Genomic DNA, 144,179 nt, shown 5'->3' on the forward strand with positions numbered 1-144,179 from the left:
TATTGTTCAAAGTCAGGCGTTTAGTGGTTTTAGCATGATCCTATTTCCATGAACTCGCAAATACAAGATCTTCTCTCACACTGTCTTTTACTCCCTGCTGTTTTATATTGCCCTCCTAATTCTCAGTCCTGGTCTTTCTTTATGTTCTTCATCAACCTGGATAGGTTATACTATTTTCTCCCTTATTCAAGACCAACAGAATAGAATAGAACACCCAGAAATAAACCCTGATATATGGCCAAATGATTTTTGACAAGTTGCCAAGACTTTTCAAAGTAGAAAGGATAGTATTTTCAACAAATGGTGCTGAGAAGTCATGTTGTCAACATGCAAAGTAGGAAGATGGACCCTTACCTAACATCATATGCAAAAATTAATGAAAACGTATCAAGAAACTAAATATAAGACCTAATAAAATAAAAAGTCTTAGAAGAAGACACAGGACAAGGGCTTCATGACATTGGATTGGCAGTGTTTTCCTCAATATGAAACGAAGGAACAACAAAGGTACAGCTGAGAAAAAAATTAACAATTTGCAGTACATCATTAAAAAAAAATGTGTATCAAAGAAATGTAAACAGAATAAAATGGCAACCCACAAGATGGGAGAAAATATTTGAAAGCCATGTATCTGACAAGAGATGTCTATTCAGAATATACAGAGAACTCCTACACCTCAACAAAAAGCAAACACCCTGATTCAAAAATGGATAAAAGACTTGAGTAGATGGTTCTTCAAAAAGATGTACAAATGACTAAGCACTTGAATAGATGCTCCATATCACTAAATGCATGTTTATATATTTGTGTGCATGCATACACACACAAGCACACACACACATACACAAGCAGAAAACAAGTATTGGTGAGGATGCGAGGGAGTTGGAACCATTGTGCTATGTCAGTGGGAATGTAGAATGATACAGCTGCTTTGCAAAAGAGTATGGCAATTTTTCAGATATTGAAAAATAGAATTACTACATGATCCAAGAATTTTACTATGAGGAATACCCAAAGGAATTGAAATCAGGGTCTTAAAGAAATATTTGTACTCCAGTGTTTAGAGCAGTAATAATCAGAGTAGCTAAAATATGAAAGCAACCTAAGTGTTCATCCACTAGTTCCTGGATAAGCAAAGTGTGGTATACCCATATAATACAATATTATTCAGCCTTAAGAAGGAAAAGATCTAGAAATATGCTACAACATGGATGAATCTTGAGGAAATTGAGCTACCAAAAATGCCATTTTTGTGACTTTTAGTGAGTCATAACAATACAACTACTTATTTCAATTATATGGGGTACTTAGTGTAGTCAAAACCATAGAAATTGGGAGGGTAATGATGCTTTTCAGGTGGTTATGGAACAGAAAGGAAAGTTATGTTTAAAGGATACAGAGTTAAAGTTTTAAAATGAAGAAAAGAATTAGAAAGATAAATGGTGATGTTGATCGCCCAATAATATGAACGTATTTAATATCATTGAACGGTGCACTTTATAATAATTAACATGTTATATTTTATGTTATTTGATTTTACCAACATACACAATTGGGAAAGAATGTAATATCAGGAAAGGGAGTGGACCTGGGATAGAGCAGAGAGTAATCAGAAGGGTGAGACACTGCATATGTTGAAGAAGAAGAACTGAGAGTCTTCATTGGCCAGAAGAGTCTTTATAAAAAAAAATTACTCTGAGGGTGTATTAAATAGATATCTATGGGTGCACTGCTATCTCCCATGGGTTATCTTAAAGAGTCTTTAATAAAGTCCATAAGGCTTGCTGAGGCTTTTTTAAAAACTGGATTCCCTAGGAGATAATTAGAGGTTGGTACTTAAGTCTATGTCTAGGTTGACAGATTTTGCAGGGAAGACGAACCTGAGAACAGTGGAGGTCTTAAGAGTGTAAGTACATGGAAATTAGAAAAAAAAAATAAAAGGAATTAGGAAAACTGTGGACTTCGAAGGTCATGTATTATTACTGAGTCAGACCTGAGGTTTCTAAGGAGTTATATACACAGTTGCTATTTGGATTACTTGTTGATAAAGATAAGTGGAACAACTAGAATCGTTCCCAAGTGTAGGTAAGATATAATGAGAGGATGGAGGTGGAAAGTAGGGAGGCCCAGAGAGAAGTGGGAAGGTCATATTGGGCCAAGATGGTGGTAATATCCAGCAGAACAGATGGTAGGACAGACTATGGGTTCATCGTTTTCATTTCGGCTCCCCCCCTCATCCTTAATAATTCTTTGGGAATATTTCATGGCTCTGTGATGCAGGTACAGAATTCGAGTGAGGAGACTACACCCTCAGTGTCCAGCTGTCTGAGTCCTCAGTGTGCTTCAAATGATGGAGAACTATTGCTTCTTTATGAGAAGAGTTAGTACCTCGTAGCTAAGCTTAAGCTGGAGCTTATGCAATATTGATCCCATTTTATATATACTGTTGGCATGGAGGTTCCTCCTCCTCTTTTCTTGACCATTATGAAATGAATCTATATTTCTTAATATTTGGGTATATCAGATAAATACATTAAGTAAAGGAATCTTATATATTGCTCCCTGCATAGTTTGCTCTTTCTTGTTTCTCTTTTCTCTTTACTAAATTAGCACGGGGAGTGACCTTGAAATGTTCTAATCAGGAGAGATTAGAACATCATATTTCTAGAGAGGTTGGTTGGACAGAGCAGGGGTCCCAGTGAGAATCCAAGCTTCTGTTTCTACTTGGAAGTGTACCTGTGTAGAATAGAGGGCTCCAGGAAATATCCTAGAATATTCCAATGTCCCTGCGGGAGATCATTAAGAGAGGCAGGATCTGGTACCAGATCAGTGTCCTATGACATGTTTGTCAGTCATCTGATGTGAGATTCTCAGAGCCAATCCCTTATGGTAGGGCTGAGTGCAGAGTGATGAAGAACCTGTGAAAGCCTTTGATTGCATGTTAAAGATGAAGCTCTGATTTCGGGGAGAATTTTCTTACCTGACTGAATGTCACCCTTCTGTGGGGATGAGATTCTGTGCTTTTCCTCCGTTGATGACCACTGACTGAAAATCATTAGAGGATCATGTCTAGAAAGCATTCCTTATTTAATTTCTTAAAGAAGAAAACATAGAAAACATTTTTATCCACTTTCAAATTGAGGATCATGGGGAATGTCATCAGTGAAAATGTCAGAGTAGGGAGCTCTGGCTTGTGTCCATCCCCAGAAACACTGACATACGTGGTAAAGCCTGTCAAAATGATCTTATCCACACATGTAAGTTTATTTTTCTTTTCACCCTGTAGATTTATCTTTCATTGAAACTTTACTGACTACAGGGTGTGGAGAATAAACAGGGAAGTAGAAACTGTATTTCCTGATGAGAGAATCACTAAGTCACATTAGCTGTTCTGAGCTACGTCTTACTCACCGTGACTCTAATTAAAACAAACAAACAAACAACACACTTTTTTTCTTTTTGGTGAGTCAGTTATGACATTTCCTCGTTAAAGACATGGTAACAGATATAGACTTAGATTTATCAGAATTGAGCAAAATTTTGATTGTACCTGTGTTGAATATATGAGCATGACCTGCTACAAAACTTCATTATACTTATTGCCACAACTGACAAATTTCCTTTTTCCACTCCTGATATGTTGCATGTAAGGAATGCATAGGTCACTAACCCCAGCTGGTCACAGGTAAACTCTGCCACATGGATTACTGCCTGTTTTTCTGCTAGAAGACCATACATTCTCGAGTATCATGCCTGCAGAGTATCTGGGCTCTTCTTTTTTCTGGATAAAGTTTAGATAATCACCTAATTTTATGAGAAATATATAAATTGTATCTGCATATTCTTCAGGTTTTTATTTATCCATTCTCTTTCAAGTCCTAAATGCAAATATTAAAGTGATTTCCAAGAGGGTGGTAAATAGGACAGCTACGTTTATGCTCCAAAATTAACAATAAATCATAATACAATTGTAAATGCATTAATGTGTGATTAATATGTAGATACTTATGTAAATGCAAGTTTAGTAATGCTTTGTGGAGAGCTTCAGAATCTAGGTATTAAAAAAAAAAAAGAAGGAGTTCTTGAAACTCTGAGGGAATTATAGAGAAGTCTTTGTGTCTATAAATATCACTCTGAAATAATGCATTTTCTCAGAAATAAAGTAGGCATAAAACTGTAGGAAAAAACTTCATGAAATGAAAAAGCATGTGAGATGGCCATACAAGAAAAAGAATATTCTCACAGAATAATGAACAGTGTGGAGTTCAGCAGAAAGGTAATACAGATTCAGAGAGTAAAACTTCGGAGAGCCTAATTATGAGTTCCTCATATTTCATCTTTGGAGAGACGGTAGTCATTTGAAATATGATGTTATAAGATGACGTTAAGATACTTAAATACTTTCATTTAGAAATGACCACTTATACCAGAATAAATGAAAGAGAACACAAAATTATGTTTTTTTTGATTTTTTAAAGACCTCAGGTGAGTGCTGATAATATAAAAATACATGATGTCTTTCACTGCAAAGTAAAGGAGCTGTTACAGTGAAGGATTACTGGACTGAATGTCAATATTATGACACAGTATGAGTGTGCTTCGTGTTTGGTAATTGCAATCATTGTTGCTTTTGTTGTGCTCATCCATTTACAATGCTTGGTGTCAGTTGATTTATCTCTTGTAAAAATAAAATACAGTGTGTGTGTGAAAAAAATACATGATGTCTTGACTAAAGTTGTATGGAATTTGAGATCTGGAAAAAAGGCAATTTCTTTTCTGTAATGCTAGGATGCTAATTGGACATTTTTGCAAGAAAGAGATTTCAGGATGCAAATCTCGTGTCTCTAAGGTTGGAAGTCAGCTCATGGTGGAACATTCTATTAAAATTGTATAAGTGGAGAAATATTTCTTTGGAAGGAAGAGGTCGGTCACGAATTCCTTTTTAATAAAGTTAGTGGTTTATAGTATACCGAATGAGCAAAATGGCTATTTCTGAACTTTAGAGAAAATTAATATAGTTTTTCTGCATTTATATTATGAGGCTGATATAAAGTATCATAAATTCTTTATTTTGAAAAACAATGTAATCAATTTGACATAATTCATATATATTGAACCTGTGGTACACACACACAATAAATCTTACATTCTAAAATTTTTTTGCACTAAAGAAATATCTTCAAGTGTAGTTGATTTACAATGGTGTGGGTTTTTAAAATACATGTTTATTGGAGTATAATTGCTTTATAACATTGTATTAGTTTCTGCTTTACAACAAAGTGAATCAGCTATATGTATACATATATTCCCCATATCCCCCCCTCTTGAGCCTCCCTCCCACACTCCCTGTCCCACCCCTCTGGGGGACATAAAGCACCGAGCTGATCTCCCTGTGTTATGAGGCAGCTTACCACTAGCTATTTTACATTTGGTAGTGTATATATGTCAGTGCTACTCTCTCACTACGTCCCTGTCTCCCCTTCCCCCTGTGTCCTTAAGTCCGTTCTCTACATCTGTGTCTTTATTCCTGCCCTGTCACTAGATTCGTCAGTACCACTTTTCTAGATTCCATATATATGTGTTAGCGTATGGTATTTGTTTTTCTCTTTCTGACTTACTTCACTCTGTATGACAGACTCTAGGTCCAACCACCTCACTACAAATAACTCAATTTTGTTCCTTTTTATGGCTGAGTAATACTCCATTGTGTATATGTGCCACGTCTTCTTTATATATTCATCTGTCGATGGACATTTAGGTTGCATCTATGTCCTGGCTATTGTAAATAGTGCTACAGTGAATATTGTGGTACATGTGTCTTTTTGAATTATGGTTTTCTCCGGGTATATGCCCAGTAGTGGAATGCTGGGTCATATGGTAGTTCTGTTTTTAGCTTTTAAGGAACCTCCATACTGTTCTCCATAATGGCTGTATCAGTGTACATTCCCACCAACAGTGGAGGAGGGTTTCCTTTTCTCCACACTCTATCCAGCCTTTATGCATTGTTTTATTAATTTCTTTTTTTTTAAACTTTAAAAAAAATTTTTATATTTATTTTTGGCTGTGTTGGGTCTTCATTTCTGTGCGATGGCTTTCTCTAGATGCGGCAAGCGGGGGCCACTCTTCATTGCGGTGCACGGGCCTCTTCACTATCGTGGCCTCTCTTGTTGCAGAGCACAGGCTCCAGACGTGCAGGCTCAGTAGTTGTGGCTCACGGGCCTAGTTGCTCCACGGCGTGTGGGATCTTCCCAGGCCAGGGCTCGAACCCGTGTCCCCTGCATTGGCAGGCAGATTCTCAACCACTGCGCCACCAGGGAAGCCCTCCTTCATTTCTTTTTCATTTATTTCTGATTTCATCTTTATGATTTCTTTCCTTCTGCTAACTTTGGGGGTTTTTTAAATTATTCATTCTTTAATTGCTTTAGGTGTAAGTTTAGGTCGTTTATTTGAGATTTTTCTTTTTTCTTGAGGTAGGATTGTATTGCTATAAACTTCCCTCTTAGAACTGCTTTTGCTGCATCCCTTAGATTTTGGGTCATTGTGTTTTCATTGTCAGTTGTTTCTAGGTATTTTTTTATTTCCTCTTTGATTTCTTCAGTGATGTCTTGGTTATTAAGTAGTGTATTGTTTAGTGTGCATGTGTTTGTATTTTTTTTACAGATTTTTTCCTGTAATTCATATCTAGTCTGATAGCGTTGTGGTCGGAAAAGATACATGATATGATTTCAATTTTCTTAAATTTACCAAGGCTTGATTTGTGACCCAAGAGAAGATCTATCCTGGAGGATGTTCCATGCGCACTTGAGAAGAAAGTGTATTCTGTTTTTTTTGGATGGAATGTCGTATAAATATCAATTAAGTCCATCTTGTTTAATGTATCATTTAAAGCTTGTGTTTCCTTATTTATTTTCCTTTTGGATGAATTGTCCATTGGTGAAAGGAGGTGTTAAAGTCCCCCACTATGATTGTGTTACTGTCAATTTCCCCTTTTGGGGCTGTTAGCATTTGCCTTATGTATTGAGGTGCTCCTTTGTTGGGTGCATAAATATTTACAATTGTTATATCTTCTTTGTGGATTGATCCCTTCATCATTATGTAGTGTCCTTCTTTGTTTCTTGTAATAGTCTTTATTTTAAAGTCTATTTTGTCTGATATGAGAATTGCTACTCCAACTTTCTTTTGATTTCCATTTGCATGGAATATGTTTTTCCATCAACACACTTTCAGTATGTATGTGTCCCTAGGTCTGAAGTGGGTCTCTTGTAGACAGCATATGTACGGGTCTTGTTTTTGTGTCTATTCAGCCAGTCTATGTCTTTTGGTTGGAGCATTTAATCCATTTCATTTAAGGTAATTATCGATATGTATTTTCCTATTACCATTTTCTTCATTGTTTTGGGTTTGTTATTGTAAGTCTTTTCCTTCTCTTGTGGTTCCTGCCTAGAGAAGTTCCTTTAGCGTTTTTTGTAAAGCTGGTTTGGTGGTGCTGCATTCTCTTAGCTTTTGCTTGTCTGTAAAGGTTTTAATTTCTCCGTCAAATCTGAATGAGATCCTTGCTGGGTAGAGTAATCTTGGTTGTAGGTTTTTTTCCCTTTCATCACTTTAAATATGCACAAAGATGCCCAAAGTGTATGCTCAGCAGTCCCTCAGAGTCGACAGCCTTTCTATTGTGATCTATTTATGATTTATTTCTTAAATGACTAATGAGGCTTAGTCAGATTTTTCTGACAGCTTTGGGTCTTCAGCTTTCTGCTTTCATCATTTGTCCTTAATAGCAAAATCTAGATTTAAAGTGTTTTAGTTTTCTATTCACTTATACATAGTTATATAGATAAAAGATGTCAACATCCCATACAAATGCACCCTTCCCTACTTCTACCCTCAATATTTTGTGGAGATTTCTGTCTTTATGCAGAGAGTGTATTTGGAGGGGGTGGGGGGAGGGGGTTCCCCTGTTTAAATAAAATTGCATTTAGTATAAACCCAAATCAATACTTTATACCATTAGTACCACCAATATGCCACTCAGGCTGTCCTAAAAGCATCCCCAAAGCAGTTCCTGTGGGAAACAGAAAACAGGCTGTTTGCAGTTCATGAAGAACACCCCAATACTATTCCATTGTATTTTATGTCAAAAAAAGCATGATCTCTATCAATTTGAGACATCATGTTTTAGAAAATTTGGATATAAGATGCATTTTTTCCCTTTCCTAGCTAACCTAAATTAATAGCAAAAGTAATCATTTACTGAGCACCTACTGTGTTACACAAATTATTTATAATCTTTATAACACACTTACAATGTAGGCATTATAATTGCCATTTTTAAAATGAGGAAATTGAAACTCAGAAATACAATATAATCTGAGCAGAGTTACACAGCTATTGAATGGCAGAGCTAGTATTTAAACCTGTCTCGTCATGTTCCAAAGTCTATGTCTGTATTAAGATAGGAAGACTATAACTTTCTGATACTCAATACACCTAAAAAAGTGAAATTTAGAGAATGTGAAAATTCCCCCCATATCAGAAAACTAGTCTAAGTTTTAAAAGAAGTATCATGAGCAGAATCAGGCAATTAAGTAAGAGTACTATTCAAGTACACAAATCACTGTGATCATTGGAGAACATGTTACTGTCACATGAAAGGCAATGAGAGAAGAATAGTATTTACAGCGGTGGGAGAAAATTTCTATGTCTTTATGCTTCTTTGCCTTTTAAAATGTTAATCTCATAATGATAAAACTAAAGGAACAATAGGTTTTGTTTCCAAAAGCTGCTAATAATGATATGTTCACTATACCATAGGCTGTTTAGGCCAGTGTGTTTGTGCATTACTTGTTTATTTATGTATATACTTAATTTTTAAAATGTCTTTTATTATAAATATGATATACCTTCGTTGTTACATATTCAAGCCATAGAGAAAGGCATAGAATCGTTTTTCGTTATATTCTTCCAGATTTTATTATTTTTTCACTTCCTTTTCCTTTCCTCCCTTTATTTGAGGTTGTTATTTATGGAAAGGCTGGCCCAAAGCTTGAAGTTTCTAATGACTCTATTAAGCTTCTACCATCCCACTTCCTGCTTCCAAGTGGCAACCACTTTGAATTTTTCAACTTGATCTTTTGGTGTTTACCTCTGTGTCTCCATGTAACATGTTTATACATGTTTCTACTTCCTGTATTTTCTAATTGAAATTACCTTTTGACTTCCCATTTTTGGAAGATGAGGATTTATATCTTTTCACAATCCCTTCTCAACCCCCACTACACACACACACACACACACACACACACACACACACACACATTCTTTCAACTTGGTAAGAGTGAAATTTTGGTTTTGTTTTTTAGGACTGAATCCAGTATACTATGATCACTTTTTCTTGTACATTTTGTTTAACTTTGAGCTAATATTTTCTCTCTTTCATATTCTATCAACTTTATATGTACTCTTCACTAATTCAACTCCAAAGCCTCCTTCTGTTGTATAATAAACTTCTTATTATATCCAAACACATTAGGTCTTCTCCGAATTTTCTCTTCTTACTAAAAAATAACTTTCCTGGAAACTTCTAAGCTGCTACAACCTGGACTCGTTCCTCTCTGTGCCCACCTTTGGTCCTGGACACACTTCACTATCATTTTAATTCCCTTCACCTGTCTCTTTTGTAGGATCTCCTATTTCCTGGGTTCCATCTCTTGTTGGGGAAGAAGGGAGTGTTTGTTTGTTTACTTCCTGTTTGGGTGGAGTATATCTTCCAGCATATTCCTAATAAAGAGATGCATGTGAAACATTTTTTGAGAATTTACATATGTGAATATTCCCTTATTCTATCATCTTTCTACTTAATAGTTTGGCAAAGTATAGAACACTAGATTGGAAACTGGCGTCTCACAAAATTTTGAAGGTATTTCTCAGCTGTCTTCTAGGCCCAAATGTGACTGAAATCATTCAAATTCTTATCTTTTCTTTGAAACCTGGTTGTCTCTCTCTCTCTTTCTCTCTCACCTTGTCAATATTCCTCTATTTCACAGGTATATACTTTGATGGGCTCTGTTTCCTTCCATTATGTTAGGCACTCTGTGTGTAAATCCCTTTTGAGTGCAAACTTATATTCTCCAGATCTGCTAATCTTTTGAAAATTATTTTATTCATGACTTTATCCTTTCTATGGACTTTTTTCTCTTTTTGGAAATTTCTATCAGATCTCTTGGACTGTTTCCTTTCTTTTTCCCCCTCACTGTTTCCTATTTATTTGCTTCTTTACCCTAGTTTATGCGAGAATTGTTGACTTCATATTCTAAATCTTGTGAATTTTTCTTTTCTGCTCTAATAGTTTCAATTTTCAAAATATCTCTATTAGTTCTTTGAATGTTACTTTTTCAAAGCATCCATTTTAGTTTATGAATGCAATATCTTATGGCTCTGAGGATACTTATGCTATTTTAATAATGTTTTTCTTCTCTCGACTTAATTCATATTTTCTTTTTCTTTTTTTTTTCTACCTGTTTTGTTGCTTGCCTGTTTGCTCATAGTTAAGAGTGGTACATTGGAAACCTAAATGGAAACTCTGAGAGCAGATGAATTTCTTAAACTGTGGTCTTCATGTAGAGTGATCAGGCGGGGACATTTCCTTGTGGAAATCCTGATGTTGGCGTATTTAGAGCTTTCCTCTGGGGCTGCTCAAATTCCCAAGCAAAGTCGTCCTCTGTCCTGCTTGGAGGGAATCCTCCTGGTTGCTACTTCGGGAATTTGTTTTTTCCCCAGCTTGCTAACACACATCCAATTTTGTGATTTATTATTAAAATTACATTCTCTTGGGACTTCCCTGGTGGTCCAGTGGCTAAGACTCTGTGCTCTCAATGCAGGGGGCCCAGGTTCGATCCCTAGTCAGGGAATTAGATACCACATGCCAAAACTCAGAGTTCACATGCCGCAACTAACAGATCCCTCATGTCACAACTAAGACCTGTCACAGCCCAATAAATAAATAAATATTTTAAAAAATAATAAATAAAATTACATTCTCTCACTTGAACACAATTTATGTGAAGGAACTAGGATGACTAGGAGGCAGAGGTGTCATGCACTTAAAAATTATCTCAGCGGAATTTTTCTTTTCAGTGATGTCCTTAATACTTTACTGTTTGTGAGGGCCTGTTACAAAAGCAAACTCTTGGAGTTAACAAAAGTGTGTATAAGGTATGGGATTATGAAGTTGAGGTCAGCTGATAGAGAAAATTGAACCAGGTGGCATTAGCACCACAATTCAGGGTTATATTTTTTCTGTAAACTACAGCACCAAAAACTTAATTGGCTAAATCAAGTTGTCCTTCCTCATAGAGTTCACAGTCTATAATGTTGAAAGCTATTTTGGTGAGTGTTATGTTGCAATTTACAATAAAAAGTATATATTCAGTCTTCAAACCCTGCTCCTGCCACAAATCTCCTAAAAGTCTTGGAATTTCCTAAGTGATAAGGACAACAAAGGTGTGTTTTTATGTTAATGAGGTGACTTTTGGAAAGAACCTAAGGATGGGGGCTGGTTGCTAGCTGAGTCAAAGATTTGATTAGAATGTTGGAACTTTCACTTTCCTCCCCACCCCTGAACTTCCAGCCTCAGGGGAGGGGACAGGGCTGGAGACTGAGTTCAGCCAGCAGTGTTGTAATCAGACATGCCTTTCAGGAAGCCTCCATAAAAACTCAAAAGGAGGGGTTCCAAGAACTTCCGAGTTGGTGAACACGTGGAGATTTGGGGAGTCACACCCAAAGAGGGCAAGGAAGCTCCATACCCTTTCTCATACCTTACCCTAGGCATCTCTTTTATCTGGCTACTTCTGAGTCATATTCTTTTATAATAAACCAGCAATCAGTTAAGTAAATGTTTCTCTGAGCTCTGTGAGCCACTCAAGCAAATTAACCCCAAACCAAGGAGGGTCGCTGGAATTGCTGATCTATAGTCAATCAGTCAGAAGCACAGGTGATAACCTGGACTTGCGATTCACATCTGAAGTGTGTGTGTGTGTGTGTGTGTGTGTGTGTGTGTTTGTAAGGAGGTGGGTGGCAGTGGAGGGCCATGTGGTCTGGTAGGACTGAGCCCATAACCTATGGAATCTGATGCTGTTTCCAAGTATATAGTGTTAGAATTGAGTTGAACTGTAGGACACCCTGTTGGCGTCCAGAAAACTTCTTGGTGGTGGGAAACACCCTCCCTCCACACATTAGAAATGGGGTGTTCAGAGGACCAAAGAGTGAGTTTCCAAAATAATTGAGATCGGTTCAAAAGTGACACTGAGATGCGTGTGCACAGACACACAAATCCTTCACTGTGTTCATGAAATTCACTTTTATTTAATAGAGTAGGAAGTTTGTCAGTGTGTGGGGGGAAGAAAAAAAATACAAACCTCATTAAGTAGAAGTAAATAAACTCATATTGAACATTTTTGCCATTTTAGAATCAGACAACAATCTGTGACTTCAGATATTGAATAAAAATGTAGTACGTGTGCTGGTAAATTTAAGAGGCCCCCTACAGATGACTTTAAAATTATAAAATTACCTAATTTTATTTCCAAGTCAAAATCTAGAATAACTTTATGAATATCACCAACTAATTCATGGCTTCTTGGGATAGATCCTCAACCACATGACAACTTCTAATAACTGGAATATTACTTTTATGTGTCAGTTCAAATTCCTGGGAAAGTGGATCGGTTTGGTCTAGCTAATCTTAATGAGCCTGTCCACCGAGTTCACTGGTTACCTGCCACCTTTGGATCTGCTGCCCATTAGTCACATGCCCACACCTGAGCAATGAACTCTGGAGGAAGGACAACTGGAGATGGGCTGCACGTCATGGTCACTAGGCAAGAAGGAATTGTCTGAAGGAAAACTTTTACCTGGAAGGGAAATATCATCATTTCCTCCCTAGCTTTAAGATTCAATGTTTTTCCATTGCTTTTTAAAAAAAAATTTATTAGAGTATACTTGATTTACAATGTTGTGTCAGTCTCTGCTGTACAACAAAGTGAATCATATATATATATATATATATATATATATATATATATATATATATATATATATATATATATATATATATATGCTCTTTTTTAGATCCTTTTCCCATATAGGTCATTACAGAGTACTGAGTAGAGTTTCCTGTGCTATACAGTAGGTCCTTATTAGCTATCTATTTTATATATAGTAGTCTGTATATGTCAATCCCAATCTCCCAATTTATCCCTCCCTCCCATCCTCCCTGGTAACTGTAAGATTGTTTTCTACATCTGTGACTCTCTTTCTGTTTTGTACCATGATTTTAGATTCCACATATAAGCAATATCATATAATATTTGTCTTTCTCTGACTTAGTTCACTCAGTATGACAATCTCTAGGTCCATCATGTTACTATTTTTTGTCATTCTTTTTTATGCCTGAGTAATATTCCATTATATATATATGTATACACACACACACACACACACACACATATCATGTCTTTTTTATCCATTCATCTGTTGACGGACATTTAGGTTGCTTCCATTTCCTGGCTATGGTAAATAGTGCTGCAATGAACATTCGGGTGCGTGTATCTTTTTCAAATTATGGTCTTCTCTGGATATATGCCTGGGAGTAGGATTGCTAGAACTTATGGTAGCTCTAAAAACAATTAATGCTGGAGACGGTGTGGAGAAAAGGGAACCCTTGTACACTGTTGGTGGGCATGTAAGTTGGTACAGCCACTATGGAGAACAATATGGAGGTTCCTTAAAAACAAACAAAACCTGCGGGGCGGTGGTGGTGGTGGTGTGATGAATTGGACGATTGGGATTGACATGTATACACTGATGTGTATAAAATGGATGACTAATTAAAACAACAACAACAACAAAAACTACTAAAAATAGAGCTTCCATTGCTTTTAGGATCGATCCTACAAAGGCTGATGTGACTGGGCCCCTGCCTCGCCTCTTCTCTCATTACTCTCCGCTCTTTCTCTCTGCTGCAGCCATGCTGACTTTGCAGTTTCTCAAATCACCCTTGTTTCCATGTTGCCCCACAACATTTGCCTAGGCTTTTCCCTTTGCCCACCTAATAATCACCCTTTAGATCTCATTTCAAATTACATTCTCAGTGTCTTTGAAGAAGTCCACAGAACAACTTACTTCTGAAAATTAGAGCTGCCAATTAAATTCCATTTTGTTATGGAACTAATTGTGTGAATCTGTTGATCGGGGTTCAGGACACACTAACCCAAAATATGACACCGTGGCATACTGAATATTTTAAGCTGAAGGAATTTGAGAAAGAGCATATGTAGAAAGGACTCTCTGACCTTCCCCTGCAGGAGATCATAAGACCCTTATGTGAGGGGTGCCTTTTCTATACCCAGAGAAAATGTTCATCCTCATCTCCAAGACGTCAAGAGGAATTAGACTGAAAAGGCTTTGCTATTTCCCCTAATTTACCGCACTAAACTCATACCCCTTTTTGTCCTATCATATTTTCCATGACTTTCTACTCTTCTTCCAACCAAACAGAAACACTCTCAGGTTTAACCACTTCTTCAGGTCTTCATTTTCTAATGAAGCTTCCGGTGTCACGTGAAACTTACAATAAACGAATTTGTATGCTTTTCTCTTGTCAATCTGTCTTTTGTTAGAGGGGTCTCTGTCAAGAACTTAGAAGAGTAGAGGAAACAGCTCTTTTTCTTCCCTACTTCAGTAACCAGGTAAGAGGCTATCAAGGTAGTCAAAAAAGAGGAAGTCTCTAGATGGTGAGAAGGGTCACACTGTGTTGAGTAGTGATTAGCAAGCAGAGAAGAGTTAGTAGCAGGGGAGTAGTACTACTCTCAGAAGTCACCTCTCTCATCTCTGAAGTCTCCTCACATTTGCTACTTAGGCAGTGAATTGTTCCCATAGTATTTTTTTCTTCTCCTTATCTGAGATGCTCATTGAAGACCACATTTATAAGATACAACTTAATCAATATATGTGGATGGCTTGGTGCATTATACTTGGAAAGTTTTTAATTATTATTGAGTAATAAGTAAGCTTTGTTGAAGCCTTGTCTTTCCTTTTTTTTAGTGTTTGTAATATACTTTGATTTGATTGGATTTTTTACTGAAGTATAGTTAATTCACAATGTTGTGCTAGTTTCAGGTATACAGGAGAGTGATCCATTTTTATATATACATATGTTAAGATTAAGTTTTATATATATTATATAATATATATATATTCTTTTTCAGATTCTTTTCCATTATAGGTTATTACAAGATATTGAGTATAGTTCCCTGTGCTATACAGTAGTTGCCTTTTCATGTTCTTATTAGGTTTCATCTTCCTGCATTTTACTTTTTAAGATGCATTTTTTTTAAACGGGAAACTTTTTTCTGATTATGTTAGTCTATGGACTATCATGGTTCTCTAAATTCAGAAATATATATTAGTAAATGTTCCCTTCCTCATCCCTACATTCATGGGTAATCTCCTGCTAATTATTAGCACGGTGAAGTAAATTAAGGAAGCTATTATTGGGTGTATATGTTAATAGGGTGATAATTGGATACCAGTGGGTAAGAATTAAGTAGGAAATGTCAAGGTGAGTTCAGAGACGTTTCATTAAAGAAAAAAATAGGAAAATGCTGAGGAGCTTACAATCAATTGCTTATTTTACACCAAATGGCTTTTTAAAATTATGGTCACAAAAAGTGGATAAGCAGTAAAATGTACATTTGAGCTGATACAAATTGTCAGAAGAGAAATAAATATCGACACGTCTCACATTTGAGGTAGATTAGATAAATGTTTGATTTTTGAACATTCATTTCAAACAACAAAATTGAAATAACCTAAAATTTTCATGAAAGCTGTGCGGACATTCTAAATCAGTTATGCCATCATTTTGAAAATGGTCAAGATGGGAAGGGGAGGTAGGAAGATGGGATTCCACGTAAAATTCATCCGAAATATTTTTCTAAGAAGGTTTGAACAACACACTTAGGATTTCAGGGATGCCCATTCTGCGTATAACGTATCTATCTGCAAACATGTTACGGCAAGCATCACTTGGCTGACACACCTGCCCACTGTCCTACCTACAGCGAGCTGTCTGAGATGTCATGGGAGTTGCCTCTAACCAGGACCTGATACCCAATGCCCTGACAACGCTGCTTATTCAAAGCTTGAACTGCGACTCTTCACTTGGCTCCACAGGCCCAGGGCAACTTGAACACCTGGCAAGACAGTAAGTTGGCAGATTCCTGCCTCTGAAAGATATGCAATTTTCAAGTGAGAGTTGCATTTCTCAATTTTACTTTTCTGTTTAGGGATTAGTTTGCTTATTTGTTCACTTATTCATTCACACATTTACATTTATCGACCAATATTTGTACAATTACGTTTTGTTTCCTCACTTAAATAAATAATTTTTTTCTCTGTGATGACTAAGGAACAAGCTGGTAAATGGTTGTTTGCTCTACAGTCATTTTGCCACAAGGTCGTGGTATAACTCTTTGAAGTTAAAAAAAAACTTGCAAAAAGTGTAATTTCAAGATTTATAAAAACATAACTCATGAGAACGGCTTATTTTTGTTTCATAGTTTAATTTCTCTACAGCTTTAATAATTGTAGAAATTAGATTTCTATTGCAAATGAATTTTTCTTAAATGATATATAAATTATAAGAATTGAAATCACTCTCATAATGATGATGATATGCAGTTATCACAGCTAACATTATCTAAGGCCTTATTTTGTGCCAGGCACTGTGCGAGGTGTTTTACGTACAGTGAGTCAGTGCTCGCTGTCCTATCATTACTTAAATACAGTCACTGCTACCCTCTTTGCAGATAAGAGGACCAACACTTATATTAACAGGGATTCTTATTTATCTGGTCTTTTAATACTGTGTCTTATGTTAGGTTTTATAGTTGAATTAGAGCTATGTTTCCTGAGTTAGCAGGACAGTAATCTCCAGGGGGTACATTTTTCCATAAGTAATTTTTGCAGAGTCCTAACCTGAAGATTCTAATTCCAAGGGTCTGGAATTGGGACCTAGTAAACTGTACTTTGAACAAATGTCCCTTATGATTCTTACTGTTAAACAAGTTTAAAAACTATTGATTGATAGTTGTCTTTGAGTTTCACTGCTCTGCTTAAAAGATGCTTAAAATCACCTATTTCCAGCACTGCATCCTTTACCTCAAGATTTTAAAATCAAGATTATAAAATTACAATAATGTTTCATTCAGGCTCTTCAATACTATTTTCACCCTGATTTTGAGGATTTGGGCAAGTCATGTATTATAAAGAGGTGAATTCTTTTGTATTTTATTGTAAAAAAAAAAAGTGATATGTAAAGAAAGTATTTTGTGCTCTGTTACAAATATCCCAGTGAAATTCATACTACACAATGTAGTAAAAACAGATATAAAATGCTTTATCAGTTTAAAAGTACTGAAAATTCTGATTTGTATTTTAGGGATGAATATAAACTATTAATTCAAATATGATATGGCAATATTGAGTTAGTAAAATCTCTTATAACATAACTGATCCCAACTTTTTTAAAAGCATGTAATATTTTGCCTCACCAGCTTTACACTGCTGAAGTTTATAAATGAACAAAGTACTGAAATCCAGTGACAACAGCTAGCAAAACATTTTCCTTTAAATCTAAAGTATTTATAGTGCTCTGTGTATTTAGATCTCTCTTCTCCTAGATATTAGGTATCCGTATTAGGTATCAGTATTTTCTTTTTTGCATTTTTTCAAAACAATTTAATTGTCTGCTCTTCAGTCATTTTACCACAAGGTGGTGGTATAACCTTCTGTCTTAGATTCCTTGACACTCCCAAAACCTTCTAACTGGATTAAAATTGCTTAGAGAAAAATATCCCATTACCTTTGTAACTATTTTAACAAACTTTAAGAGGTTTAATTAATTATTATGTGTTGCCAATGCACCTATAATTTATACCAATTTGACAAGTGATATTTTCTTAAAATGATAAAGAAAACCTAATGTTTTAAAACTCTTGTGTGCTATACCAAGAGATGACACTAATCACCAGAAAAACTTAAGCTAATTCTGGAACTAGCCAACATTAATGGAGATACTAAAATGGGAGTAGTAGGATGAGGTCTCTGAATGTTTTTCATTGCCTTGAACTTTACTTTTAGAACTTGGTAGCTTATCTATTTCATGTTTATTCTAAAACTGGATTTTTCAAAATTAATTTTTTCAATTCTTTTTTGTATTACTAGTAGCAGCCTTAATCCTAAGTGCCCCGTACTGAAACATTTATATAAGTTACTGTGGTAGATATTTGAGTGTACCTTTCAGATGTGGTCTGCAGACAGCCTCTAGCTATCAGCTCCTTCTGTCTCAGCTGCAGAGAACCACCTATGTGGAGGTTAGGCCCTTCCCAGGGCAGCCCACTTCTACTGACTGAGCAAAGTGGCAGTATAAAGACCTGGCCATTTGGGCTCTATGCAGAATTTTTTTATTGAGATATAAATGACATATAACATTGTATTAGTTTTAGTCATACGGTATAATTATCTGATACATGTTTATATTGCGAAATGATTACCGTGAGTTTAGTTAACATCCATTACAGCACATAATAACAATTTTTTTCCTTGTGACGAGAACTTTTAAGATCTACTCTCTTAGCAACTTTTAAATATACAAAACTGTATTGTTAACTGTAGTCACCATGCTGTATATTACATTCCCAGGACTTATTTATCTTACAACTGGAAGTTTGTACCTTTGCACCACCTTGACTCATTTCTCCCATTTTCCCACACACCCCCCTACCCCACACACACACCTGCTTCTGGTAATCACAAATCTGTTCTCTGTATCCATGAGTTTGTTTTTTTAAATTTTAACTTATTTTTTAAGATTCCACATATAAGTGACATTATAAGTATTTGTCTTTCTCTGACTGTGTTATTTCACTTACCCTCCATATCCATCCATGTTGCCACAGATGGCAGGATTTCCTTCATTTTTATGGCTGAATAATATCTCGTTGTGTATATACACTATATTTTCTTTATCCATTCATTCATCCATGGACACTTAGTTTGTTTCCATGTCTTGGCTATTGGAAATAATGCTGCAATCTATATGGGGATGCAGGTATCTTTTGGAGACAGTGATTCTGTTTCTGTTAGATAAGTACCCAGAAATGGAATTGCTAGACCATATGGCAGTTCTAATTTTTATTTTTTGAGGAGCCTCCATACTGTTTTCCACAGTGGCTGCACCAATTTACATTCCCACCAACAGTGTACAAGGTTTCCCTTTTCTCTACCTCCTTGCTTACACTTGTTATTTCTTGTCTTTTTGATAATAGCCATTCTAACATGCATGAAGCGATACCTAATTATGGTTTTGATTTGCATTTCCCTGATGATTAGTGATGTTGAGCATCTTTTCATGTGCCTGTTGGCTTTCTGTATGTCTTCTTTGGAAAAACCTCTATTCAGATATTCTGCCCATTTTTAAACTAGATTGTTTCTTGCTTCCTTTTTCTGCTGATTTATATGAGTTTAAATACTTTTTAGATATTTACCCCTTATCAGATACATAATTTGCAAATATTTTCTCCCATTCCATAGGTTGCCTTTTCATTTTGTTGATGGTTTCGTTTGCTGTGCAGAAGTCTTTTAGTTTGATATAGTCCTACTTGTTTATTTTTGCTTTTTTGCCTTTCTGTTTAGTGTCAAATCCAAAAAGTCATTGTCACAACTGATGTCAAGGAGCTTACCTCCTATGTTTTCTTCTAGGAGTTTTAAGGTTTCAGGTCTTCTGTTCAAGTCTTTAATCTATTTTGGGTTAATTTTTGTGTATGGTGTATGATAGGGCTTCATTCTCTTGCATGTGGCTGTCTAGTTTTACCAACACAATTTATTGAAGAGATTATCCATTCTCCATTGTATATTCTTGTCTCCTTTGTTGTAAATTAATTGACCATACATAGGAGAGTTTACTTTTGGACTTTTGATTCTGTTCCATTGACCTATGTTTCCATTTTTGTGCCAGTACCATACTGTTTCAATTACTGTAGCTTTGTGATACGGTTTGAAAACAAGAAGCATGTTACCTCCAGCTTTGTTCTTCTTTCTTAAGATTGCTTTGGCTATTCCAGGTCTTTTGTGGTTTTATATAAATTTTAGGATTATTTATTCTAGTTCTGTGAAAAATGCCATTGGTATTTTGATAGGAATTGCCTTGAATCTGTAAATTGATTTGGATAGTATGGACATTTTAATATCAGTTCTTCCAATCCATGAACCTGGAATATTTTCCCATTTGTTTGTGTCTTCTATTTCTTTCATCAGTGTTTTATAGGCTTCAGTGTACAGATCTTTCACCTCATTGGTTAAGTTTATTCCTAACTATTTTATTCATTTTGATGTAATTGTCAATGGATTGTTTTCTTAATTTCTCTTCATAATAACTTGTTATTAGCGTATAAAAATGCAACTGATTTTTATATATTGATTTGGTATCCTGCAACTTACTGAATTCATTGATTAGTTCTAACTTTTTTTGGTGGAATCTTTAAGGTTTTCTATATGTAATGTCATGTCATCTGCAAATAGAACCAGTTTTACTTCTTCTTTCCTTCCTTCCAAGCCTATACTGAATAAATGTGACAAGAGTGGGCATCCTTGTCTTATTCCTGATCTTAGAGAAAACACTTTATGTTTTTCGCTGTTGAATATGATATTAGCTGCAGGCTTGTCACATATGGCCTTTATTACGTTAACGCATGTTCCCTCTATACCCACCTTTTTGAGTTTTTTCATAAATAAATGTTGAATTTTGTCAAATACTTTTTCTGCGTCTATTAAAATGATCATATGATTCTTATCCTTCATTTTGTTAATGTGGTTTATAACATTGATTTGCAGATAGTGAACCATCCTTGAATCCCTGGAATAAATCCCACTTGATCATGGTGTATGGTCTTTTTAATGTATTGTTGACTTAGTTTGCTAATATTTTGTTCAGAATTTTTGCATCCATCTTCATCAGGGATATTGGCCTGTAAATTTCTTTCCTTGTAGTGTCCTTGTCTGGTTTTGGTATCAGGGTAATGATGGTATCATAGAATGAGTCTGGAAGTGTTGCCTCCTGTTCTCTTTATTAGAAGAGTTTGAGAAAGATTGGTATTAATTTTTCTTTAAATGTTTGGTAGAATTCACCACTGAAGCCACCTGGGTGAGGACTTCTGTTTGTTGGTAGGTTTGATTTTTTTTTTTTAATGTTGTGGCTGACTTGGTTTTTCCCTACATGTTTTTTGGGTTTTGGGTTTTTTTGTTTTAATTTATTTTTTAATTTTGGCTGTGTTGGGTCTTCGTTTCTGTGCGAGGGCTTTCTCCAGTTGTGGCAAGCAGGGGCCACTCTTCATCGTGGTGCGCGGGCCTTTCACTGTCGCGGCTTCTCTTGTTGCGGGGCACAGGCTCCAGACACGCAGGCTCAGTAGTTGTGGCTCACGGGCTTAGTTGCTCCACGGCATGTGGGATCTTCCCAGACCAGGGCTCAAGCCTGTGTCCCCTGCATTGGCAGGCAGATTCTCGACCACTGCACCACCAGGGAAGCCCAGGTTTGATTATTGATTCAATCTCCTTACTAATAATTGGTCTGTTCAGATTTTCTGTTAATTCGTGATTCAGTCTTGGTACGTTCTATGTTTCTAGAAATTTATCCATTTCTTGTAGATAGTCCAATTTGTTAGCATATAATTTTCATAGTAGTCTCTTATGATCCTTTGTATTTCTGAGGTATCAATTGTAACATCTCCTCTTTCATTTCTGATTTTATTTATTTGAGTCTTCTCTCTTCTGTTCTTAATGAGTCTGGCTAATGATCTATTTTGTTTATCTTATCAAAGAACCAGCTCTCAGTTTCACTGATCTTTTCTGTTGTCTCTTTAGTCTTGATTTCATTTATTTCTACTCTGACCTTCGTTACTTTCTTCCTTCTACCAACTTTTGTCTTAGTTTCTCCTTTTTCTAGTTCCTTGAGGTACAAAGTTAGGTTGTTTAGTATTTTCTTTTTTCTTCATGTAGGGGTTTATCCTTATGAATTTCCCTCTTAAAACTGCTACTACTGTATCCAATAAGTTTTGGTATATTGTATTTCCATTTTCATTTGTCTCAAGATTTTTTTTAATTTCTTTTCAACCCACTGGTTGTTCAGTGGCATGCTATTTAATCTCCACATATTTGTGAATTTTCCAGTTTTCTTCTTGTAATTGATTTCTAGTTTCACACCACTGTTGTTGGAAAAGATACTTGATATGATTTCAATCGTCTTAGATTTAAGATGTGTTTTATGGTCTAATACATGATCTATACTGGAGAATGTTCCATGTGTAAATGAGAAGTATGTGTATTCTATTGCTTTTGAATGGAATGTTGTGTAAACGTATGTTAAGTCCATCTGGTCTAACATATTATTTAAGTCTAATGTTTCCTTGTTGATTTTCTGTTTGATATTCTATATCTATCCATTGACGAAAGTGGGGTGTTGAAGTCCCTTACTATTACTGTTATTGCTGTCTTTTTTTCCCTTTTGTGTCATTAATATTATACATTTAGGTGCTCCTTTTTGGGGTGCATAAATATTTACAAATGTTACATTCTCTTGTTGGATTGACTGCTTTATAATTATATAATGACCTTCTTTGTCTCTTATTACAATCTTTGTCTTAAAGTCTATCTTGTATTTTATATTACCTCAGCTTTCTTTTGGTTTCCGTTTGCATGGAATGCCTTTTTGCATCCCTTCACTTTCAGTCTGTATGTGTCCTTAAAACTGAAGTGACTCTCTCACTTAAGGCAGAATATATAAATTGGGTCCTGTCCATTGACCTTTTATAAGTCCCAATGAGGTCCATTTATCATAGAATAATATATTTAATAATATAAATGCAATTCACCATTAGCATTGTTATGAAGAATAAGAAATATCAAAACAATTCCTATATTTATTTGGCTATTGTTATTCAAGGAAGTGATTTTTTAAAAAGAAAAGTCTGATCAAATAACTTATTGTTAAACTCTAGAAGGAAACAAGTGAAGAAGTCACTTCTCCATTCACTGTTCTCTCCTTTGCTCACTGTGCTCCAGCCACACTGCCTTTCTTGCAAGCTTTCTAACACGCTGGAGACACTATCCTTGAACCTTTGTTCTGGAGGTTTCTTCTGTGGGTCTAGATGTGGTCAATCCAGGTTGCATCACAGCCCCTGAATGAATTTTGTAAGAATTTCTCTCCCTCTCACTGTCTTTGTATCTCTTTTTTCTTTTCTAATTTATTTTTATAATGGGGTATAGCTGATTTTCAATGCTGTGTTTCTTCCTTCTGTACATCCACTTGATTCACTTACAGAGAGACATCAATCAATTCCTTTTCAGATTCTTACCAGTCTTCTATATTCTATTCTGGTGACGAAAGTGTGCTCACTAAAGTGCTTTGAGCTATAGAGTAGGTCTTGTCGATTACCTATTTGGGCTATGGAACGGTATCTATGCTAATTTCAACCTCCTGGTTTATGCCTCACACCACCCCAGCTTTCCCCTTTAGCAGCCATAAGTGTGTTTTCTAAATGTGTGACGCTGTTTCTGTTTTGAAATTTAGTTCATGTGTAGCCATTTTTAGATTTCACCTATAAGTGATATCTTATGATAAGTCTCTTTTACTGTCTGACCTATATCACTTAGAATGATCGTACCTAAGCCCACCCGAGTTGCTGCAACTGGCCTTCTTTCATTCATGTCATGGCTGAGAAATATTCCATTTTACCTAAGTACCGCACCTCCTTAATCCATTTTTTCCTTCCAAGGTCATTTACATTGTATGCCAGTCGAGGCTCTTGTAAACAGAGCAGCCCTAAATTTTGGGGTGCCTCTGTTTTGTTCATTTTTAATTTTCCCAATTTATACGCCCATGAGTGGAAGTGCCCTATGCTCTCTAGCTGTGTTTTTCAGATGTTTTGGGAAACACCATACACTTCCCCAGAGTGGCGGTTGGCAATTTACATCCCGCCCATCAGCGTAACAAGGCTCCCTTTTCTCTCTGGCCTGTCCTGCATTTCTGGTTTTTACACTTTTTCAGGATGGCCCTTTTGACCGATGGGAAGTGAGACATTTTTGTAGTGCTGATTTGCATTTCCCGCTTGCTTGGTTGGCCAAAAAGGGCGTATGCGTTTTTTCCTGAATTCAGGAAAAAACGCATACGCCCTTTTTGGCCAAGTGCATCATTGTTGACGTTTTGCCGCATTTCATGTGCTTTAAAGGTGAGTCGAATCTACCTCCTGAAATCTGTTTCCTGCAGTTCTGCCTTACTTTCAAATCCTCTTCGTTGCCTTCCCTCAATATATTTTTGGACGATAGTTATCATTTATAACTCTGCAGGTTTGTGAATTGCAGTGCCCCTGAGCTCCATTTTTCAACTCGCTTTTTTGGAAGCTGGCCGCAAAACCGCAGGATTGCTTCAGGCCCTATTCTGGTTCCGAGGAGCAGGCTGAGCCTGTGGTTAATTCTTCTTCCTGATGGCAAATTAGATTGACCTGTGCCGGTCTGAACACCTAGAGCTAGTCTCTCATTGGTTGCCCCTCTTCCCGTTCATCCTCAGGACAAATTGCAAACTGTACGAAAGAGGAGGTTAAAGGTGCTGATTCTCCAAGTGGGGAGATTGTTAGGAAAGTGGCTGGAATGGCGAACCCGAGCACCAGGAGATGAGAAATGAGGTGCGTTTTAGAAACCTTTCCCGATCACACGGTGTCCCATCCTCTGGGTTTCCCATGCATGTTTTCTCTGTAGGAAGATTCCCTTGAACCTGGAGATTTGGGACCCATGCAATGGGTCCCACGCAGTATTACTTTAAAGGGTCTGCATTTGCTCCCCCAACCTCACCAATCCTCTCAGCCCCTAGAGTGTCCACCCTTATGTCACATCCAGCTGTGGGTCTAGATATGGTCAGTCCAGGTTGCATCACAGCCCCTGAACGAATTTTGTAAGAATTTCTCTCTCTTTCACTATCTTTGTTTTTTTTTTTTGTAACTTATTTTTATAGAAGGGTTTAGCTGATTTTCACTGCTGTGTTTATGCTGCTTTACGCCCACTTGATTCACTTACAGGGAGATATCAATATATAGGTTTTAAGATTCTTACTAGTCAGATATATTCTTGGGCGGTAAATAGGGGGTGTTGAGTCCAGTTCACTGAGCAAGGAGTAGGTCTTGTCTGTTACATATTTAGTTTATGGAATGGTATCTGTGCTAATTTCAAACCCTTGTTTTATGCATCACCCCACCTCACCTTTCCCGTTAAGCAGCCATAGTGTGTTTTCTAAATGTGTGACTCTGTTCTGTTTTGTAATTCAGTTCTTGTGAAGCGATTTTTACATTCCCTCTATAAGTGATATCTTATGATAATTGTCTTTTTCTGTGTGACTTATTTCACTTAAAATCATCGTACCTAAATCCACTCATCATGCTGCTACTAGCCTTATGACATTGATTTCATGGCTGAGTGATATTCCATTGTACATAAGTACCACAGCTTCTTTATCCATTTTTCTCTTTCCTGGGATATTTAAGTTGTAGTGAAGTGGAGATTCTTGTAAAAAGAGCAGCCCTAAACTTTGGGGTGCCTGTGTCTTGTTGATTTGAAGTTTTCCCAATTTATATGCCCATGAGTGGAAGTGTCCTATGCTCTCTAGCTGTGTTTTGTAGATGTTTTGGGAAACACCATACAATTCTCCAGAGTGGCCGTTGGGAATTTACATCCCGCCCATCAGCATAACAAGGTTCCCATTTCTCCCTGGCCTGTCCTGCATTTCTGGTTTTTACACTTTTTTAGGATGGCCCTTTTGACTGCTGAGAAGTGAGACTTCTTAGTAGTGCTGATTTGCATTTCCTGCTTCTGCAGAATGTGGGATGTTCCCGAACCAGGGATCGAACCTGTGTCCCCTGTATTGGCAGGCGGATTCTTAACCACGGTGCCACCAGGCAAGCCCCCATGTAAATTATTACAGAGCGTTCAGTAGACCTCCCTTGTTATATGGTGGTTCTTTTTGACACATGTGTTTAATGTGTATTTGTATACGTATGGTAAACCTAATCTTAATGTACCCATTCCTCCCACCTTTCCTTTGAGATAACCGTGGTTTGTTTTCTAAGTCTGTGAGAGTCTTTCTCTGTGGAAGTATGTTCATATGTGTCAGTTGTTAGGTAACACCTAGAAGTGATATCACAGGATATTTGTCGTCTGCTGTCCGACTTACCTCATATTCTGTGATTATCTCTAGGCTCATCTAAGGTCCTGCAAAGAGCAGTGTTTCATTCTTTTCCATGGCGAATATTCCACCGTGTCCATGGACCACTTCTTCTTTTTACATTCACCTGTTGATGGGCATTTTGGTTACTTCCAAGTCTTGGCTATGCTAAATATTGATGCAGTGCAGGATTGCCAGCCCGTGTCTTTGGGATTCTGGTCTTCTCAGGGGTTAGGCCCAGCAGTGGGCCTACTAGATCATATGGTAGTTCAATTTTTACCTTTCAACGCACCTCCATTCTGTTCTCACTACTGGCTGTTACCAGTTTACATCCACCAGCAACCAGAGGGTACACGGATCTCTAAAGCCCCTTCAGGATTTATTGTTTGTAGACTTTTTACTGATGGCATTTTGAGTGTTGCATGGTGATACCTTTTTGTAGTTTCAATTTGCATGCATCTAATAATTCCCGATATTGAGCTTTTATCTACGTCCGTTTTCCTTTTTTTTTCTCTTAAGTGAAACACAGAAACTTACCTCTTTAAATTGTTTCCTTGAAAATTGTGCCATGTTCTGAATTCCTGTGGCCATTACCTGTACCAGGATATTTTTTGAGGGCAGGTGTCATTTACAGCCCTGTAGTAATTGTGAATATTACATGACCATTAGCTCTGGATTTAAAGCTGCTGTTGCAGGAAACGGCCACAAGGAGGCAGCATTTCTATATTCCCAACTCTGGTTACTAGAGCAACATAGCCTTCCTGGAAGTCCTGTTTGTAGGTTGTAAAGTAGAGTGGAATGTGCCAGGACAAACCCCCAAAAACGATGTCTACTTATTTGTTGTTGGTATTCTTAGTTAAATTTTCATTTTTCTCAGAGCAAATTTGATTGCAATATTGTGTTTGCTCTAGGTGTACAGAGTCTCTTTCATTGATACATATATCTTTTCATGTTTGGATGCCGTTCCATATAGGTTATTACAGAATGTTGTGTAGACCTCTCTTGGTATTCGGTATGTCTTTGATGATTATATATTTTATAAGTATTAGCATATGTCTGTTGAACCCAATATCCTCCGTTATACATTCCTCACACCTTTCCATTTGGTTAACCACAAGCTTGTTTTCTGAACACGTGAGTGTCCTTCTCTGTGGAAATAGGTTCATTCCTATCAATTTTTAGATAACACCTATATGTGATATCATAGGATATGTGTCTCTCACTTTCTGACTTACTTCAAGTTGTGTGATTATCTGTAGCCTCATCTATGGTGCTGCAAACGGCACTGTTTCATTATTTTCTGTGTCTAATATTGCATTGTGTACATGGACCACTTTTTCATCCATTCATCTGATGATGGACATTTTTGTGGCTTCCATGTCTTGGTTATTGTAAATACTGCTGCAATACACGATTTTCCATCCCGTGTTTTTTGGTTCTGGCTTTCACAGGTTACAGGCCCAATAGTGGGCCTTCTGGATCATATGGTGACTCAATTTTTACCTTCCAACGCACTGCCATTCTGTTCCTATTATTGGCTGTTACCAGTTTACATCCCACTTAGACCAAGAGGTTACGCTATTCTCCACAACTTCTTCAACACCTATTGTTTGTTGACTTTTTGCTGATGGTCATTCTAACTGGTGTGAGGTGATACCTTTGTGTAGATTGGATTTCAATGAGTCTAATAATTCCTGATGTTTTGTGTTTATGAATGTCGTTTTCATTTTTTTTAAGATTGAGCTAAACTTACAACTTCATATTGCCTTCTTGAAAAATTTGCCGCGTTTGGATTTTTTTGGCCATTCCCTACCCCAGGACATTTTTTGAGGGCATGAGTCATTTATAGCCCTGCAGTCCTTGTGAATATTAGTGACTATTAGCAGTAGATTTAAAGCTGCTGTTTGAGGAAATGGCCTTAGGGTGCCAACATTTATACGTTGCCAACTCTGCTTGCTAGGGAAACAGAACCTTTCTGCAAGTTGTGCTTTTAGGTTGCAGATTAGAGTGGAATGTGCCAGGATAAAACCCCATAAATTTTAGCTTCCTTAATCCTTGTTTAAGTTGTAGTTTTGATCAGAGCAAATTTGATTGAAAAATGCCTTTTGTTCAAGGTGTACAGAATCTTGTTCATTTACACATATGCATACATCTATTGATCTTTGGGTCTTTTTCCATGTAGGTTATTACAGAGTGTTGAGTAGACCACTCTTGGTATTCCATAGGTCTTTGGGATTATATATTTTATATGTATTAGTATATGTGTGTTAACCCCAATATCCTAATTTATCCATTCCTCACATCTTTTCTTTGGATTAACCATAAGTTTGTCTTCTCAATCTGAGATTGTCTTTCTCTATGGAAATATGTTCATTTTTATGAATTTTCAGATAACATAAGTGATATCATAGGACATTTGTCTTTCGCATTCTGACTTACTTAAGGTTGTGTGAGTATCTCTAGGCTCATCTGTAGTGCTGCATATACCATTCTTTTATTTTTTTTCGTGACTGATATTCCACTCTGACCATATACCACTTATTCTTTGTCCATTCATCTGTTTGTGGACCTTATTTTTGCTTCCATGTCTTGACTATTTCAATATTGCTGCAGTGCACATTTGCCTGCCTCTGTCTTTCTGATTCTGGTGGTCTTAGGTTTTAGGCCCAAAAGGTGCCCTGCCGCATCATATGGTAGCTCAATGTTTACCTTTTAAAGCAGCTCCATTCAGTTTTCGTTAGTGCTGTTACCACTTCACATCCCACCAGCAGCCAGAAGGTACACAGTTCTCTAAAACAGCTTCAGCATTTATAGTTTGTAGACTTTTTGCTGATGGTCATTTGACTGGTGTGAGCTGAAACCCTTTTGGAGGTTGGATTTGCATGTGGCCAGTAATTCCTTGTACTGAGCTTTAGGCATGTCCTTTTTTTTGTTATCCTTTTTTTTAAAGAGTGAGTCCAACGTTCCTCTTCATATTGACTGTTCGAAAAATTTGTCATGTGCTGAATTTTATTGCCTATTCCCTACCCCAGGGCATGTTTTGAGGGTGTGTGTCATTTACAGCCCTGCAGTCCTTTTGACTATTAAGCAACCATTAGCACTGGGTTTAAAGCTGCTGTTATGGGAAACAGCCACAAGGCGGCAGCATTATTACGTTCTCAACTCTTGTTACTAGGGCAACAGAGTCTTCCTGGAGGTAGTGTTCCGAGGTTGTAAATTAGAGTTGAATGTGCTGGGACAAGCCCCCAGTAGTTCATGTCTCCTTACTTAAGTTTGTTTTTTAAATTTAATTTCTATTTCTTATCGGAGTATATGTGATTAGAGTGTTGTGATTGTCTGACTGTACAGAATCTGCTCAATGATTCATACATGTATCTGTTCAACTTCGGATCCTTTTACTATGTATGTTATTACAGGATATTGAGTAGACCTGCCTTGGTATTTGGTAAGTGTTTTGTCATTATATATTTTCTATGTATTGGTGATTATATAATTCATATAGTTTATATGTTATATGTTTATATACATTTAACATACATTAGTATATGTATGTTAGCCAAATTATCCTAATTTATCCATCCTCCTACCTTTCATTTTGGTTAAGCATTAGTTTGTTTTATAAGTCTGTGAGTGTCTTTTTCTGTGGAAATATATTCAATGGTAACAATCTTAGGATAACATGTATAAATGATATCATAGGATATTTGTCATTCCCTTTTGACTTACTTAACCTAATATGATTATTTCTAGGATCATCTGTAGTCCTGAAAAAGGCATTGTTCATTTCTTTCCCGAGGCTACTATTCCATTCTGTCCGTATACCACTTCTTCTTTGTCCATTCATCTGTTAATAGACCATTTTTTTGCTTCCATGTCTTGGCTATAACAATATTGTTGCAGTGCACATTTGCCTCCCTCTGTCTTTCCGATTCTGGTGGTCTTAGGATATAGGCCCAAAAGGTGCCCTGCCACGTCATATGGTAACTCAATGTTTACCTTTTAAAGCAGCTCCATTCAGTTTTCGTTAGTGCTGTTACCACTTTACATCCCACCAGCAGCTAGAAGGATGAGAGGTCTCTAAAACCCCTTCAGCATTTATAGTTTGTAGACTTTTTGCTGATGGTCATTTGACTGGTGTGAGCTGAAACCTTTTTGAATTTGAATTTGCATGTGGCTAATAATTCCTTATACTGAGCTTTAGGAATGTCTTTTTTTTTCTTTTCCTTTTTTTTTTAAAGAGTGAGTACAACTTTCCTCTTCATATTGAATGTTTGAAAAATTTGTCATGTGCTGAATTTTCTTGCCTATTCCCTACCCCATGGCATTTTTTGAAGGCCTGTGTCATTTAGAGCCCTGCAGTCCTCGTAACTATTAAGCAACCATTAGCACTGGGTTTAAAGCTGCTGTTATGGGAAACAGCCACAAGGCGGCAGCATTATTACGTTCTCAACCCTTGTTACTAGGGCAACAGAGTCTTCCTGGAGGTAGTGTTCCGAGGTTGTAAATTAGAGTTGAATGTGCTGGGACAAGCCCCCAGTAGTTCATGTCTCCTTAGTTAAGTTTGTTTTTTAAATTTAATTTCTATGTCTTATCGGATTATATGTGATTAGAGTCTTGTGATTGTCTGGCTTTACAGAATCTGCTCAATGATTCATACATATATCTGTTCATCTTTGGATCCTTTTACTATGTATGTTATTACAGGATATTGAGTAGACCTGCCTTGGTATTTGGTAAGTGTTTTGTCATTATATATTTTGTATGTATTGGTGATTATATAATTCATATAGTTTATATGTGATATGTTTATATACATTTAACATTCATTAGTATATGTATGTTAGCCAAATTATCCTAATTTATCCATCCTCCCACCTTTCATTTTGGTTAAGCATTAGTTTGTTTTATAAGTCTGTGAGTGTCTTTTTCTGTGGAAATATATTCAATGGTAGCAATCTTAGGATAACATGTATAAATGATATCATAGGATATTTGTCATTCCCTTTTGACTTACTTAACCTAATATGATTATTTCTAGGATCATCTGTAGTCCTGAAAAAGGCATTGTTCATTTTTTTCCCGAGGCTACTATTCCATTCTGTCCGTATACCACTTCTTCTTTGTCCATTCATCTGTTAATAGACCATTTTTTTGCTTCCATGTCTTGGCTGTATCAATATTGTTGCAGTGCACATTTGCCTCCCTCTGTCTTTCCGATTCTGGTGGTCTAAGGTTATAGGCCCAAAAGGTGCCCTGCCACGTCATATGGTAGCTCAATGTTTACCTTTTAAAGCAGCTGCATTCAGTTTTCGTTAGTGCTGTTACCACTTCACATCCCACCAGCAGCTAGAAGGATGAGAGGTCTCTAAAACCCCTTCAGCATTTATAATTTGTAGACTTTTTGCTGATGGTCATTTGAGCGGTGTGAGCTGATACCTTGTTGGAGGATGGACTTGCATGTGGCTAATAATTCCTTATACTGAGCTGTAGGCATGTCGTTTTTTATTTCCTTTTTTTTTAAAGAGTGAGTACAACATCCCTCTTCATATTGACTTCTTGAAAAATTAGTCATGTGTTGAATTTTCTTGCCTATTCCCTAGCCCAGGGTATTTTTTGAGGGCAGGTGTCATTTAGAGCCCTGCAGTCCTTGTGACTATTAAGCAACCATTAGCACTGGGTTTAAAGCTGCTGTTGTGGGAAACAGCCACAAGGCGGCAGCAATATTACGTTCTGAACTCTTGTTACTAGGGCAACAGAGTCTTCCTGGAGGTAGTGTTCCAAGGTTGTAAATTAGTGTTGAATGTGCTGGGACAAGCCCCCTAAGTTTATGTCTCCTTACTTCTGTTTGTTTTTTAAATTTAATTTCTATTTCTTATCAGAGTAAATTTGATTAGAGTGTTGTGATTGTCTGGCTGCACGGAATCTGCTCAATGACTCATACATATGTCTGTTCATCTTTGGATCCTGTCACCATGTATGTTATTACAGAATATTGAGTAGACCTCCCTTGGTATTATGTAGGTGTTTTGTCATTATATGTTTTATATGTTTTGGTGATTATATAATTCATATAGTTTATATGTTATATGTTTATATACATTAGTATATGTATATTAGCCGCAGAGTCCTAATATATCCATCCTCCCACCTTTCATTTTGGCTAACCATTAGTTTCTTTTATAAGTCTGTGTGTGTCTGTTTCTGTGGAAATATGTTCATTGGTAGCAATCTTAGGATAACATGTATACATGATATCATAGGATATTTGTCATTCCTCTTGACTTACTTAACCTAATATGATTATTTCTAGGCTCATCTGTAGTCCTGAAAATGGCATTGTTCATTTTTTTCCCGAGGCTACTGTTCCATTCGTTATGTATACCACTTCTTCTTTGTCCATTTATCTGTTGATAGATATTTTTTTGCTTCCATGTCTTGGCTACTGTAAATACTGCTGTAATACACGATTTTCCGTCCCGTGTCTTTTTCATTCTGGCTTTCACAGGTTACAGGCCCAATAGTGGGCCTTCCGGATCATATGGTGACTCAATTTTTACCTTTCAACGCACTGCCATTCTGTTCCTATTATTGGCTGTTACCCCTTTACATTCCACTTAGACTGAGAGGTTACGCTATTCTCCACAACTTCTTCAACATCTATTTTTTTTTCACTTTTTCCTGATGGTCATTCTGACACGTGTGAGGTGATATCTTTGTGTAGAATGGATTTGCATGTGTATCATATTTCCTGATGTTTTGCGTTTATCAATGTCCTTTTCAATTTTTTTAAGATTGAGCAAAACATACAACTTCTAAATGCCTTCTTGAAAAATTTGCCACGTTTGGATTTTTTTGGCCATTCCTTACCCCAGGACATTTTTTGAGGGCATGAGTCATTTACAGCCCTGCAGTCCTTGTGAATATTAGTGACCATTAGCAGGAGATTTAAAGATGCTGTTTGAGGAAACGACCTTAGGATGGCAACATTTCTACGTTGCTAACTCTGCTTGCTAGGGAAACAGGACCTTGCTGCAATTTGTGCTTTTAGGTTGCAAATTAGAGTGGAATGTGCCAGGACAAACCCCCATAAGTTTTAGCCACCTTAATTCTTGTTTGTGTCTTTAAGTTGTAGTTTTTATCAGAGCAAATTTGATTGAAAAATGTCTTTTTTTCTAGGTGTACAGAATCTTGTTCATTTACACACACATATATATATCTATTGATCCTTGGGTCCTTTTCCATGTAGGTTATTACAGAGTGTTGAATAGCTCACTCTTGGTATTCCATAGGTCTTTGGGGATTAAATATTTTATATGTATTAGTATATGAGTGTAAACCCCAATATCCTAATTTATCCATTCCTCACACCTTTTCTTTGGCTTAACCATAAGTTTGTCTTCTCAATCTGAGATTGCCTTTCTCAATGGAAATATGTTCATTTTTTATGAATTTTCAAATAACATAAGTGATATCATAGGGGATTTGTCTTTCGCATTCTGACTTACTTCACGTTGTGTGATTATATCTAGGCTTCTCTGTGGTGCTGCATATGCCATTCTTTTATTTTTTTTCGTGACTGATATTCCATTCTGTCCATATACCACTTCTTCTTTGTCCATTCATCTGTTTATGAACCTTTTTTTTGCTTCCATGTCTTGGCTATTTCAATATTGCTGCAGTGCAATTTTGCCTGCCTCTGTCTTTCCAATTCTGGTGGTCTTAGGTCATAGGCCCAAAAGGTGCCCTGCCGCATCATATGATAGCTCAATGTTTACCTTTTCAAGCAGCTCCATTCAGTTTTCGTTAGTGCTGTTACCACTTTGCATCCCAACGGCAGCTAGAAGGTACACATTTCTCTAAAACCCCTTCAGCATTTATAGTTTGTAGACTTTTTGCTGATGGTCATGACTGGTGTGAGCTGAAACCTTTTTGAATTTGAATTTGCATGTGGCTAAAAATTCCTTATTCTGAGCTTTAGGTATGTCCTTTTTTTTCTTTTCCTTTTTTTTAAAGAGTGAGTACAACTTCCCTCCTCTTATTGACTTCTTGAAAAATTTCTCAGGTGTTGAATTTTCTTGCCTATTCTCTAAACCAGGGCATTTTTGAGGGCGTGTGTCATTTACAGCCCTGCAGTCCTTGTGACTATATAAGCAACCATTGGCACTGGGTTTAAAGCTGCTGTTGTGGGAAACAGCCACAAGGCGGCAGCATTATTACGTTCTCAACTCTTGTTATTTGGGCAACAGAGTCTTCCTGGAGGTAGGGTTCCGAGGTTGTAAATTAGAGTGGAATGTGCTGGGACAAGCCCCCAGAAGTTTATGTCCCCTTACGTATGTTTCTTTTTTAAATTTAATTTCTATTTCTTATCAGAGTAAATTTGATTAGAGTGTTTTTATTGTCTGGCTGTACAGAATCTGCTCAATGATTCATACATATGTCTCTTCATCTTCGGATCCTGTTACCAAGTATGTGTTTACAAAATGTATATTTTAAAGGTATTGGTAATTATATAATTCATATAGTTTATCTGTTATATGTTTATATACATTTAACATACTTTAGTATATGTATGTTAACCCCATAGTCCTAATTTACCCATCGTCCCACCTTTCATTTTGGCTAACCATTAGTTTATTTGATAAGTCTGTGAGTGTCTTTTTCTGTGGAAATATGTTCATTGGTAGCAATCTTAGGATAACGTGTATAAATGATATCATAGGATATTTGTCATACCGTTTTGACTTACTTAACCTTATATGATTATTTCTAGGCTCAAATGTAGTCCTGAAAACGGCATTGTTCATTTTTTTCCCGAGGCTACTATGCCATTCTGTCCGTATACCACTTCTTCTTTGTCCATTCATCTGTTTATGGACCTTATTTTTGCTTCCATGTCTTGGCTATTTCAATATTGCTGCAGTGCTCATTTGCCTGCCTGTGTCTTTCCGATTCTGGTGGTCTTAGGTTATAGGCCCAAAAGGTGCCCTGCCGCATCATTTGGTAGCTCAATTTTTACCTTTTCAAGCAGCTCCATTCAGTTTGCGTTAGTGCTGTTGCCACTTTACATCCCACCAGCAGCTTGAAGGTACAGAGTTCTCTAAGACCCCTTCAGCATTTATCGTTTCTGGACATTTTGCTGATGGTCATGACTGGTGTGAGCTGAAACCTTTTTGAATTTGAATTTGCATGTGGCTAATAATTCCTTATACTGAGCTTTAGGCATGTCCTGTTTTTTCTTTTCCTTTTTTTTAAAGAGTGAGTACAACTTCCCTCCTCTTATTGACTTCTTGAAAAATTTCTCATATGTTGAATTGTCTTCCCTATTCCCTACGCCAGGGCATATTTTGAGGGCGTGTGTCATTTATAGCCCTGCAGTCCTTGTGACTATATAGGCAACCATTGGCACTGGGTTTAAAGCTGCTGTTGTGGGAAACAGCCACAAGGCGGCAGCATTATTACGTTCTCAACTCTTGTTATTTGGGCAACAGAGTCTTCCTGGAGGTAGGGTTCCGAGGTTGTAAATTAGAGTGGAATGTGCTGGGACAAGCCCCCAGAAGTTTATGTCCCCTTACTTATGTTTCTTTTGTAAATTTAATTTCTATTTCTTATCGGAGTAAATTTGATTAGAGTGTTTTGATTGTCTGGCTGTACAGAATCTGCTCAATGATTCATACTTATGTCTGTTCACCTTTGGACCCTGTTACCATGTATGTGATTACAGAACGTATATTTTAAAGGTATTGGTGATTATATAATTCATATAGATTATCTGTTATATGTTTATATACATTTAACATACATTAGTATATGTATGTTAACCCCATAGTCCTAATTTACCCATCCTCCCACGTTTCATTTTGGCTAACCATTAGTTTATTTGACAAGTCTGTGAGTATCTTTTTCTGTGGAAATATGTTCATTGGTAGCAATCTTAGGATAACGTGTATAAATGATATCATAGGATATTTGTCATACTTTTTTGACTTACTTAACCTTATATGATTATTTCTCGGCTCAACTGTAGTCGTGAAAACGGCATTGTTCATTATCTTCCCGAGGCTCCTATTCCATTTGGTCCGTATACCACTTCGTCTTTGTCCATTCATCTGGTTATGGACCTTTTTTCTGCTTCCATGTCTTGGCTATTTCACTATTCTTGCAGTGCACATTTGCCTGCCTCTGTCTTTCCGATTCTGGTGGTCTTAGGTTATAGACCCAAAAGGTGCCCTGCCGCATCATATGGTAGCTCAATTTTTACCTTTTCAAGCAGCTCCATTCAGTTTTCGTTAGTGTTCTTACCACTTTATATCCCACCAGCAGCTAGAAGGTACACAGTTCTCTAAGACCCCTTCAGCATTTATAGTTTGTAGACATTTTGCTGATGGTCATGAGTGGTGTGAGCTGAAATCTTTTTGAATTTGAATTTGCATGTGGCTAATAATTCCTTATTCTGAGCTTTAGGCATGTCCTTTTTTTTCTTTTCCTTTTTTTTAAAGAGTGAGTACAACTTCCCTCGTCTTATTGACTTCTTGAAAAATTTCTCAGGTGTTGAATTTTCTTGCCTATTCTCTGAACCAGGGCATTTTTGAGGGCGTGTGTCATTTACAGCCCTGCAGTCCTTGTGACTATATAAGCAACCATTGGCACTGGGTTTAAAGCTGCTGTTGTGGGAAACAGCCACAAGGCGGCAGCATTATTACGTTCTCAACTCTTGTTACTAGGGCAACAGACTCTTCCTGGAGGTAGTGTTCCAAGGTTGTAAATTAGAGTGGAATGTGCTGGGACAAGCCCCAAGAAGTTTATGTCTCCTTACTTATGTTTGTTTTTTAAACTTAATTTCTGTTTCTTATCAGAGTAAATTTGATTAGATTGTTTTGATTGTCTGGCTGTACAGAATCTGCTCAATGATTCATACATATGTCTCTTCATCTTTGGATCCTGTTACCAAGTATGTGTTTACAAAATGTATATTTTAAAGGTATTGTTGATTATATAATTCATATAGTTTATATGTTATATGTTTATATACATTTAACATACATTAGTATATGTATATTAACCCCATAGTCCTAATTTACCCATCGTCCCACCTTTCATTTTGGCTAACCATTAGTTTATTTGATAAGTCTGTGAGTGTCTTTTTCTGTGGAAATATGTTCATTGGTAGCAATCTTAGGATAACATATATAAATGATATCATAGGATATTTGTCATACCCTTTTCACTTTCTTAATGTTATTTGATTATTTCTAGCTCAACTGTAGTCTTGAAAACGGCATTGTTCATTTTTTTCACGACGCTACTATTCCATTCTGTCCATATACCACTTCGTCTTTGTCCATTCATCTGTTTATGGACTTTTTTTTTCCTTCCATATCTTGGCTATTTCAATATTGCTGCAATGCATGTTTGCCTGCATCTGTCTTTCTGATTCTGGTGGTCTTAGGTTATAGGCCCAAAAGGTGCCCTGCCACATCATATGGTAGCTCAATTTTTACCTTTTCAATCAGCTTCATTCACTTTGCGTTAGTGCTGTTGCCACTTTACATCCCACCAGCAGCTAGAAGGTACACAGTTCTCCAAAACCCCTTCAGCATTTATCGTTTGTAGACGTTTTGCTGATGGTCATGACTGGTGTGAGCTAAAACCTTTTTGAATTTGAATTTGCATGTGGCTAATAATTCCTTATACTGAGCTTTAGGCATGTCCTTTTTTTTCTTTTCCTTTCTTTTAAAGAGTGAGTACAACTTCCCTCCTCTTATTGACTTTTTGAAAAATTTCTCATATGTTGAATTTTCTTACCTATTCCCTACGCCAGGGCATGTTTTGAGGGCGTGTGTCATTTACAGCCCTGCAGTCTTTGTGACTATATAAGCAACCATTGACACTGGGTTTAAAGCTGCTGTTGTGGGAAACAGCCACTAGGCGGCAGCATTATTACGTTCTCAACTCTTGTTACTAGTTCAAAAGTTTCTTCCTGGAAGTAGTGTTCCAAGGTTGTAAATTAGAGTGGAATGTGCTGGGACAAGCCCTCAGAAGTTTATGTCACCTTACTTATGTTTGTTTTTTAAATTTAATTTCTATTTCTTATCGGAGTAAATTTGATTAGAGTGTTGTGGTTTTCTGGCTGTACAGAATCTGCTCAATGATTCATACATATGTCTGTTCATTTTCGGATTCTGTTACTATGTATGTTATTACAGAATGTTGAATAGACCTCCCTTGGTATTTGGTAGGTGTTTTGTCTTTATATATTTTATATGTATTGGTGGGTATATAATTCATATAGTTTATATGTTATTTGTTTATATACATTTAACATACATTAGTATATCTATGTTAGCCCCATAGTCCTAATTTATCGATCTTCCCACCTTTCATTTTGGCTAACCATTTGTTTGTTTTTTAAGTCTGTGAGTGTCTTTTTCTGTGGAAATATGTTCATTGGTAGCAACCTTAGGCTAATATGTATACATGATATCATAGGATATTTGTCATTCCCTCGTGACTTACTTAAGCTAATATGATTATTTCTAGGCTCATGTGTAGTCCTGAAATCGGCATTGTTCATTTTTTTCCCGAGGCTACTCCTCCATTCGGTATGTGTACCACTTCTTCTGTGTCCATTTATCTGTTGATAGACATTTTCTTTGCTTCCATATCTTGGCTATTGTAAATACTGCTACAGTACATGATTTTCCATCCCGTGTCTTTTTGATTCTCACTTTCACAGGTGAAAGGCCCAATAGTGGGCCTTCCTGATCATATGGTGACTCAATTTTTACCTTTAAACGCGCTGTCATTCTGTTCCTATTATTGGCCATTATCAGTTTACATCCCACTTAGACCGAGAGGGTACGCTATTCTCCACAACATCTTCAGCATCTATTGTTTGTTGACTTTTTGCTGATGGTCATTCTGACTGGTTTGAGGTGATAACTTTGTGTAGATTGGATTTGCATGCGTCTAATAATTCCTGATGTTTTGCGTTTATCAATGTGCTTTTCATTTTTTTTTAAGATAGAGCTAATGTTACAACTTCAAATTGCCTTCTTGAAAAATTTGATGCGTTTGGAATTTTTGGCCTTTCCCTACCCCAGGACATTTTTAGAGGGCATGAGTCATTTACAGCCCTGCAGTCCTTGTGAATATTACTGACCATTAGCAGTAGATTTAAAGCTGCTGTTTGAGGAAACGGCCTTAGTGTGGCAGCATTTCTACATTGCCAACTCTGCTTGCTAGGGAAACAGAACCTTTGTGCAAGTTGTGCTTTTAGGTTGCAGATTAGAGTGGAATGTGCCAGGACAAACCCCCATAAGTTTTAGCCTCCGTAATTCTTGTTTGTGTCTTTAAGTTGTAGTTTTTATCAGAGCAAATTTCATTGAAAAATGTCTCTTTTTCTAGGGTACAGAATCTTGTTTATTTACATATATACATATATCTATTGATCTTTGGGTCCTTTTCCATGTAGGTTGTTATAGAGTGTTAAGTAGACCACTTTTGGTATTCCATAGGTCTTTGGGGATTATATATTTTATATGTATTAATATATGTGTGTTAACCCCAATATCCTAATTTATCCATTCCTCACACCTTTTCTTTGGCTTAACCATAAGTTTGTCTTCTCAATCTGAGATTGCCTTTCTCTAGGAAATATGTTCATGTTTATGAATTTTCAGATAACATAAGGGACATCATAGGGCATTTGTCTTTCGCATTCTGACTTACTTCACGTTGTGGGATTATCTCTAGGCTCATCTGTGGTGCTGCATATGCCATTCTTTAATTTTTTTTGTGACTGATATTCCAATCTGTCCATATAACACTTCTTCTTTGTCCATTCATCTGATTATGGACCTTTTTTTTGCTTCCATGTCTTGGCAATTTCAATATTGCTGCAGTGCCATTTGCCTGCCTCTGTCTTTCCGATTCTTGTGGTCTTAGGTTATAAGCCCAAAAGGTGCCCTTCCGCATCATATGGTAGTCAATTTGTACCTATAAAAGCAGCTCCCTTCAGTTTTCATTAGTGCTGTTACCACTTTACATTCCACCAGCAGCTAGAAGGTACAGAGCTCTCTAAAAGCCCTTCAGCATTTATAGTTTGTAGACTTTTTGCTGATGGTTATTTGACTGGTGTGAACTGAAACCTTTTTGGAAGTTGGATTTGCATGTGGTTAATAATTCCTTATACTGAGCTTCAGGCATGTCCTTTTTTTTCTTTTCCTTTTTTATTTAAATAGTGACTATAACTTCCCTCTTCATATTGACTTCTTGAAACGTTTGTCATTTGTTGAATTTTCTTGCCTATTCCCTTCCCCAGGGCATTTTTTGAGGGAAGGTGTCATTTACAGCCCTGCAGTCCTTGTGACTATTAAGCAACCATTAGCACTTGGTTTAAAGCTGCTGTTGTGGGAAACAGCTACAAGGCGGCAACATTATTACATGCTCAACTCTTGTTACTGGGGCAACAGAGTCTTCTTGGAGGTAGTGTTCCAAGGTTGTAAATTACACTGGAATGTGCTGGGACGAGCCCCCAGAAGTTTATGTCTCCTTACTTCTGTTTGTTTTTTAAATTTAATTTATATTTCTTATTGGAGTAAATTTGATTAGAGTGTTTTGATTGTCTGGCTGTACAGAATCTGCTCAATGATTCATAGGCATGTCTGTTCATCTTCGGATCCTGTTACCATGTATGTTATTACAGAATGTTGAGTAGACCTCCCTTGGTATTTGGTAGGTGTTTTGTCATTATAAATTTTATATGTATTGGTGACTATATAATTCATATAGTTTATATACATTCAACATACATTAGTATATGTATGTTAGCCCCATAGTCCTAATTTATCCATCCTCCCACCTTTCATTTTGGCTAACCATTAATTTGTTTTATAAGTCTGTGAGTGTCTTTCTCTGTGGAAATATATTCATTGGTAGCAATCGTAGAATAACATGTATACCTGATATCATAGGATATTTGTCATTCCCTCTTGACTTACTTAACCTAATATGATTATTTTTAGGCTCATCTGTAGTCCTGAAAATGGCATTGTTCTTTTTTTTCCCTAGGCTACTATTCCATTCTGTCCATATACTACTTTTTCTTTGTACTTTCAACTGTTTATGGACCTTTTTTTTGCTTCCATGTCTTGGCTATTTCAATATTGCTGCAGTGCACATTTGCCTGTCTCTGTCTTTCCGATTCTGGTGGTCTTAGGTTATAGGACCAAAAGTTTCCCTGCCACATCATATTGTAGATCAATTTTTACCTTTTAAAGCAGCTCCATTCTGTTTTCGTTAGTGCTGTTACCACTTTACATTCCACCAGCAGCTAGAAGGTACAGAGTTCTCTAAAAGCCCTTCAGCATTTATAGTGTGTAGACTTTTTGCTGATGGTCATTTGACTGGTTTGAGCTGAAACCTTTTTCACGTTAGATTTGCATGTGGCTAATAATTCCTTATACTGAGCTTTAGGCATGTCCTTTTTTTTCTAAAAACTGACTACAACTTCCCTCTTCATATTGACTTCTTGAAAAATTTGTCATGTGTAGAATTTTCTTGCTTATTCCCTACCCCAGGGCATTTTTTGAGGACAGGTGTCATTTATAGCCCTGCAGTCCTTGTGACTAGTAAGCAACCATTAGCACTTGTTTTAAAGCTGCTGTTATGGGAAACAGCCACAAGGCGGCAGCATTATTACATTCTTAACTCTTGTTACTAGGGCAACAGAGTCTTCCTGGAGGTAGTGTTACAAAGTTGTAAATTAGAGTGGAATGTGCTGAGACAAGCCCCCAGAAGTTTATGTCTCCTTACTTATGTTTGTTTTTTTAATTTAATTTCTATTTCTTATCGGCGTAAATTTGATTAGAGTGTTGTGGTTTTCTGGCTGTACAGAACATGCTCAATGATTCATACATATGTCTGTTCATCTTCGGATTCTGTTACCTTGTATGTTATTACAGAATGTTGAGTAGACCTCCCTTGGTATTTGGTAGGTGTTTTGTCCTTATATATTTTATATGTATTGGTGACTATATAATTCATATAGTTTATATGTTATATGTTTATATACATTTAACATACATTAGTATATGTATGTTAGCCCCATAGTCCTAATTTATCCATCCTCCCACCTTTCATTTTGGCTAACCATTAGTTTGTTTTGTAAATCTGTGATTGTCTTTTTCTGTGGAAATATGTTCATTGGTAGCAATCTTAGGATAACATGTATACATGATATCATAGGATATTTGTCATTCCCTCTTGACTTACTTAAGCTAATATGATTATTTCTAGGCTCATGTGTAGTCCTGAAAACGGCATTGTTCATTTTTTTCCCGAGGCTACTCTTCCATTCGGTATGTGTACCACTTCTTCTTTGTCCATTTATCTGTTGATGGACATTTTGTTTGCTTCCATGTTTTGGCTATTGTAAGTACTGCTGCAATACACGGTTTTCCATCCCGTGCCTTTTTGATTCTGGCTTTCACAGGTGACAGGCCCAATAGTGGGCCTTCCAGATCATATGGTGACTCAATTTTTACCTTTAAACGCACTGCCGTCCTGTTCCTATTATTTGGCCATTACCAGTTTACATCCCACTTAGACCGAGAGGTTACGCTTTTCTCCACAACTGCTTCAGCACCTATTGTTTGTTGACATTTTTTTTCACACACACACAGTGTAATTTATTTTTACAAGAGATAAATAGACTGACACTAAGCATTGTACATGGATGACCACAACAAAAGCAACAATGATTGCAGTTACCAAACCTGAAAGACACTCATACTATGTCATAATACTAACATTCAGTCCAGTAATCCTCCACTGTAACAGCTCCTTTACTTTGCAGTGAAAATTGATTTGTATATTCTTTGCCTCTGAGTCCTTGTGGGATTTTTTTTTTAATTCAGACAGAAAGTCACAAAAATTATACTCATCCTCATCAGTTCACTCAGTCCCATGTAATTAAATTTTTTTTTCATCTTGATCTTTTGTTAGCACTTTTTTGAGTTCATCAGTTTTTCATTAGAGTTCTGAAAATGCTTATTCATTCAGTTCAGCAGTGCAGTCAGTTACCAGAAACTTGTACTTGTCAGAGTCTTTTCCATGAATTTCTTGAAGATGAAACCCTTTAATAGGAACATATTTGCAAAAGCATCAGAGTACACCCAGAACTGTCTGTAAATGAGAAAAGACGTAAAAATGACCACAGTTAAAGATTTGATGAAAGTTCATAATAATGCAGTTGACAAGAAAATTAGTTATTTCTGAGATATACATTTTAAAGTAATAACTAGGATTATTACTTATAACATTATACCAGAACATATAAGATTTTTAGAAATTTCATGTAATGTCTGAAACATTTATATTAACATATTTCCATACATATTTCCATACAAATACAAATATAAGATTTTTAGAAATTTCATGTAATGTCTGAAACATTTATATTAACATATTTCCATACAAATAACCCAATGAAAGTTTAGTATTAGTTGTTTTGTTTGTTTGTTTTTTTATGCTGCAGGTTCTTATTAGGCATCAATTTTATACACATCAGTGTATACATGTCAATCCCAATCGCCCAATTCAGCACACCACCATCCCCACCCCACCGCAGTTTTCCCCCCTTGGTGTCCATATGTCCATTCTCTACATCTGTGTCTCAACTTCTGCCCTGCAAACCGGCTCATCTGTACCATTTTTCTAGGTTCCACATACATGCATTAATATACGATATTTGTTTTTCTCTTTCTGACTTACTTCACTCTGTGTGACAGTCTCTAGATCCATCCACTTCTCAACAAATGACTCAATTTCGTTCCTTTTTATGGCTGAGTAATATTCCATTGTATATATGTACCACAACTTCTTTATCCATTCGTCTGTTGATGGGCATTTAGGTTGCTTCCATGACCTGGCTATTGTAAATAGTGCTGCAATGAACATTCGGGTGCATGTGTCTTTTTGAATTACGGTTTTCTCTGGGTATATGCAGTCCCAGTAGTGGGATTGCTGGGTCATATGGTAATTCTATTTTTAGTTTTTTAAGGAACCTCCATATTGTTCTCCATAGTGGCTGTATCAATTTACATTCCCACCAACAGTGCAAGAGGGTTCCCTTTTCTCCACACCCTCTCCAGCATTTGTTGTTTGTAGATTTTCTGATGATGCCCATTCTAACAGGAGTGAGGTGATACCTCATCGTAGTTTTGATTTGCATTTCTCTAATACTTAGCGATGTTGAGCATCTTTCCATGTGCTTCGTGGCCGTCTGTATGTCTTCTTTGGAGAAATGTCTATTTAGGTCTTCTGCCCATTTTTGGATTGGGGTGTTTGTTTCTTTAATATTGAGCTGAATGAGCTGTTTATATATTTTGGAGATTAATCCTTTGTCCGTTGATTCGTTTGCAAATATTTTCTCCCATTCCGAGGGTTGTCTTTTCGTCTTGTTTATGGTTTCCTTTGCTGTGCAAAAGCTTTGAGGTTTCATTAGGTCCCATTTGTTTATTTTTGTTTTTATTTCCATTACTCTAGGAGGTGGATCAAAAAAGATCTTGCTGTGATTTATGTCAAAGAGTGTTCTTCCTATGTTTTCCTCTAAGAGTTTTATAGTGTCCAGTCTTATATTTAGGTCTCTAATCCATTTTGAGTTTATTTTTGTGTATGGTGTTAGGGAGTATTCTAATTTCATTCTTTTGCATGTAGCTGTCCAGTTTTCCCAGCACCACTTATTGAAGAGACTGTCTTTTCTCCATTGTATATCTTTGCCTCCTTTGTCATAGATTAGTTGACCATAGGTGCGTGGGTTAATCTGTGGGCTTTCTATCTTGTTCCATTGATCTATGTTTCTGTTTTTGTGCCAGTACCATATTGTCTTGATTACTGTAGCTTTGTAGTATAGTCTGAAGTCAGGGAGTCTGACTCCTCCAGCTCCATTTTTTTCCCTCAAGACTGCTTTGGCTATTCGGGGTCTTTTGTGACTCCATACAAATTTTAAGATGATTTGTGCTAGCTCCGTAAAAAATGCCATTGGTAATTTGATAGGGATTGCATTGAATCTGTATATTGCTTTGGGTAGTATACTCATTATCACAATGTTGATTCTTCCAATCCAAGAACATGGTATATCTCTCCATCTGTTGGTATCATCTTTAATTTCTTTCATCAGTGTCTTATAGTTTTCTGCATACAGGTCTTTTGTCTCCCTAGGTAGGTTTATTCCTAGGTATTTTATTCTTTTTGTTGCAATGGTAAATGGGAGTGTTTCCATAATTTCTCTTTCAGATTTTTCATCATTAGTGTATAGGAATGCAAGAGATTTCTGTGCATTCATTTTGTATCCTGCAACTTTACCATATTCATTCATTAGCTCTAGCAGTTTTCTGGTGGCAGTTTTAGGATTCTCTATGTATAGTATCATGTCATCCGCAAACAGTGACAGTTTTACCTCCTCTTTTCCAATTTGTATTCCTTTTATTTCTTTTTCTTCTCTGATTGCCGTGGATAGGACTTCCAGAACTATGTTGAATAATAGTGGTGAGAGTGGACATCCTTGTCTCGTTCCTGATCTTAGAGGAAATGCTTTCAGTTTTTCACCATTGAGAATGATGTTTGCTGTGGGTTTGTCATATATGGCCTTTATTATGTTGAGGTAGGTTCCCTCTATGCCCACTTTCTGGAGAGTTTTTATCATAAATGGGTGTTGAATTTTGTCAAAAGCTTTTTCTGCATCTATTGAGATGATCATATGGTTTTATTCTTCAATTTGTTAATATGGTGTATCGCATTGATTGATTTGCGTATATTGACGAATCCTTGCATCCCTGGGATAAATCCCACTTGATCGTGGTGTATGATCCTTTTAATGTGTTGTTGGATTCTGTTTGCTAGTGTTTTGTTGAGGATTTTTGCATCTATATTCATCAGTGATATTGGTCTGTAATTTTCTTTTTTTGTAGTGTCTTTGTCTGGTTTTGGTATCAGGGTGATGGTGGCCTCATAGAATGAGTTTGGGAGTGTTCCTTCCTCTGCAATTTTTGGAAGAGTTTGAGAAGGATAGGTGTTAGCTCTTCTCTAAATGTTTGAGAGAATTCACCTGTGAAGCCATCTGGTCCTGGACTTTGGTTTGTTGGAAGATTTTTAATCACAGTTTCAATTTCATTACTTGTGATTGGTCTGTTCATATTTTCTGTTTCTTCCTGGTTCAGTCTTGGAAGGTTATACCTTTCTAAAAATGTGTCCATTTCTTCCAGGTTGTCCATTTTATTGGCATAAAGTTGCTCGTAGTAGTCTCTTAGGATGCTTTGTATTTCTGCGGTGTCTGTTGTAACTTCTCCTTTTTCATTTCTGATTTTATTGATGTGAGTCCTCTCCCTCTTTTTCTTGATGCGTCTGGGCTAATGCCTTATCAATTTTGTTTATCTTCTCAAAGAACCAACTTTTAGTTTTATTGATCTTTGCTATTGTTTTCTTTGTTTCTAGTTCATTTATTTCTGCTCTGATCTTTATGATTTCTTTCCTTCTGCTAACTTTGGGTTTTGTTTGTTCTTTAGGTGTAAGGTTAGATTGTTTACTTGAGATTTTTCTTGTTTCTTGAGATAGGCTTGTATAGCTATCAACTTCCCTCTTAGAACTGCTTTTGCTGCATCCCATAGGTTTTGGGTCGTCGTGTTTTCATTGTCATTTGTCTCTAGGTATTTTTTTGATTTCCTCTCTGATTTCTTCAGTGATCTCTTGGTTATTTAGTAACGTATTGTTTAGCCTCCATGTGTTTGTCTGTGTTACGTTTTTTTCCCTGTAATTCATTTCTAATCTCATAGCGTTGTGGTCCGAAAAGATGCTTGATATGATTTCAATTTTCTTAAATTTACTGAGGCTTGATTTGTGACCCAAGATGTGATCTCTCCTGGAGAATGTTCCGTGCGCACTTGAGAAGAACGTGTAATCTGCTGGTTTTGGATGGAATGTCCTATATATATCAATTAAATCTAACTGGTCTATTGTGTCATTTAAAGCTTCTGTTTCCTTATTCATTTTCATTTTGGATGATCTGTCCATTGGTGTAAGTGAGGTGTTAAAGTCCCCCACTATGATTGTGTTACTGTCGATCTCCTCTTTTATAGCTGTTAGCAGTTGCCTTATGTATTGAGGTGCTCCTATGTTGGGTGCATATATATTTATAATTGTTATATCTTCTTCTTGGATTGATCCCTTGATCATTATGTAGTGTCCTTCCTTGTCTCTTGTAACATTCTTTATTTTAAAGTCTATTTTATCTGATATGAGTATAGCTACTCCAGCTTTCTTTTGATTTCCATTTGCATGGAATATCCTTTTCCATCCCCTCACTTTCAGTCTGTATGTGTCCCTAGGTCTAAAGTGGGTCTCTTGTAGATAGCATATATATGGGTCTTGTTTTTGTATCCATTCAGCCAGTCTATGTCTTTTGGTTGGGGCATTTAATCCATTCACGTTTAAGGTAATTATCGATATGTATGTTCCTATGACCATTTTCTTAATTGTTTTGGGTTTGTTTTTGTAGGTCCTTTTCTTCTCTTGTGTTTCCCACTTAGAGAAGTTCCTTTAGCATTTGTTGTAGAGCTGGTTTGGTGGTGCTGAATTCTCATAGCTTTTGCTTGTCTGTAAAGCTTTTGATTTCTCCATCAAATCTAGATGAGATCCTTGCCGGGTAGAGTAATCTTGGTTGTAGGTTCTTCCCTTTCATCACTTTAAGTATATCATGCCACTCCCTTCTGGCTTGTAGAGTTTCTGCTGAGAAATCAGCTGTTAACCTTATGGGAGTTCCCTTGTATGTTATTTGTCGTTTTTCCCTTGCTGCTTTCAATAATTTTTCTTTGTCTTTAATTTTTGCCACTTTGATTACTATGTGTCTCGGCGTGTTTCTCCTTGGGTTTATCCTGTATGGGACTCTCTGCGCTTCCTGGACTTGGGTGGCTATTTCCTTTCCCATGTTAGGGAAGTTTTCGACTATAATCTCTTCAAATATTTTCTCTGGTCCTTTCTCTCTCTCTTCTCCTTCTGGGACCCCTATAATGCGAATGTTGTTGCATTTAATGTTGTCCCAGAGGTCTCTCAGGCTGTCTTCATTTCTTTTCATTCTTTTTTCTTTATTCTGTTCCGCAGCAGTGAATTCCACCATTCTGTCTTCCAGGTCACTTATCCGTTCTTCTGCCTCAGTTATTCTGCTATTGATTCCTTCTAGCGTAGTTTTCATTTCACTTATTGTATTGGTCATCTCTGTTTGTTTGTTCTTTAATTCTTCTAGGTCTTTGTTAATCATTTCTTGCATCTTCTCAATCTTTGCCTCCATTCTTATTCCGAGGTCCTGGATCATCTTCACTATCATTATTCTGAATTCTTTTTCTGGAAGGTTGCCTATCTCCACTTCATTTAGTTGTTTTTCTGGGGTTTTTTCTTGTTCCTTCATCTGGTACATAGCCCTCTGCCTTTTCATCTTGTCTATCTTTCTGTAACTGTGGTTTTTGGTCCACAGGCTGCAGGATTGTCGTTTTTCTTGTTTCTGCTGTCTGCCCTCTGGTGGTTGAGGCTATCTAAGAGGCTTGATGGGAGGCTCTGGTGGTGGGTAGAGCTGACTGTTGCTGTGGCGGTCAGAGCTCAGTAAAACTTTAATCCACTTGACTGTTGATGGGTGGGGCTGGGTTCCCTCCCTGTTGGTTGTTTTGCCTGAGGCAACCCAACACTGGAGCCTACCTGGGCTCTTTGGTGGGGTTAATGGCAGACTCTGGGAGGGCTCACGCCAAGGAGCACTTCCCAGAACCTCCGCTGCCAGTGTCCTTGTCCCCACGGTGAAACAGAGCCACGCCCCGCCTCTGCAGGAGACCCCCAAACACCAGCAGGTAGGTCTGGTTCAGTCTCCCCCAGGGTCACTGCTCCTTCCCCTGGGTCCCGATGCGCACACTACTTTGTGTGTGCCCTCCAAGAGTGGGGTCTCTGTTTCCCCCAGTCCTGTAGAAGTCCTGCAATCAATTCCCACTAGGCTTCAAAGTCTGATTCTCTAGGAATTCCTCCTCCCGTTGCAGGACCCCCAGGTTGGGAAGCCTGACGTGGGGCTCAGAACCTTCACTCCAGTGGGTGGACTTCTGTGGTATAAGTGTTCGCCAGTCTGTGAGTCACCCACCCAGCAGTTATGGGATTTGATTTTACTCTGATTGCGCCCTCCTACCGTCTCACTGTGGCTTCTCCTCTGTCCTTGGACGTGCGGTATCCTCCTTGGTGTAGTCCAGGGTCTTCCTGTCAGTGATTGTCCAGCAGCCAGTTGTGATTCTGGTGCTCTCGCAAGAGGGAGTGAGAGCACGTCCTTCTACTCCGCCATCTTGGTTAATGCTCTGTTTGTTGACATTTTGCTGATGGTCATTCTGACTGGTGTGAGGTGACACCTTCGTGTAGATTGGATTTGCATGCGTCTCATAATTCCTGGTGTTTTGCGTTTATCAATGTTCTTTTCATTTTTTTTTAAGATGGAGCTAAAGTTACAACTTCAAATTGCCTTCTTGAAAAATTTGCCACGTTTCGATTTTTTTGGCCATTCCCTACCCCAGGACATTTTTAGAGGGCACGAGTCATTTACAGCCCTGCAGTCCTTGTGAATATTAGTGACCATTAGCAGTAGATTTAAAGCTGCTGTTTGAGGAAACAGCCTTAGGGTGGCAGCATTTCCATGTTGCCAACTCTGCTTGCTAGGCAAACAGAACCTTGCTGCAAGTTGTGCTTTTAGGTTGCAGATTAGAGTGGAATGTGCCAGGACAAACCCCCATAAGTTTTAGCCTCCGTAATTCTTGTTTGTGTCTTTAAGTTGTAGTTTTTATCAGAGCAAATTTGATTGAAAAATGTCTTTTTTTCTAGGTGTACAGAATCTTGTGCATTTACACATATACATATATATCTGTTGATCTTTGGGTCCTTTCCCATGTAGGTTGTTACAGAGTGCTGAGTAGACCACTTTTGGTATTCCATAGGTCTTTGGGGATTATATATTTTATATGTATTAATATATGTGTGTTAACCCCAATATCCTAATTTATCCATTCCTCACACCTTTTCTTTGGCTTAACCATAAGTTTGTCTTCTCAATCTGAGATTGCCTTTCTCTAGGAAATATGTTCATGTTTATGAATTTTCAGATAACATAAGGGACATCATAGGGCATTTGTCTTTCGCATTCTGACTTACTTCACGTTGTGGGATTATCTCTAGGCTCATCTGTGGTGCTGCATATGCCATTGTTTTATTTTTTTTGTGACTGATACTCCGATCTGTCCATATACCACTTCTTCTTTGTCCATTCATCTGATTATGGACCTTTTTTTTGCTTCCATGTCTTGGCAATTTCAATATTGCTGCAGTGCCATTTGCCTGCCTCTGTCTTTCCGATTCTTGTGGTCTTAGGTTATAGGCCCAAAAGGTGCCCTGCAGCATCATATGGTAGCTTAATTTTTACCTTTTAAAGCAGCTCCGTTCAGTTTTCGTTAGTGCTGTTACCATTTTACATTCCACCAGCAGCTAGAAGGTACAGAGTTCTCTAAAAGCCCTTCAGCATTTATAGTTTGTAGACTTTTTGCTGATGGTCATTTGACTGGTGTAAGCTGAAACCTTTTTGGAAGTTGGATTTGCATGTGGCTAATAATTCCTTATACAGAGCTTTAGGCATGTCCTTTTTTGTCCTTTTCCTTTTTTATTTAAAGAGTGACTAAAACTTCCCTCTTCATATTGACTTCTTGAAACATTTGTCATGTGTTGAATTTTCTTGCCTATTCCCTACCCCAGGGCATTTTTTGAGGACAGGTGTCATTTACAGCCCTGCAGTCCTTGTGACTATTAAGCAACCATTAGTACTTGGTTTAAAGCTGCTGTTGTGGGAAACAGCTGCAAGGCGGCAGCATTATTACGTTCTCAACTCTTGTTACTGGGGCAACAGAGTCTTCCTGGAGGTAGTGTTCGAAGGTTGTAAATTACACTGGAATGTGCTGGGACAAGCCCCCAGAAGTTTATGTCTCCTTACTTCTGTTTGTTTTTTAAATTTAATTTCTATTTCTTATCGGAGTAAATTTGATTAGAGTGTTGTGGTTTTCTGGCTGTACAGAATCTGCTCAGTGATTCATACATATGTCTGTTCATTTTCGGATTCTGTTACCATGTATGTTATTACAGAATGTTGAATAGACCTCCCTTGGTATTTGGTAGGTGTTTTGTCTTTATATATTTTATATGTATTGGTGGGTATATAATTCATATAGTTTATATGTTATTTGTTTATATACATTTAACATACATTAGTATATCTATGTTAGCCCCATAGTCCTAATTTATCGATCTTCCCACCTTTCATTTTGGCTAACCATTTGTTTGTTTTATAAGTCTGTGAGTGTCTTTTTCTGTGGAAATATGTTCATTGGTAGCAACCTTAGGCTAACATGTATACATGATATCATAGGATATTTGTCATTCCCTCGTGACTTACTTAAGCTAATATGATTATTTCTAGGCTCATGTGTAGTCCTGAAATCGGCATTGTTCATTTTTTTCCCGAGGCTACTCCTCCATACGGTATGTGTACCACTTCTTCTGTGTCCATTTATCTGTTGATAGACATTTTCTTTGCTTCCATATCTTGGCTATTGTAAATACTGCTGCAGTACATGATTTTCCATCCCGTGTCTTTTTGATTCTCCCTTTCACAGGTGAAAGGCCCAATAGTGGGCCTTCCTGATCATATGGTGACTCAATTTTTACCTTTAAACGCGCTGTCATTCTGTTCCTATTATTGGCCATTATCAGTTTACATCCCACTTAGACCGAGAGGGTACGCTATTCTCCACAACATCTTCAGCATCTATTGTTTGTTGACTTTTTGCTGATGGTCATTCTGACTGGTTTGAGGTGATAACTTAGTGTAGATTGGATTTGCATGCGTCTAATAATTCCTGATGTTTTGCGTTTATCAATGTGCTTTTCATTTTTTTTTAAGATAGAGCTAATGTTACAACTTCAAATTGCCTTCTTGAAAAATTTGATGCGTTTGGAATTTTTGGCCTTTCCCTACCCCAGGACATTTTTAGAGGGCATGAGTCATTTACAGCCCTGCAGTCCTTGTGAATATTACTGACCATTAGCAGTAGATTTAAAGCTGCTGTTTGAGGAAACGGCCTTAGTGTGGCAGCATTTCTACATTGCCAACTCTGCTTGCTAGGGAAACAGAACCTTTGTGCAAGTTGTGCTTTTAGGTTGCAGATTAGAGTGGAATGTGCCAGGACAAACCCCCATAAGTTTTAGCCTCCGTAATAATTGTTTGTGTCTTTAAGTTGTAGTTTTTATCAGAGCAAATTTCATTGAAAAATGTCTCTTTTTCTAGGGTACAGAATCTTGTTTATTTACATATATACATATATCTATTGATCTTTGGGTCCTTTTCCATGTAGGTTGTTATAGAGTGTTAAGTAGACCACTTTTGGTATTCCATAGGTCTTTGGGGATTATATATTTTATATGTATTAATATATGTGTGTTAACCCCAATATCCTAATTTATCCATTCCTCACACCTTTTCTTTGGCTTAACCATAAGTTTGTCTTCTCAATCTGAGATTGCATTTCTCTAGGAAATATGTTCATTTTTATGAATTTTCAGATAACATAAGGGACATCATAGGGCATTTGTCTTTCGCATTCTGACTTACTTCACGTTGTGGGATTATCTGTAGGCTCATCTGTGGTGCTGCATATGCCATTCTTTTATTTTTTTTGTGACTGATATTCCAATCTGTCCATATAACACTTCTTCTTTGTCCATTCATCTGATTATGGACCTTTTTTTTGCTTCCATGTCTTGGCAATTTCAATATTGCTGCAGTGCCATTTGCCTGCCTCTGTCTTTCCGATTCTTGTGGTCTTAGGTTATAAGCCCAAAAGGTGCCCTTCCGCATCATATGGTAGTCAATTTGTACCTATAAAAGCAGCTCCATTCAGTTTTCATTAGTGCTGTTACCACTTTACATTCCACCAGCAGCTAGAAGGTACAGAGCTCTCTAAAAGCCCTTCAGCATTTATAGTTTGTAGACTTTTTGCTGATGGTTATTTGACTGGTGTGAACTGAAACCTTTTTGGAAGTTGGATTTGCATGTGGTTAATAATTCCTTATACTGAGCTTTAGGCATGTCCTTTTTTTTCTTTTCCTTTTTTATTTAAATAGTGACTATAACTTCCCTCTTCATATTGACTTCTTGAAACGTTTGTCATTTGTTGAATTTTCTTGCCTATTCCCTACCCCAGGGCATTTTTTGAGGGAAGGTGTCATTTACAGCCCTGCAGTCCTTGTGACTATTAAGCAACCATTAGCACTTGGTTTAAAGCTGCTGTTGTGGGAAACAGCTACAAGGCGGCAACATTATTACATGCTCAACTCTTGTCACTGGGGCAACAGAGTCTTCTTGGAGGTAGTGTTCCAAGGTTGTAAATTACACTGGAATGTGCTGGGACGAGCCCCCAGAAGTTTATGTCTCCTTACTTCTGTTTGTTTTTTAAATTTAATTTATATTTCTTATTGGAGTAAATTTGATTAGAGTGTTTTGATTGTCTGGCTGTACAGAATCTGCTCAATGATTCATAGGCATGTCTGTTCATCTTCGGATCCTGTTACCATGTATGTTATTACAGAATGTTGAGTAGACCTCCCTTGGTATTTGGTAGGTGTTTTGTCATTATAAATTTTATATGTATTGGTGACTCTATAATTCATATAGTTTATATACATTCAACATACATTAGTATATGTATGTTAGCCCCATAGTCCTAATTTATCCATCCTCCCACCTTTCATTTTGGCTAACCATTAGTTTGTTTTATAAGTCTGTGAGTGTCTTTCTCTGTGGAAATATATTCATTGGTAGCAATCGTAGAATAACATGTATACCTGATATCATAGGATATTTGTCATTCCCTCTTGACTTACTTAACCTAATATGATTATTTTTAGGCTCATCTGTAGTCCTGAAAATGGCATTGTTCTTTTTTTTCCCTAGGCTACTATTCCATTCTGTCCATATACTACTTTTTCTTTGTACTTTCAACTGTTTATGGACCTTTTTTTTGCTTCCATGTCTTGGCTATTTCAATATTGCTGCAGTGCACATTTGCCTGTCTCTGTCTTTCCGATTCTGGTGGTCTTAGGTTATAGGCCCAAAAGGTTCCCTGCCGCATCATATTGTAGATCAATTTTTACCTTTTAAAGCAGCTCCATTCTGTTTTCGTTAGTGCTGTTACCACTTTACATTCCACCAGCAGCTAGAAGGTACAGAGTTCTCTAAAAGCCCTTCAGCATTTATAGTGTGTAGACTTTTTGCTGATGGTCATTTGACTGGTTTGAGCTGAAACCTTTTTCACGTTAGATTTGCATGTGGCTAATAATTCCTTATACTGAGCTTTAGGCATGTCCTTTTTTTTCTAAAAACTGACTACAACTTCCCTCTTCATATTGACTTCTTGAAAAATTTGTCATGTGTAGAATTTTCTTGCTTATTCCCTACCCCAGGGCATTTTTTGAGGACAGGTGTCATTTATAGCCCTGCAGTCCTTGTGACTAGTAAGCAACCATTAGCACTTGTTTTAAAGCTGCTGTTATGGGAAACAGCCACAAGGCGGCAGCATTATTACATTCTTAACTCTTGTTACTAGGGCAACAGAGTCTTCCTGGAGGTAGTGTTACAAAGTTGTAAATTAGAGTGGAATGTGCTGAGACAAGCCCCCAGAAGTTTATGTCTCCTTACTTATGTTTGTTTTTTTAATTTAATTTCTATTTCTTATCGGCGTAAATTTGATTAGAGTGTTGTGGTTTTCTGGCTGTACAGAATATGCTCAATGATTCATACATATGTCTGTTCATCTTCGGATTCTGTTACCTTGTATGTTATTACAGAATGTTGAGTAGACCTCCCTTGGTATTTGGTAGGTGTTTTGTCATTATATATTTTATATGTATTGGTGACTATATAATTCATATAGTTTATATGTTATATGTTTATATACATTTAACATACATTAGTATATGTATGTTAGCCCCATGGTCCTAATTTATCCATCCTCCCACCTTTCATTTTGGCTAACCATTAGTTTGTTTTGTAAATCTGTGATTGTCTTTTTCTGTGGAAATATGTTCATTGGTAGCAATCTTAGGATAACATGTATACATGATATCATAGGATATTTGTCATTCCCTCTTGACTTACTTAAGCTAATATGATTATTTCTAGGCTCATGTGTAGTCCTGAAAACGGCATTGTTCATTTTTTTCCCGAGGCTACTCTTCCATTCGGTATGTGTACCACTTCTTCTTTGTCCATTTATCTGTTGATGGACATTTTGTTTGCTTCCATGTTTTGGCTATTGTAAGTACTGCTGCAATACACGGTTTTCCATCCCGTGCCTTTTTGATTCTGGCTTTCACAGGTGACAGGCCCAATAGTGGGCCTTCCAGATCATATGGTGACTCAATTTTTACCTTTAAATGCACTGCCGTCCTGTTCCTATTATTTGGCCATTAGCAGTTTACATCCCACTTAGACCGAGAGGTTACGCTTTTCTCCACAACTGCTTCAGCACCTATTGTTTGTTGACATTTTTTTTCACACACACACAGTGTAATTTATTTTTACAAGAGATAAATAGACTGACACTAAGCATTGTACATGGATGACCACAACAAAAGCAACAATGATTGCAGTTACCAAACCTGAAAGACACTCATACTATGTCATAATATTAACATTCAGTCCAGTAATCCTCCACTGTAACAGCTCCTTTACTTTGCAGTGAAAATTGATTTGTATATTCTTTGCCTCTGAGTCCTTGTGGGATTTTTTTTTTAATTCAGACAGAAAGTCACAAAAATTATACTCATCCTCATCAGTTCACTCAGTCCCATGTAATTAAATTTTTTTTTCATCTTGATCTTTTGTTAGCACTTTTTTGAGTTCATCAGTTTTTCATTAGAGTTCTGAAAATGCTTATTCATTCAGTTCAGCAGTGCAGTCAGTTACCAGAAACTTGTACTTGTCAGAGTCTTTTCCATGAATTTCTTGAAGATGAAACCCTTTAATAGGAACATATTTGCAAAAGCATCAGAGTACACCCAGAACTGTCTGTAAATGAGAAAAGACGTAAAAATGACCACAGTTAAAGATTTGATGAAAGTTCATAATAATGCAGTTGACAAGAAAATTAGTTATTTCTGAGATATACATTTTAAAGTAATAACTAGGATTATTACTTATAACATTATACCAGAACATATAAGATTTTTAGAAATTTCATGTAATGTCTGAAACATTTATATTAACATATTTCCATACATATTTCCATACAAATACAAATATAAGATTTTTAGAAATTTCATGTAATGTCTGAAACATTTATATTAACATATTTCCATACAAATAACCCAATGAAAGTTTAGTATTAGTTGTTTTGTTTGTTTGTTTTTTTATGCTGCAGGTTCTTATTAGGCATCAATTTTATACACATCAGTGTATACATGTCAATCCCAATCGCCCAATTCAGCACACCACCATCCCCACCCCACCGCAGTTTTCCCCCCTTGGTGTCCATATGTCCATTCTCTACATCTGTGTCTCAACTTCTGCCCTGCAAACCGGCTCATCTGTACCATTTTTCTAGGTTCCACATACATGCATTAATATACGATATTTGTTTTTCTCTTTCTGACTTACTTCACTCTGTGTGACAGTCTCTAGATCCATCCACTTCTCAACAAATGACTCAATTTCGTTCCTTTTTATGGCTGAGTAATATTCCATTGTATATATGTACCACAACTTCTTTATCCATTCGTCTGTTGATGGGCATTTAGGTTGCTTCCATGACCTGGCTATTGTAAATAGTGCTGCAATGAACATTCGGGTGCATGTGTCTTTTTGAATTACGGTTTTCTCTGGGTATATGCAGTCCCAGTAGTGGGATTGCTGGGTCATATGGTAATTCTATTTTTAGTTTTTTAAGGAACCTCCATATTGTTCTCCATAGTGGCTGTATCAATTTACATTCCCACCAACAGTGCAAGAGGGTTCCCTTTTCTCCACACCCTCTCCAGCATTTGTTGTTTGTAGATTTTCTGATGATGCCCATTCTAACAGGAGTGAGGTGATACCTCATCGTAGTTTTGATTTGCATTTCTCTAATACTTAGCGATGTTGAGCATCTTTCCATGTGCTTCGTGGCCGTCTGTATGTCTTCTTTGGAGAAATGTCTATTTAGGTCTTCTGCCCATTTTTGGATTGGGGTGTTTGTTTCTTTAATATTGAGCTGAATGAGCTGTTTATATATTTTGGAGATTAATCCTTTGTCCGTTGATTCGTTTGCAAATATTTTCTCCCATTCCGAGGGTTGTCTTTTCGTCTTGTTTATGGTTTCCTTTGCTGTGCAAAAGCTTTGAGGTTTCATTAGGTCCCATTTGTTTATTTTTGTTTTTATTTCCATTACTCTAGGAGGTGGATCAAAAAAGATCTTGCTGTGATTTATGTCAAAGAGTGTTCTTCCTATGTTTTCCTCTAAGAGTTTTATAGTGTCCAGTCTTATATTTAGGTCTCTAATCCATTTTGAGTTTATTTTTGTGTATGGTGTTAGGGAGTATTCTAATTTCATTCTTTTGCATGTAGCTGTCCAGTTTTCCCAGCACCACTTATTGAAGAGACTGTCTTTTCTCCATTGTATATCTTTGCCTCCTTTGTCATAGATTAGTTGACCATAGGTGCGTGGGTTAATCTGTGGGCTTTCTATCTTGTTCCATTGATCTATGTTTCTGTTTTTGTGCCAGTACCATATTGTCTTGATTACTGTAGCTTTGTAGTATAGTCTGAAGTCAGGGAGTCTGACTCCTCCAGCTCCATTTTTTTCCCTCAAGACTGCTTTGGCTATTCGGGGTCTTTTGTGACTCCATACAAATTTTAAGATGATTTGTGCTAGCTCCGTAAAAAATGCCATTGGTAATTTGATAGGGATTGCATTGAATCTGTATATTGCTTTGGGTAGTATACTCATTATCACAATGTTGATTCTTCCAATCCAAGAACATGGTATATCTCTCCATCTGTTGGTATCATCTTTAATTTCTTTCATCAGTGTCTTATAGTTTTCTGCATACAGGTCTTTTGTCTCCCTAGGTAGGTTTATTCCTAGGTATTTTATTCTTTTTGTTGCAATGGTAAATGGGAGTGTTTCCATAATTTCTCTTTCAGATTTTTCATCATTAGTGTATAGGAATGCAAGAGATTTCTGTGCATTCATTTTGTATCCTGCAACTTTACCATATTCATTCATTAGCTCTAGCAGTTTTCTGGTGGCAGTTTTAGGATTCTCTATGTATAGTATCATGTCATCCGCAAACAGTGACAGTTTTACCTCCTCTTTTCCAATTTGTATTCCTTTTATTTCTTTTTCTTCTCTGATTGCCGTGGATAGGACTTCCAGAACTATGTTGAATAATAGTGGTGAGAGTGGACATCCTTGTCTCGTTCCTGATCTTAGAGGAAATGCTTTCAGTTTTTCACCATTGAGAATGATGTTTGCTGTGGGTTTGTCATATATGGCCTTTATTATGTTGAGGTAGGTTCCCTCTATGCCCACTTTCTGGAGAGTTTTTATCATAAATGGGTGTTGAATTTTGTCAAAAGCTTTTTCTGCATCTATTGAGATGATCATATGGTTTTATTCTTCAATTTGTTAATATGGTGTATCGCATTGATTGATTTGCGTATATTGACGAATCCTTGCATCCCTGGGATAAATCCCACTTGATCGTGGTGTATGATCCTTTTAATGTGTTGTTGGATTCTGTTTGCTAGTGTTTTGTTGAGGATTTTTGCATCTATATTCATCAGTGATATTGGTCTGTAATTTTCTTTTTTTGTAGTGTCTTTGTCTGGTTTTGGTATCAGGGTGATGGTGGCCTCATAGAATGAGTTTGGGAGTGTTCCTTCCTCTGCAATTTTTGGAAGAGTTTGAGAAGGATAGGTGTTAGCTCTTCTCTAAATGTTTGAGAGAATTCACCTGTGAAGCCATCTGGTCCTGGACTTTGGTTTGTTGGAAGATTTTTAATCACAGTTTCAATTTCATTACTTGTGATTGGTCTGTTCATATTTTCTGTTTCTTCCTGGTTCAGTCTTGGAAGGTTATACCTTTCTAAAAATGTGTCCATTTCTTCCAGGTTGTCCATTTTATTGGCATAAAGTTGCTCGTAGTAGTCTCTTAGGATGCTTTGTATTTCTGCGGTGTCTGTTGTAACTTCTCCTTTTTCATTTCTGATTTTATTGATGTGAGTCCTCTCCCTCTTTTTCTTGATGCGTCTGGGCTAATGCCTTATCAATTTTGTTTATCTTCTCAAAGAACCAACTTTTAGTTTTATTGATCTTTGCTATTGTTTTCTTTGTTTCTAGTTCATTTATTTCTGCTCTGATCTTTATGATTTCTTTCCTTCTGCTAACTTTGGGTTTTGTTTGTTCTTTAGGTGTAAGGTTAGATTGTTTACTTGAGATTTTTCTTGTTTCTTGAGATAGGCTTGTATAGCTATCAACTTCCCTCTTAGAACTGCTTTTGCTGCATCCCATAGGTTTTGGGTCGTCGTGTTTTCATTGTCATTTGTCTCTAGGTATTTTTTTGATTTCCTCTCTGATTTCTTCAGTGATCTCTTGGTTATTTAGTAACGTATTGTTTAGCCTCCATGTGTTTGTCTGTGTTACGTTTTTTTCCCTGTAATTCATTTCTAATCTCATAGCGTTGTGGTCCGAAAAGATGCTTGATATGATTTCAATTTTCTTAAATTTACTGAGGCTTGATTTGTGACCCAAGATGTGATCTCTCCTGGAGAATGTTCCGTGCGCACTTGAGAAGAACGTGTAATCTGCTGGTTTTGGATGGAATGTCCTATATATATCAATTAAATCTAACTGGTCTATTGTGTCATTTAAAGCTTCTGTTTCCTTATTCATTTTCATTTTGGATGATCTGTCCATTGGTGTAAGTGAGGTGTTAAAGTCCCCCACTATGATTGTGTTACTGTCGATCTCCTCTTTTATAGCTGTTAGCAGTTGCCTTATGTATTGAGGTGCTCCTATGTTGGGTGCATATATATTTATAATTGTTATATCTTCTTCTTGGATTGATCCCTTGATCATTATGTAGTGTCCTTCCTTGTCTCTTGTAACATTCTTTATTTTAAAGTCTATTTTATCTGATATGAGTATAGCTACTCCAGCTTTCTTTTGATTTCCATTTGCATGGAATATCCTTTTCCATCGCCTCACTTTCAGTCTGTATGTGTCCCTAGGTCTAAAGTGGGTCTCTTGTAGATAGCATATATATGGGTCTTGTTTTTGTATCCATTCAGCCAGTCTATGTCTTTTGGTTGGGGCATTTAATCCATTCACGTTTAAGGTAATTATCGATATGTATGTTCCTATGACCATTTTCTTAATTGTTTTGGGTTTGTTTTTGTAGGTCCTTTTCTTCTCTTGTGTTTCCCACTTAGAGAAGTTCCTTTAGCATTTGTTGTAGAGCTGGTTTGGTGGTGCTGAATTCTCGTAGCTTTTGCTTGTCTGTAAAGCTTTTGATTTCTCCATCAAATCTAGATGAGATCCTTGCCGGGTAGAGTAATCTTGGTTGTAGGTTCTTCCCTTTCATCACTTTAAGTATATCATGCCACTCCCTTCTGGCTTGTAGAGTTTCTGCTGAGAAATCAGCTGTTAACCTTATGGGAGTTCCCTTGTATGTTATTTGTCGTTTTTCCCTTGCTGCTTTCAATAATTTTTCTTTGTCTTTAATTTTTGCCACTTTGATTACTATGTGTCTCGGCGTGTTTCTCCTTGGGTTTATCCTGTATGGGACTCTCTGCGCTTCCTGGACTTGGGTGGCTATTTCCTTTCCCATGTTAGGGAAGTTTTCGACTATAATCTCTTCAAATATTTTCTCTGGTCCTTTCTCTCTCTCTTCTCCTTCTGGGACCCCTATAATGCGAATGTTGTTGCATTTAATGTTGTCCCAGAGGTCTCTCAGGCTGTCTTCATTTCTTTTCATTCTTTTTTCTTTATTCTGTTCCGCAGCAGTGAATTCCACCATTCTGTCTTCCAGGTCACTTATCCGTTCTTCTGCCTCAGTTATTCTGCTATTGATTCCTTCTAGCGTAGTTTTCATTTCACTTATTGTATTGGTCATCTCTGTTTGTTTGTTCTTTAATTCTTCTAGGTCTTTGTTAATCATTTCTTGCATCTTCTCAATCTTTGCCTCCATTCTTATTCCGAGGTCCTGGATCATCTTCACTATCATTATTCTGAATTCTTTTTCTGGAAGGTTGCCTATCTCCACTTCATTTAGTTGTTTTTCTGGGGTTTTTTCTTGTTCCTTCATCTGGTACATAGCCCTCTGCCTTTTCATCTTGTCTATCTTTCTGTAACTGTGGTTTTTGGTCCACAGGCTGCAGGATTGTCGTTTTTCTTGTTTCTGCTGTCTGCCCTCTGGTGGTTGAGGCTATCTAAGAGGCTTGATGGGAGGCTCTGGTGGTGGGTAGAGCTGACTGTTGCTGTGGCGGTCAGAGCTCAGTAAAACTTTAATCCACTTGACTGTTGATGGGTGGGGCTGGGTTCCCTCCCTGTTGGTTGTTTTGCCTGAGGCAACCCAACACTGGAGCCTACCTGGGCTCTTTGGTGGGGTTAATGGCAGACTCTGGGAGGGCTCACGCCAAGGAGCACTTCCCAGAACCTCCGCTGCCAGTGTCCTTGTCCCCACGGTGAAACAGAGCCACGCCCCGCCTCTGCAGGAGACCCCCAAACACCAGCAGGTAGGTCTGGTTCAGTCTCCCCCAGGGTCACTGCTCCTTCCCCTGGGTCCCGATGCGCACACTACTTTGTGTGTGCCCTCCAAGAGTGGGGTCTCTGTTTCCCCCAGTCCTGTAGAAGTCCTGCAATCAATTCCCACTAGGCTTCAAAGTCTGATTCTCTAGGAATTCCTCCTCCCGTTGCAGGACCCCCAGGTTGGGAAGCCTGACGTGGGGCTCAGAACCTTCACTCCAGTGGGTGGACTTCTGTGGTATAAGTGTTCGCCAGTCTGTGAGTCACCCACCCAGCAGTTATGGGATTTGATTTTACTCTGATTGCGCCCTCCTACCATCTCACTGTGGCTTCTCCTCTGTCCTTGGACGTGCGGTATCCTCCTTGGTGTAGTCCAGGGTCTTCCTGTCAGTGATTGTCCAGCAGCCAGTTGTGATTCTGGTGCTCTCGCAAGAGGGAGTGAGAGCACGTCCTTCTACTCCGCCATCTTGGTTAATGCTCTGTTTGTTGACATTTTGCTGATGGTCATTCTGACTGGTGTGAGGTGATACCTTCGTGTAGATTGGATTTGCATGCGTCTCATAATTCCTGGTGTTTTGCGTTTATCAATGTTCTTTTCATTTTTTTTTAAGATGGAGCTAAAGTTACAACTTCAAATTGCCTTCTTGAAAAATTTGCCACGTTTCGATTTTTTTGGCCATTCCCTACCCCAGGACATTTTTAGAGGGCACGAGTCATTTACAGCCCTGCAGTCCTTGTGAATATTAGTGACCATTAGCAGTAGATTTAAAGCTGCTGTTTGAGGAAACAGCCTTAGGGTGGCAGCATTTCCATGTTGCCAACTCTGCTTGCTAGGCAAACAGAACCTTGCTGCAAGTTGTGCTTTTAGGTTGCAGATTAGAGTGGAATGTGCCAGGACAAACCCCCATAAGTTTTAGCCTCCGTAATTCTTGTTTGTGTCTTTAAGTTGTAGTTTTTATCAGAGCAAATTTGATTGAAAAATGTCTTTTTTTCTAGGTGTACAGAATCTTGTGCATTTACACATATACATATATATCTGTTGATCTTTGGGTCCTTTCCCATGTAGGTTGTTACAGAGTGCTGAGTAGACCACTTTTGGTATTCCATAGGTCTTTGGGGATTATATATTTTATATGTATTAATATATGTGTGTTAACCCCAATATCCTAATTTATCCATTCCTCACACCTTTTCTTTGGCTTAACCATAAGTTTGTCTTCTCAATCTGAGATTGCCTTTCTCTAGGAAATATGTTCATGTTTATGAATTTTCAGATAACATAAGGGACATCATAGGGCATTTGTCTTTCGCATTCTGACTTACTTCACGTTGTGGGATTATCTCTAGGCTCATCTGTGGTGCTGCATATGCCATTGTTTTATTTTTTTTGTGACTGATACTCCGATCTGTCCATATACCACTTCTTCTTTGTCCATTCATCTGATTATGGACCTTTTTTTTGCTTCCATGTCTTGGCAATTTCAATATTGCTGCAGTGCCATTTGCCTGCCTCTGTCTTTCCGATTCTTGTGGTCTTAGGTTATAGGCCCAAAAGGTGCCCTGCAGCATCATATGGTAGCTTAATTTTTACCTTTTAAAGCAGCTCCGTTCAGTTTTCGTTAGTGCTGTTACCATTTTACATTCCACCAGCAGCTAGAAGGTACAGAGTTCTCTAAAAGCCCTTCAGCATTTATAGTTTGTAGACTTTTTGCTGATGGTCATTTGACTGGTGTAAGCTGAAACCTTTTTGGAAGTTGGATTTGCATGTGGCTAATAATTCCTTATACTGAGCTTTAGGCATGTCATTTTTTGTCCTTTTCCTTTTTTATTTAAAGAGTGACTAAAACTTCCCTCTTCATATTGACTTCTTGAAACATTTGTCATGTGTTGAATTTTCTTGCCTATTCCCTACCCCAGGGCATTTTTTGAGGACAGGTGTCATTTACAGCCCTGCAGTCCTTGTGACTATTAAGCAACCATTAGTACTTGGTTTAAAGCTGCTGTTGTGGGAAACAGCTGCAAGGCGGCAGCATTATTACGTTCTCAACTCTTGTTACTGGGGCAACAGAGTCTTCCTGGAGGTAGTGTTCGAAGGTTGTAAATTACACTGGAATGTGCTGGGACAAGCCCCCAGAAGTTTATGTCTCCTTACTTCTGTTTGTTTTTTAAATTTAATTTCTATTTCTTATCGGAGTAAATTTGATTAGAGTGTTGTGGTTTTCTGGCTGTACAGAATCTGCTCAGTGATTCATACATATGTCTCTTCATTTTCGGATTCTGTTACCATGTATGTTATTACAGAATGTTGAATAGACCTCCCTTGGTATTTGGTAGGTGTTTTGTCTTTATATATTTTATATGTATTGGTGGGTATATAATTCATATAGTTTATATGTTATTTGTTTATATACATTTAACATACATTAGTATATCTATGTTAGCCCCATAGTCCTAATTTATCGATCTTCCCACCTTTCATTTTGGCTAACCATTTGTTTGTTTTATAAGTCTGTGAGTGTCTTTTTCTGTGGAAATATGTTCATTGGTAGCAACCTTAGGCTAACATGTATACATGATATCATAGGATATTTGTCATTCCCTCGTGACTTACTTAAGCTAATATGATTATTTCTAGGCTCATGTGTAGTCCTGAAATCGGCATTGTTCATTTTTTTCCCGAGGCTACTCCTCCATTCGGTATGTGTACCACTTCTTCTGTGTCCATTTATCTGTTGATAGACATTTTCTTTGCTTCCATATCTTGGCTATTGTAAATACTGCTGCAGTACATGATTTTCCATCCCGTGTCTTTTTGATTCTCCCTTTCACAGGTGAAAGGCCCAATAGTGGGCCTTCCTGATCATATGGTGACTCAATTTTTACCTTTAAACGCGCTGTCATTCTGTTCCTATTATTGGCCATTATCAGTTTACATCCCACTTAGACCGAGAGGGTACGCTATTCTCCACAACATCTTCAGCATCTATTGTTTGTTGACTTTTTGCTGATGGTCATTCTGACTGGTTTGAGGTGATAACTTAGTGTAGATTGGATTTGCATGCGTCTAATAATTCCTGATGTTTTGCGTTTATCAATGTGCTTTTCATTTTTTTTTAAGATAGAGCTAATGTTACAACTTCAAATTGCCTTCTTGAAAAATTTGATGCGTTTGGAATTTTTGGCCTTTCCCTACCCCAGGACATTTTTAGAGGGCATGAGTCATTTACAGCCCTGCAGTCCTTGTGAATATTACTGACCATTAGCAGTAGATTTAAAGCTGCTGTTTGAGGAAACGGCCTTAGTGTGGCAGCATTTCTACATTGCCAACTCTGCTTGCTAGGGAAACAGAACCTTTGTGCAAGTTGTGCTTTTAGGTTGCAGATTAGAGTGGAATGTGCCAGGACAAACCCCCATAAGTTTTAGCCTCCGTAATAATTGTTTGTGTCTTTAAGTTGTAGTTTTTATCAGAGCAAATTTCATTGAAAAATGTCTCTTTTTCTAGGGTACAGAATCTTGTTTATTTACATATATACATATATCTATTGATCTTTGGGTCCTTTTCCATGTAGGTTGTTATAGAGTGTTAAGTAGACCACTTTTGGTATTCCATAGGTCTTTGGGGATTATATATTTTATATGTATTAATATATGTGTGTTAACCCCAATATCCTAATTTATCCATTCCTCACACCTTTTCTTTGGCTTAACCATAAGTTTGTCTTCTCAATCTGAGATTGCATTTCTCTAGGAAATATGTTCATTTTTATGAATTTTCAGATAACATAAGGGACATCATAGGGCATTTGTCTTTCGCATTCTGACTTACTTCACGTTGTGGGATTATCTCTAGGCTCATCTGTGGTGCTGCATATGCCATTCTTTTATTTTTTTTGTGACTGATATTCCAATCTGTCCATATAACACTTCTTCTTTGTCCATTCATCTGATTATGGACCTTTTTTTTGCTTCCATGTCTTGGCAATTTCAATATTGCTGCAGTGCCATTTGCCTGCCTCTGTCTTTCCGATTCTTGTGGTCTTAGGTTATAAGCCCAAAAGGTGCCCTTCCGCATCATATGGTAGTCAATTTGTACCTATAAAAGCAGCTCCATTCAGTTTTCATTAGTGCTGTTACCACTTTACATTCCACCAGCAGCTAGAAGGTACAGAGCTCTCTAAAAGCCCTTCAGCATTTATAGTTTGTAGACTTTTTGCTGATGGTTATTTGACTGGTGTGAACTGAAACCTTTTTGGAAGTTGGATTTGCATGTGGTTAATAATTCCTTATACTGAGCTTTAGGCATGTCCTTTTTTTTCTTTTCCTTTTTTATTTAAATAGTGACTATAACTTCCCTCTTCATATTGACTTCTTGAAACGTTTGTCATTTGTTGAATTTTCTTGCCTATTCCCTACCCCAGGGCATTTTTTGAGGGAAGGTGTCATTTACAGCCCTGCAGTCCTTGTGACTATTAAGCAACCATTAGCACTTGGTTTAAAGCTGCTGTTGTGGGAAACAGCTACAAGGCGGCAACATTATTACATGCTCAACTCTTGTCACTGGGGCAACAGAGTCTTCTTGGAGGTAGTGTTCCAAGGTTGTAAATTACACTGGAATGTGCTGGGACGAGCCCCCAGAAGTTTATGTCTCCTTACTTCTGTTTGTTTTTTAAATTTAATTTATATTTCTTATTGGAGTAAATTTGATTAGAGTGTTTTGATTGTCTGGCTGTACAGAATCTGCTCAATGATTCATAGGCATGTCTGTTCATCTTCGGATCCTGTTACCATGTATGTTATTACAGAATGTTGAGTAGACCTCCCTTGGTATTTGGTAGGTGTTTTGTCATTATAAATTTTATATGTATTGGTGACTCTATAATTCATATAGTTTATATACATTCAACATACATTAGTATATGTATGTTAGCCCCATAGTCCTAATTTATCCATCCTCCCACCTTTCATTTTGGCTAACCATTAGTTTGTTTTATAAGTCTGTGAGTGTCTTTCTCTGTGGAAATATATTCATTGGTAGCAATCGTAGAATAACATGTATACCTGATATCATAGGATATTTGTCATTCCCTCTTGACTTACTTAACCTAATATGATTATTTTTAGGCTCATCTGTAGTCCTGAAAATGGCATTGTTCTTTTTTTTCCCTAGGCTACTATTCCATTCTGTCCATATACTACTTTTTCTTTGTACTTTCAACTGTTTATGGACCTTTTTTTTGCTTCCATGTCTTGGCTATTTCAATATTGCTGCAGTGCACATTTGCCTGTCTCTGTCTTTCCGATTCTGGTGGTCTTAGGTTATAGGCCCAAAAGGTTCCCTGCCGCATCATATTGTAGATCAATTTTTACCTTTTAAAGCAGCTCCATTCTGTTTTCGTTAGTGCTGTTACCACTTTACATTCCACCAGCAGCTAGAAGGTACAGAGTTCTCTAAAAGCCCTTCAGCATTTATAGTGTGTAGACTTTTTGCTGATGGTCATTTGACTGGTTTGAGCTGAAACCTTTTTCACGTTAGATTTGCATGTGGCTAATAATTCCTTATACTGAGCTTTAGGCATGTCCTTTTTTTTCTAAAAACTGACTACAACTTCCCTCTTCATATTGACTTCTTGAAAAATTTGTCATGTGTAGAATTTTCTTGCTTATTCCCTACCCCAGGGCATTTTTTGAGGACAGGTGTCATTTATAGCCCTGCAGTCCTTGTGACTAGTAAGCAACCATTAGCACTTGTTTTAAAGCTGCTGTTATGGGAAACAGCCACAAGGCGGCAGCATTATTACATTCTTAACTCTTGTTACTAGGGCAACAGAGTCTTCCTGGAGGTAGTGTTACAAAGTTGTAAATTAGAGTGGAATGTGCTGAGACAAGCCCCCAGAAGTTTATGTCTCCTTACTTATGTTTGTTTTTTTAATTTAATTTCTATTTCTTATCGGCGTAAATTTGATTAGAGTGTTGTGGTTTTCTGGCTGTACAGAATATGCTCAATGATTCATACATATGTCTGTTCATCTTCGGATTCTGTTACCTTGTATGTTATTACAGAATGTTGAGTAGACCTCCCTTGGTATTTGGTAGGTGTTTTGTCATTATATATTTTATATGTATTGGTGACTATATAATTCATATAGTTTATATGTTATATGTTTATATACATTTAACATACATTAGTATATGTATGTTAGCCCCATGGTCCTAATTTATCCATCCTCCCACCTTTCATTTTGGCTAACCATTAGTTTGTTTTGTAAATCTGTGATTGTCTTTTTCTGTGGAAATATGTTCATTGGTAGCAATCTTAGGATAACATGTATACATGATATCATAGGATATTTGTCATTCCCTCTTGACTTACTTAAGCTAATATGATTATTTCTAGGCTCATGTGTAGTCCTGAAAACGGCATTGTTCATTTTTTTCCCGAGGCTACTCTTCCATTCGGTATGTGTACCACTTCTTCTTTGTCCATTTATCTGTTGATGGACATTTTGTTTGCTTCCATGTTTTGGCTATTGTAAGTACTGCTGCAATACACGGTTTTCCATCCCGTGCCTTTTTGATTCTGGCTTTCACAGGTGACAGGCCCAATAGTGGGCCTTCCAGATCATATGGTGACTCAATTTTTACCTTTAAATGCACTGCCGTCCTGTTCCTATTATTTGGCCATTAGCAGTTTACATCCCACTTAGACCGAGAGGTTACGCTTTTCTCCACAACTGCTTCAGCACCTATTGTTTGTTGACATTTTTTTTCACACACACACAGTGTAATTTATTTTTACAAGAGATAAATAGACTGACACTAAGCATTGTACATGGATGACCACAACAAAAGCAACAATGATTGCAGTTACTAAACCTGAAAGACACTCATACTATGTCATAATATTAACATTCAGTCCAGTAATCCTCCACTGTAACAGCTCCTTTACTTTGCAGTGAAAATTGATTTGTATATTCTTTGCCTCTGAGTCCTTGTGGGATTTTTTTTTTAATTCAGACAGAAAGTCACAAAAATTATACTCATCCTCATCAGTTCACTCAGTCCCATGTAATTAAATTTTTTTTTCATCTTGATCTTTTGTTAGCACTTTTTTGAGTTCATCAGTTTTTCATTAGAGTTCTGAAAATGCTTATTCATTCAGTTCAGCAGTGCAGTCAGTTACCAGAAACTTGTACTTGTCAGAGTCTTTTCCATGAATTTCTTGAAGATGAAACCCTTTAATAGGAACATATTTGCAAAAGCATCAGAGTACACCCAGAACTGTCTGTCAATGAGAAAAGACTTAAAAATGACCACAGTTAAAGATTTGATGAAAGTTCATAATAATGCAGTTGACAAGAAAATTAGTTATTTCTGAGATATACATTCTAAAGTAATAACTAGGATTATTACTTATAACATTATACCAGAACATATAAGATTTTTAGAAATTTCATGTAATGTCTGAAACATTTATATTAACATATTTCCATACATATTTCCATACAAATACAAATATAAGATTTTTAGAAATTTCATGTAATGTCTGAAACATTTATATTAACATATTTCCATACAAATAACCCAATGAAAGTTTAGTATTAGTTGTTTTGTTTGTTTGTTTTTTTATGCTGCAGGTTCTTATTAGGCATCAATTTTATACACATCAGTGTATACATGTCAATCCCAATCGCCCAATTCAGCACACCACCATCCCCACCCCACCGCAGTTTTCCCCCCTTGGTGTCCATATGTCCATTCTCTACATCTGTGTCTCAACTTCTGCCCTGCAAACCGGCTCATCTGTACCATTTTTCTAGGTTCCACATACATGCATTAATATACGATATTTGTTTTTCTCTTTCTGACTTACTTCACTCTGTGTGACAGTCTCTAGATCCATCCACTTCTCAACAAATGACTCAATTTCGTTCCTTTTTATGGCTGAGTAATATTCCATTGTATATATGTACCACAACTTCTTTATCCATTCGTCTGTTGATGGGCATTTAGGTTGCTTCCATGACCTGGCTATTGTAAATAGTGCTGCAATGAACATTCGGGTGCATGTGTCTTTTTGAATTACGGTTTTCTCTGGGTATATGCAGTCCCAGTAGTGGGATTGCTGGGTCATATGGTAATTCTATTTTTAGTTTTTTAAGGAACCTCCATATTGTTCTCCATAGTGGCTGTATCAATTTACATTCCCACCAACAGTGCAAGAGGGTTCCCTTTTCTCCACACCCTCTCCAGCATTTGTTGTTTGTAGATTTTCTGATGATGCCCATTCTAACAGGAGTGAGGTGATACCTCATCGTAGTTTTGATTTGCATTTCTCTAATACTTAGCGATGTTGAGCATCTTTCCATGTGCTTCGTGGCCGTCTGTATGTCTTCTTTGGAGAAATGTCTATTTAGGTCTTCTGCCCATTTTTGGATTGGGGTGTTTGTTTCTTTAATATTGAGCTGAATGAGCTGTTTATATATTTTGGAGATTAATCCTTTGTCCGTTGATTCGTTTGCAAATATTTTCTCCCATTCCGAGGGTTGTCTTTTCGTCTTGTTTATGGTTTCCTTTGCTGTGCAAAAGCTTTGAGGTTTCATTAGGTCCCATTTGTTTATTTTTGTTTTTATTTCCATTACTCTAGGAGGTGGATCAAAAAAGATCTTGCTGTGATTTATGTCAAAGAGTGTTCTTCCTATGTTTTCCTCTAAGAGTTTTATAGTGTCCAGTCTTATATTTAGGTCTCTAATCCATTTTGAGTTTATTTTTGTGTATGGTGTTAGGGAGTATTCTAATTTCATTCTTTTGCATGTAGCTGTCCAGTTTTCCCAGCACCACTTATTGAAGAGACTGTCTTTTCTCCATTGTATATCTTTGCCTCCTTTGTCATAGATTAGTTGACCATAGGTGCGTGGGTTAATCTGTGGGCTTTCTATCTTGTTCCATTGATCTATGTTTCTGTTTTTGTGCCAGTACCATATTGTCTTGATTACTGTAGCTTTGTAGTATAGTCTGAAGTCAGGGAGTCTGACTCCTCCAGCTCCATTTTTTTCCCTCAAGACTGCTTTGGCTATTCGGGGTCTTTTGTGACTCCATACAAATTTTAAGATGATTTGTGCTAGCTCCGTAAAAAATGCCATTGGTAATTTGATAGGGATTGCATTGAATCTGTATATTGCTTTGGGTAGTATACTCATTATCACAATGTTGATTCTTCCAATCCAAGAACATGGTATATCTCTCCATCTGTTGGTATCATCTTTAATTTCTTTCATCAGTGTCTTATAGTTTTCTGCATACAGGTCTTTTGTCTCCCTAGGTAGGTTTATTCCTAGGTATTTTATTCTTTTTGTTGCAATGGTAAATGGGAGTGTTTCCATAATTTCTCTTTCAGATTTTTCATCATTAGTGTATAGGAATGCAAGAGATTTCTGTGCATTCATTTTGTATCCTGCAACTTTACCATATTCATTCATTAGCTCTAGCAGTTTTCTGGTGGCAGTTTTAGGATTCTCTATGTATAGTATCATGTCATCCGCAAACAGTGACAGTTTTACCTCCTCTTTTCCAATTTGTATTCCTTTTATTTCTTTTTCTTCTCTGATTGCCGTGGATAGGACTTCCAGAACTATGTTGAATAATAGTGGTGAGAGTGGACATCCTTGTCTCGTTCCTGATCTTAGAGGAAATGCTTTCAGTTTTTCACCATTGAGAATGATGTTTGCTGTGGGTTTGTCATATATGGCCTTTATTATGTTGAGGTAGGTTCCCTCTATGCCCACTTTCTGGAGAGTTTTTATCATAAATGGGTGTTGAATTTTGTCAAAAGCTTTTTCTGCATCTATTGAGATGATCATATGGTTTTATTCTTCAATTTGTTAATATGGTGTATCGCATTGATTGATTTGCGTATATTGACGAATCCTTGCATCCCTGGGATAAATCCCACTTGATCGTGGTGTATGATCCTTTTAATGTGTTGTTGGATTCTGTTTGCTAGTGTTTTGTTGAGGATTTTTGCATCTATATTCATCAGTGATATTGGTCTGTAATTTTCTTTTTTTGTAGTGTCTTTGTCTGGTTTTGGTATCAGGGTGATGGTGGCCTCATAGAATGAGTTTGGGAGTGTTCCTTCCTCTGCAATTTTTGGAAGAGTTTGAGAAGGATAGGTGTTAGCTCTTCTCTAAATGTTTGAGAGAATTCACCTGTGAAGCCATCTGGTCCTGGACTTTGGTTTGTTGGAAGATTTTTAATCACAGTTTCAATTTCATTACTTGTGATTGGTCTGTTCATATTTTCTGTTTCTTCCTGGTTCAGTCTTGGAAGGTTATACCTTTCTAAAAATGTGTCCATTTCTTCCAGGTTGTCCATTTTATTGGCATAAAGTTGCTCGTAGTAGTCTCTTAGGATGCTTTGTATTTCTGCGGTGTCTGTTGTAACTTCTCCTTTTTCATTTCTGATTTTATTGATGTGAGTCCTCTCCCTCTTTTTCTTGATGCGTCTGGGCTAATGCCTTATCAATTTTGTTTATCTTCTCAAAGAACCAACTTTTAGTTTTATTGATCTTTGCTATTGTTTTCTTTGTTTCTAGTTCATTTATTTCTGCTCTGATCTTTATGATTTCTTTCCTTCTGCTAACTTTGGGTTTTGTTTGTTCTTTAGGTGTAAGGTTAGATTGTTTACTTGAGATTTTTCTTGTTTCTTGAGATAGGCTTGTATAGCTATCAACTTCCCTCTTAGAACTGCTTTTGCTGCATCCCATAGGTTTTGGGTCGTCGTGTTTTCATTGTCATTTGTCTCTAGGTATTTTTTTGATTTCCTCTCTGATTTCTTCAGTGATCTCTTGGTTATTTAGTAACGTATTGTTTAGCCTCCATGTGTTTGTCTGTGTTACGTTTTTTTCCCTGTAATTCATTTCTAATCTCATAGCGTTGTGGTCCGAAAAGATGCTTGATATGATTTCAATTTTCTTAAATTTACTGAGGCTTGATTTGTGACCCAAGATGTGATCTCTCCTGGAGAATGTTCCGTGCGCACTTGAGAAGAACGTGTAATCTGCTGGTTTTGGATGGAATGTCCTATATATATCAATTAAATCTAACTGGTCTATTGTGTCATTTAAAGCTTCTGTTTCCTTATTCATTTTCATTTTGGATGATCTGTCCATTGGTGTAAGTGAGGTGTTAAAGTCCCCCACTATGATTGTGTTACTGTCGATCTCCTCTTTTATAGCTGTTAGCAGTTGCCTTATGTATTGAGGTGCTCCTATGTTGGGTGCATATATATTTTATATTTATAATTGTTATATCTTCTTCTTGGATTGATCCCTTGATCATTATGTAGTGTCCTTCCTTGTCTCTTGTAACATTCTTTATTTTAAAGTCTATTTTATCTGATATGAGTATAGCTACTCCAGCTTTCTTTTGATTTCCATTTGCATGGAATATCCTTTTCCATCCCCTCACTTTCAGTCTGTATGTGTCCCTAGGTCTAAAGTGGGTCTCTTGTAGATAGCATATATATGGGTCTTGTTTTTGTATCCATTCAGCCAGTCTATGTCTTTTGGTTGGGGCATTTAATCCATTCACGTTTAAGGTAATTATCGATATGTATGTTCCTATGACCATTTTCTTAATTGTTTTGGGTTTGTTTTTGTAGGTCCTTTTCTTCTCTTGTGTTTCCCACTTAGAGAAGTTCCTTTAGCATTTGTTGTAGAGCTGGTTTGGTGGTGCTGAATTCTCGTAGCTTTTGCTTGTCTGTAAAGCTTTTGATTTCTCCATCAAATCTAGATGAGATCCTTGCCGGGTAGAGTAATCTTGGTTGTAGGTTCTTCCCTTTCATCACTTTAAGTATATCATGCCACTCCCTTCTGGCTTGTAGAGTTTCTGCTGAGAAATCAGCTGTTAACCTTATGGGAGTTCCCTTGTATGTTATTTGTCGTTTTTCCCTTGCTGCTTTCAATAATTTTTCTTTGTCTTTAATTTTTGCCACTTTGATTACTATGTGTCTCGGCGTGTTTCTCCTTGGGTTTATCCTGTATGGGACTCTCTGCGCTTCCTGGACTTGGGTGGCTATTTCCTTTCCCATGTTAGGGAAGTTTTCGACTATAATCTCTTCAAATATTTTCTCTGGTCCTTTCTCTCTCTCTTCTCCTTCTGGGACCCCTATAATGCGAATGTTGTTGCATTTAATGTTGTCCCAGAGGTCTCTCAGGCTGTCTTCATTTCTTTTCATTCTTTTTTCTTTATTCTGTTCCGCAGCAGTGAATTCCACCATTCTGTCTTCCAGGTCACTTATCCGTTCTTCTGCCTCAGTTATTCTGCTATTGATTCCTTCTAGCGTAGTTTTCATTTCACTTATTGTATTGGTCATCTCTGTTTGTTTGTTCTTTAATTCTTCTAGGTCTTTGTTAATCATTTCTTGCATCTTCTCAATCTTTGCCTCCATTCTTATTCCGAGGTCCTGGATCATCTTCACTATCATTATTCTGAATTCTTTTTCTGGAAGGTTGCCTATCTCCACTTCATTTAGTTGTTTTTCTGGGGTTTTTTCTTGTTCCTTCATCTGGTACATAGCCCTCTGCCTTTTCATCTTGTCTATCTTTCTGTAACTGTGGTTTTTGGTCCACAGGCTGCAGGATTGTCGTTTTTCTTGTTTCTGCTGTCTGCCCTCTGGTGGTTGAGGCTATCTAAGAGGCTTGATGGGAGGCTCTGGTGGTGGGTAGAGCTGACTGTTGCTGTGGCGGTCAGAGCTCAGTAAAACTTTAATCCACTTGACTGTTGATGGGTGGGGCTGGGTTCCCTCCCTGTTGGTTGTTTTGCCTGAGGCAACCCAACACTGGAGCCTACCTGGGCTCTTTGGTGGGGTTAATGGCAGACTCTGGGAGGGCTCACGCCAAGGAGCACTTCCCAGAACCTCCGCTGCCAGTGTCCTTGTCCCCACGGTGAAACAGAGCCACGCCCCGCCTCTGCAGGAGACCCCCAAACACCAGCAGGTAGGTCTGGTTCAGTCTCCCCCAGGGTCACTGCTCCTTCCCCTGGGTCCCGATGCGCACACTACTTTGTGTGTGCCCTCCAAGAGTGGGGTCTCTGTTTCCCCCAGTCCTGTAGAAGTCCTGCAATCAATTCCCACTAGGCTTCAAAGTCTGATTCTCTAGGAATTCCTCCTCCCGTTGCAGGACCCCCAGGTTGGGAAGCCTGACGTGGGGCTCAGAACCTTCACTCCAGTGGGTGGACTTCTGTGGTATAAGTGTTCGCCAGTCTGTGAGTCACCCACCCAGCAGTTATGGGATTTGATTTTACTCTGATTGCGCCCTCCTACCGTCTCACTGTGGCTTCTCCTCTGTCCTTGGACGTGCGGTATCCTCCTTGGTGTAGTCCAGGGTCTTCCTGTCAGTGATTGTCCAGCAGCCAGTTGTGATTCTGGTGCTCTCGCAAGAGGGAGTGAGAGCACGTCCTTCTACTCCGCCATCTTGGTTAATGCTCTGTTTGTTGACATTTTGCTGATGGTCATTCTGACTGGTGTGAGGTGATACCTTCGTGTAGATTGGATTTGCATGCGTCTCATAATTCCTGGTGTTTTGCGTTTATCAATGTTCTTTTCATTTTTTTTTAAGATGGAGCTAAAGTTACAACTTCAAATTGCCTTCTTGAAAAATTTGCCACGTTTCGATTTTTTTGGCCATTCCCTACCCCAGGACATTTTTAGAGGGCACGAGTCATTTACAGCCCTGCAGTCCTTGTGAATATTAGTGACCATTAGCAGTAGATTTAAAGCTGCTGTTTGAGGAAACAGCCTTAGGGTGGCAGCATTTCCATCTTGCCAACTCTGCTTGCTAGGCAAACAGAACCTTGCTGCAAGTTGTGCTTTTAGGTTGCAGATTAGAGTGGAATGTGCCAGGACAAACCCCCATAAGTTTTAGCCTCCGTAATTCTTGTTTGTGTCTTTAAGTTGTAGTTTTTATCAGAGCAAATTTGATTGAAAAATGTCTTTTTTTCTAGGTGTACAGAATCTTGTGCATTTACACATATACATATATATCTGTTGATCTTTGGGTCCTTTCCCATGTAGGTTGTTACAGAGTGTTGAGTAGACCACTTTTGGTATTCCATAGGTCTTTGGGGATTATATATTTTATATGTATTAATATATGTGTGTTAACCCCAATATCCTAATTTATCCATTCCTCACACCTTTTCTTTGGCTTAACCATAAGTTTGTCTTCTCAATCTGAGATTGCCTTTCTCTAGGAAATATGTTCATGTTTATGAATTTTCAGATAACATAAGGGACATCATAGGGCATTTGTCTTTCGCATTCTGACTTACTTCACGTTGTGGGATTATCTCTAGGCTCATCTGTGGTGCTGCATATGCCATTGTTTTATTTTTTTTGTGACTGATACTCCGATCTGTCCATATACCACTTCTTCTTTGTCCATTCATCTGATTATGGACCTTTTTTTTGCTTCCATGTCTTGGCAATTTCAATATTGCTGCAGTGCCATTTGCCTGCCTCTGTCTTTCCGATTCTTGTGGTCTTAGGTTATAGGCCCAAAAGGTGCCCTGCAGCATCATATGGTAGCTTAATTTTTACCTTTTAAAGCAGCTCCGTTCAGTTTTCGTTAGTGCTGTTACCATTTTACATTCCACCAGCAGCTAGAAGGTACAGAGTTCTCTAAAAGCCCTTCAGCATTTATAGTTTGTAGACTTTTTGCTGATGGTCATTTGACTGGTGTAAGCTGAAACCTTTTTGGAAGTTGGATTTGCATGTGGCTAATAATTCCTTATACTGAGCTTTAGGCATGTCCTTTTTTGTCCTTTTCCTTTTTTATTTAAAGAGTGACTAAAACTTCCCTCTTCATATTGACTTCTTGAAACATTTGTCATGTGTTGAATTTTCTTGCCTATTCCCTACCCCAGGGCATTTTTTGAGGACAGGTGTCATTTACAGCCCTGCAGTCCTTGTGACTATTAAGCAACCATTAGTACTTGGTTTAAAGCTGCTGTTGTGGGAAACAGCTGCAAGGCGGCAGCATTATTACGTTCTCAACTCTTGTTACTGGGGCAACAGAGTCTTCCTGGACGTAGTGTTCGAAGGTTGTAAATTACACTGGAATGTGCTGGGACAAGCCCCCAGAAGTTTATGTCTCCTTACTTCTGTTTGTTTTTTAAATTTAATTTCTATTTCTTATCGGAGTAAATTTGATTAGAGTGTTGTGGTTTTCTGGTTGTACAGAATCTGCTCAGTGATTCATACATATGTCTGTTCATTTTCGGATTCTGTTACCATGTATGTTATTACAGAATGTTGAATAGACCTCCCTTGGTATTTGGTAGGTGTTTTGTCTTTATATATTTTATATGTATTGGTGGGTATATAATTCATATAGTTTATATGTTATTTGTTTATATACATTTAACATACATTAGTATATCTATGTTAGCCCCATAGTCCTAATTTATCGATCTTCCCACCTTTCATTTTGGCTAACCATTTGTTTGTTTTATAAGTCTGTGAGTGTCTTTTTCTGTGGAAATATGTTCATTGGTAGCAACCTTAGGCTAACATGTATACATGATATCATAGGATATTTGTCATTCCCTCGTGACTTACTTAAGCTAATATGATTATTTCTAGGCTCATGTGTAGTCCTGAAATCGGCATTGTTCATTTTTTCCCCGAGGCTACTCCTCCATTCGGTATGTGTACCACTTCTTCTGTGTCCATTTATCTGTTGATAGACATTTTCTTTGCTTCCATATCTTGGCTATTGTAAATACTGCTGCAGTACATGATTTTCCATCCCGTGTCTTTTTGATTCTCCCTTTCACAGGTTAAAGGCCCAATAGTGGGCCTTCCTGATCATATGGTGACTCAATTTTTACCTTTAAACGTGCTGTCATTCTGTTCCTATTATTGGCCATTATCAGTTTACATCCCACTTAGACCGAGAGGGTACGCTATTCTCCACAACATCTTCAGCATCTATTGTTTGTTGACTTTTTGCTGATGGTCATTCTGACTGGTTTGAGGTGATAACTTAGTGTAGATTGGATTTGCATGCGTCTAATAATTCCTGATGTTTTGCGTTTATCAATGTGCTTTTCATTTTTTTTTAAGATAGAGCTAATGTTACAACTTCAAATTGCCTTCTTGAAAAATTTGATGCGTTTGGAATTTTTGGCCTTTCCCTACCCCAGGACATTTTTAGAGGGCATGAGTCATTTACAGCCCTGCAGTCCTTGTGAATATTACTGACCATTAGCAGTAGATTTAAAGCTGCTGTTTGAGGAAACGGCCTTAGTGTGGCAGCATTTCTACATTGCCAACTCTGCTTGCTAGGGAAACAGAACCTTTGTGCAAGTTGTGCTTTTAGGTTGCAGATTAGAGTGGAATGTGCCAGGACAAACCCCCATAAGTTTTAGCCTCCGTAATTCTTGTTTGTGTCTTTAAGTTGTAGTTTTTATCAGAGCAAATTTCATTGAAAAATGTCTCTTTTTCTAGGGTACAGAATCTTGTTTATTTACATATATACATATATCTATTGATCTTTGGGTTCTTTTCCATGTAGGTTGTTATAGAGTGTTAAGTAGACCACTTTTGGTATTCCATAGGTCTTTGGGGATTATATATTTTATATTTATTAATATATGTGTGTTAACCCCAATATCCTAATTTATCCATTCCTCACACCTTTTCTTTGGCTTAACCATAAGTTTGTCTTCTCAATCTGAGATTGCCTTTCTCTAGGAAATATGTTCATGTTTATGAATTTTCAGATAACATAAGGGACATCATAGGGCATTTGTCTTTCGCATTCTGACTTACTTCACGTTGTGGGATTATCTCTAGGCTCATCTGTGGTGCTGCATATGCCATTCTTTAATTTTTTTTGTGACTGATATTCCAATCTGTCCATATAACACTTCTTCTTTGTCCATTCATCTGATTATGGACCTTTTTTTTGCTTCCATGTCTTGGCAATTTCAATATTGCTGCAGTGCCATTTGCCTGCCTCTGTCTTTCCGATTCTTGTGGTCTTAGGTTATAAGCCCAAAAGGTGCCCTTCCGCATCATATGGTAGTCAATTTGTACCTATAAAAGCAGCTCCATTCAGTTTTCATTAGTGCTGTTACCACTTTACATTCCACCAGCAGCTAGAAGGTACAGAGCTCTCTAAAAGCCCTTCAGCATTTATAGTTTGTAGACTTTTTGCTGATGGTTATTTGACTGGTGTGAACTGAAACCTTTTTGGAAGTTGGATTTGCATGTGGTTAATAATTCCTTATACTGAGCTTTAGGCATGTCCTTTTTTTTCTTTTCCTTTTTTATTTAAATAGTGACTATAACTTCCCCCTTCATATTGACTTCTTGAAACGTTTGTCATTTGTTGAATTTTCTTGCCTATTCCCTACCCCAGGGCATTTTTTGAGGGAAGGTGTCATTTACAGCCCTGCAGTCCTTGTGACTATTAAGCAACCATTAGCACTTGGTTTAAAGCTGCTGTTGTGGGAAACAGCTACAAGGCGGCAACATTATTACATGCTCAACTCTTGTTACTGGGGCAACAGAGTCTTCTTGGAGGTAGTGTTCCAAGGTTGTAAATTACACTGGAATGTGCTGGGACGAGCCCCCAGAAGTTTATGTCTCCTTACTTCTGTTTGTTTTTTAAATTTAATTTATATTTCTTATTGGAGTAAATTTGATTAGAGTGTTTTGATTGTCTGGCTGTACAGAATCTGCTCAATGATTCATAGGCATGTCTGTTCATCTTCGGATCCTGTTACCATGTATGTTATTACAGAATGTTGAGTAGACCTCCCTTGGTATTTGGTAGGTGTTTTGTCATTATAAATTTTATATGTATTGGTGACTCTATAATTCATATAGTTTATATACATTCAACATACATTAGTATATGTATGTTAGCCCCATAGTCCTAATTTATCCATCCTCCCACCTTTCATTTTGGCTAACCATTAGTTTGTTTTATAAGTCTGTGAGTGTCTTTCTCTGTGGAAATATATTCATTGGTAGCAATCGTAGAATAACATGTATACCTGATATCATAGGATATTTGTCATTCCCTCTTGACTTACTTAACCTAATATGATTATTCTTAGGCTCATCTGTAGTCCTGAAAATGGCATTGTTCTTTTTTATCCCTAGGCTACTATTCCATTCTGTCCATATACTACTTTTTCTTTGTACTTTCAACTGTTTATGGACCTTTTTTTTGCTTCCATGTCTTGGCTATTTCAATATTGCTGCAGTGCACATTTGCCTGTCTCTGTCTTTCCGATTCTGGTGGTCTTAGGTTATAGGCCCAAAAGGTTCCCTGCCACATCATATTGTAGATCAATTTTTACCTTTTAAAGCAGCTCCATTCTGTTTTCGTTAGTGCTGTTACCACTTTACATTCCACCAGCAGCTAGAAGGTACAGAGTTCTCTAAAAGCCCTTCAGCATTTATAGTGTGTAGACTTTTTGCTGATGGTCATTTGACTGGTTTGAGCTGAAACCTTTTTCACGTTAGATTTGCATGTGGCTAATAATTCCTTATACTGAGCTTTAGGCATGTCCTTTTTTTTCTAAAAACTGACTACAACTTCCCTCTTCATATTGACTTCTTGAAAAATTTGTCATGTGTAGAATTTTCTTGCTTATTCCCTACCCCAGGGCATTTTTTGAGGACAGGTGTCATTTATAGCCCTGCAGTCCTTGTGACTAGTAAGCAACCATTAGCACTTGTTTTAAAGCTGCTGTTATGGGAAACAGCCACAAGGCGGCAGCATTATTGCATTCTTAACTCTTGTTACTAGGGCAACAGAGTCTTCCTGGAGGTAGTGTTACAAAGTTGTAAATTAGAGTGGAATGTGCTGAGACAAGCCCCCAGAAGTTTATGTCTCCTTACTTATGTTTGTTTTTTTAATTTAATTTCTATTTCTTATCGGCGTAAATTTGATTAGAGTGTTGTGGTTTTCTGGCTGTACAGAATATGCTCAATGATTCATACATATGTCTGTTCATCTTCGGATTCTGTTACCTTGTATGTTATTAAAGAATGTTGAGTAGACCTCCCTTGGTATTTGGTAGGTGTTTTGTCATTATATATTTTATATGTATTGGTGACTATATAATTCATATAGTTTATATGTTATATGTTTATATACATTTAACATACATTAGTATATGTATGTTAGCCCCATAGTCCTAATTTATCCATCCTCCCACCTTTCATTTTGGCTAACCATTAGTTTGTTTTGTAAATCTGTGATTGTCTTTTTCTGTGGAAATATGTTCATTGGTAGCAATCTTAGGATAACATGTATACATGATATCATAGGATATTTGTCATTCCCTCTTGACTTACTTAAGCTAATATGATTATTTCTAGGCTCATGTGTAGTCCTGAAAACGGCATTGTTCATTTTTTTCCCGAGGCTACTCTTCCATTCGGTATGTGTACCACTTCTTCTTTGTCCATTTATCTGTTGATGGACATTTTGTTTGCTTCCATGTTTTGGCTATTGTAAGTACTGCTGCAATACACGGTTTTCCATCCCGTGCCTTTTTGATTCTGGCTTTCACAGGTGACAGGCCCAATAGTGGGCCTTCCAGATCATATGGTGACTCAATTTTTACCTTTAAACGCACTGCCGTCCTGTTCCTATTATTTGGCCATTACCAGTGTACATCCCACTTAGACCGAGAGGTTACGCTTTTCTCCACAACTGCTTCAGCACCTATTGTTTGTTGACATTTTTTTTCACACACACACAGTGTAATTTATTTTTACAAGAGATAAATAGACTGACACTAAGCATTGTACATGGATGACCACAACAAAAGCAACAATGATTGCAGTTACCAAACCTGAAAGACACTCATACTATGTCATAATATTAACATTCAGTCCAGTAATCCTCCACTGTAACAGCTCCTTTACTTTGCAGTGAAAATTGATTTGTATATTCTTTGCCTCTGAGTCCTTGTGGGATTTTTTTTTTTAATTCAGACAGAAAGTCACAAAAATTATACTCATCCTCATCAGTTCACTCAGTCCCATGTAATTAAATTTTTTTTTCATCTTGATCTTTTGTTAGCACTTTTTTGAGTTCATCAGTTTTTCATTAGAGTTCTGAAAATGCTTATTCATTCAGTTCAGCAGTGCAGTCAGTTACCAGAAACTTGTACTTGTCAGAGTCTTTTCCATGAATTTCTTGAAGATGAAACCCTTTAATAGGAACATATTTGCAAAAGCATCAGAGTACACCCAGAACTGTCTGTAAATGAGAAAAGACGTAAAAATGACCACAGTTAAAGATTTGATGAAAGTTCATAATAATGCAGTTGACAAGAAAATTAGTTATTTCTGAGATATACATTTTAAAGTAATAACTAGGATTATTACTTATAACATTATACCAGAACATATAAGATTTTTAGAAATTTCATGTAATGTCTGAAACATTTATATTAACATATTTCCATACATATTTCCATACAAATACAAATATAAGATTTTTAGAAATTTCATGTAATGTCTGAAACATTTATATTAACATATTTCCATACAAATAACCCAATGAAAGTTTAGTATTAGTTGTTTTGTTTGTTTGTTTTTTTATGCTGCAGGTTCTTATTAGGCATCAATTTTATACACATCAGTGTATACATGTCAATCCCAATCGCCCAATTCAGCACACCACCATCCCCACCCCACCGCAGTTTTCCCCCCTTGGTGTCCATATGTCCATTCTCTACATCTGTGTCTCAACTTCTGCCCTGCAAACCGGCTCATCTGTACCATTTTTCTAGGTTCCACATACATGCATTAATATACGATATTTGTTTTTCTCTTTCTGACTTACTTCACTCTGTGTGACAGTCTCTAGATCCATCCACTTCTCAACAAATGACTCAATTTCGTTCCTTTTTATGGCTGAGTAATATTCCATTGTATATATGTACCACAACTTCTTTATCCATTCGTCTGTTGATGGGCATTTAGGTTGCTTCCATGACCTGGCTATTGTAAATAGTGCTGCAATGAACATTCGGGTGCATGTGTCTTTTTGAATTACGGTTTTCTCTGGGTATATGCAGTCCCAGTAGTGGGATTGCTGGGTCATATGGTAATTCTATTTTTAGTTTTTTAAGGAACCTCCATATTGTTCTCCATAGTGGCTGTATCAATTTACATTCCCACCAACAGTGCAAGAGGGTTCCCTTTTCTCCACACCCTCTCCAGCATTTGTTGTTTGTAGATTTTCTGATGATGCCCATTCTAACAGGAGTGAGGTGATACCTCATCGTAGTTTTGATTTGCATTTCTCTAATACTTAGCGATGTTGAGCATCTTTCCATGTGCTTCGTGGCCGTCTGTATGTCTTCTTTGGAGAAATGTCTATTTAGGTCTTCTGCCCATTTTTGGATTGGGGTGTTTGTTTCTTTAATATTGAGCTGAATGAGCTGTTTATATATTTTGGAGATTAATCCTTTGTCCGTTGATTCGTTTGCAAATATTTTCTCCCATTCCGAGGGTTGTCTTTTCGTCTTGTTTATGGTTTCCTTTGCTGTGCAAAAGCTTTGAGGTTTCATTAGGTCCCATTTGTTTATTTTTGTTTTTATTTCCATTACTCTAGGAGGTGGATCAAAAAAGATCTTGCTGTGATTTATGTCAAAGAGTGTTCTTCCTATGTTTTCCTCTAAGAGTTTTATAGTGTCCAGTCTTATATTTAGGTCTCTAATCCATTTTGAGTTTATTTTTGTGTATGGTGTTAGGGAGTATTCTAATTTCATTCTTTTGCATGTAGCTGTCCAGTTTTCCCAGCACCACTTATTGAAGAGACTGTCTTTTCTCCATTGTATATCTTTGCCTCCTTTGTCATAGATTAGTTGACCATAGGTGCGTGGGTTAATCTGTGGGCTTTCTATCTTGTTCCATTGATCTATGTTTCTGTTTTTGTGCCAGTACCATATTGTCTTGATTACTGTAGCTTTGTAGTATAGTCTGAAGTCAGGGAGTCTGACTCCTCCAGCTCCATTTTTTTCCCTCAAGACTGCTTTGGCTATTCGGGGTCTTTTGTGACTCCATACAAATTTTAAGATGATTTGTGCTAGCTCCGTAAAAAATGCCATTGGTAATTTGATAGGGATTGCATTGAATCTGTATATTGCTTTGGGTAGTATACTCATTATCACAATGTTGATTCTTCCAATCCAAGAACATGGTATATCTCTCCATCTGTTGGTATCATCTTTAATTTCTTTCATCAGTGTCTTATAGTTTTCTGCATACAGGTCTTTTGTCTCCCTAGGTAGGTTTATTCCTAGGTATTTTATTCTTTTTGTTGCAATGGTAAATGGGAGTGTTTCCATAATTTCTCTTTCAGATTTTTCATCATTAGTGTATAGGAATGCAAGAGATTTCTGTGCATTCATTTTGTATCCTGCAACTTTACCATATTCATTCATTAGCTCTAGCAGTTTTCTGGTGGCAGTTTTAGGATTCTCTATGTATAGTATCATGTCATCCGCAAACAGTGACAGTTTTACCTCCTCTTTTCCAATTTGTATTCCTTTTATTTCTTTTTCTTCTCTGATTGCCGTGGATAGGACTTCCAGAACTATGTTGAATAATAGTGGTGAGAGTGGACATCCTTGTCTCGTTCCTGATCTTAGAGGAAATGCTTTCAGTTTTTCACCATTGAGAATGATGTTTGCTGTGGGTTTGTCATATATGGCCTTTATTATGTTGAGGTAGGTTCCCTCTATGCCCACTTTCTGGAGAGTTTTTATCATAAATGGGTGTTGAATTTTGTCAAAAGCTTTTTCTGCATCTATTGAGATGATCATATGGTTTTATTCTTCAATTTGTTAATATGGTGTATCGCATTGATTGATTTGCGTATATTGACGAATCCTTGCATCCCTGGGATAAATCCCACTTGATCGTGGTGTATGATCCTTTTAATGTGTTGTTGGATTCTGTTTGCTAGTGTTTTGTTGAGGATTTTTGCATCTATATTCATCAGTGATATTGGTCTGTAATTTTCTTTTTTTGTAGTGTCTTTGTCTGGTTTTGGTATCAGGGTGATGGTGGCCTCATAGAATGAGTTTGGGAGTGTTCCTTCCTCTGCAATTTTTGGAAGAGTTTGAGAAGGATAGGTGTTAGCTCTTCTCTAAATGTTTGAGAGAATTCACCTGTGAAGCCATCTGGTCCTGGACTTTGGTTTGTTGGAAGATTTTTAATCACAGTTTCAATTTCATTACTTGTGATTGGTCTGTTCATATTTTCTGTTTCTTCCTGGTTCAGTCTTGGAAGGTTATACCTTTCTAAAAATGTGTCCATTTCTTCCAGGTTGTCCATTTTATTGGCATAAAGTTGCTCGTAGTAGTCTCTTAGGATGCTTTGTATTTCTGCGGTGTCTGTTGTAACTTCTCCTTTTTCATTTCTGATTTTATTGATGTGAGTCCTCTCCCTCTTTTTCTTGATGCGTCTGGGCTAATGCCTTATCAATTTTGTTTATCTTCTCAAAGAACCAACTTTTAGTTTTATTGATCTTTGCTATTGTTTTCTTTGTTTCTAGTTCATTTATTTCTGCTCTGATCTTTATGATTTCTTTCCTTCTGCTAACTTTGGGTTTTGTTTGTTCTTTAGGTGTAAGGTTAGATTGTTTACTTGAGATTTTTCTTGTTTCTTGAGATAGGCTTGTATAGCTATCAACTTCCCTCTTAGAACTGCTTTTGCTGCATCCCATAGGTTTTGGGTCGTCGTGTTTTCATTGTCATTTGTCTCTAGGTATTTTTTTGATTTCCTCTCTGATTTCTTCAGTGATCTCTTGGTTATTTAGTAACGTATTGTTTAGCCTCCATGTGTTTGTCTGTGTTACGTTTTTTTCCCTGTAATTCATTTCTAATCTCATAGCGTTGTGGTCCGAAAAGATGCTTGATATGATTTCAATTTTCTTAAATTTACTGAGGCTTGATTTGTGACCCAAGATGTGATCTCTCCTGGAGAATGTTCCGTGCGCACTTGAGAAGAACGTGTAATCTGCTGGTTTTGGATGGAATGTCCTATATATATCAATTAAATCTAACTGGTCTATTGTGTCATTTAAAGGTTCTCTTTCCTTATTCATTTTCATTTTGGATGATCTGTCCATTGGTGTAAGTGAGGTGTTAAAGTCCCCCACTATGATTGTGTTACTGTCGATCTCCTCTTTTATAGCTGTTAGCAGTTGCCTTATGTATTGAGGTGCTCCTATGTTGGGTGCATATATATTTATAATTGTTATATCTTCTTCTTGGATTGATCCCTTGATCATTATGTAGTGTCCTTCCTTGTCTCTTGTAACATTCTTTATTTTAAAGTCTATTTTATCTGATATGAGTATAGCTACTCCAGCTTTCTTTTGATTTCCATTTGCATGGAATATCCTTTTCCATCCCCTCACTTTCAGTCTGTATGTGTCCCTAGGTCTAAAGTGGGTCTCTTGTAGATAGCATATATATGGGTCTTGTTTTTGTATCCATTCAGCCAGTCTATGTCTTTTGGTTGGGGCATTTAATCCATTCACGTTTAAGGTAATTATCGATATGTATGTTCCTATGACCATTTTCTTAATTGTTTTGGGTTTGTTTTTGTAGGTCCTTTTCTTCTCTTGTGTTTCCCACTTAGAGAAGTTCCTTTAGCATTTGTTGTAGAGCTGGTTTGGTGGTGCTGAATTCTCGTAGCTTTTGCTTGTCTGTAAAGCTTTTGATTTCTCCATCAAATCTAGATGAGATCCTTGCCGGGTAGAGTAATCTTGGTTGTAGGTTCTTCCCTTTCATCACTTTAAGTATATCATGCCACTCCCTTCTGGCTTGTAGAGTTTCTGCTGAGAAATCAGCTGTTAACCTTATGGGAGTTCCCTTGTATGTTATTTGTCGTTTTTCCCTTGCTGCTTTCAATAATTTTTCTTTGTCTTTAATTTTTGCCACTTTGATTACTATGTGTCTCGGCGTGTTTCTCCTTGGGTTTATCCTGTATGGGACTCTCTGCGCTTCCTGGACTTGGGTGGCTATTTCCTTTCCCATGTTAGGGAAGTTTTCGACTATAATCTCTTCAAATATTTTCTCTGGTCCTTTCTCTCTCTCTTCTCCTTCTGGGACCCCTATAATGCGAATGTTGTTGCATTTAATGTTGTCCCAGAGGTCTCTCAGGCTGTCTTCATTTCTTTTCATTCTTTTTTCTTTATTCTGTTCCGCAGCAGTGAATTCCACCATTCTGTCTTCCAGGTCACTTATCCGTTCTTCTGCCTCAGTTATTCTGCTATTGATTCCTTCTAGCGTAGTTTTCATTTCACTTATTGTATTGGTCATCTCTGTTTGTTTGTTCTTTAATTCTTCTAGGTCTTTGTTAATCATTTCTTGCATCTTCTCAATCTTTGCCTCCATTCTTATTCCGAGGTCCTGGATCATCTTCACTATCATTATTCTGAATTCTTTTTCTGGAAGGTTGCCTATCTCCACTTCATTTAGTTGTTTTTCTGGGGTTTTTTCTTGTTCCTTCATCTGGTACATAGCCCTCTGCCTTTTCATCTTGTCTATCTTTCTGTCACTGTGGTTTTTGGTCCACAGGCTGCAGGATTGTCGTTTTTCTTGTTTCTGCTGTCTGCCCTCTGGTGGTTGAGGCTATCTAAGAGGCTTGATGGGAGGCTCTGGTGGTGGGTAGAGCTGACTGTTGCTGTGGCGGTCAGAGCTCAGTAAAACTTTAATCCACTTGACTGTTGATGGGTGGGGCTGGGTTCCCTCCCTGTTGGTTGTTTTGCCTGAGGCAACCCAACACTGGAGCCTACCTGGGCTCTTTGGTGGGGTTAATGGCAGACTCTGGGAGGGCTCACGCCAAGGAGCACTTCCCAGAACCTCCGCTGCCAGTGTCCTTGTCCCCACGGTGAAACAGAGCCACGCCCCGCCTCTGCAGGAGACCCCCAAACACCAGCAGGTAGGTCTGGTTCAGTCTCCCCCAGGGTCACTGCTCCTTCCCCTGGGTCCCGATGCGCACACTACTTTGTGTGTGCCCTCCAAGAGTGGGGTCTCTGTTTCCCCCAGTCCTGTAGAAGTCCTGCAATCAATTCCCACTAGGCTTCAAAGTCTGATTCTCTAGGAATTCCTCCTCCCGTTGAAGGACCCCCAGGTTGGGAAGCCTGACGTGGGGCTCAGAACCTTCACTCCAGTGGGTGGACTTCTGTGGTATAAGTGTTCGCCAGTCTGTGAGTCACCCACCCAGCAGTTATGGGATTTGATTTTACTCTGATTGCGCCCTCCTACCGTCTCACTGTGGCTTCTCCTCTGTCCTTGGACGTGCGGTATCCTCCTTGGTGTAGTCCAGGGTCTTCCTGTCAGTGATTGTCCAGCAGCCAGTTGTGATTCTGGTGCTCTCGCTAGAGGGAGTGAGAGCACGTCCTTCTACTCCGCCATCTTGGTTAATGCTCTGTTTGTTGACATTTTGCTGATGGTCATTCTGACTGGTGTGAGGTGATACCTTCGTGTAGATTGGATTTGCATGCGTCTCATAATTCCTGGTGTTTTGCGTTTATCAATGTTCTTTTCATTTTTTTTAAGATGGAGCTAAAGTTACAACTTCAAATTGCCTTCTTGAAAAATTTGCCACGTTTCGATTTTTTTGGCCATTCCCTACCCCAGGACATTTTTTGAGGGCATGAGTCATTTACAGCCCTGCAGTCCTTGTGAATGTTAGTGACCATTAGCAGTAGATTTAAAGCTGCTGTTTGAGGAAACAGCCTTAGGGTGGCAGCATTTCCATGTTGCCAACTCTGTTTGCTAGGCAAACAGAACCTTGCTGCAAGTTGTGCTTTTAGGTTGCAGATTAGAGTGGAATGTGCCAGGACAAACCCCCATAAGTTTTAGCCTCCGTAATTCTTGTTTGTGTCTTTAAGTTGTAGTTTTTATCAGAGCAAATTTGATTGAAAAATGTCTTTTTTTCTAGGTGTACAGAATCTTGTGCATTTACACATATACATATATATCTGTTGATCTTTGGGTCCTTTCCCATGTAGGTTGTTACAGAGTGTTGAGTAGACCACTTTTGGTATTCCATAGGTCTTTGGGGATTATATATTTTATATGTATTAATATATGTGTGTTAAAGCCAATATCCTAATTTATCCATTCCTCACACCTTTTCTTTGGCTTAACCATAAGTTTGTCTTCTCAATCTGAGATTGCCTTTCTCTAGGAAATATGTTCATGTTTATGAATTTTCAGATAACATAAGGGACATCATAGGGCATTTGTCTTTCGCATTCTGACTTACTTCACGTTGTGTGATTATCTCTAGGCTCATCTGTGGTGCTGCATATGCCATTGTTTTATTTTTTTTGTGACTGATACTCCGATCTGTCCATATACCACTTCTTCTTTGTCCATTCATCTGATTATGGACCTTTTTTTTGCTTCCATGTCTTGGCAATTTCAATATTGCTGCAGTGCCATTTGCCTGCCTCTGTCTTTCCGATTCTTGTGGTCTTAGGTTATAGGCCCAAAAGGTGCCCTGCAGTATCATATGGTAGCTTAATTTTTACCTTTTAAAGCAGCTCCGTTCAGTTTTCGTTAGTGCTGTTACCATTTTACATTCCACCAGCAGCTAGAAGGTACAGAGTTCTCTAAAAGCCCTTCAGCATTTATAGTTTGTAAACTTTTTGCTGATGGTCATTTGACTGGTGTAAGCTGAAACCTTTTTGGAAGTTGGATTTGCATGTGGCTAATAATTCCTTATACTGAGCTTTAGGCATTTCCTTTTTTGTCCTTTTCCTTTTTTATTTAAAGAGTGACTAAAACTTCCCTCTTCATATTGACTTCTTGAAACATTTGTCATCTGTTGAATTTTCTTGCCTATTCCCTACCCCAGGGCATTTTTTGAGGACAGGTGTCATTTACAGCCCTGCAGTCCTTGTGACTATTAAGCAACCATTAGTACTTGGTTTAAAGCTGCTGTTGTGGGAAACAGCTGCAAGGCGGCAGCATTATTACGTTCTCAACTCTTGTTACTGGGGCAACAGAGTCTTCCTGGAGGTAGTGTTCCAAGGTTGTAAATTACACTGGAATGTGCTGGGACAAGCCCCCAGAAGTTTATGTCTCCTTACTTCTGTTTGTTTTTTAAATTTAATTTCTATTTCTTATCGGAGTAAATTTGATTAGAGTGTTGTGATTGTCTGGCTGTACAGAATCTGCTCAATGATTCATACATATGTCTGTTCATTTTCGGATTCTGTTACTATGTATGTTATTACAGAATGTTGAATAGACCTCCCTTGGTATTTGGTAGGTGTTTTGTCTTTATATATTTTATATGTATTGGTGGGTATATAATTCATATAGTTTATATGTTATTTGTTTATATACATTTAACATACATTAGTATATCTATGTTAGCCCCATAGTCCTAATTTATCGATCTTCCCACCTTTCATTTTGGCTAACCATTTGTTTGTTTTTTAAGTCTGTGAGTGTCTTTTTCTGTGGAAATATGTTCATTGGTAGCAACCTTAGGCTAATATGTATACATGATATCATAGGATATTTGTCATTCCCTCGTGACTTACTTAAGCTAATATGATTATTTCTAGGCTCATGTGTAGTCCTGAAATCGGCATTGTTCATTTTTTTCCCGAGGCTACTCCTCCATTCGGTATGTGTACCACTTCTTCTGTGTCCATTTATCTGTTGATAGACATTTTCTTTGCTTCCATATCTTGGCTATTGTAAATACTGCTACAGTACATGATTTTCCATCCCGTGTCTTTTTGATTCTCACTTTCACAGGTGAAAGGCCCAATAGTGGGCCTTCCTGATCATATGGTGACTCAATTTTTACCTTTAAACGCGCTGTCATTCTGTTCCTATTATTGGCCATTATCAGTTTACATCCCACTTAGACCGAGAGGGTACGCTATTCTCCACAACATCTTCAGCATCTATTGTTTGTTGACTTTTTGCTGATGGTCATTCTGACTGGTTTGAGGTGATAACTTTGTGTAGATTGGATTTGCATGCGTCTAATAATTCCTGATGTTTTGCGTTTATCAATGTGCTTTTCATTTTTTTTTAAGATAGAGCTAATGTTACAACTTCAAATTGCCTTCTTGAAAAATTTGATGCGTTTGGAATTTTTGGCCTTTCCCTACCCCAGGACATTTTTACAGGGCATGAGTCATTTACAGCCCTGCAGTCCTTGTGAATATTACTGACCATTAGCAGTAGATTTAAAGCTGCTGTTTGAGGAAACGGCCTTAGTGTGGCAGCATTTCTACATTGCCAACTCTGCTTGCTAGGGAAACAGAACCTTTGTGCAAGTTGTGCTTTTAGGTTGCAGATTAGAGTGGAATGTGCCAGGACAAACCCCCATAAGTTTTAGCCTCCGTAATTCTTGTTTGTGTCTTTAAGTTGTAGTTTTTATCAGAGCAAATTTCATTGAAAAATGTCTCTTTTTCTAGGGTACAGAATCTTGTTTATTTACATATATACATATATCTATTGATCTTTGGGTCCTTTTCCATGTAGGTTGTTATAGAGTGTTAAGTAGACCACTTTTGGTATTCCATAGGTCTTTGGGGATTATATATTTTATATGTATTAATATATGTGTGTTAACCCCAATATCCTAATTTATCCATTCCTCACACCTTTTCTTTGGCTTAACCATAAGTTTGTCTTCTCAATCTGAGATTGCCTTTCTCTAGGAAATATGTTCATGTTTATGAATTTTCAGATAACATAAGGGACATCATAGGGCATTTGTCTTTCGCATTCTGACTTACTTCACGTTGTGGGATTATCTCTAGGCTCATCTGTGGTGCTGCATATGCCATTCTTTAATTTTTTTTGTGACTGATATTCCAATCTGTCCATATAACACTTCTTCTTTGTCCATTCATCTGATTATGGACCTTTTTTTTGCTTCCATGTCTTGGCAATTTCAATATTGCTGCAGTGCCATTTGCCTGCCTCTGTCTTTCCGATTCTTGTGGTCTTAGGTTATAAGCCCAAAAGGTGCCCTTCCGCATCATATGGTAGTCAATTTGTACCTATAAAAGCAGCTCCCTTCAGTTTTCATTAGTGCTGTTACCACTTTACATTCCACCAGCAGCTAGAAGGTACAGAGCTCTCTAAAAGCCCTTCAGCATTTATAGTTTGTAGACTTTTTGCTGATGGTTATTTGACTGGTGTGAACTGAAACCTTTTTGGAAGTTGGATTTGCATGTGGTTAATAATTCCTTATACTGAGCTTCAGGCATGTCCTTTTTTTTCTTTTCCTTTTTTATTTAAATAGTGACTATAACTTCCCTCTTCATATTGACTTCTTGAAACGTTTGTCATTTGTTGAATTTTCTTGCCTATTCCCTTCCCCAGGGCATTTTTTGAGGGAAGGTGTCATTTACAGCCCTGCAGTCCTTGTGACTATTAAGCAACCATTAGCACTTGGTTTAAAGCTGCTGTTGTGGGAAACAGCTACAAGGCGGCAACATTATTACATGCTCAACTCTTGTTACTGGGGCAACAGAGTCTTCTTGGAGGTAGTGTTCCAAGGTTGTAAATTACACTGGAATGTGCTGGGACGAGCCCCCAGAAGTTTATGTCTCCTTACTTCTGTTTGTTTTTTAAATTTAATTTATATTTCTTATTGGAGTAAATTTGATTAGAGTGTTTTGATTGTCTGGCTGTACAGAATCTGCTCAATGATTCATAGGCATGTCTGTTCATCTTCGGATCCTGTTACCATGTATGTTATTACAGAATGTTGAGTAGACCTCCCTTGGTATTTGGTAGGTGTTTTGTCATTATAAATTTTATATGTATTGGTGACTATATAATTCATATAGTTTATATACATTCAACATACATTAGTATATGTATGTTAGCCCCATAGTCCTAATTTATCCATCCTCCCACCTTTCATTTTGGCTAACCATTAGTTTGTTTTATAAGTCTGTGAGTGTCTTTCTCTGTGGAAATATATTCATTGGTAGCAATCGTAGAATAACATGTATACCTGATATCATAGGATATTTGTCATTCCCTCTTGACTTACTTAACCTAATATGATTATTCTTAGGCTCATCTGTAGTCCTGAAAATGGCATTGTTCTTTTTTATCCCTAGGCTACTATTCCATTCTGTCCATATACTACTTTTTCTTTGTACTTTCAACTGTTTATGGACCTTTTTTTTGCTTCCATGTCTTGGCTATTTCAATATTGCTGCAGTGCACATTTGCCTGTCTCTGTCTTTCCGATTCTGGTGGTCTTAGGTTATAGGCCCAAAAGGTTCCCTGCCACATCATATTGTAGATCAATTTTTACCTTTTAAAGCAGCTCCATTCTGTTTTCGTTAGTGCTGTTACCACTTTACATTCCACCAGCAGCTAGAAGGTACAGAGTTCTCTAAAAGCCCTTCAGCATTTATAGTGTGTAGACTTTTTGCTGATGGTCATTTGACTGGTTTGAGCTGAAACCTTTTTCACGTTAGATTTGCATGTGGCTAATAATTCCTTATACTGAGCTTTAGGCATGTCCTTTTTTTTCTAAAAACTGACTACAACTTCCCTCTTCATATTGACTTCTTGAAAAATTTGTCATGTGTAGAATTTTCTTGCTTATTCCCTACCCCAGGGCATTTTTTGAGGACAGGTGTCATTTATAGCCCTGCAGTCCTTGTGACTAGTAAGCAACCATTAGCACTTGTTTTAAAGCTGCTGTTATGGGAAACAGCCACAAGGCGGCAGCATTATTGCATTCTTAACTCTTGTTACTAGGGCAACAGAGTCTTCCTGGAGGTAGTGTTACAAAGTTGTAAATTAGAGTGGAATGTGCTGAGACAAGCCCCCAGAAGTTTATGTCTCCTTACTTATGTTTGTTTTTTTAATTTAATTTCTATTTCTTATCGGCGTAAATTTGATTAGAGTGTTGTGGTTTTCTGGCTGTACAGAATATGCTCAATGATTCATACATATGTCTGTTCATCTTCGGATTCTGTTACCTTGTATGTTATTAAAGAATGTTGAGTAGACCTCCCTTGGTATTTGGTAGGTGTTTTGTCATTATATATTTTATATGTATTGGTGACTATATAATTCATATAGTTTATATGTTATATGTTTATATACATTTAACATACATTAGTATATGTATGTTAGCCCCATAGTCCTAATTTATCCATCCTCCCACCTTTCATTTTGGCTAACCATTAGTTTGTTTTGTAAATCTGTGATTGTCTTTTTCTGTGGAAATATGTTCATTGGTAGCAATCTTAGGATAACATGTATACATGATATCATAGGATATTTGTCATTCCCTCTTGACTTACTTAAGCTAATATGATTATTTCTAGGCTCATGTGTAGTCCTGAAAACGGCATTGTTCATTTTTTTCCCGAGGCTACTCTTCCATTCGGTATGTGTACCACTTCTTCTTTGTCCATTTATCTGTTGATGGACATTTTGTTTGCTTCCATGTTTTGGCTATTGTAAGTACTGCTGCAATACACGGTTTTCCATCCCGTGCCTTTTTGATTCTGGCTTTCACAGGTGACAGGCCCAATAGTGGGCCTTCCAGATCATATGGTGACTCAATTTTTACCTTTAAACGCACTGCCGTCCTGTTCCTATTATTTGGCCATTACCAGTGTACATCCCACTTAGACCGAGAGGTTACGCTTTTCTCCACAACTGCTTCAGCACCTATTGTTTGTTGACATTTTTTTTCACACACACACAGTGTAATTTATTTTTACAAGAGATAAATAGACTGACACTAAGCATTGTACATGGATGACCACAACAAAAGCAACAATGATTGCAGTTACCAAACCTGAAAGACACTCATACTATGTCATAATATTAACATTCAGTCCAGTAATCCTCCACTGTAACAGCTCCTTTACTTTGCAGTGAAAATTGATTTGTATATTCTTTGCCTCTGAGTCCTTGTGGGATTTTTTTTTTTAATTCAGACAGAAAGTCACAAAAATTATACTCATCCTCATCAGTTCACTCAGTCCCATGTAATTAAATTTTTTTTTCATCTTGATCTTTTGTTAGCACTTTTTTGAGTTCATCAGTTTTTCATTAGAGTTCTGAAAATGCTTATTCATTCAGTTCAGCAGTGCAGTCAGTTACCAGAAACTTGTACTTGTCAGAGTCTTTTCCATGAATTTCTTGAAGATGAAACCCTTTAATAGGAACATATTTGCAAAAGCATCAGAGTACACCCAGAACTGTCTGTCAATGAGAAAAGACTTAAAAATGACCACAGTTAAAGATTTGATGAAAGTTCATAATAATGCAGTTGACAAGAAAATTAGTTATTTCTGAGATATACATTCTAAAGTAATAACTAGGATTATTACTTATAACATTATACCAGAACATATAAGATTTTTAGAAATTTCATGTAATGTCTGAAACATTTATATTAACATATTTCCATACATATTTCCATACAAATACAAATATAAGATTTTTAGAAATTTCATGTAATGTCTGAAACATTTATATTAACATATTTCCATACAAATAACCCAATGAAAGTTTAGTAGTAGTTGTTTTGTTTGTTTGTTTTTTTATGCTGCAGGTTCTTATTAGGCATCAATTTTATACACATCAGTGTATACATGTCAATCCCAATCGCCCAATTCAGCACACCACCATCCCCACCCCACCGCAGTTTTCCCCCCTTGGTGTCCATATGTCCATTCTCTACATCTGTGTCTCAACTTCTGCCCTGCAAACCGGCTCATCTGTACCATTTTTCTAGGTTCCACATACATGCATTAATATACGATATTTGTTTTTCTCTTTCTGACTTACTTCACTCTGTGTGACAGTCTCTAGATCCATCCACTTCTCAACAAATGACTCAATTTCGTTCCTTTTTATGGCTGAGTAATATTCCATTGTATATATGTACCACAACTTCTTTATCCATTCGTCTGTTGATGGGCATTTAGGTTGCTTCCATGACCTGGCTATTGTAAATAGTGCTGCAATGAACATTCGGGTGCATGTGTCTTTTTGAATTACGGTTTTCTCTGGGTATATGCAGTCCCAGTAGTGGGATTGCTGGGTCATATGGTAATTCTATTTTTAGTTTTTTAAGGAACCTCCATATTGCTCTCCATAGTGGCTGTATCAATTTACATTCCCACCAACAGTGCAAGAGGGTTCCCTTTTCTCCACACCCTCTCCAGCATTTGTTGTTTGTAGATTTTCTGATGATGCCCATTCTAACAGGAGTGAGGTGATACCTCATCGTAGTTTTGATTTGCATTTCTCTAATACTTAGCGATGTTGAGCATCTTTCCATGTGCTTCGTGGCCGTCTGTATGTCTTCTTTGGAGAAATGTCTATTTAGGTCTTCTGCCCATTTTTGGATTGGGGTGTTTGTTTCTTTAATATTGAGCTGAATGAGCTGTTTATATATTTTGGAGATTAATCCTTTGTCCGTTGATTCGTTTGCAAATATTTTCTCCCATTCCGAGGGTTGTCTTTTCGTCTTGTTTATGGTTTCCTTTGCTGTGCAAAAGCTTTGAGGTTTCATTAGGTCCCATTTGTTTATTTTTGTTTTTATTTCCATTACTCTAGGAGGTGGATCAAAAAAGATCTTGCTGTGATTTATGTCAAAGAGTGTTCTTCCTATGTTTTCCTCTAAGAGTTTTATAGTGTCCAGTCTTATATTTAGGTCTCTAATCCATTTTGAGTTTATTTTTGTGTATGGTGTTAGGGAGTATTCTAATTTCATTCTTTTGCATGTAGCTGTCCAGTTTTCCCAGCACCACTTATTGAAGAGACTGTCTTTTCTCCATTGTATATCTTTGCCTCCTTTGTCATAGATTAGTTGACCATAGGTGCGTGGGTTAATCTGTGGGCTTTCTATCTTGTTCCATTGATCTATGTTTCTGTTTTTGTGCCAGTACCATATTGTCTTGATTACTGTAGCTTTGTAGTATAGTCTGAAGTCAGGGAGTCTGACTCCTCCAGCTCCATTTTTTTCCCTCAAGACTGCTTTGGCTATTCGGGGTCTTTTGTGACTCCATACAAATTTTAAGATGATTTGTGCTAGCTCCGTAAAAAATGCCATTGGTAATTTGATAGGGATTGCATTGAATCTGTATATTGCTTTGGGTAGTATACTCATTATCACAATGTTGATTCTTCCAATCCAAGAACATGGTATATCTCTCCATCTGTTGGTATCATCTTTAATTTCTTTCATCAGTGTCTTATAGTTTTCTGCATACAGGTCTTTTGTCTCCCTAGGTAGGTTTATTCCTAGGTGTTTTATTCTTTTTGTTGCAATGGTAAATGGGAGTGTTTCCATAATTTCTCTTTCAGATTTTTCATCATTAGTGTATAGGAATGCAAGAGATTTCTGTGCATTCATTTTGTATCCTGCAACTTTACCATATTCATTCATTAGCTCTAGCAGTTTTCTGGTGGCAGTTTTAGGATTCTCTATGTATAGTATCATGTCATCCGCAAACAGTGACAGTTTTACCTCCTCTTTTCCAATTTGTATTCCTTTTATTTCTTTTTCTTCTCTGATTGCCGTGGATAGGACTTCCAGAACTATGTTGAATAATAGTGGTGAGAGTGGACATCCTTGTCTCGTTCCTGATCTTAGAGGAAATGCTTTCAGTTTTTCACCATTGAGAATGATGTTTGCTGTGGGTTTGTCATATATGGCCTTTATTATGTTGAGGTAGGTTCCCTCTATGCCCACTTTCTGGAGAGTTTTTATCATAAATGGGTGTTGAATTTTGTCAAAAGCTTTTTCTGCATCTATTGAGATGATCATATGGTTTTATTCTTCAATTTGTTAATATGGTGTATCGCATTGATTGATTTGCGTATATTGACGAATCCTTGCATCCCTGGGATAAATCCCACTTGATCGTGGTGTATGATCCTTTTAATGTGTTGTTGGATTCTGTTTGCTAGTGTTTTGTTGAGGATTTTTGCATCTATATTCATCAGTGATATTGGTCTGTAATTTTCTTTTTTTGTAGTGTCTTTGTCTGGTTTTGGTATCAGGGTGATGGTGGCCTCATAGAATGAGTTTGGGAGTGTTCCTTCCTCTGCAATTTTTGGAAGAGTTTGAGAAGGATAGGTGTTAGCTCTTCTCTAAATGTTTGAGAGAATTCACCTGTGAAGCCATCTGGTCCTGGACTTTGGTTTGTTGGAAGATTTTTAATCACAGTTTCAATTTCATTACTTGTGATTGGTCTGTTCATATTTTCTGTTTCTTCCTGGTTCAGTCTTGGAAGGTTATACCTTTCTAAAAATGTGTCCATTTCTTCCAGGTTGTCCATTTTATTGGCATAAAGTTGCTCGTAGTAGTCTCTTAGGATGCTTTGTATTTCTGCGGTGTCTGTTGTAACTTCTCCTTTTTCATTTCTGATTTTATTGATGTGAGTCCTCTCCCTCTTTTTCTTGATGCGTCTGGGCTAATGCCTTATCAATTTTGTTTATCTTCTCAAAGAACCAACTTTTAGTTTTATTGATCTTTGCTATTGTTTTCTTTGTTTCTAGTTCATTTATTTCTGCTCTGATCTTTATGATTTCTTTCCTTCTGCTAACTTTGGGTTTTGTTTGTTCTTTAGGTGTAAGGTTAGATTGTTTACTTGAGATTTTTCTTGTTTCTTGAGATAGGCTTGTATAGCTATCAACTTCCCTCTTAGAACTGCTTTTGCTGCATCCCATAGGTTTTGGGTCGTCGTGTTTTCATTGTCATTTGTCTCTAGGTATTTTTTTGATTTCCTCTCTGATTTCTTCAGTGATCTCTTGGTTATTTAGTAACGTATTGTTTAGCCTCCATGTGTTTGTCTGTGTTACGTTTTTTTCCCTGTAATTCATTTCTAATCTCATAGCGTTGTGGTCCGAAAAGATGCTTGATATGATTTCAATTTTCTTAAATTTACTGAGGCTTGATTTGTGACCCAAGATGTGATCTCTCCTGGAGAATGTTCCGTGCGCACTTGAGAAGAACGTGTAATCTGCTGGTTTTGGATGGAATGTCCTATATATATCAATTAAATCTAACTGGTCTATTGTGTCATTTAAAGCTTCTGTTTCCTTATTCATTTTCATTTTGGATGATCTGTCCATTGGTGTAAGTGAGGTGTTAAAGTCCCCCACTATGATTGTGTTACTGTCGATCTCCTCTTTTATAGCTGTTAGCAGTTGCCTTATGTATTGAGGTGCTCCTATGTTGGGTGCATATATATTTATAATTGTTATATCTTCTTCTTGGATTGATCCCTTGATCATTATGTAGTGTCCTTCCTTGTCTCTTGTAACATTCTTTATTTTAAAGTCTATTTTATCTGATATGAGTATAGCTACTCCAGCTTTCTTTTGATTTCCATTTGCATGGAATATCCTTTTCCATCCCCTCACTTTCAGTCTGTATGTGTCCCTAGGTCTAAAGTGGGTCTCTTGTAGATAGCATATATATGGGTCTTGTTTTTGTATCCATTCAGCCAGCCTATGTCTTTTGGTTGGGGCATTTAATCCATTCACGTTTAAGGTAATTATCGATATGTATGTTCCTATGACCATTTTCTTAATTGTTTTGGGTTTGTTTTTGTAGGTCCTTTTCTTCTCTTGTGTTTCCCACTTAGAGAAGTTCCTTTAGCATTTGTTGTAGAGCTGGTTTGGTGGTGCTGAATTCTCGTAGCTTTTGCTTGTCTGTAAAGCTTTTGATTTCTCCATCAAATCTAGATGAGATCCTTGCCGGGTAGAGTAATCTTGGTTGTAGGTTCTTCCCTTTCATCACTTTAAGTATATCATGCCACTCCCTTCTGGCTTGTAGAGTTTCTGCTGAGAAATCAGCTGTTAACCTTATGGGAGTTCCCTTGTATGTTATTTGTCGTTTTTCCCTTGCTGCTTTCAATAATTTTTCTTTGTCTTTAATTTTTGCCACTTTGATTACTATGTGTCTCGGCGTGTTTCTCCTTGGGTTTATCCTGTATGGGACTCTCTGCGCTTCCTGGACTTGGGTGGCTATTTCCTTTCCCATGTTAGGGAAGTTTTCGACTATAATCTCTTCAAATATTTTCTCTGGTCCTTTCTCTCTCTCTTCTCCTTCTGGGACCCCTATAATGCGAATGTTGTTGCATTTAATGTTGTCCCAGAGGTCTCTCAGGCTGTCTTCATTTCTTTTCATTCTTTTTTCTTTATTCTGTTCCGCAGCAGTGAATTCCACCATTCTGTCTTCCAGGTCACTTATCCGTTCTTCTGCCTCAGTTATTCTGCTATTGATTCCTTCTAGCGTAGTTTTCATTTCACTTATTGTATTGGTCATCTCTGTTTGTTTGTTCTTTAATTCTTCTAGGTCTTTGTTAATCATTTCTTGCATCTTCTCAATCTTTGCCTCCATTCTTATTCCGAGGTCCTGGATCATCTTCACTATCATTATTCTGAATTCTTTTTCTGGAAGGTTGCCTATCTCCACTTCATTTAGTTGTTTTTCTGGGGTTTTTTCTTGTTCCTTCATCTGGTACATAGCCCTCTGCCTTTTCATCTTGTCTATCTTTCTGTAACTGTGGTTTTTGGTCCACAGGCTGCAGGATTGTCGTTTTTCTTGTTTCTGCTGTCTGCCCTCTTGTGGTTGAGGCTATCTAAGAGGCTTGATGGGAGGCTCTGGTGGTGGGTAGAGCTGACTGTTGCTGTGGCGGTCAGAGCTCAGTAAAACTTTAATCCACTTGACTGTTGATGGGTGGGGCTGGGTTCCCTCCCTGTTGGTTGTTTTGCCTGAGGCAACCCAACACTGGAGCCTACCTGGGCTCTTTGGTGGGGTTAATGGCAGACTCTGGGAGGGCTCACGCCAAGGAGCACTTCCCAGAACCTCCGCTGCCAGTGTCCTTGTCCCCACGGTGAAACAGAGCCACGCCCCGCCTCTGCAGGAGACCCCCAAACACCAGCAGGTAGGTCTGGTTCAGTCTCCCCCAGGGTCACTGCTCCTTCCCCTGGGTCCCGATGCGCACACTACTTTGTGTGTGCCCTCCAAGAGTGGGGTCTCTGTTTCCCCCAGTCCTGTAGAAGTCCTGCAATCAATTCCCACTAGGCTTCAAAGTCTGATTCTCTAGGAATTCCTCCTCCCGTTGCAGGACCCCCAGGTTGGGAAGCCTGACGTGGGGCTCAGAACCTTCACTCCAGTGGGTGGACTTCTGTGGTATAAGTGTTCGCCAGTCTGTGAGTCACCCACCCAGCAGTTATGGGATTTGATTTTACTCTGATTGCGCCCTCCTACCGTCTCACTGTGGCTTCTCCTCTGTCCTTGGACGTGCGGTATCCTCCTTGGTGTAGTCCAGGGTCTTCCTGTCAGTGATTGTCCAGCAGCCAGTTGTGATTCTGGTGCTCTCGCAAGAGGGAGTGAGAGCACGTCCTTCTACTCCGCCATCTTGGTTAATGCTCTGTTTGTTGACATTTTGCTGATGGTCATTCTGACTGGTGTGAGGTGATACCTTCGTGTAGATTGGATTTGCATGCGTCTCATAATTCCTGGTGTTTTGCGTTTATCAATGTTCTTTTCATTTTTTTTTAAGATGGAGCTAAAGTTACAACTTCAAATTGCCTTCTTGAAAAATTTGCCACGTTTCGATTTTTTTGGCCATTCCCTACCCCAGGACATTTTTAGAGGGCACGAGTCATTTACAGCCCTGCAGTCCTTGTGAATATTAGTGACCATTAGCAGTAGATTTAAAGCTGCTGTTTGAGGAAACAGCCTTAGGGTGGCAGCATTTCCATCTTGCCAACTCTGCTTGCTAGGCAAACAGAACCTTGCTGCAAGTTGTGCTTTTAGGTTGCAGATTAGAGTGGAATGTGCCAGGACAAACCCCCATAAGTTTTAGCCTCCGTAATTCTTGTTTGTGTCTTTAAGTTGTAGTTTTTATCAGAGCAAATTTGATTGAAAAATGTCTTTTTTTCTAGGTGTACAGAATCTTGTGCATTTACACATATACATATATATCTGTTGATCTTTGGGTCCTTTCCCATGTAGGTTGTTACAGAGTGTTGAGTAGACCACTTTTGGTATTCCATAGGTCTTTGGGGATTATATATTTTATATGTATTAATATATGTGTGTTAACCCCAATATCCTAATTTATCCATTCCTCACACCTTTTCTTTGGCTTAACCATAAGTTTGTCTTCTCAATCTGAGATTGCCTTTCTCTAGGAAATATGTTCATGTTTATGAATTTTCAGATAACATAAGGGACATCATAGGGCATTTGTCTTTCGCATTCTGACTTACTTCACGTTGTGGGATTATCTCTAGGCTCATCTGTGGTGCTGCATATGCCATTGTTTTATTTTTTTTGTGACTGATACTCCGATCTGTCCATATACCACTTCTTCTTTGTCCATTCATCTGATTATGGACCTTTTTTTTGCTTCCATGTCTTGGCAATTTCAATATTGCTGCAGTGCCATTTGCCTGCCTCTGTCTTTCCGATTCTTGTGGTCTTAGGTTATAGGCCCAAAAGGTGCCCTGCAGCATCATATGGTAGCTTAATTTTTACCTTTTAAAGCAGCTCCGTTCAGTTTTCGTTAGTGCTGTTACCATTTTACATTCCACCAGCAGCTAGAAGGTACAGAGTTCTCTAAAAGCCCTTCAGCATTTATAGTTTGTAGACTTTTTGCTGATGGTCATTTGACTGGTGTAAGCTGAAACCTTTTTGGAAGTTGGATTTGCATGTGGCTAATAATTCCTTATACTGAGCTTTAGGCATGTCCTTTTTTGTCCTTTTCCTTTTTTATTTAAAGAGTGACTAAAACTTCCCTCTTCATATTGACTTCTTGAAACATTTGTCATGTGTTGAATTTTCTTGCCTATTCCCTACCCCAGGGCATTTTTTGAGGACAGGTGTCATTTACAGCCCTGCAGTCCTTGTGACTATTAAGCAACCATTAGTACTTGGTTTAAAGCTGCTGTTGTGGGAAACAGCTGCAAGGCGGCAGCATTATTACGTTCTCAACTCTTGTTACTGGGGCAACAGAGTCTTCCTGGAGGTAGTGTTCGAAGGTTGTAAATTACACTGGAATGTGCTGGGACAAGCCCCCAGAAGTTTATGTCTCCTTACTTCTGTTTGTTTTTTAAATTTAATTTCTATTTCTTATCGGAGTAAATTTGATTAGAGTGTTGTGGTTTTCTGGTTGTACAGAATCTGCTCAGTGATTCATACATATGTCTGTTCATTTTCGGATTCTGTTACCATGTATGTTATTACAGAATGTTGAATAGACCTCCCTTGGTATTTGGTAGGTGTTTTGTCTTTATATATTTTATATGTATTGGTGGGTATATAATTCATATAGTTTATATGTTATTTGTTTATATACATTTAACATACATTAGTATATCTATGTTAGCCCCATAGTCCTAATTTATCGATCTTCCCACCTTTCATTTTGGCTAACCATTTGTTTGTTTTATAAGTCTGTGAGTGTCTTTTTCTGTGGAAATATGTTCATTGGTAGCAACCTTAGGCTAACATGTATACATGATATCATAGGATATTTGTCATTCCCTCGTGACTTACTTAAGCTAATATGATTATTTCTAGGCTCATGTGTAGTCCTGAAATCGGCATTGTTCATTTTTTTCCCGAGGCTACTCCTCCATTCGGTATGTGTACCACTTCTTCTGTGTCCATTTATCTGTTGATAGACATTTTCTTTGCTTCCATATCTTGGCTATTGTAAATACTGCTGCAGTACATGATTTTCCATCCCGTGTCTTTTTGATTCTCCCTTTCACAGGTTAAAGGCCCAATAGTGGGCCTTCCTGATCATATGGTGACTCAATTTTTACCTTTAAACGTGCTGTCATTCTGTTCCTATTATTGGCCATTATCAGTTTACATCCCACTTAGACCGAGAGGGTACGCTATTCTCCACAACATCTTCAGCATCTATTGTTTGTTGACTTTTTGCTGATGGTCATTCTGACTGGTTTGAGGTGATAACTTAGTGTAGATTGGATTTGCATGCGTCTAATAATTCCTGATGTTTTGCGTTTATCAATGTGCTTTTCATTTTTTTTTAAGATAGAGCTAATGTTACAACTTCAAATTGCCTTCTTGAAAAATTTGATGCGTTTGGAATTTTTGGCCTTTCCCTACCCCAGGACATTTTTAGAGGGCATGAGTCATTTACAGCCCTGCAGTCCTTGTGAATATTACTGACCATTAGCAGTAGATTTAAAGCTGCTGTTTGAGGAAACGGCCTTAGTGTGGCAGCATTTCTACATTGCCAACTCTGCTTGCTAGGGAAACAGAACCTTTGTGCAAGTTGTGCTTTTAGGTTGCAGATTAGAGTGGAATGTGCCAGGACAAACCCCCATAAGTTTTAGCCTCCGTAATAATTGTTTGTGTCTTTAAGTTGTAGTTTTTATCAGAGCAAATTTCATTGAAAAATGTCTCTTTTTCTAGGGTACAGAATCTTGTTTATTTACATATATACATATATCTATTGATCTTTGGGTCCTTTTCCATGTAGGTTGTTATAGAGTGTTAAGTAGACCACTTTTGGTATTCCATAGGTCTTTGGGGATTATATATTTTATATGTATTAATATATGTGTGTTAACCCCAATATCCTAATTTATCCATTCCTCACACCTTTTCTTTGGCTTAACCATAAGTTTGTCTTCTCAATCTGAGATTGCATTTCTCTAGGAAATATGTTCATTTTTATGAATTTTCAGATAACATAAGGGACATCATAGGGCATTTGTCTTTCGCATTCTGACTTACTTCACGTTGTGGGATTATCTCTAGGCTCATCTGTGGTGCTGCATATGCCATTCTTTTATTTTTTTTGTGACTGATATTCCAATCTGTCCATATAACACTTCTTCTTTGTCCATTCATCTGATTATGGACCTATTTTTTGCTTCCATGTCTTGGCAATTTCAATATTGCTGCAGTGCCATTTGCCTGCCTCTGTCTTTCCGATTCTTGTGGTCTTAGGTTATAAGCCCAAAAGGTGCCCTTCCGCATCATATGGTAGTCAATTTGTACCTATAAAACAGCTCCATTCAGTTTTCATTAGTGCTGTTACCACTTTACATTCCACCAGCAGCTAGAAGGTACAGAGCTCTCTAAAAGCCCTTCAGCATTTATAGTTTGTAGACTTTTTGCTGATGGTTATTTGACTGGTGTGAACTGAAACCTTTTTGGAAGTTGGATTTGCATGTGGTTAATAATTCCTTATACTGAGCTTTAGGCATGTCCTTTTTTTTCTTTTCCTTTTTTATTTAAATAGTGACTATAACTTCCCTCTTCATATTGACTTCTTGAAACGTTTGTCATTTGTTGAATTTTCTTGCCTATTCCCTACCCCAGGGCATTTTTTGAGGGAAGGTGTCATTTACAGCCCTGCAGTCCTTGTGACTATTAAGCAACCATTAGCACTTGGTTTAAAGCTGCTGTTGTGGGAAACAGCTACAAGGCGGCAACATTATTACATGCTCAACTCTTGTCACTGGGGCAACAGAGTCTTCTTGGAGGTAGTGTTCCAAGGTTGTAAATTACACTGGAATGTGCTGGGACGAGCCCCCAGAAGTTTATGTCTCCTTACTTCTGTTTGTTTTTTAAATTTAATTTATATTTCTTATTGGAGTAAATTTGATTAGAGTGTTTTGATTGTCTGGCTGTACAGAATCTGCTCAATGATTCATAGGCATGTCTGTTCATCTTCGGATCCTGTTACCATGTATGTTATTACAGAATGTTGAGTAGACCTCCCTTGGTATTTGGTAGGTGTTTTGTCATTATAAATTTTATATGTATTGGTGACTCTATAATTCATATAGTTTATATACATTCAACATACATTAGTATATGTATGTTAGCCCCATAGTCCTAATTTATCCATCCTCCCACCTTTCATTTTGGCTAACCATTAGTTTCTTTTATAAGTCTGTGAGTGTCTTTCTCTGTGGAAATATATTCATTGGTAGCAATCGTAGAATAACATGTATACCTGATATCATAGGATATTTGTCATTCCCTCTTGACTTACTTAACCTAATATGATTATTTTTAGGCTCATCTGTAGTCCTGAAAATGGCATTGTTCTTTTTTTTCCCTAGGCTACTATTCCATTCTGTCCATATACTACTTTTTCTTTGTACTTTCAACTGTTTATGGACCTTTTTTTTGCTTCCATGTCTTGGCTATTTCAATATTGCTGCAGTGCACATTTGCCTGTCTTTGTCTTTCCGATTCTGGTGGTCGTAGGTTATAGGCACAAAAGGTTCCCTGCCGCATCATATTGTAGATCAATTTTTACCTTTTAAAGCAGCTCCATTCTGTTTTCGTTAGTGCTGTTACCACTTTACATTCCACCAGCAGCTAGAAGGTACAGAGTTCTCTAAAAGCCCTTCAGCATTTATAGTGTGTAGACATTTTGCTGATGGTCATTTGACTGGTTTGAGCTGAAACCTTTTTCACGTTAGATTTGCATGTGGCTAATAATTCCTTATACTGAGCTTTAGGCATGTCCTTTTTTTTCTAAAAACTGACTACAACTTCCCTCTTCATATTGACTTCTTGAAAAATTTGTCATGTGTAGAATTTTCTTGCTTATTCCCTACCCCAGGGCATTTTTTGAGGACAGGTGTCATTTATAGCCCTGCAGTCCTTGTGACTAGTAAGCAACCATTAGCACTTGTTTTAAAGCTGCTGTTATGGGAAACAGCCACAAGGCGGCAGCATTATTACATTCTTAACTCTTGTTACTAGGGCAACAGAGTCTTCCTGGAGGTAGTGTTACAAAGTTGTAAATTAGAGTGGAATGTGCTGAGACAAGCCCCCAGAAGTTTATGTCTCCTTACTTATGTTTGTTTTTTTAATTTAATTTCTATTTCTTATCAGCGTAAATTTGATTAGAGTGTTGTGGTTTTCTGGCTGTACAGAATATGCTCAATGATTCATACATATGTCTGTTCATCTTCGGATTCTGTTACCTTGTATGTTATTACAGAATGTTGAGTAGACCTCCCTTGGTATTTGGTAGGTGTTTTGTCATTATATATTTTATATGTATTGGTGACTATATAATTCATATAGTTTATATGTTATATGTTTATATACATTTAACATACATTAGTATATGTATGTTAGCCCCATGGTCCTAATTTATCCATCCTCCCACCTTTCATTTTGGCTAACCATTAGTTTGTTTTGTAAATCTGTGATTGTCTTTTTCTGTGGAAATATGTTCATTGGTAGCAATCTTAGGATAACATGTATACATGATATCATAGGATATTTGTCATTCCCTCTTGACTTACTTAAGCTAATATGATTATTTCTAGGCTCATGTGTAGTCCTGAAAACGGCATTGTTCATTTTTTTCCCGAGGCTACTCTTCCATTCGGTATGTGTACCACTTCTTCTTTGTCCATTTATCTGTTGATGGACATTTTGTTTGCTTCCATGTTTTGGCTATTGTAAGTACTGCTGCAATACACGGTTTTCCATCCCGTGCCTTTTTGATTCTGGCTTTCACAGGTGACAGGCCCAATAGTGGGCCTTCCAGATCATATGGTGACTCAATTTTTACCTTTAAACGCACTGCCGTCCTGTTCCTATTATTTGGCCATTAGCAGTTTACATCCCACTTAGACCGAGAGGTTACGCTTTTCTCCACAACTGCTTCAGCACCTATTGTTTGTTGACATTTTTTTTCACACACACACACAGTGTAATTTATTTTTACAAGAGATAAATAGACTGACACTAAGCATTGTACATGGATGACCACAACAAAAGCAACAATGATTGCAGTTACCAAACCTGAAAGACACTCATACTATGTCATAATATTAACATTCAGTCCAGTAATCCTCCACTGTAACAGCTCCTTTACTTTGCAGTGAAAATTGATTTGTATACTCTTTGCCTCTGAGTCCTTGTGGGATTTTTTTTTTTAATTCAGACAGAAAGTCACAAAAATTATACTCATCCTCATCAGTTCACTCAGTCCCATGTAATTAAATTTTTTTTTCATCTTGATCTTTTGTTAGCACTTTTTTGAGTTCATCAGTTTTTCATTAGAGTTCTGAAAATGCTTATTCATTCAGTTCAGCAGTGCAGTCAGTTACCAGAAACTTGTACTTGTCAGAGTCTTTTCCATGAATTTCTTGAAGATGAAACCCTTTAATAGGAACATATTTGCAAAAGCATCAGAGTACACCCAGAACTGTCTGTAAATGAGAAAAGACGTAAAAATGACCACAGTTAAAGATTTGATGAAAGTTCATAATAATGCAGTTGACAAGAAAATTAGTTATTTCTGAGATATACATTCTAAAGTAATAACTAGGATTATTACTTATAACATTATACCAGAACATATAAGATTTTTAGAAATTTCATGTAATGTCTGAAACATTTATATTAACATATTTCCATACATATTTCCATACAAATACAAATATAAGATTTTTAGAAATTTCATGTAATGTCTGAAACATTTATATTAACATATTTCCATACAAATAACCCAATGAAAGTTTAGTATTAGTTGTTTTGTTTGTTTGTTTTTTTATGCTGCAGGTTCTTATTAGGCATCAATTTTATACACATCAGTGTATACATGTCAATCCCAATCGCCCAATTCAGCACACCACCATCCCCACCCCACCGCAGTTTTCCCCCCTTGGTGTCCATATGTCCATTCTCTACATCTGTGTCTCAACTTCTGCCCTGCAAACCGGCTCATCTGTACCATTTTTCTAGGTTCCACATACATGCATTAATATACGATATTTGTTTTTCTCTTTCTGACTTACTTCACTCTGTGTGACAGTCTCTAGATCCATCCACTTCTCAACAAATGACTCAATTTCGTTCCTTTTTATGGCTGAGTAATATTCCATTGTATATATGTACCACAACTTCTTTATCCATTCGTCTGTTGATGGGCATTTAGGTTGCTTCCATGACCTGGCTATTGTAAATAGTGCTGCAATGAACATTCGGGTGCATGTGTCTTTTTGAATTACGGTTTTCTCTGGGTATATGCAGTCCCAGTAGTGGGATTGCTGGGTCATATGGTAATTCTATTTTTAGTTTTTTAAGGAACCTCCATATTGTTCTCCATAGTGGCTGTATCAATTTACATTCCCACCAACAGTGCAAGAGGGTTCCCTTTTCTCCACACCCTCTCCAGCATTTGTTGTTTGTAGATTTTCTGATGATGCCCATTCTAACAGGAGTGAGGTGATACCTCATCGTAGTTTTGATTTGCATTTCTCTAATACTTAGCGATGTTGAGCATCTTTTCATGTGCTTCGTGGCCGTCTGTATGTCTTCTTTGGAGAAATGTCTATTTAGGTCTTCTGCCCATTTTTGGATTGGGGTGTTTGTTTCTTTAATATTGAGCTGAATGAGCTGTTTATATATTTTGGAGATTAATCCTTTGTCCGTTGATTCGTTTGCAAATATTTTCTCCCATTCCGAGGGTTGTCTTTTCGTCTTGTTTATGGTTTCCTTTGCTGTGCAAAAGCTTTGAGGTTTCATTAGGTCCCATTTGTTTATTTTTGTTTTTATTTCCATTACTCTAGGAGGTGGATCAAAAAAGATCTTGCTGTGATTTATGTCAAAGAGTGTTCTTCCTATGTTTTCCTCTAAGAGTTTTATAGTGTCCAGTCTTATATTTAGGTCTCTAATCCATTTTGAGTTTATTTTTGTGTATGGTGTTAGGGAGTATTCTAATTTCATTCTTTTGCATGTAGCTGTCCAGTTTTCCCAGCACCACTTATTGAAGAGACTGTCTTTTCTCCATTGTATATCTTTGCCTCCTTTGTCATAGATTAGTTGACCATAGGTGCGTGGGTTAATCTGTGGGCTTTCTATCTTGTTCCATTGATCTATGTTTCTGTTTTTGTGCCAGTACCATATTGTCTTGATTACTGTAGCTTTGTAGTATAGTCTGAAGTCAGGGAGTCTGACTCCTCCAGCTCCATTTTTTTCCCTCAAGACTGCTTTGGCTATTCGGGGTCTTTTGTGACTCCATACAAATTTTAAGATGATTTGTGCTAGCTCCGTAAAAAATGCCATTGGTAATTTGATAGGGATTGCATTGAATCTGTATATTGCTTTGGGTAGTATACTCATTATCACAATGTTGATTCTTCCAATCCAAGAACATGGTATATCTCTCCATCTGTTGGTATCATCTTTAATTTCTTTCATCAGTGTCTTATAGTTTTCTGCATACAGGTCTTTTGTCTCCCTAGGTAGGTTTATTCCTAGGTGTTTTATTCTTTTTGTTGCAATGGTAAATGGGAGTGTTTCCATAATTTCTCTTTCAGATTTTTCATCATTAGTGTATAGGAATGCAAGAGATTTCTGTGCATTCATTTTGTATCCTGCAACTTTACCATATTCATTCATTAGCTCTAGCAGTTTTCTGGTGGCAGTTTTAGGATTCTCTATGTATAGTATCATGTCATCCGCAAACAGTGACAGTTTTACCTCCTCTTTTCCAATTTGTATTCCTTTTATTTCTTTTTCTTCTCTGATTGCCGTGGATAGGACTTCCAGAACTATGTTGAATAATAGTGGTGAGAGTGGACATCCTTGTCTCGTTCCTGATCTTAGAGGAAATGCTTTCAGTTTTTCACCATTGAGAATGATGTTTGCTGTGGGTTTGTCATATATGGCCTTTATTATGTTGAGGTAGGTTCCCTCTATGCCCACTTTCTGGAGAGTTTTTATCATAAATGGGTGTTGAATTTTGTCAAAAGCTTTTTCTGCATCTATTGAGATGATCATATGGTTTTATTCTTCAATTTGTTAATATGGTGTATCGCATTGATTGATTTGCGTATATTGACGAATCCTTGCATCCCTGGGATAAATCCCACTTGATCGTGGTGTATGATCCTTTTAATGTGTTGTTGGATTCTGTTTGCTAGTGTTTTGTTGAGGATTTTTGCATCTATATTCATCAGTGATATTGGTCTGTAATTTTCTTTTTTTGTAGTGTCTTTGTCTGGTTTTGGTATCAGGGTGATGGTGGCCTCATAGAATGAGTTTGGGAGTGTTCCTTCCTCTGCAATTTTTGGAAGAGTTTGAGAAGGATAGGTGTTAGCTCTTCTCTAAATGTTTGAGAGAATTCACCTGTGAAGCCATCTGGTCCTGGACTTTGGTTTGTTGGAAGATTTTTAATCACAGTTTCAATTTCATTACTTGTGATTGGTCTGTTCATATTTTCTGTTTCTTCCTGGTTCAGTCTTGGAAGGTTATACCTTTCTAAAAATGTGTCCATTTCTTCCAGGTTGTCCATTTTATTGGCATAAAGTTGCTCGTAGTAGTCTCTTAGGATGCTTTGTATTTCTGCGGTGTCTGTTGTAACTTCTCCTTTTTCATTTCTGATTTTATTGATGTGAGTCCTCTCCCTCTTTTTCTTGATGCGTCTGGGCTAATGCCTTATCAATTTTGTTTATCTTCTCAAAGAACCAACTTTTAGTTTTATTGATCTTTGCTATTGTTTTCTTTGTTTCTAGTTCATTTATTTCTGCTCTGATCTTTATGATTTCTTTCCTTCTGCTAACTTTGGGTTTTGTTTGTTCTTTAGGTGTAAGGTTAGATTGTTTACTTGAGATTTTTCTTGTTTCTTGAGATAGGCTTGTATAGCTATCAACTTCCCTCTTAGAACTGCTTTTGCTGCATCCCATAGGTTTTGGGTCGTCGTGTTTTCATTGTCATTTGTCTCTAGGTATTTTTTTGATTTCCTCTCTGATTTCTTCAGTGATCTCTTGGTTATTTAGTAACGTATTGTTTAGCCTCCATGTGTTTGTCTGTGTTACGTTTTTTTCCCTGTAATTCATTTCTAATCTCATAGCGTTGTGGTCCGAAAAGATGCTTGATATGATTTCAATTTTCTTAAATTTACTGAGGCTTGATTTGTGACCCAAGATGTGATCTCTCCTGGAGAATGTTCCGTGCGCACTTGAGAAGAACGTGTAATCTGCTGGTTTTGGATGGAATGTCCTATATATATCAATTAAATCTAACTGGTCTATTGTGTCATTTAAAGCTTCTGTTTCCTTATTCATTTTCATTTTGGATGATCTGTCCATTGGTGTAAGTGAGGTGTTAAAGTCCCCCACTATGATTGTGTTACTGTCGATCTCCTCTTTTATAGCTGTTAGCAGTTGCCTTATGTATTGAGGTGCTCCTATGTTGGGTGCATATATATTTATAATTGTTATATCTTCTTCTTGGATTGATCCCTTGATCATTATGTAGTGTCCTTCCTTGTCTCTTGTAACATTCTTTATTTTAAAGTCTATTTTATCTGATATGAGTATAGCTACTCCAGCTTTCTTTTGATTTCCATTTGCATGGAATATCCTTTTCCATCCCCTCACTTTCAGTCTGTATGTGTCCCTAGGTCTAAAGTGGGTCTCTTGTAGATAGCATATATATGGGTCTTGTTTTTGTATCCATTCAGCCAGTCTATGTCTTTTGGTTGGGGCATTTAATCCATTCACGTTTAAGGTAATTATCGATATGTATGTTCCTATGACCATTTTCTTAATTGTTTTGGGTTTGTTTTTGTAGGTCCTTTTCTTCTCTTGTGTTTCCCACTTAGAGAAGTTCCTTTAGCATTTGTTGTAGAGCTGGTTTGGTGGTGCTGAATTCTCGTAGCTTTTGCTTGTCTGTAAAGCTTTTGATTTCTCCATCAAATCTAGATGAGATCCTTGCCGGGTAGAGTAATCTTGGTTGTAGGTTCTTCCCTTTCATCACTTTAAGTATATCATGCCACTTCCTTCTGGCTTGTAGAGTTTCTGCTGAGAAATCAGCTGTTAACCTTATGGGAGTTCCCTTGTATGTTATTTGTCGTTTTTCCCTTGCTGCTTTCAATAATTTTTCTTTGTCTTTAATTTTTGCCACTTTGATTACTATGTGTCTCGGCGTGTTTCTCCTTGGGTTTATCCTGTATGGGACTCTCTGCGCTTCCTGGACTTGGGTGGCTATTTCCTTTCCCATGTTAGGGAAGTTTTCGACTATAATCTCTTCAAATATTTTCTCTGGTCCTTTCTCTCTCTCTTCTCCTTCTGGGACCCCTATAATGCGAATGTTGTTGCATTTAATGTTGTCCCAGAGGTCTCTCAGGCTGTCTTCATTTCTTTTCATTCTTTTTTCTTTATTCTGTTCTGCAGCAGTGAATTCCACCATTCTGTCTTCCAGGTCACTTATCCGTTCTTCTGCCTCAGTTATTCTGCTATTGATTCCTTCTAGTGTAGTTTTCATTTCACTTATTGTATTGGTCATCTCTGTTTGTTTGTTCTTTAATTCTTCTAGGTCTTTGTTAATCATTTCTTGCATCTTCTCAATCTTTGCCTCCATTCTTATTCCGAGGTCCTGGATCATCTTCACTATCATTATTCTGAATTCTTTTTCTGGAAGGTTGCCTATCTCCACTTCATTTAGTTGTTTTTCTGGGGTTTTTTCTTGTTCCTTCATCTGGTACATAGCCCTCTGCCTTTTCATCTTGTCTATCTTTCTGTAACTGTGGTTTTTGGTCCACAGGCTGCAGGATTGTCGTTTTTCTTGTTTCTGCTGTCTGCCCTCTGGTGGTTGAGGCTATCTAAGAGGCTTGATGGGAGGCTCTGGTGGTGGGTAGAGCTGACTGTTGCTGTGGCGGTCAGAGCTCAGTAAAACTTTAATCCACTTGACTGTTGATGGGTGGGGCTGGGTTCCCTCCCTGTTGGTTGTTTTGCCTGAGGCAACCCAACACTGGAGCCTACCTGGGCTCTTTGGTGGGGTTAATGGCAGACTCTGGGAGGGCTCACGCCAAGGAGCACTTCCCAGAACCTCCGCTGCCAGTGTCCTTGTCCCCACGGTGAAACAGAGCCACGCCCCGCCTCTGCAGGAGACCCCCAAACACCAGCAGGTAGGTCTGGTTCAGTCTCCCCCAGGGTCACTGCTCCTTCCCCTGGGTCCCGATGCGCACACTACTTTGTGTGTGCCCTCCAAGAGTGGGGTCTCTGTTTCCCCCAGTCCTGTAGAAGTCCTGCAATCAATTCCCACTAGGCTTCAAAGTCTGATTCTCTAGGAATTCCTCCTCCCGTTGCAGGACCCCCAGGTTGGGAAGCCTGACGTGGGGCTCAGAACCTTCACTCCAGTGGGTGGACTTCTGTGGTATAAGTGTTCGCCAGTCTGTGAGTCACCCACCCAGCAGTTATGGGATTTGATTTTACTCTGATTGCGCCCTCCTACCGTCTCACTGTGGCTTCTCCTCTGTCCTTGGACGTGCGGTATCCTCCTTGGTGTAGTCCAGGGTCTTCCTGTCAGTGATTGTCCAGCAGCCAGTTGTGATTCTGGTGCTCTCGCAAGAGGGAGTGAGAGCACGTCCTTCTACTCCGCCATCTTGGTTAATGCTCTGTTTGTTGACATTTTGCTGATGGTCATTCTGACTGGTGTGAGGTGATACCTTCGTGTAGATTGGATTTGCATGCGTCTCATAATTCCTGGTGTTTTGCGTTTATCAATGTTCTTTTCATTTTTTTTTAAGATGGATCTAAAGTTACAACTTCAAATTGCCTTCTTGAAAAATTTGCCACGTTTCGATTTTTTTGGCCATTCCCTACCCCAGGACATTTTTTGAGGGCACGAGTCATTTACAGCCCTGCAGTCCTTGTGAATATTAGTGACCATTAGCAGTAGATTTAAAGCTGCTGTTTGAGGAAACAGCCTTAGGGTGGCAGCATTTCCATGTTGCCAACTCTGCTTGGTAGGCAAACAGAACCTTGCTGCAAGTTGTGCTTTTAGGTTGCAGATTAGAGTGGAATGTGCCAGGACAAACCCCCATAAGTTTTAGCCTCCGTAATTCTTGTTTGTGTCTTTAAGTTGTAGTTTTTATCAGAGCAAATTTGATTGAAAAATGTCTTTTTTTCTAGGTGTACAGAATCTTGTGCATTTACACATATACATATATATCTGTTGATCTTTGGGTCCTTTCCCATGTAGGTTGTTACAGAGTGTTGAGTAGACCACTTTTGGTATTCCATAGGTCTTTGGGGATTATATATTTTATATGTATTAATATATGTGTGTTAACCCCAATATCCTAATTTATCCATTCCTCACACCTTTTCTTTGGCTTAACCATAAGTTTGTCTTCTCAATCTGAGATTGCCTTTCTCTAGGAAATATGTTCATGTTTATGAATTTTCAGATAACATAAGGGACATCATAGGGCATTTGTCTTTCGCATTCTGACTTACTTCACGTTGTGGGATTATCTCTAGGCTCATCTGTGGTGCTGCATATGCCATTGTTTTATTTTTTTTGTGACTGATACTCCGATCTGTCCATATACCACTTCTTCTTTGTCCATTCATCTGATTATGGACCTTTTTTTTGCTTCCATGTCTTGGCAATTTCAATATTGCTGCAGTGCCATTTGCCTGCCTCTGTCTTTCCGATTCTTGTGGTCTTAGGTTATAGGCCCAAAAGGTGCCCTGCAGCATCATATGGTAGCTTAATTTTTACCTTTTAAAGCAGCTCCGTTCAGTTTTCGTTAGTGCTGTTACCATTTTACATTCCACCAGCAGCTAGAAGGTACAGAGTTCTCTAAAAGCCCTTCAGCATTTATAGTTTGTAGACTTTTTGCTGATGGTTATTTGACTGGTGTAAGCTGAAACCTTTTTGGAAGTTGGATTTGAATGTGGCTAATAATTCCTTATACTGAGCTTTAGGCATGTCCTTTTTGTTCCTTTTCCTTTTTTATTTAAAGAGTGACTAAAACTTCCCTCTTCATATTGACTTCTTGAAACATTTGTCATGTGTTGAATTTTCTTGCCTATTCCCTACCCCAGGGCATTTTTTGAGGACAGGTGTCATTTACAGCCCTGCAGTCCTTGTGACTATTAAGCAACCATTAGTACTTGGTTTAAAGCTGCTGTTGTGGGAAACAGCTGCAAGGCGGCAGCATTATTACGTTCTCAACTCTTGTTACTGGGGCAACAGAGTCTTCCTGGAGGTAGTGTTCCAAGGTTGTAAATTACACTGGAATGTGCTGGGACAAGCCCCCAGAAGTTTATGTCTCCTTACTTCTGTTTGTTTTTTAAATTTAATTTCTATTTCTTATTGGAGTAAATTTGATTAGAGCGTTGTGATTGGCTGGCTGTACAGAATCTGCTCAATGATTCATACGCATGTCTGTTCATCTTCGGATCCTGTTACCATGTATGTTATTACAGAATGTTGAGTAGACCTCCCTTGGTATTTGGTAGGTGTTTTGCCATTATATATTTTATATGTATTGGTGACTATATAATTCATATAGTTTATATACATTTAACATACATTAGTATATGTATGTTAGCTCCATAGTCCTAATTTTTCCATCCTCCCACCTTTCATTTTGGCTAACCATTAGTTTGTTTTATAAGTCTGTGAGTGTCTTTCTCTGTGGAAATATGTTCATTGGTAGCAATCGTAGAATAACATATATATATACCTGATATCATAGGATATTTGTCATTCCCTCTTGACTTATTTAACCTAATATGATTATTTCTAGGCTCATCTGTAGTCCTGAAAATGGCATTGTTCATTTTTTTCCCGAGGCTACTCTTCCATTCTGTCCATATACCACTTTTTCTTTGTCCTTTCATCTGTTTATGGACCTTTTTTTTTGCTTCCATGTCTTGGCTATTTCAGTATTGCTGCAGTGCACATTTGCCTGTCTCTGTCTTTCCGATTCTGGTGGTCTTAGGTTATAGGTCCAAAAGGTGCCCTGCCGCATCATATTGTAGCTCAATTTTTACCTTTTAAAGCAGCTCCATTCTGTTTTCGTTAGTGCTGTTACCACTTTACATTCCACCAGCAGCTAGAAGGTACAGAGTTCTCTAAAAGCCCTTCAGCATATATAGTTTGTACACTTTTTGCTGATGGTCATGAATGGTGTGACCTGAAACCTTTTTGAATTTGAATTTGCATGTGGCTAATAATTCCTTATACTGAGGTTTAGGCATGTCCTTTTTTTTTTCCTTTTTTTTTAAAGAGTGATTACAACTTCCCTCTTCCTATTGACTTCTTGAAAAATGCCTATAATCATATAAGAGTAAGTAAGTCAAAAGGGTATGACAAATATCCTATGGTATCATTTATACATGTTATCCTAAGATTGCTACCAATGAAAATATTTCCACAGAAAAAGACACTCACAGACTTATCAAATAAACTAATGGTTAGCCAAAATGAAACGTGGGAGGATTGGTAAATTAAGACTATGGGGTTAACATACATATACGATATATGTTAAATGTATATAAACATATAACATATAAACTATATAAATTATATAATCACCAATACCTTTAAAATATACATTCTGTAATCACATACATGGTAACTGGATCCGAAGATGAACAGACATTAGTAGGAATCATTGAGCAGATTCTGTACAGCCAGACAATCAAAACACTCTAATCAAATTTACTCTGATAAGAAATAGAAATTAAATTAAAAAACAAACATAAGTAAGGAGACATAAACTTCTGGGGGCTTGTCCCAGGACATTCCACTCTAATTTACAACAACGGAACACTACCTCGAGGAAGACTCTGTTGCCCTAGTAACAAGAGTTGAGAACGTAATAATGCTGCCGCCTTGTGGCTGTTTCCCACAACAGCAGTTTTAAACCCAGTGCTAATGGTTGCTTAATAGTCACAAGGACTGCAGAGTTCTAAATGACACCTGCCCTCAAAAATGCACTTGGGTAGGGAATAGGAAAGAAAATTCAACACATGAGAAATTTTTCAAGAAATCAATATGAAGAGGGAAGTTGTACTCACACTTTAACAAAAAAAGGAAAAGAAGAAAAAGGATATGCCTAAAGCTCAGTATAAAGAATTATTAGGCAAATGCGTATCCAAACTCCAAAAAGGTTTCAGCTCACACCAGTCAAATAGCCATCAGCAAAATGTCTACAAACTATAAATGCTGAATGGGTTTTAGCCAACTCATAACTCCTAGCTCCTAGTGGGATGTAAAGTGGCAACAGCACTAACAAAAACTGAATGGAGCTGCTTTACAAGGTAAAAATTGAGCTACCATATGATGTGGCAGGGCACCTTTTCAGCCTATAACCTAAGAACACCAGAATCAGAAAGACAGAGGCAGGCAAATGTGCACTGCAACTATACTGAAATAGCCAAGACATGGAAGCAAAAAAAAGTTCCATAAACAGAAGAATGGACAAAGAAGAAGAGGTATATGGACAGAATGGAATAGTAGCCTCAGGAAAAAACTGAACAATGCCGTTTTCAGGACTACAGTTGAGCCTAGAAATAATCGTATAAGGGTAAGTAAGTCAAAAGGGTATGACAAATATCCAATGATATTATTTATACATGTTATCCTTAGATTGCTACCAATGAACATATTTCCACAGAAAAAGACACTCATAGACTTATCAAATAAACTAATGGTTAGCCAAAAAGAAAGTTGGGAGGATGGGTAAATTAGGACTATGGGGTTAACATACATATACCAATGTATGTTAAATGTATATAAACATATAACAGATAAAGTTTATGAATTATATAATCACGAATACCTTTAAAGTATACATTCAGTAATCATATACATGGTAACAGGATCCGAAGATGAACAGACATATGTATGAATCATTGAGCAGATTCTGTACAGCCAGACAATCAAAACACTCTAATCAAATTTACTCCATTAACAAATAGAAATTAAATTTAAAAAACAAACATAAGGAAGGAGACATAACCTTCTGGGGGCTTGTCTCAGCACATTCCACTCTAATTTACAACCACGGAACACTACATCCAGGAAGACTCTGTTGCCCTAATAACAAGAGTTGAGAACGTAATACTGTTGCCGCCTTGTGTCTGTTTCCCACAACAGCAGCTTTAAACCCAGTGCTAATGGTTGCTTAATAGTCACAAGGTGTGCAGGGCTCTAAATCACACCTGCCCTCAAAAAATGCCCTGGGTTAGGGTAAACGCAGCAAAATTCAACACATGAGAAATTTTTCAAGAAGTCAATATGAAGAGGGAATTTGTATTCACACTTTAACAAAAAAAGGAAAAGAAGAAAAAGGATATGCCTAAAGCTCAGTATAAGGAATTATTAGCCACGTGCATATCCAACCACCAAAAATGTTTCAGCTCACACCAGTCAAATGGCCAGCAGCAAAAAGTCTACAAACTATAAATGCTGAATGGGTTTTAGACAACTCATACCTCCTAGCTGCTGGTGGGATGTAAAGTGGTAATAGCACTAACAAAAATTGAATGGAGCTGCTTTCCAAGGTCAAAAGTGAGCTACCATATGATGCGGCAGGGCACCTTTTGAGCCTATAAACTAAGACCACCAGAATCGGAAAGACAGAGGCAGGCAAATGTGCCCTGCAGCAATACTGAAATAGCCAAGATATGGAAGCAAAAAAAAGATCCATACACAGATGAATGGACAAAGAAGAAGTGGTATACGTACAAAATAGAATAGTAGCCTCGGAAGAAAAATGAACTATGCCGTTTTCAGGACCACAGTTGAGCCTAGAAATAATCATATAAGGGTAAGTAAGTGAAAAGGGTATGACAAATATCCTATGATATCATTTATACATGTTATCCTAAGATTGCTACCAATGAACATATTTCCACAGAAAAAGACACTCACAGACTTATCAAATAAACTAATGGTTAGCCAAAAGGAAAGGTGGGAGGATGGGTAAATTAGGACTATGGGGTTAACATACCTATACTAATGTATGTTAAATGTATATAAGCATATAACAGATAAAGTTTATGAATTATATAATCAACAATACGTTTAAAATATACATTTTGTGATCACATACATGGTAACAGGATCCAAAGATGAACAAATGTATGTATGATTCATTGAGCAGAATCGGTACAGCCAGACAATCAAAACACTCTAATCAAATTTACTCCGATAAGAAATACAAATTAAATTTAAAAAACAAACAAAAGTAAGGAGACATAAACTTCTGGGGGCTTGTCCCAGCACATTCCCCTCTAATTTACAACCTCAGAACCCTACCTCCAGAAAGACTCTGTTGCCCAAGTAACAAGAGTTGAGAACGTAATAATGCTGCCGCCTTGTGGCTGTTTCCCACAACAGCAGCTATAACCCAGTGCCAATGGTTGCTTATATAGTCACAAGGACTGCAGGGCTCTAAATGACACCTGCCCTCAAAAAATGGCCTGAGGTAGGGAATAGGTAAGAAAATTCAACACATGAGAAATTTTTCTAGAAGTCAATAAGAGGAGGGAAGTTGTAGTCACTCTATAACAAAAAAAGGAAACGAAGGAAAAGGATATGTCTAAAGCTCAGTATAAGGAATTATTAGCCACATGTGTATCCAATCTCCAAAAAGGTTTCAGCTCACACCAGGCAAATGGCCATCAGCAAAAAGTCTACAAACTAAAAATGCTGAATGGGTTTTAGACAACTCATGCCTCCTAGCTGCTGGTGGGATGTAAAGTGGTAACAGCACTAATGAAAAGTGAATGGAGCTGCTTGAAAAGGTAAAAATTCAGCTATCATATGATACGGCAGGGCACCTTTTGGGCCTATAACCTAAGACCACCAGAATCGGAAAGACAGAGGCAAGCAAATGTGCATTGCAAATATACTGAAATAGCCAAGACATGGAAGCAAAAAAAAGGTCCATAAACATATGAATGGACAAAGACGAAGTGGTATACGTACCAAATGTAACAGTAGCCTCGCGAAAAAAATGAACAATCACGTTTTCAGGACTACAGTTGAGCCTAGAAATAATCATATAACGTTAAGTAAGTCAAAAGGGTATGACAAATATCCTATGATATCATTTATACATGTGATCCTAAGATTGCTACCAATGAACATATTTCCACAAAAAAAAACACTCACAGACTTATCAAATAAACTAATGGTTAGCCAAAATGAAAGGTGGGAGGATGGGTAAATTAGGACTATGGGGTTAACATACATATACTAATGTATGTTAAATGTATATAAACATATAACAGATAAACTCTATGAATTATATAATCACCAATACCTTTAAAATATACATTCTGTAATCATATACATGGTAACAGGATCCGATGATGAACAGACATATGTTTCAATCATTGAGCAGATTCTGTACAGCCAGACAATCAAAACACTCTAATCAAATTTACTACGATAAGAAATAGAAATTAAATTAAAAAACAAACATAAGTAAGGAGACATAAACTTCTGGGGGCTTGTCCCAGCACATTCCACTCTAATTCACAACCTCGGAACACTACCTCGAGGAAGACTCTGTTGCCCTAGTAACAAGAGTTGAGAAAGTAATAATGCTGCCGCCTTGTGGCTGTTTCCCACAACAGCAGTTTTAAACCCAGTGCTTATGGTTGCTTAATAGTCACAAGGACTGCAGGGCACTAAATGACACCTGCCCTCAAAAATGCACTGGAGCAGGGAATAGGAAAGAAAATTCAACACATGAGAAATTTTTCAAGAAGTCAATATGAAGAGGGAAGTTGTACTCACACTTTAACAAAAAAAGGAAAAGAAGAATAAGGATATGCCTAAAGCTCAGTATAAGGAATTATTAGACAAATGCGTATGCAACCTCCAAAAAGGTTTCAGCTCACACCAGTCAAATGGCCATCAGCAAAATGTCTACAAACTATAAATGCTGAATGGGTTTTAGCCAACTCATAACTCCTAGCTACTGGTGGGATGTAAAGTGGCAACAGCACTAACAAAAACTGAATGGAGCTGCTCTACAAGGTAAAAATTGAGTTACCATATGATGTGGCAGGGCACCTTTTGAGCCTATAAACTAAGAACACCAGAATCGGAAAGACAAAGGCAGGCAAATGTGCACTGCAGCAATATTGAAAGAGTCAAGACATGGAACCAAAAAAAAGGTCCATAAACAGATGAATGGACAAAGACGAAGTGGTATATGGACAGAATGGACTAGTAGCCTCAGGAAAAAACTGAACAATGCCGTTTTCAGGACTACAGTTGAGCCTAGAAATAATCATATAACGTTAAGTAAGTGAAAAGGGTATGACAAATATCCTATGATATCATTTATACATGTTATCGTAGGATTGCTACCAATGAACATATTTCCACAGAAAAAGACACTCACAGACTTATCAAATAAACTAATGGTTAGCCAAAAGGAAAGGTGGGAGGATGGGTAAATTAGGACTATGGGGTTAACATACATATACTAATGTATGTTAAATGTATATAAACATATAACAGATAAACTCTATGAATTATATAATCACCAATACCTTTAAAATATACATTCTGTAATCATATATATGGTAACAGGATCCGATGATGAACAGACATATGTTTCAATCATTGAGCAGATTCTGTACAGCCAGACAATCAAAACACTCTAATCAAATTTACTCCGATAAGAAATAGAAATTAAATTTAAAAAACAAACATAAGCAAGGAGACATAAACTTCTGGGGGCTTCTCCCAGCACATTCCACTCTAATTTCCAACCTTGGAACACTACCTCCAGGAAGACTCTTTTGCCCCATTAACAAGAGTTGAGGACGTAATAATGCTGCCGCCATGTGGCTGTTTCCCACAACAGCAGCTTTAAACTCAGTGCCAATGGTTGCTTCTACAGTCACAAGGACTGCAGGGCTGTAAATGACACAGGCCCACAAAACATGCCCTGGGGTAGGGAATAGACAAGAAAATTCAACACATGAGAAATTTTTCAAGAAGTCAATAAGAGGAGGGAAGTTGTACTCACTCTTTAAAAAAAAGGAAAACAAAAAAAAGGACATGCCTAAAGCTCAGTATAAGGAATTATTAGCCACATACATATTCAAATTCAAAAAGGTTTCAGCTCACAAGAGTCATGACCATCAGCAAAAAGTCTACAATCTATAAATGCTGAAGGGGTTTTAGAGAACTGTGTACCTTCTAGCTGCTGGTGGGATGTAAAGTGGCAACAGCACTAACGCAAACTGAATGGAGCTGCTTGAAAAGGTAAAAATTAAGCTACCATATGATGCGGCAGGGCACCTTTTGGGCCTATAACCTAAGACCACCAGAATCGGAAAGACAGAGGCAGGCAAATGTGCACTGCAGCAACATTGAAATAGCCAAGACATGGAAGGAAAAAAAAGGTCCATAAACAGATGTATGGACCAAGACGAAGTGGTATATGGACAGAATGGAATAGTAGCCTCGTGAAAAAAATGAACAATGCCGTTTTCAGGACTACAGTTGAACCTAGAAATAATCATATAACGTTAAGTAAGTGAAAAGGGTATGACAAATATCCTATGATATCATTTATATATGTTATCGTAAAATTGCTACCAATGAACATATTTCCACAGAAAAAGACAGTCACAGACTTATCAAATAAACTAATGGTTAGCCAAAATGAAAGGTGGGAGGATGGGTAAATTAGGACTATGGGGTTAACATACACATACTAATGTATGTTAAATGTATATAAACATATAACATATAAAGTATATGAATTATATAATCACGAATACCTTTAAAATATATATTCTGTAATCACATAAATGGTAACAGGATCCGAAGACGAACAAACATAAATATGAATTCAATGAGCAGATTCTGTACAGCCAGAAAATCAAAACACTCTAGTCAGATTTACTCCGATAAGAAATAGAAATTAAATTTAAAAAACAAACATAAGTAAGGAGAGATAAACTTCTGGGGGCTTGTCCCAGCACATTCCACTCTAATTTAAAACCTTGGAACACTACCTCCAGGAAGAGACTTTTGCCCCATTAACAAGAGATGAGGACGTAATAATGCTGCCGCCATGTGGCTGTTTCCCACAAAAGCAGCTTTAAACCCAGTGCCAATGGTTGCTTACATAGTCACAAGGACTGCAGGGCTGTAAATGACACAGGCCCTCAAGAAATGCCCTGGGGTAGGGAATAGGCAAGAAAATTCAAAACATGAGAAATTTTTCAAGAAGTCAATAAGAGGAGGGAAGTTGTACTCACTCATTAAAAAAAGGAAAACAAAAAAAGGACATGCCTAAAGCTCAATATAAGGAATTATTAGCCACATGCAAATTCAAATTCAAAAAGGTTTCAGATCACACCAGTCATAACCATCAGCAAAATGTCTACAAACTATAAATGCTGAAGGGGTTTTAGAGAACTGTGTACCTTCAAGCTGCTGCTGCGATGTAACGTGGTAACAACACTAATGCTAACTGAATGGAGATGCTTGAAAAGGTAAAAATTGAGCTGCCATATGATGCGGTATGGCACCTTTTGGGCCTATAACCTAAGACCACCAGAATGTGAAAAACACAGGCAGGCAAATGTGCACCGCAGCAATATTGAAATAGCCAAGACATGGAAGCAGGAAAAAGGTCCATAAACAGATGAATGGACAAAGACGAAGTGGTATACGTACCAAATGTAATAGTAGCCTCGCGAAAAAAATGAACAATGCCATTTTCAGGACTACAGTTGAGCCTAGAAATAATCATATAAGGTTAAGTAAGTGAAAAGGGTATGACAAACATCCTATGATATCATTTATACATGTTATCCTAAGATTGCTACCAATGAACATATTTCCACAGAAAAACACACTCACAGACTTACCAAAGAAACTAATGGTTAGCCAAAATGAAAGGTGGGAGGATGGGTAAATTAGGACTATGGGGTTAACATACATATACTAATGTATGTTAAGTGTATATAAACATATAACAGATAAACTATATGAATTATATAATCACCAATACCTTGAAAATATATATTTTGTGATCACATACATGGTATCAGGATCCGAACATGAACAGACATACGTATGAATCATTGAGCAGATTCTGTACAGCCAGACAATCAAAACACTCTAATCAAATTTACTCCGACAAGAAATATAAATTAAGTTTAAAAAACAAACATAAGTAAGGAGACATAAACTTCTGGGGCTTGTCCCAGCACATTCCACTCTAATTTACAACCTTGGAAAACTGCCTCCAGGAAGACTCAGTTGCCCTAGTAACAAGAGTTGAGAACGTAATAATGCTGCCGCCTTGTCGCTGTTTCCCACAACAGCAGCTTTAAACCCAGAGCCAATGGTTGCTTATATAGTCACAAGGACTGCAGGGCTCTAAATGACACAGGCCCTCAAAACATGCTCTGTCGTAGGCAAAAGGCAAGAAAATTCAACATATGAGAAATTTTTCAAGAAGTCAATAAGAGGAGGGAAGTTGTACTCACTCTTTAAAAAAAAGGAAAAGAAAAAAAAGGACATGCCTAAAGCTCAGTATAAGGAATTATAAGCCACAAGCAAATTCAAATTCAAAAAGGTATCAGTTCACACCAGTCATAACCATCAGCAAAAAGTCTACAAACGATAAATGCTGAGGGGGTTTTAGAGAACTGTGTACCTTCTGGCTGCTGGTGGGATGTAAAGTGGCAACAGCACTAATGCAAACTGAATGGAGCTGCTTGAAAAGGTGAAAATTGAGCTACCATATGATGCGGCAGGGCACCTTTTGGGCCTATAACCTAAGACCACCAGAATAGGAAAGACAGAGGCAGGCAAATGTGCACTGCAGCAATATTGAAAGAGACAAGACATGGAAGCAAAAAAGAGATCCATAAACAGATGACGGGAAAAAGAAGAAGTTGTATATGGACAGAATGGAATAGTAGCCTCGGGAAAAAAATGAACAATGCCATTTTCAGGACTACAGTTGAGCCTAGAAATAATCATATAACGATAAGTAAGTCAAAAGGGTATGACAAATGTCCTATGATATCATTTATACATGTTATCCTAAGATTGCTACCAATGAACATATTTCCACAGAAAAAGACACTTACAGATTTATCAAATAAACTAATGGTTAGCCAAAATGAAAGGTGGGGGGATGGGTAAATTAGGACTATGGGGTTAACATAAATATACTAATGTAAGTTAAATGTACAAAAATATATATAACATATAAATGATATGAATTATATAATCACCAATCCTTTCAAAATATACATTCTGTAATCACATACATGGTAACATGATCGGAAGATGAACAGACATATGTATGAATCATTGAGCAGATTCTGTACAGCCAGACAATCAAAACACTCTAATCAAATTTACTCCGATAAGAAGTAGAAAATAAATTTAAAAAACAAACATAAGTAAGGAGATATAAACTTCTGGGGGCTTGTCCCAGCACATTCCACTCTAGTTTACAACCTCGGAACACTACCTCCAGGAAGACTCTGCTGCCCTAGTAACAAGTGTTGAGAACGTAATAATGCTGCTGCCTTGTGGCTATTTCCCACAACAGCAGCTTTAAACCCAGGGCCAATGGTTGCTTATAGACTCACAAGGACTGCAGGGCTGTAAATGACACAGGCCCTCAAAAAATGCCCTGGGGTAGGGAATAGGCAAGAAAATTCAACACATAAGAAATTTTTCAAGAAGTCAATAAGAGGAGGGAGGTTGTACTCACTCTTTAAAAAAAAAGGAAAAGAAAAGGAAAAGAAAAAAAGGGCATGCCTAAAGCTCAGTAAGGGAAATTATTAGCCATATGCAAATTCAAATTCAGTAAGTTTTCAGCTCACACCAGTCATGACCAGCAGCAAAAAGTCTACAAACTATAAAAGCTGAAGGGGTTTTAGAGAACTGTGTACCTTCTAGGTGCCGGTGGGATGTAAAGTGGTAAGAGCACTAACGAAAACTGAATGGAGCTGCTTGAAAAGGTAAAAATTGAGTTCACATATGATGCGGCATGGCACCTTTTGGGCCTATAACCTAAGACCACCAGAATCGGAAAGACAGAGGCAGGAAATGTGCACTGCAGCAATATTGAAATAGCCAAGACATGGAAGCAGAAAAAAGGTCCATAAACAGATGAATGGACAATGACGAAGTGGTATACGTACCAAATGTAATAGTAGCCTCGGGAAAAAAATGAACAATGCCGTTTTCAGGACTACAGTTGAGCCTAGAAATAATCATATAAGGTTAAGTAAGTCAAAAGGGTATGACAAATATCCTATGAGATCATTTATACATGTTATCCTAAGATTGCTACCAATGAACATATTTCCACAGAAAAAGACACTGACAGACTTATCAAATAAACTAATGGTTAGCCAAAATGAAAGGTGGGAGGATGGGTAAATTAGGACTATGGGGTTAACATACATATACTAATGTATGTTAAATGTATATAAACATATAACAGATAAACTATAAGAATTATATAATCACCAATACGTTTAAAATATACATTCTGTATTCACATACATGGTAACAGGAACCGAAGATGAACAGACATATGTATGAATATTTGAGCAGATTATGTACAGCCAGACAATCAAAACACTCTAATCAAATTTACTCCGACAAGAAATAGAAATTACATTTAAAAAACAAACATAAGTAAGGAGACATAAATTTCTGGGGGCTTCTCCCAGCACATTCCACTCTAATTTACATCCTTGGAACACTACCTCTAGGAAGACTCTGTTGCCCTAGTAACAAGGGTTGAGAACGTAATAATGCTGCCGCCTTGAGGCTGTTTCCCACAACAGCAGCTTTAAACCCAGTGCCAATGGTTGCTTCTACAGTCACAAGGACTGCAGGGCTGTAAATGACACAGGCCCACAAAACATGCCCTGCGGTAGGGAATAGGCAAGAAAATTCAACACATGAGAAATTTTTCAAGAAGTCAATAAGAGGAGGGAAGTTGTACTCACTCTTTAAAAAAAAGGAAAACAAAAAAAAGGACATGCCTAAAGCTCAGTATAAGGAATTATTAGCCACATACATATTCAAATTCAAAAAGGTTTCAGCTCACAAGAGTCATGACCATCAGCAAAAAGTCTACAATCTATAAATGCTGAAGGGGTTTTAGAGAACTGTGTACCTTCTAGCTGCTGGTGGGATGTAAAGTGGCAACAGCACTAACGCAAAGTGAAAAGAGCTGCTTGAAAAGGTAAAAATTAAGCTACCATATGATGCGGCAGGGCACCTTTTGGGCCTATAACCTAAGACCACCAGAATCGGAAAGACAGAGGCAGGCAAATGTGCACTGCAGCAACATTGAAATAGCCAAGACATGGAAGGAAAAAAAAGGTCCATAAACAGATGTATGGACAAAGACGAAGTGGTATATGGACAGAATGGAATAGTAGCCTCGTGAAAAAAATGAACAATGCCGTTTTCAGGACTACAGTTGAACCTAGAAATAATCATATAACGTTAAGTAAGTGAAAAGGGTATGACAAATATCCTATGATATCATTTATATATGTTATCGTAAAATTGCTACCAATGAACATATTTCCACAGAAAAAGACACTCACAGACTTATCAAATATACTAATGGTTAGCCAAAATGAATGGTGGGAGGATGGGTAAATTAGGACTATGGGGTTAACATACACATACTAATGTATGTTAAATGTATATAAACATATAACATATAAAGTATATGAATTATATAATCACGAATACCTTTAAAATATATATTCTGTAATCACATACATAGTAACAGGATCCGAAGATGAACAAACATGAATATGAATCAATGAGCAGATTCTGTACAGCCAGAAAATCAAAACACTCTAGTCAGATTTACTCCGATAAGAAATAGAAATTAAATTTAAAAAACAAACATAAGTAAGGAGAGATAAACTTCTGGGGGCTTGTCCCAGCACATTCCACTCTAATTTACAACCTTGGAACACTACCTCCAGGAAGAGTCTTTTGCCCCATTAACAAGAGATGAGGACGTAATAATGCTGCCGCCATGTGGCTGTTTCCCACAAAAGCAGCTTTAAACCCAGTGCCAAAGGTTGCTTACATAGTCACAAGGACTGCAGGACTGTAAATGACACAGGCCCTCAAGAAATGCCCTGGGGTAGGGAATAGGCAAGAAAATTCAACACATGAGAAATTTTTCAAGAAGTCAATAAGAGGAGGGAAGTTGTACTCACTCTTTAAAAAAAAGGAAAACGAAAAAAGGACATGCCTAAAGCTCAGTATAAGGAATTATTAACCACATGCAAATTCAAATTCAAAAAGGATTCAGCTCACACCAGTCATAACCATCAGCAAAATGTCTACAAACTATAAATGCTGAAGGGGTTTTAGAGAACTGTGTACCTTCAAGCTGCTGCTGGGATGTAACGTGGTAACAACACTAATGCAAACTGAAAGGAGATGCTTGAAAAGGTAAAAATTGAGCTGCCATATGATGCGGTATGGCACCTTTTGGGCCTATAACCTAAGACCACCAGAATGTGAAAAACACAGGCAGGCAAATGTGCACTGCAGCAATATTGAAATAGCCAAGACATGGAAGCAGGAAAAAGGTCCATAAACAGATGAATGGGCAAAGACGAAGTGGTATACGTGCCAAATGTAATAGTAGCCTCGCGAAAAAAATGAACAATGCCGTTTTCAGGACTACAGTTGAGCCTAGAAATAATCATATAAGGTTAAGTAAGTGAAAAGGGTATGACAAACATCCTATGATATCATTTATACATGTTATCCTAAGATTGCTATCAATGAACATATTTCCACAAAAGAAGACACCCACAGACTTATCAAATAAACTAATGGTTAGCCAAAATGAAAGGTGGGAGGATGGGTAAATTAGGACTATGGGGTTAACATACATATACTAATGTATGTTAAATGTATATAAACATATAACAGATAAACTATAAGAATTATATAATCACCAATACCTTGAAAATATATATTTTGTGATCACATACATGGTAACAGGATCCGAAGATGAAGAAACATAAATATGAATCATTGAGCAGATTCTGTACAGCCAGACAATCAAAACACTCTAATCAAATTTACTCTGACAAGAAATATAAATTAAGTTTAAAAAACAAACATAAGTAAGGAGACATAAACTTCTGGGGCTTGTCCCAGCACATTTCACTCTAATTTATAACCTTGGAAAACTGCCTCCAGGAAGACTCAGTTGCCCTAGTAACAAGAGTTGAGAACGTAATAATGCTGCCGCCTTGTGGCTGTTTCCCACAACAGCAGCTTTAAACCCAGTGCCAATGGTTGCTTATATAGTCACAAGGACTGCAGGGCTCTAAATGACACAGGCCCTCAAAACATGCCCTGTCGTAGGCAATAGGCAAGAAAATTCAACATATGAGAAATTTTTCAAGAAGTCAATAAAAGGAGGGAAGTTTTACTCACTCTTTAAAAAAAAAGGAAAAGAAAAAAAAGGACATGCCTAAAGCTCAGTATAAGGAATTATAAGCCACAAGCAAATTCAAATTCAAAAAGGTTTCAGTTCACACCAGTCATAACCGTCAGCAAAAAGTCTACAAACGATAAATGCTGAGGGGGTTTTAGAGAACTGTGTACCTTCTGGCTGCTGGTGGGATGTAAAGTGGCAACAGCACTAATGCAAACTGAATGGAGCTGCTTGAAAAGGTGAAAATTGAGCTACCATATGATGCGGCAGGGCACCTTTTGGGCCTATAACCTAAGACCACCAGAATAGGAAAGACAGAGGCAGGCAAATGTGCACTGCAGCAATATTGAAAGAGCCAAGACATGGAAGCAAAAAAAAGGTCCATAAACAGATGACGGGAAAAAGAAGAAGTTGTATATGGACAGAATGGAATAGTAGCCTCGGGAAAAAAATGAACAATGCCGTTTTCAGGACTACAGTTGAGCCTAGAAATAATCATATAACGATAAGTAAGTCAAAAGGGTATGACAAATGTCCTATGATATCATTTATACATGTTATCCTAAGATTGCTACCAATGAACATATTTCCACAGAAAAAGACACTTACAGACTTATCAAATAAACTAATGGTTAGCCAAAATGAAAGGTGGGGGGATGGGTAAATTAGGACTATGGGGTTAACATAAATATACTAATGTAAGTTAAATGTACATAAATATATAACATATAAATGATATGAATTATATAATCACCAATCCCTTCAAAATATACATTCTGTAATCACATACATGGTAACAGGATCGGAAGATGAACAGACATATGTATGAATCATTGAGCAGATTCTGTACAGCCAGACAATCAAAACACTCTAATCAAATTTACTCCGATAAGAAGTAGAAAATAAATTTAAAAAACAAACATAAGTAAGGAGATATAAACTTCTGGGGGCTTGTCCCAGCACATTCCACTCTCGTTTACAACCTCGGAACACTACCTCCAGGAAGACTCTGCTGCCCTAGTAACAAGTGTTGAGAACGTAATAATGCTGCTGCCTTGTGGCTATTTCCCACAACAGCAGCTTTAAACCCAGTGCCAATGGTTGCTTATAGACTCACAAGGACTGCAGGGCTGTAAATGACACAGGCCCTCAAAAAATGCCCTGGGGTAGGGAATAGGCAAGAAAATTCAACACATAAGAAATTTTTCAAGAAGTCAATAAGAGGAGGGAGGTTGTACTCACTCTTTAAAAAAAAAGGAAAAGAAAAAAAGGGCATGCCTAAAGCTCAGTAAAGGAAATTATTAGCCATATGCAAATTCAAATTCAATAAGTTTTCAGCTCACACCAGTCATGACCAGCAGCAAAAAGTCTACAAACTATAAATGCTGAAGGGGTTTTAGAGAACTGTGTACCTTCTAGGTGCCGGTGGGATGTAAAGTGGTAAGAGCACTAACGAAAACTGAATGGAGCTGCTTAAAAAGGTAAAAATTGAGTTAACATATGATGCGGCAGGGCACCTTTTGGGCCTATAATATAAAACCACCAAAATCGGAAAGACAGATGCAGGCAAATATGCACTGCAACAATATTGAAATAGCCAAGACATGGAAGCAAAAAAAATGTCTATAAACAAATGAATGGACAAAGATGAAGTGGTATACGTACCAAATGGAATAGGAGCCTCGGGAAAAAAAGGAACAATGCCGTTTTCACGACTACAGTTGAGCCTAGAAATAATCATATAAGGTTAAGTAAGTCAAAAGGGTATGACAAATATCCTATGATATCATTTATACATGTTATCCTAAGATTGCTACCAATGAACATATTTCCACAAAAGAAGACACCCACAGACTTATCAAATAAACTAATGGTTAGCCAAAATGAAAGGTGGGAGGATGGGTAAATTAGGACTATGGGGTTAACATACATATACTAATGTATGTTAAATGTATATAAACATATAACAGATAAACTATATGAATTATATAATCACCAATACCTTTAAAATATATATTCTGTAATCACATACATGGTAACAGCATCCGAACATGAACAGACATATGTTTGAATCATTGAGCAGATTCTGTACAGCCAGACAATCAAAACACTCTAATCAAATTTACTCCAATAAGAAATAGAAATTAAATTTAAAGAACAAACATAAGTAAGGAGACATAAACTTCTGGGGGCTTGTCCCAGCACATTCCACTCTAATTTACAACCTCCGAACACTACCTCCAGGAAGACTCTGTTGCCCTAGTAACAAGAGTTGAGAACGTAATAATGCTGCCGCCTTGTGGCTGTTTCCCACAACAGCAGCTTTAAACCCAGTGCTACTGGTTGCTTAATAGTCACAAGGACTGCAGGGCTCTAAATGACACCTGCCCTCAAAAAATGCCCTGGGGTAGGGAATACCCAAGAAAATTCAACACATGAGAAATTTTTCAAGAAGTCAATATGAAGAGGGAAGTTGTACTCACACTTTAACAAAAAAAGGAAAAGAAGAAAAAGGATATGCCTAAAGCTCAGTATAAGGAATTATTAACCAAATGCGTATCCAACCTCCAAAAAGGTTGCAGCTCACACCAGTCAAATGGCCATCAGCAAAAAGTCTACAAACGCTAAATGCTGAATGGGTTTTAGACAACTCATTCCTCCTAGCTGCTGGTGGGATGTAAAGTGGTAATAGCACTAAGAAAAACTGAATGGAGCTGCTTTATAAGTTAAAAATTGAGATACCATATGATGCGGCAGGGCACCTTTAGAGCCTATAAACTAAGACCACCAGAATCGGAAAGACAGAGGCAGGCAAATGTGCACTGCAACAATACTGAAATAGCCAAGACATGGAAGCAAAAAAAAGGTCCATACACAGATGAATGGACAAAGAAGAAGTGGTATACGTACAAAATAGAATAGTAGCCTCAGAACAAAAATGAACAATGCCGTTTTCAGGACCACAGTTGAGCCTAGAAATAATCATATAAGGGTAAGTAAGTCAAAAAGGTATGACAAATATCCTATGATATCATTTATACATGTTATCCTAAGATTGCTACCAATGAACATATTTCCACAGAAAAAGACACTCACAGACTTATCAAATAAACTAATGGTTAGCCAAAAGGAAAGGTGGGAGGATGGGTAAATTAGGACTATGGAGTTAACATACATATACTAATGTATGTTAAATGTATATAAACATATAACAGATAAACTATATGAATTATACAATCACCAATACCTTTAAAATATACATTCTGTAATCACATACATGGTAACAGGGTCCAAAGGTGAACAGACATAAGTATGAATCATTGAGCAGATTCTGTACAGCCAAACAATCAACACACTCTAATCAAATTTACTCCAATAAGAAATAGAAACTAAATTTGAAAAAACAAACATAAGTAAGGAGACATAAACTTCTGGGGGCTTGTCCCAGCACATTCCACTCTAATTTACAACCTCGGAACCCTACCTACAGGAAGACTCTGTTGCCCAACTAACAAGAGTTGAGAACGTAATAATGCTGCCGCCTTGTGGCTGTTTCACACAACAGCAGCTTGAAACCCACTGCTAATGTTTGCTTAATAGTCCCAAGTAATGCAGGGCTCTAAATGACACCTGCCCTCAAAAAATGCCCTGGGGTAGGGAATAGGCAAGAAAATTCAACACATGAGAAATTTTTTAAGAAGTCAATAGAGGAGGGAAGTTGTACTCACTCTTTAACAAAAAAAGGAAACGAAGAAAAAGGATATGGTTAAAGCTCAGTATAAGGAATTATTAGCCACATGCGTTTCCAACCTCCAAAAAGGTTTCAGCTCACACCAGTCAAATGGCCATTAGCAAAAAGTCTACAAACTATAAATGCTGAATGGGTTTTAGACAACTCATACCTCCTAGCTGCTGGTGGGATGTAAAGTGGTAACAGCACTAACAAAAACTGAATGGAGCTCCTTTACAAGGTAAAAATTGAGCTACCATATGATGCGGCAGGACACCTTTGAGCCTATAAACTAAGACCACCAGAATCGGAAAGAGAGAGGGAGGCAAATGTGCACTGGAGCAATATGGAAATAGCCAAGACATGGTAGCCAAAAAAAGGTCCATAAAAGGATGAATGGGAAAAGAAGACGTGGTATATGGACAGAATGGAATAGTAGCCTCGGGAAAAAAATGAACAATGCCGTTTTCAGGACTACAGTTCAGCCTAAAAATAATCATATAAGGTTAAGTAAGTGAAAAGGGTATGACAAATATCCTATGATATCATTTATACATGTTATCCTAAGATTGCTACCAATGAACATATTTCCTCAGAAAAGGATACTCACAGACTTATCAAATAAACTAATGGTTAGCCAAAATGAAAGGCGGGAGGATGGGTAAATTAGGACTATGGGGTTAACATACATATACTAATGTATGTTAAATGTATATAAACATATAACAGATAAACTATAAGAATTATATAATCACCAATACCTTGAAAATATACATTCTGTAATCACATACATGGTAACAGGAACCGAAGATGAACAGACATATGTATGAATATTTGAGCAGATTATGTACAGCCAGACAATCAAAACACTCTAATCAAATTTACTCCGATAAGAAATAGAAATTAAATTTAAAAAACAAACATAAGTAAGGAGACATAAATTTCTGGGGGCTTCTCCCAGCACATTCCACTCTAATTTACAACCTTGGAACACTACCTCTAGGAAGACTCTGTTGCCCTAGTAACAAGGGTTGAGAACGTAATAATGCTGCCGCCTTGAGGCTGTTTCCCACAATAGCAGCTTTAAACCCAGTGCCAATGGTTGCTTCTACAGTCACAAGTACTGCAGGGCTGTAAATGACACAGGCCCACAAAACATGCCCTGAGGTAGGGAATAGGCAAGAAAATTCAACACATGAGAAATTTTTCAAGAAGTCAATAAGAGGAGGGAAGTTGTACTCACTCTTTAAAAAAAAGGAAAACAAAAAAAAGGACATGCCTAAAGCTCAGTATAAGGAATTATTAGCCACATACATATTCAAATTCAAAAAGGTTTCAGCTCACAAGAGTCATGACCATCAGCAAAAAGTCTACAATCTATAAATGCTGAAGGGGTTTTAGAGAACTGTGTACCTTCTAGCTGCTGGTGGGATGTAAAGTGGCAACAGCACTAACGCAAACTGAAAGGAGCTGCTTGAAAAGGTAAAAATTAAGCTACCATATGATGCGGCAGGGCACCTTTTGGGCCTATAACCTAAGACCACCAGAATCGGAAAGACAGAGGCAGGCAAATGTGCACTGCAGCAACATTGAAATAGCCAAGACATGGAAGGAAAAAAAAGGTCCATAAACAGATGTATGGACAAAGACGAAGTGGTATATGGACAGAATGGAATAGTAGCCTCGTGAAAAAAATGAACAATTCCGTTTTCAGGACTACAGTTGAACCTAGAAATAATCATATAACGTTAAGTAAGTGAAAAGGGTATGACAAATATCCTATGATATCATTTATATATGTTATCGTAAAATTGCTACCAATGAACATATTTCCACAGAAAAAGACACTCACAGACTTATCAAATAAACTAATGGTTAGCCAAAATGAAAGGTGGGAGGATGGGTAAATTAGGACTATGGGGTTAACATACACATACTAATGTATGTTAAATGTATATAAACATATAACGTATAAAATATATGAATTATATAATCACGAATACCTTTAAAATATATATTCTGTAATCACATACATGGTAACAGGATCCGAAGATGAACAAACATAAATATGAATCAATGAGCAGATTCTGTACAGCCAGAAAATCAAAACACTCTAGTCAGATTTACTCCGATAAGAAATACAAATTAAATTTAAAAAACAAACATAAGTAAGGAGAGATAAACTTCTGGGGGCTTGTCCCAGCACATTCCACTCTAATTTACAACCTTGGAACACTACCTCCAGGAAGAGTCTTTTGCCCCATTAACAAGAGATGAGGACGTAATAATGCTGCCACCATGTGGCTGTTTCCCACAAAAGCAGCTTTAAACCCAGTGCCAATGGTTGCTTACATAGTCACAAGGACTGCAGGGCTGTAAATGACACAGGCCCTCAAGAAATGCCCTGGGGTAGGGAATAGGCAAGAAAATTCAACACATGAGAAATTTTTCAAGAAGTCAATATGAAGAGGGAAGTTGTACTCACACTTTAACAGAAAAAGGAAAAGAAGAAAAAGGATATGCCTAAAGCTCATTATAAGGAATTATTAACCAAATGCGTATCCAACCTCCAAAAAGATTGCAGCTCACACCAGTCAAATGGCCATCAGCAAAAAGTCTACAAACTCTAAATGCTGAATGGGTTTTAGACAACTCATACCTCCTAGCTGCTGGTGGGATGTAAAGTGGTAATAGCACTAAGAAAAACTGAATGGAGCTGCTTTATAAGGTAAAAATTGAGATACCATATGATGCGGCAGGGCACCTTTAGAGCCTATAAACTAAGACAACCAGAATCGGAAAGACAGAGGCAGGCAAATGTGCACTGCAGCAATATTGAAATAGCCAAGACATGGAAGCAAAAAAAAGGTCCATGCACAGATGAATGGACAAAGAAGAAGTGGTATACGTACAACATAGAATGGTAGCCTCAGAAGAAAAATGAACAATGCCGTTTTCAGGACCACAGTTGAGCCTAGAAATAATCATATAAGGATAAGTAAGTCAAAAAGGTATGACAAATATCCTATGATATCATTTATACATGTTATCCTAAGATTGCTACCAATGAACATATTTCCACAGAAAAAGACACTCACAGACTTATCGAATAAACTAATGGTTAGCCAAAAGGAAAGGTGGGAGGATGGGTAAATTAGGACTATGGAGTTAACATACATATACTAATGTAAGTTAAATGTATATAACATATAACAGATAAACTATATGAATTATATAATCCCCAATACCTTTAAAATATATGTTCTGTAATCACATACATGGTAACAGGGTCCAAAGGTGAACAGACATAAGTATGAATCATTGAGCAGATTCTGTACAGCCAGACAATCAACACACTCTAATCAAATTTACTCTGATAAGAAATAGAAATTAAATTTAAAAAACAAACATAAGGAAGGAGACATTAACTTCTGGGGGCTTGTCAAAGCACATTCCACTCTAATTTACAACCTCGGAACCCTACCTCCAGGAAGACTCTGTTGCCCAAGTAACAAGAGTTGAGAACGTAATAATGCTGCCGCCTTGTGGCTGCTTCGCACAACAGCAGCTTTAAACCCACTGCTAATGGTTGCTTAATAGTCCCAAGGAATGCAGGGCTCTAAATGACACCTGCCCTCAAAAAATGCCCTGGGGTAGGGAATAGGCAAGAAAATTCAACACATGAGAAATTTTTCAAGAAGTCAATAGAGGAGGGAAGTTGTACTCACTCTTTAACAAAAAAAGGAAACAAAGAAAAAGGATATGGTTAAAGCTCAGTATAAGGAATTATTAGCCACATGCGTTTCCAACCTCCAAAAAGGTTTCAGCTCACACCAGTCAAATGGCCATTAGCAAAAAGTCTACAAACTGTAAATGCTGAATGGGTTTTAGACAACTCATACCTCCTAGCTGCTGGTGGGATGTAAAGTGGTAAGAGCACTAACAAAAACTGAATGGAGCTGCTTTACAAGGTAAAAATTGAGCTACCATATGATGCGGCAGGGCACCTTTGAGCCTAAAAACTAAGACCACCAGGATAGGAAAGACAGAGGCAGGCAAATGTGCACTGCAGCAATATGGAAATAGCCAAGACATGGAAGCCAAAAAAAGGTCCATAAACGGATGAATGGAAAAAGAAGAAGTGGTATATGGACAGAATGGAATAGTAGCCTCGGGAAAAAAATGAACAATGCTGTTTTCAGGACTACAGTTGAGCCTAGAAATAATCATATAAGGTTAAGTAAGTGAAAAGGGTATGACAAATATCCTATGATATCATTTATACATGTTATCCTAAGATTGCTACAAATGAACATATTTCCACAGAAAAAGACACTCACAGACTTATCAAATAAACTAATGGTTAGCCAAAATGAAAGGTGGGAGGATGGGTAAATTAGGACTATGGGGTTAACATACATATACTAATGTATGTTAAATGTATATAAACATATAAAAGATAAACTATAAGTATTATATAATCACCAATACCTTTAAAATATACATTCTGTATTCACATACATGGTAACAGGAACCGAAGATGAACAGACATATGTATGAATATTTGAGCAGATTCTGTACAGCCAGACAATCAAAACACTCTAATCAAATTTACTCCGATAAGAAATAGAAATTAAATTTAAAAAACAAACATAAGTAAGGAGATATAAATTTCTGGGGGCTTCTCCCAGCACATTCCACTCTAATTTACAACCTTGGAACACTACCTCCAGGAAGACTCTGTTGCCCTAGTAACAAGGGTTGAGAACGTAATAATGCTGCTGCCTTGAGGCTGTTTCCCACAACAGCAGCTTTAAACGCAGTGCCAATGGTTGCTTAATAGTCACAAGGAATGCAGGGCTCTAAATGACACCTGCCCTAAAGAAAGGCCCTGGGGGAGGGAATAGGCAAGAAAATTCAACACATGAGAAATTTTTCAAGAAGTCAATAAGAGGAGGGAAGTTGTACTCACTCTTTTAAAAAAAAAGGAAAAGAAAAAAAATTACATGCCTAAAGCTCAGTATAAGGAATTATTAGCCACATACAAATTCAAATTCAAAAAGGTTTCAGCTCACACGAGTCATGACCATCACCAAAGAGTCTACAAACTATAAATGCTGAAGGGGTTTTAGAGAAATGTGTACCTTCTAGCTGCTGGTGGGTTGTAAAGTGGCAACAGCACTAACGCAAACTGAATGGAGCTGCTCGAAAAGGTAAAAATTGAGCTACCATATGATGCGGCAGGGCACCTTTTGGGCCTGTAACCTAAGACCACCAAAATCGGAAAGACAGAGGCAGGCAAATATGCACTGCAGTAATATTGAAATAGCCAAGACATGAAAGCAAAAAAAAAGGTCCATAAACAGATGAATGGAAAAAGAAGAAGTGGCATATGGACAGAATGGAATAGTAAGCTCGGGAAAAAAATGAACAATGCCGTTTTCTGGACTAGAGTTGAGCCTTGAAATAATTATATAAGGTTAAGTAAGTGAAAAGGGTATGACAAACAGCCTATGATATCATTTATACATGTTATTCTAAGATTGCTACCAATGAACATATTTCCACAGAAAAAGACACTCACAGACTTATCAAATAAACTAATGGTTAGCCAAAATGAAAGGTGGGAGGATGGGTAAATTAGGACTATGGGGTTAAAATACATATACTAATGTATGTTTAATGTATATAAACATATAACATATAAATTACATGAATTATATAATCACCAATACCTTCAAAATATACATTTTGTGATCACATACATGGTAACAGTATTCAAAGATGAATAGACGTATGTATGAATCATTGAGCAGATTCTGTACAGCCAGACAATCAAAACACTCTAATCAAATTTACTCCAACAAGAAATATAAATTAAGTTTAAAAAACAAACATAAGTAAGGAGACATAAACTTCTGGGGCTTATCCCAGCACATTCCACTCTAATTGACAACCTTGAAAACTGCCTCCAGGAAGACGCTGTTGCCCTAGTAACAAGAGTTGAGAACGTAATAATGCTGCCACCTTGTGGCTGTTTCCCACAACAGCAGCTTTAAACCCAGTGCCAATGGTTGCTTATATAGTCACACGGACTGCAGGGCTCTAAATGACACCTGCCCTCAAAAAATGCCCTGGGATAGGGAATAGGCAAGAGAATTCAACACATGAGAAATTTTTCAAGAAGTCAATAAGAGGAGGGAAGTTTTAGTCACTCTTTAACAAAAAAAGGAAACGAAGAAAAAGGATATGTCTAAAGCTCAGTATAAGGAATTATTGGCCACATGCGTATCTAACCTCCAAAAAGGTTTCAGCTCACACCAGTCAAATGGCCATCAGCAAAAAGTATACAAACTATAAATGCTGAATGGGTTTTAGAAAACTCATACCTCCTAGCTGCTGGTGGGATGTAAAGTGGTAACAGCACTAACGAAAACTGAATGGAGCTGCTTTAAAAAGTATAAATTAAGCTATTATATGATGCGGCAGGGCACCTTTTGGGCCTATAACAACCTAAGACCACCAGAATCGGAAAGACGGAGGCAGGCAAATGTGCACTGCAGCAATACTGAAATAGCCAAGACATGGAAGCAAAAAAAAAGGTCCATAAACAGATGAATGGAAAAAGAAGAAGTGGTATATGGACAGAATGGAATAGTAGCCTCGGGAAAAAAATGATCAATGCCGTTTTCAGGACTACAGTTGAGCCTAGAAATAATCATATAACGATAAGTAAGTCAAAAGGGTATGACAAATGTCCTATGAAATCATTTATACATGTTATCCTAAGATTGCTACCAATGAACATATTTCCACAGAAGAAGACACTCACAGACTTACCAAAGAAACTAATGGTTAGCCAAAATGAAAGTGGGAGGATGGGTAAATTAGGACTTTGGGGTTAACATACATATACTAATGTATGTTAAATGTATATAAACATATAACAGATAAACTATATGAATTATATAATCACCAATACCTTGAAAATATGTATTTTGTGATCACCTACATGGTAACAGGATCCGAAGTTGAACAGACATATGTATGAATCATTGAGCAGATTCTGTACAGCCAGACAATCAAAACACTCTAATCAAATTTACTCCGACAAGAAATATAAATTAAGTTTAAAAAACAAACATAAGTAAGGAGACATAAACTTCTGGGGCTTATCCCAGCACATTCCACTCTAATTTACAACCTTGGAACACTACCTCCAAGAAGACTCTGTTGCCCCAGTAACAAGAGTTGAGCATGTAATAATGTTGCCGCCTTGTAGCTGTTTCCCACAACAGCAGCTTTAAACCAAGTGCTAATGGTTGCTTAATAGTCACAAGGACTGCAGGGCTGTAAATGACACCTTCCCTCAAAAAATGCCCTGGGGAAGGGAATAGGCAAGAAAATTCAACAAATGACAAACGTTTCAAGAAGTCAATATGAAGAGGGAAGTTATAGTCACTATTTAAATAAAAAAGGAAAAGAAAAAAAAGGACATGCCTAAAGCTCAGTATAAGGAATTATTAACCACATGCAAATCCAACTTCCAAAAAGGTTTCAGTTCACACCAGTCAAATAACCATCAGCAAAAAGTCTACAAACTATAAATGCTGAAGGGCTTTTAGTGAGCTCTGTACCTTCTAGCTGCTGGTGGAATGTAAAGTGGTAACAGCACTAATGAAAACTGAATGGAGCTGCTTTTATAGGTACAAATTGACTACCATATGATGCGGAAGGGCACCTTTTGGGCTTATAACCTAAGACCACAAGAATCGGAAAGACAGAGGCAGGCAAATGGCACTGCAGCAATATTGAAATTGCCAAGACATGGAAGCAAAAAAAAGGTCCATAATCAGATGAATGGACAAAGAAGAAGTGTTATATGGACAGATTGGAATATCATTCACAAAAAAATTAAAGAATGGCATATGCAGCACCACAGATGAGCCTAGAGATAATCCCACAACGTGAAGTAAGTCAGAATGCGAAAGACAAATGCCCTATGATGTCCCTTATGTTATCTGAAAATTCATAAAAATGAACATATTTCCTAGAGAAAGGCAATCTCAGATTGAGAAGACAAACTTATGGTTAAGCCAAAGAAAAGGTGTGAGGAATGGATAAATTAGGATATTGGGGTTAACACACATATATTAATACATATAAAATATATAATCCCCAAAGACCTATGGAATACCAAAAGTGGTCTACTTAACACTCTATAACAACCTACATGGAAAAGGACCCAAAGATCAATAGATATATGTATATATGTAAATAAACAAGATTCTGTACCCTAGAAAAAGAGACATTTTTCAATGAAATTTGCTCTGATAAAAACTACAACTTAAAGACACAAACAAGAATTACGGAGGCTAAAACTTATGGGGGTTTGTCCTGGCACATTCCACTCTAATCTGCAACCTAAAAGCACAACTTGCACAAAGGTTCTGTTTCCCTAGCAAGCAGAGTTGGCAATGTAGAAATGCTGCCACACTAAGGCCGTTTCCTCAAACAGCAGCTTTAAATCTACTGCTAATGGTCAGTAATATTCACAAGGACTGCAGGGCTGTAAATGACTCATGCCCTCTAAAAATGTCCTGGGGTAGGGAAAGGCCAAAAATTCCAAACGCATCAAATTTTTCAAGAAGGCAATTTGAAGTTGTAACATTAGCTCTATCTTAAAAAAAAATGAAAAGCACATTGATAAACGCAAAACATCAGGAATTATTAGACGCATGCAAATCCAATCTACACAAAGTTATCACCTCAAACCAGTCAGAATGACCATCAGCAAAAAGTCAACAAACAATAGATGCTGAAGATGTTGTGGAGAATAGCGTACCCTCTCGGTCTAAGTGGGATGTAAACTGATAATGGCCAATAATAGGAACAGAATGACAGCGCGTTTAAAGGTAAAAATTGAGTCACCATATGATCAGGAAGGCCCACTATTGGGCCTTTCACCTGTGAAAGTGAGAATCAAAAAGACACGGGATGGAAAATCATGTACTGTAGCAGTATTTACAATAGCCAAGATATGGAAGCAAAGAAAATGTCTATCAACAGATAAATGGACACAGAAGAAGTGGTACACATACCGAATGGAGGAGTAGCCTCGGGAAAAAAATGAACAATGCCGATTTCAGGACTACACATGAGCCTAGAAATAATCATATTAGCTTAAGTAAGTCACGAGGGAATGACAAATATCCTATGATATCATGTATACATATTAGCCTAAGGTTGCTACCAATGAACATATTTCCACAGAAAAAGACACTCACAGACTTAAAAAACAAACAAATGGTTAGCCAAAATGAAAGGTGGGAAGATCGATAAATTAGGACTATGGGGCTAACATAGATATACTAATGTATGTTAAATGTATATAAACAAATAACATATAAACTATATGAATTATATACCCACCAATACATATAAAATATATAAAGACAAAACACCTACCAAATACCAAGGGAGGTCTATTCAACATTCTGTAATAACATACATAGTAACAGAATCCGAAAATGAACAGACATATGTATGAATCATTGAGCAGATTCTGTACAGCCAGAAAACCACAACACTCTAATCAAATTTACTCCGATAAGAAATAGAAATTAAATTTAAAAAACAAACATAAGTAAGGTGACATAAACTTCTGAGGGCTTGTCCCAGCACATTCCACTCTAATTTACAACCTTGGAACACTACTTCCAGGAAGAAACTTTTGAACTAGTAACAAGAGTTGAGAACGTAATAATGCTGCCGCCTAGTGGCTGTTTCCCACAACAGCAGCTTTAAACCCAGTGCCAATGGTTGCTTATATAGTCACAAAGACTGCAGGGGTGTAAATGACACACGCCCTCAAAACATGCCCTGGCGTAGGGAATAG

Source organism: Balaenoptera physalus, assembly GCF_965194825.1.
Source record: "Balaenoptera physalus genome assembly, contig: SUPER_1_unloc_24, whole genome shotgun sequence".
In the NCBI taxonomy this organism is placed as follows: Eukaryota; Metazoa; Chordata; class Mammalia; order Artiodactyla; family Balaenopteridae; genus Balaenoptera; species Balaenoptera physalus.